The following is a 144,179-nucleotide window of genomic DNA, read 5'->3' on the forward strand; positions in this document are numbered from 1 at the left end:
AGGGGCTTGCACCTGAAGCTCTCCCTGACATGGCAGAGGGGAGGAGGCAATGTTGCTGAGAAGGCAGAATGACAGTCTGGTAGTGTCTGCAGCCATTGATCTGGGTGTATTTGCTTGAATTATGATATGGTCAGTTTGAGGAGCAGGACTTCATCTTTGTGCAAGCAGCAAAACTTAAGTCATGTTCGTTTCCACTGCGCTGCAGCTGTGACTTTTATATTGCTATTTTGTAACATGTATTTTCTTTAAAAAAAAAAAAAAAAAACTAAACCCCCCAAAAACCATCCAGGACAGTAATTGGATGGTAATTGGACGGTAGCCAGGATGGTAAAAAACAGCCAAGAAGGTAATTATTAATCAGATTTCTGTGACTATTGGCTTAAATCCATTAAATACACCAAGCCCTGCCTATAGTGAAGGAGCATGGGATAATTACTGATTTCAGAAATTCCTGTCTGTGCAGGACATCTGAAAGGTTACAAGGGGTGAACTCAAAAGAAAGAAGCCTTGCAGGGATGCAGTGGGACCTAAAATTGCAGGTTTTGCACATGGGTGATGGGGCTTTATCACAGACCAGAGAGAGAGAATGGGCAGATTGGCAGTGGTTTGGCATCTAGTTTCCATGAGATGCTTTAGGATATTAAAAATGAGGCACTGAAATATCACTATAGCTCTGGGCTGTGGTCCTGCTGCCGATGGTCTTGCTGGGATGGAGGCCTACTGTTGTGGCTTGCCTAGCAGCAAGCAAGCACCCTGTGGTTTTCTTGTAGGATGTATGAATAAATTGCTGTAGATGGGGGTGAATACAAGACAGAACGCAGAGTGATACTGTTTTTTTTTTTTTTTCATTTCCTGATATGTTTAGCAGGGATGCTTAGCTACGAGAGTGTGTATCGTTAGTTATTTCTCTATTCCTTCTACTTAATGACTAGCTTCCCCCCCCCCCCCCCCCCCAATTAAGGATTTATTGACAAGTTGAGAGATGGCACTTGTAGGAATAGAGCATAGTGCTAGAATAGCTGCTTTGGCTAAGCCCTGGATCCTACCTAGACTGCTGGCACCTGTTGGTGCTTCGTGCCCTGGGAGCAGGACCACTGCTTTGGAGGTGTCCCAAAGGTGTGTTGGGCTTACCTACAGCTCTGCAGTTCTCATGTGTTGACCCTTCGGGTGCACCCAGGTGTTATTGCTGAATAAACAAACACAGGTAATTTGTATTAGAGAGATAAAGATTTATCTTAAAATGGATTAAATCTGCAGGGAAAGGGAATGAGAATTACTTTAATCCAGGAAGGGCTATGGGGGGGAGGGTGTGCCCAACAAAACCCATCTTTGTTAGAATTTCGTTACTCTTTACCTGATACGTGAACCTCCCCTCTTTTTTATTGCTCCTATGGATTATGCTGTCTCACTGAAAGTAATATTTATCCAAAGAGCGATTTTATCTATACCAAGTAATTCACCTAATTGCATGCTATTGAGAGAAAAGGGTTCAGTCTGGTACCAAGCGAGAAGTTCCAAGGTTCACCACAAAACTGGGTGAAAAAGTATCTTATCAAGGATCTATACAGTCACTTGTAGTTTGCTCTTGCTCCCTTAAATACTGTCCAACAACTCTAGATCCCACATGAAATGAGTGCCTTCAGTTTTATGACCTCAGTCTATAACAGCTATGTGATGTTTTGCAAACCTCCTCCTGTGAGAAGATCAATGCCAATTGCTTTTGCTGCAGTCAGTGGCTGTAGCACAGCCTAGCTTCTGTCTTGGCTTTTCTGCTTCAGCCTCGCTGAGTTAAATGCCAGAGGTTTATTACACGCTTTCTATCTGGGTTAATTTTTTCAGCCTCTGAATCTATTAATTGCTGTTTGTAAATTTTCCTGGTAGTAAAGGTCACAAAGATAACTCGGCCCCTATAGCTTAACCTCTTGGTGCATCACAGGTTATGAAAGGCAGCGTTGAAGTCTGCTGATTAAATTAATTACTCTTCTGAGGTTTCATCATAAAGAAAGACTATTTTGCCTTTTTAGTTCACTTCCAATTTTTGCATGACATCTCAGACTTGGGTTAGGGACCTCTAATTTTACTGGGGTGCAATCAAATGGTAGAAACAGCTTTGCGATGTAAACCTGACCCTGAACTATGTGTTGCGTAGGTGCCTTCCCCTGCTTCATGAGACTGGAAACCATGCAGTTGCTTTTGTGTTTTCCCTCTACACTTTCTGCCTTTGCTAGGAGTATCTCCAGACTGATGAAATTGGAGCAAAGCCTGAGAATAAGATGACAGTGTGGTGGTGCCTAGAGCTGCACCAGCCAGCACTGAGCATTCACTCTACCCCTGCAGACAACTTGCTCATGAAAGTGGGTGTTTGTGAGGGTCAGGTTTGCTGATCCAAAGCCCCACCTATGCATAAACAGGGGATCCAGTGCCCCAAACCAACTTCTTCCTGTTTGAGGGAACCAGGAGCAACTGGCACCAGGGTGTCCTCACAGGAACCTGGGGTCACCCTGCTCCTTCCGTCTGGCACTCCTGGTTAGCCTTTGCTCCCTCGCACTGAAATGCATGGGGCCATCTCCGCTGCTCTTCCTGGAAGTCGCACAGGCAGAGTCCAGCAGGGCAGGTAGAGGTGAGTTAATCCCAAATCCTGCAGAATGGCCTTTTATATGAGCTGGGGGGAGCACGTGTGTGTGGAGGATGTGCAGAAGCAGCTGTTTGCCCCTGTCCTTTCTGCATGCTGTCCCCTTCAGCTCATCTTTACCGAGGTGGTCCAACTGTGTTTTGTCACTGGGGAAAGCATCACAAAGGTGGCATCGCAGCTTGTCTGGAGCTCTTGCAGGATAGCCAGTCATACTGGTGTGCTGGAGACTTACCTAAGTTTAGAAAGCTCTCAGGAGCAGATGTGGCAGAGAAGACCACTACCAGCAGAGGCAGTCAGCCAAGGGATGTCCACAAACCTCAGCTATCTCCTCTTGATGCTCCAGGGTCCCCATGGACTAGTATTGCAGCCTTGCCTTTCTTTCCTGCCAGGAGTACTGTCTTTCAGCAGGAGTATTTGAGGCACATGTAAAATGTAGCTTATGAGTTTAAACTAGGCAGTAAAGTACGCTTATGACTATACGAATCACAAGGCAAGATGCAATCCATTATGTTAAATGGGAGAGTCCTGAAATGCTTATGAGGGTTTGTTGAAAATAGATGATAACGTGTATGTAGTTTTTCCACCTTCAAAGCACTTTGTAGGTACTTACGTACTTGCTCTAATGAATTAGCTAGATGTTAATCCATATCCTGGTCTTACAGCTGTGTGATACAAATAGGAATTGTTCAAGGCTGTGTGGATGCATTACCGTACCCCAGCTCAGGCAGTGGCACTGGGGTCTCTGGTCGTGCTGGGTGTGCTCTGCAGGGTGCTGTGGCTGCAGCCCAGGGCCAGACCTCCCCAGGCCGCTCTCCTCTCTGGAAGCCCAGGCCTGTGGGGGTTATGCAGAGCATACGGAGGAGGAACGTACGCTGTAACATCTGTGTCCTGTTGTACTGGGAAAAGCTGATTTTAGCTGTCTCCCTGAAGTGTGTGTCTTAGCCCTTTTACTGGATTATATTTTAGCACAGAGTATGAATGCAATGATCAGATGTACCTTAAAGTACCTTTTCAGGCAGCATGTTGTGAAAGCTAGGGCAGCTTTAGAAAAAAAGGGTCCCCAAAGAAGATCTAAAGGCAACATTCAAGCTTATTCTTTAAAAAAAAAAAAAAGCAAGCATTTGCCCACCTTCCCTTTCCAGAACACATCTAAGGGAGCTCCTCCAGCCATCAGGTCTTCTCCTTTTTTACTCACTCAGTGTGTATCATTTTTCCAAAGCCCAACTTCACAGCTCCTCTGCTCCATCATTTCCCAACTTGGAAATAATTTGCAGCGTGTCCTAGGTGCTTGATCTCAGATAGATGAGATTCCCAACTGAAGCCAGCCTTGGTTTCACCTTGTGTGCAGGGCATACTGGATAAATAAGCAGTACTATGCCCAGTATGTCCATTATATCTGCACCATTTCTGCCAGCTGTCAGGCTATATTCCTAACTGGTACAGTGTTCAGGCATGATCTGAATAGCCTAAACACCTATGGCAACCCCTGGCACTGAAGACGCCGTCTACCTGCCAATACAAATTGCTTTCTGCAATATTGAGTATGTTGTAAGCTTTAATTGTTCCTGTGGGCAGAGTGTGGCTGCTATTTCTCCATATGCTAACCTTGAATTGCCTTGTGGAAAGTAGCTCTTTCATCCATAACTCCTTCCTTAAAATCAATGGCAATAAATACCAACATTTTCAAAAGTGATCAAGATGACATTTTCAAGGGCACATTGCTCTAAACTGAGTTTAGTGTCTCAAAAAAAAGTTTTTGCTTAAGCACCAGAATGAGGGCTAAATCTTCAGAATTGCAGAGCAGCCGCTGTTGGACGGGTCACCATGTCAGAGTGAAACACTGGTTGTCTACCACACTGTCTCCAGAAGTGAATGCTCCTTCCCATCTTCCCCGCAATGAGACATTGTTCTCCTTCTATGTTTCAGGCCCAGGAAAGTCATGTATAGTTTAAATGGAAGCAACTGTGTGACAGAAAGTAAGTAGAACGTACAAAGTACCTATGCAAAATAAAAAGGAAGGATGGCTGATTGAGCTGCCTCCCGTTTGCTTTGAGAGAGAGAGTACTTGGCAGAGATATCTGTTGACAGTTACTAAATAAACAGAAAATGTGTTCACCTGCAGAAATCCCCTGAGCTGGAAGTGTCTGGAGGCTGGAGGAGTGCTTGGGCACAGTAGATAAACTTGCCCTGTTCTTTTTCTTCCCTGGCTATCGACTTCTGCCATTGCTGGAGACTAAATCTTGGGCTAGATGGATTGCGCATCAGACCCAGCACAGCTGCCCATAAGTTCTGACTCTGCAGCTGCTAAAGAGACGGAAAGATCTTCCTGGGGAATTCATGAATTCTCTGTTAGGCTTTAAATGGTGTGGAAGCAAATCAATGTCATCACTCTGCTTCTTCTACACCATTCATCCTGAGCTACTTTGAAACACCATCTTCTCTCTTAGCATTCCTTGTAGTAGCAAGCAAGTTGGGTAAATTCAAGCTACTTTGCAGTTTGGGCTGAGCAAGCATAGAAACCAGAGAGTTTAAAGTAGGCACAGTTGTCTCTCTTCTGGCAAAAAACCACCACGCATACTATGTTGAGCCAGAACAGCCATCACATGAGGCTCCTTATAGTGGGAATGTCCAACCAAAATCAAAATTTCACACAAGCAGTCACTTTGGCAACAGACTGCTAGCAAGCTGTCATCCAGCAAGCTGCCAGGGTAAGTATTCCTACCGAGCGGGGAGGTGTTGGCAGCTCGAACTCGCAAGACCCAGCCTGCAGGAGCAGAAGTGAGGGGCCGGGGCTGCAGTATGGGGGCTGACGTTGCAGCTGCCCAACGCTGCGCTGCTCAACGCGTGTGTGTTTGTCCTGCTTGGGATGCAGCTCAAGAGGATGCCTCTCAACAGCTTTTTGGCAGAAATCTTACAATGATTTGCCCAGCTTTATCATTTGCTAGTTCCTCTATCAGTTCCTCTTTGACGCCGATCATTTTATGTCTATTTAAACATATCTGTTTCTAGGTTTCATCAGTTTGAGTCTTACATTTCTGAAAAAAATGTGTTTTCTTATGCTAGTCACTAGTTGTCCAAAACTTGCTTTCTTACTAGAAAATTGTAATCTGCTTTATTTACCCTTCAATTAGACATATTAGCTCACGTGGACCTGGCTCTCATTTTTGATCAATAGATCCTATAACAGTCATCAAAAGCTTTTGTCCCATCTGATCAAAGTGGAAAATTAAAATGTAGATAATTAACTCCATTTTTCTTAGCAGTCCTTTCCTTTTTGAGAAGGAGAGCCCTGTTCCTTGTCTGTTCTCTCTTTTCCATCTTCCCAAGCCTCATCTACTATTAAATCTTATCATTTGGGTTGCCATTATCTTCTTGGTATAAGCAAAGCCCTAATTATACTGAATTTTTGTATTAAAAACACTGGGCATCAGTGCCTTAGCCAGCCCTGCCATTTCTGGAGTGAAATAGCTGGTTGCATAAAGCTGCCCTTTGTTTCCCTTGTTGACCTCTTGCAGGTTTTTCCATTCTACCTTCACTTTTTTCCTTCCCCCTTCTCGTTTCATTAAAAGAGTAGCTTTCATCTTTTGTTTCGGGAGGTGTGTGTTCCCACGCACGCTTATATGCTGGCCCCTTTGTACTGCTTTCACGTCAAACGCGACAGAGATGGAAAACTTGCAGGGAACAAGACCTGAGACCTCTAAGCTCAGTCCAACCCCCTGACATTGGCCCATCACACCAGGGTTGTAACATCAAACTCCAAGGAAAAACATTCTGGAAGTGCACATAGATACAATTTTGTTGGATAATGAGTACACACACACAGACACCATTCACTATGGGATTTAAACCTTTTGGGGCTTATGGATTGACCCAATTAATAAAAAGATGGGTAGCAATTAATTTAAAAAAAAAAAAAGAAAAAGAAAAAAGACTGTTCAGGTAAGACTGGAATCAACAATAGGAAAATACTGAGGGGCTCAAGGAAAGCTTGCCAAGCATAATTTATAATAATGCTTTTAAGTTTGTATGAACTATCAGAAGGCTATTCTGAAATACCTTTCTGGCAGGCATGTCCTCTTTTTTTTTCCCCCAGCATAATGTGTGGTGTCAGGATGTTTTAGTCTCTTCTTAAAGACTTGTCTTAAAATATCCAAAGTCATTGAGTTATCAGTATTTAAGATTATTATATGCAATCGCTCATCTTATACAGGCCATTTCAGGGTGATCCTAAGTTTTGTCAAAGTTGAATTTTAAAATGCTTCTTGGTAGGAATTTTCCGTGGTCATGGTAAGATGAGAAGAAAATACCTCTGCACAGGTGACGTCTGAGGTCCACCGGTCAAATCAGACCTGGATTTGACAGAAGCAGAGGAATGATGCCACAGAAAACTTGTGCACTTTTCAGTTTTCATTAATTTTTTTGTATGTTCCTTATTCAAAGGCGATGTAACCTCTGCAGATAACAACAGCCAGGTCAGCTCTCCCTGCAGCTTTCCCTGTTTGCAGATGTGAAAACCCATTTCTCAAGTGAACTAAAGTCAAACCTCTTAAAGGTGAGGGGGTGATCGTGGTATCTGTGGGAGCACTGCTATTGGCAGGATCCCCAGACGACGGCAAGAGAAAGCCAGGGGAGCAGCAGCAGGGGCAGCGCTGGAGCTTTCCCAGGAAGGGAAAGGGGCAGAGCAATTGTATTTGCTGCACTGATGTGAGAAAGAGCTATCGCTGCTTGGTCCTCCTCTCGCTGATGGCACTTGCCACCAGCTCCACAGCCCTTCCTAGCCTTGCGAAGATGTGTAACGCCATTACACAAGCAGCAGGAGAGAGCTGGGAGAGCAGGTGAGCAGAGGCTGGTGCAGCAGGCTGCGGGGGAAACACAGCTGGGCTGCTGGCAGGGAGCATGGGGCTGCGCTGGGCCCAGAAATTATCTTGGGAAAAAACCTACTCACAAGAATAAATGGGAGTAGGAGAGCTGCCAGTTAATAAAAATGGCTCGTAGCAGGAAATACTGGGGCTGAGCGTCAGCAGCCTCAGGGGAAGAATCACTGTGCAGTTGTAAGAAGCGGCATTGCTGAATTTCATATACAAGACGTTTTCTGTTCTGCAGGTGGGGCTTTCGCGTTGCTCAGTCGTGCTCACCTGCCCAGGGCACTGCTAGGTGTGTGTTTTTCATGCGCTCTTGCCACTGTGCCCTCGCCATCGCCCCACGAATGGAGGCAAGCTGAGACGGGAGCAGATGCTGGGCTGCTCCCGGGGAGCTCCCTTGGGCTGCATGGGCTCTCCCCTCTGCCTCCTCCCTGTGCCAGGGCAACGGGTCATGTGGGGACGTGGCAGACCGCATCAGGAAGCTGAGCCTGGTTAAACACAAGCCCTCGCTCCTCCCCTTCGGCCCGGGCTGGCCAGCGGCAGCTGGCAGAGCCAGTGCCAGGGCCGAGGATGGTCGCGGTGGCATGCACCTGCGGGTGCTTGGGGTGCGTGGCTCGCCTGCTCTTGCTCCGGGCTGGTCAAAGCTGAGCCAGCTTGGGTCTGGAAACCCGGATGTCACGCTCTCATAGCGCCCGAGATGAAAAACCGCGCTTAGCCTGTGCGGATGCACAGCTGGCATATCCCAGGGGATAGCAGTGGTACCTTTACAGAGGTACTTTCAACTTTAGCTGTTATCTTGCTTAGGCCAAGGTTTCCTTGGATCCTGAATTGAGCAGACTGTAGCAAAAAGCTGTTTAAATAGTCAGGCTAATGTTACCCTAAAGAAAATATGGGTATGTGTTAGCACGTGGGAGTGCAGCCACGCAGAAGAAAAACAAAAGCAAAAAGCCAGTTCTCAGAAACAGCAGGCATGCCACCCTCAGTGCTGGAGAAGACAACCTCTGGTGACTGGCGCTCTGGCAACTGCTATCGCACCCATCAGCCATTTGCAGGGTGGTTCGCTGTGCTAACAGGAAAATCGCAGTGTGTACCCTCGTGGGCAGGACGGACCATGCCGGGGGCAACTCATGGGCACGGTCTGCAGTTTCTTGCACCTCTTCTGTTTCCACTAACATTTTCCCAGCCTGTGTCCTCATCTCAGCTGACGACGCTGACTAACCATTGCTTCACCAAGGATGCTCCCCCACTCATAGCCTAGCCTGAAGTGTGTCAGAGGCGTGGGCTGGCGGGGGCTGCGTGCTGGTCCCCGGGGATGCTCCAGCAGGAGGGAGGCACCGAGTTCACCCCCGGCCTCTCCATGCCAGGGACGTGATTCAAGCTGCCCGTAAAATGGTGGGAGCACGTTCCAGGTCCAGGGTGGTGGCAGCCCTGTGCCACCAGTTGGGCTGAACCGTCTTTCCCTAACGTGGTACTCTGGAATGCCCGGCTCACTGGGCACCCAGCTTTCATTTCAAAAGTTGAAGGTCTTCTGGAGGGGAAGCAAAAGTTGTAAAGCTTGCTGCTTTCCAGAGTGATATGGCGTTAAATAACTTCCTAACAACTTACATGTTGGTAACTGCTGCTGCTTTAACTCCAAGAACAGTTGGCTTTCAGAAAGTTGTTATTTATACTCTGGTTGCAAAAGCAAGTGGTGGGCAATCCTCACCTGCTATGAGCTGACATGTCCCTAAATGCCACAGCCAGGGTGAAATAGTGAAGCCCACCAAGTTTTCAAGCTAGGGAAGGGTATTTGGTCATGAACAGCTGCCCTGTCGCAGCCTTCCCTACTTTAAACCACTCTGTTTTTTAATTTTTCCTCCTGTGGGCAAATCATTTACTGTAATTTAATGATCACAACCACATAAAATTCACTTCCTTGTGGTAAAAAAAAAAAAAAGGATTAAATGTCTCAGTTTATCTTTCCATGTAGGTCACATGGCCAGAGCTGGTTGTAAAATGTTGAAAAACGAGTTTGAGGTGAGCCCAGCGCCAAGTGCTGTACGTTTCCGTATTCTCCCTCCCCTCCTATCGCTCGCAAAGACGCCACAGAAAGTTAAGGAAGTTTGCTTTCTCAGGGAGTGGATTTTTTTTTTTTTTTTTTATTTAAAGCAGCATTTATTATTTTTAAATCTAATCCTTTAAGACCTCGGCACTGTCCTAGTCCCAACCCCAAAAGGAACAGCCTGAGAAAGCCAAAATGTGGAACAAAATCACTTATAACAAAACAATCACAGAGTGTCTCAAAAAACCACGCATGCTGCAGGGACGAGGTCCGGGTCTCAGTCACCCCAGTGAAATTAAGAAATGCTAGGTGAGCTCGGAAGGAGACCCTTGTGCAGCACGTAACCCCTCGTGCAAATAGCAACGCAGGTGCCTGTGGTTTTGGGGTCTCTCCTCACCCTTTGCAGCCAGGCTGGGGGCTCGGGCAAAGGCGAGGTCGCTGAGCCTGGCAAAAAACCACCTGCCAGGGACGGTGAGGCCGTCGGCAGGCTGGGATTGGCGTTTGGGAATTTGCCTCCTGGGTAAGGGGTGGTGGGCACGAAGGAGTTCGGGACTCTGAGGCAGCATGGTACCGAACAGGACTTGATTTTTCTTCCCAACTACAAATTATAGCAGGTTTACATGATTTCTTTTTTCCATGAGCGAGTGGCAGGCTTGAGTTGGTTGTGCTCGAAGCAGCTCCTGGGGTTTCACCACTTTGGAGCTCTGGCTGGAGCTAACCCTGGCAGCTGGTGAGTCCTCGTCCACTGCTTCTGGGTGGTGGCAATGCTTGCTGAAGGCATGCTGACACCTTGCTCAGCCAAAGTCTTTGCTACTGGTAAAGCTTAAGCTGAAGCACTTATTTGTGGGTGAAACTCAACCCCATTGTAGGACCCAGCCTGAGGTCTGTGCCCTGTGGAAATACTCTCCTGCTTTGTGTGAGAAAAGAGTGAAATCAATGGGAAAAACACATTGCTAATAAGAGTGTAACTACTTTATTTAAAGTACAATTAACAACACCTTTGTCAGACAGTATGGATGCTGTCTGATTTTAGAGAAAGCAAGTGCTAGGTTCTGAATGAGCCTCCGATAGTGCTTATGAGGATGAGGGAAGCTTTTTATCAGGCTCAGATGCACTTAATACTGCACCTTTGATGCCTACCGTAATGATGACTGTGATCTCACTGGTGTTGATGATAGTGGTCACCTTGCTGATACAGGACTGCTCAGCATGAGAGCCATTTAAAAAGCATCCCTCTTACTTCAATATCAAATACATAAACATAATTTTAATTTCAGTTACTTTCATACGTGTATTTGGCTATTCCCGTCTCTTGGAGAGAATCAGCTTTTCTTTGCTGTATGTCATATTCAGTATATTCCCTGGCAAAAGAGAAATAAGCTGTCAGACCCAAACAGACTGACAGAATTATTTCTTCCATTTATTTATGTTTTGCAGGACCCTGAGAAAAAAAAATCCTTTTTTTCTCTCCCAGTCACTCCATGATTGGGATGGAGTGGGAGGTCTCACCCAGGTCAGCTCTGCTTACCGTCCTCACCATCTGTGTGAGAGCAGGCACAGGGCTGGGGGATCACCCGGTCTCTGTTGTGGTTGTTTCCATTTCCAGCCCGCTCTCTTCCCCCATGTGCGCTCTGGGGAGAGCTGGCTTGAAGGTGAATGCAGTACCTGTCAGCAGAAGCAAGACCAGCCTCTCTGTGCATCTCCCTTCAGAGGTGCTAGGAGGAAAGAGGGGTGCATAGCCAACGTGCTCATATCACTGCCCTTCCTGGTGCGCAAGAGAGAAAAGCAGACAAGACAGATACAGGTATTTTTCTGCCTTTTGTGGGTGTTGCGTAACTTACCTAGCCAACATCCTGAGTTTGACGAGCCCACAGTGGGGAAAAACCCTGAACACAGCCAGGTGCATCACTGGGGAAGACCTGCTCTGCACACCTCCATGGGGCCTCCAGTGGGGCGAGAAGTACGTCCAAGTTAAGGACACAAAACGATTTCTTCCCTGCCACAGGCTGACACCCATCCTCATCTGACCAGCTTTCCCACAGGCCAGGGCCTCAGGATGCCACCCACCATCACAGTTTCCCAGTCTCTCTGGATGATGCCTGCAGTGCTTTCTCCATGTATGTCTCCACCAGTACATCCTCAAACACCTCATGACTCAGGCTGCAAGTCCAAGTCAGACATAATGCTCTTCCCCATCTTTCATTTTTGACATGTATGCCAAGCCTGATGTACTTCACCTCCTACTTCTTGGGGCTCATCTGCAACATGAGAGCTTTTGGGTGGGCTCCAGGGCCTGCCGCAGCACCGTGGGGCCAGGGGATGGCCAGCGGTGTTGCCAGGATGTCGCAGGAGGAGGTACGTCTGCAGGGAGCGTGGGGTGTGCCGCAGCCCTCTTGGGCTGTAGCACTTCACTGTGTGGATACAGGGGTGGACGGCCTGTCTTTTAGAAGAGTTTACTGCAACGCTTTGGGTGGTAGCAAGAAACTACCTAGCTGGTGGTAGTGGAGGGTTAGTGGAGAGTAAGCCTGGACCACTTAGGTGATGCTAAAGGCCAAGGCTATTGGGCATTTTCTTGCTTGGATATGACCTGATCGTTGATGAGGTGCTGGTGCTCCACAACATTTTGTCTGCCAGAGCCCTCCTGAGTGCTCTGCCAAACTCTTGGCAGCTGCACCGTTGCTGCACGGAGGATTGCAGGATGACAAGTGCCTCCATGGCACTGCTGGGATGCCAGCGTTGGCAGCTGCTGACTAGGATCCTCTGCATCCTGCACAAAGGCTGACGAGCCAAGGGATCTGTCTGCCTGGAGCGAAGCCAAGCCTTGAGGGAATCCTTAGCTTATCCACGTGGCCAGAAAGCCCTCCTTGCAAGGGACAGCAGCTGAAAAGTCAAAGACTAGAGAAACTAAGGATGCCCTGTGCACAACCAGTGCATGCATAGCAAGTTTAATAAGTAATCCTTTGTCATTGCGTACCCTGTTGAGTGACTGCAAGACGCCCTGGTCCATATCCTACAGGTTTGTTACAGGAGTGAGAATTGGTCATTGTAGTTATTGCTTCAAAGCTTTGGAACAAAGGAACTGCTCTAAGCTTAGGCTTCTGACTGATTTAAATGCATCTCTCTGCTGGTTAGCTTGAGGTCACTCCTGTGGCTTGTGTAGGCTGTTTGCAGGGGTTTTTTTCTTGCTTCAGTAAGATCTTCTGGCTTACCTGTGGCTTCCCGCTTCCCACCAGCACACGGATCGCAGGCAGTGGCTAAGCTAACGCAGATCTTCAGTGACATTGCAAAAACACACAAGGACAGGCTCAAAGTGCAGCCTGCCTGGCAAAAACTACATGTGTGTGTTTGGAAAGAGGTAAAAAAAAATGAACAAAATCATATCGTGTCTCACAGTAAAACTACAACCACGGGCAACCAGACCATGAAATGCAGCACAGCTTCAGCATGGCAACCACCCTACAAGCCAGCTGCATACAGAAGTGCAGGAACAGTCAGGGTGGGCACAAACCCACAGCCCAAGCAAAGTTTGTGATCTTGCCACTACGAATGCCCAGGGGAAAGGTGGCTGTGGGGAGCCCCGGGCGCATGGAGGTGAAGCCCCAGGGCCCGTCGTGGGGCAGAGCATTGCCTGGCACAGCCTGTTCAGATGGAGACATCTGTCACCGTGTTGGGAAGACGTGGCCATTTGGTGCACGTGGGACAAACCTGAGCACATCTGAGCGTTCTTCTCAGAATGTTTTCTAGTGAAGACTTAGTCCTTGACTGCTCACCTCCCACATGCAGGATCTGCAGTTTTGCTTGAGCGAGGATTGCGAGGCAGAGCTTGTCTTCTTTGATAAGGAAACCGGTGAACTCCGGTCCTGGCCTTCTGGCTGGAGAAAAAAAATACTTGATCTAACTCATCAGCTTGACAGGAAATACTTCGTATGGAAGTACTTCTACAGTACCAAATTTCTAAACATTTCCATAGTCTCTTTGCTCTTTGGCATCCTGAATGATCGTAATTGCATGGCACAGCCTGCCTTTGTGCCAGGAGGGAAGGACTTGGTGCCACAAAGCTCCCTGTTTTTTAATTCCCTAACTTGCAGCTTCTCCCTGCAACACCCCTCCAACTGTTTTGTTGCCAGGCAGGACTTGGCCCTGAAACTCAGTCGAGCGTGATTCAGCATTTAGTTGACACACTAGAGCATAAAACCCAACTTTGCTGGCTTTTAGATGCACAGCAGAGGTAGTTTCTCCTGTTACGAGGTAGGTCTGGGGTTTATTTGTTTTACAGGTCAGCGTGATGGGCCAGTTTTGTGGCTGATAGGCATACGGGGAGCAGAGAGCTCAGTAGGTGCTCAGGACCCAGCCAGACCAGAGACATAAGGGTCTAACACCAGCCACAGAGAAGGAGGTGGGGCACCACATACACCTTTTCAGATGTATCAAAAATGTATTGTGCATATACTTGGAGCTCTAGTACTTATATACATGAGACGTTGCAATATCAGAGTGGTGTTAATCCACTTGAATTTCTTGTTAATCTGTTTATATAGTAGCTGCATCACAGTTGTGTTAATGGGTGGTGTTTCCTGAAGAAAGTCAAAGCTGGTTTTTAGCGATTTAGGTTGATACCAGCCAGGGAAGTGTACGTCTGCTCTTCAAGATCATCAAGAAAGATGTTCAGAAAGGGAATGGGATCGACTTGGCAGTGTGTGGAATTGTCACAGTGCCCAAGGCCTCAGCAGAGCTCCTGACATTCCCAAGGCAGCAAGGTCATCTTGAAAGCACAATTGCATTTCTCCGGCGTTGTTTATGTTAATATCCTGAGAATGACTTGCATATTTGAACCTTATGATGGGTTAATCATTAATTAAGATCTTACAAAATTGAAGTCAGAAACCAGCAGTCTAGGAAAATAAAAAAATTATCTTGTAAAGTGTCTGTTTAGAAAGAGCCACGTAGATTAATTTTAATCTTGGGTAGCTTGGATAAAGGGAAAGAGGAAAGAGCCAGAAACACATTTCAGTGTGGCACAGTTCTCCAGCTCATGTGGAAAATGTTGCTTTTTGTGAAGGGCATGCCTCACCTCTGAACAACTGTAAAGGGCCGAGGTCTGCTGGTGCTTTCTTTCTCGTCCAAGTGAATGTAGGGGACCTCTAGTGAAGGGAAAGGTCAGCAAAGAATTGCGGGGAAGACATTAGTCTTCTTGTGTGGCTTGATGATTTGTCTGACAGGTGAAGTCCTAATGTGGCTATATCTCCTTGAAAGCTGCTTTTAGCATCATGTTGATTGCCCGTTCCCTGAGCAAGATAAATTGACCTGATAGTGGAAATGATTGCTGGGACACACAGACTCCTAAACCAAACCTGCAATGTTTATACAGGGAAAACAGGCAAAATTAGGTGACTCTCTCCCCACCCCCAAATCCTACAACAACAATAATAAAAATATTTTCTTTCCATTTCCTTGACCAAAAAACGACTAGGGAAACCTCCCATGATTAGTATCCTTCGGGAAACCCAAGGCATATTGGCATAAAGGGCCTTGTCCTAACTGCATTATGAGAAATGATGCTAGAGATAGCAAGTTGCAGACACTTTTGCTTTCCTGCGAGGGACATAGAAGCTTGTGCAGAATTTATTCTGGTCTCTTTCTCTTGGGGATTACTCACTAGTGCTAGTCCCTGCCTTCACGGCCACCACCTCTCCCTTCTCTCTGCCCTGCCTCTGTTTGCCTCTGCTCCCTCACACTGCTCTTCTCCCCAGACTTGGTATTTGCCGCACATTTTCTTCGGGTGGAAGGAAACAGCCAGGGACTCTGGAGGACTGCAAATACTGCCAAGAGGTGCAGCATAGCTTTCTGTGCGTTTGAAGGGTGGAGCACGCTGAGATGAAAACCACGTGCCAGTCCACAGTGCTTCTGCCCTGCAGCAAGGACATGCAACAGGGTTACAGAGGTTTTGTGCGCTGAGCGGATGGGAAGCACGGAGAGATGCCAGCTTCAGTTCTTCCATCCACATCCAGGCACTGACTCTAAACTGGACATGAAAAGAGATTTAAGCTGATCAGAGGCTGCTGGAAGAATGGGGAGGTGCCCAGTATGCCTGCTGGGGAGATCACTGGCCTCTGCAGGTGGTGGGATGGGGAGCCAGTGGGACAGTGCATCTCCCCTCCCCGCAGGAGCCCACGGGGATGCCGGCTGCGGCACCCCGCTCCCCTCCTGCCCCGAACACCCTCTCCCCAGCTCAGAGGGGAGCACAGCCTTGGTGGAGTGGCTAAACCTGGCAGTGGGATGTTGCAATGAAATAACAGTCTCCGTTTTTAAAGAATGCTTTATTCACTACATCCTAGAAATGTACCGTAAATGAAGCAAGAACTAAATAAACTCAGAGGCTTCTGACAGTACAGAGAACAGAGATACAATAAAACACCTAAAATATCAGCTCTTTTGAGAATAAGGCACGCTAGTTTTGGTTTTTTTTAATATATATTTTTTTTCTTTGAATAGTTTGTTCTTAACCTAAAGATGTTCACATTTCAAGTTATCAGACTTACCTCAGTAGTAGTGTACATGAAATGGTTTAGAAGCAAGTGTAAAAGGCACGGGCGGGAGGGTCAGCGTGACTTGGCTGCCTGCGTCCCCGCGTCCTGCCTGCGTCCCCGCGTCCTGCCTGCGTCCCCGTGTCCTGCCTGCGTCCCCGTGTCCTGCCTGTGTCCCCGCGTCCTGCCTGCGTCCCTGGGTCCCGCCTGCTCCTGCGTGCCCCGGCGCAGGCAGCACCCACCAGTGGCCTGGGGCTCCTCAGGGTTTGCCCTTGTTGGCTCCTTTCTCTCCCTGCCACCTCTGTGAGCGGCAGGACCCTCATCCTGCTGGCGGGGAGAGGGTGAGTGGGAAGGGAGCCATCACCCTTCATCCCTCCTCTCTGGGGCTGGAAAGGGGCCGGCAGAGACCCAAACCACTAGACTGCCTTTTCCCCACCCCAGGGGTGTTTGTGCAGAGCCCACGGACCCACGGTGGCATTTAGGGTTGAGCCGTCCAAGGTCGTAGCCGGAGGGCTGGAGGAAGCTGCGCTGGCCTCCCCATTGGGGGCTTCCCCCTCGGGGCTCTACCCAAATCCCCTCCTCTTGCCCTACAAACGGGCAGGGCTGTGGGCTAAGGTCTGGGTGCACTTTCAGAAGTGCAGGGACAAACAATAAAAGTCTCCCAGGAAGGGGCGTGGAGGGGCAGAGTCCGACCTAATGGTTAACCTCCTCACCGTGCTTTCGCTAATGGGTCAACAGGTTTAAGGAGAGCTCAGCTTGGCTGAGCAAGAGCACCTGGAAACGACTGCTCAATCTTGAGGCAAGGAAAAAAGTGTATTAAAATGTCACTTGACTGAGCTGGACGTGGTCTGGAAGTGGTTCAGTTGTCAAAATATACTCAATATGAAACCGCTTCGGTTGGTACTTACACCACAAAAAGTAAAGGAACGTTGTTTACTCACTCCCTGCTTCGTACCTCGTGTCACTGGAGCTGTGTTTGCAGGGCTGATGCACTTCATACAATGGGCAAGATATTTCTTTACCGTTTTACTATATTTTACATTCACTGCACTACTAAATAAAAGCCTTTAAACAGGCCACAAAACACTGCAATAATATATTTACTTCTTAATAAAACAAACTTTTTTATAACATCGCAATAAAAGGTTTTTGTTTTGTGGCAAACCACATACCATGTAAATTTGCAACATAAAATGACTTTAAAAATGTATATTAAAAGATATTTACAAGCTCTATGTCTTAAAATCATCGGGTCTAATCTCTCCCACCCCTGATGTGCATGTACAACTCCAGTTGTGGAGAAGGGGAATTAAGTGTGGAAGGGAGGCCGGGAGGGAGGCTAGCCCCGTTCACTAATTCCAGTATCACTACCACCCCTAGTACCTCAGAAATTTCTCACGGAACATGATGGAGCGATGGGTAAGTAACGCTGCGCATCCTCTCGGCGAGAGCGCGCCTGCTCTCGCTGACAGCAGCATGCATCCTCAGTCACTACAGCATATACTTCAAAGAATAAAATAAAGAGCATTGAAAAAAAGCCTAGGTTTTATACTGGATGAAGATCTAAGTCAAGACACCTCGCAGGACATATCAGCTACTCGTTTCTGCATGTGCTCCAACTACAAGTAGCTTCAATAAATAGAAAATCCAGTTGCTGAGGAAAACTCAGAGCCTTTCCTTTACTTAACACAAGCCTGTAAATCACACTGTGAAGAGATTTGTGTGAGGAGGCTTTTTTTTTTTCCTCTTTCTCCCGAACGGGCAATATTAGTTACTTCTGATTTCAGATAAGAATGAGCAGATTGTATTAATGCCAGCACAAAAATGCAGAGGTCTTGCACGTTTTTCAAATTGCACTTTCCAGTATAATTTTTTAAATAAGATACTTGTTGGTTTTTTTCTTTAAAAAAAAATCTAAAGTATGTATTCTTTAAATATTGAATATATTCTTCAAAATATATTGTTAAAACTTTCCCTAGCTGCTCAGGTGTGCTTTTTAATATATAGCTGATATATTATTAAAGGAACTACAAAATAGACATCTCTGGAGTGCAGAAGTTACTAAAAAATAACCTTCATACCACAAATATATTGAAAATATAACTGCTAAAAAAAAAAAAGACCCTATGCAACCCCACTAGGATGCGTATAAATGCATGTCAGCAGTGGGCTGGATGCTTCGAGGTCCTTTAGAAATGTATGAATACAGATGTGTTAAATTTTAAAAATAGCCTAAAAAAGTTAGTGAAAACTTCAAGCATAGAAAATATTTCGAACACGTTTTTCTATGACATTCTTCACTTTCTGCATCAGTTTACCAAGCCCTAATGTTTACTCTTTCGCAGCCGGTTCTTTCTTCATAAATAGTAAAGTGTTCCTTCAGTGTGTGTTTCTCCGCTGCCCTCCTCTGCCGACAGTCTCAGTACGTCTGGTAGACGTCGTGGATGGGCACCTGAATGGTCGCAGCTGGGAATGCCGGGGGGATGTAGCTGGCGTACCCCCCGTAGGCAGCAGCAGCAGCGGCGGCAGCAGCGTTCTTCTGTAGCGTGGCTATCGTCGCCGTTGCTGTAGCGGGCGCCGCGAACGGCACATAACTTGTCCCATAAATCCCAGCGGTGGGGATCCGCTGCACGTTGGGAGCCATGGTGTACACCGGCGTGATAGGGCGGCCCTGGTAGGAAAGCATGGGTTCAGACCTCAAAAAAAGTGCTTAAATTGCTGTAATATCCTGTCTCCACCCCCTGAATTGCAAATCCCCTAGAAGGGGAGGTGATAACCGGAGGGTAGGCAGCGCATGCCCTGTTGAACGAGAGTTATGCCGTCATGGGGAGCTGTGCCCTCCCTCCCAGATTTGGGTCCCCCGCAGGGGGAGAGCAGCTGTCCAAAGTGCAGATGTCTAAGATAGTTCAGATGAGCTGCAGGGCTGTTAGGCACCGTAGCATCCTCGACAGCACCTCCTGAATGGGAGCAGGGCAAGAGACCAGGCTTTCCCCCCAACCTGGGTATGCCGAGCAGGATGTATGGGAAGCAGGATGTATGGGAAGTAGGACTTATGGGCTGAACTCACCTGGAAGGGGGGAGGCGTTGAGACAGCCGGTATTACAGCTGCGGCTGCGGCTGCCGCGGCAGCTGCTGCGCTGGCCGGGTCCTGCTGGACGGCTATAGGGTTGATGATGTGCTCGACAGTGTGGATTTTGCCATCTTCCATCATCTTGGCCGGCGGCGCGGCCTGAAACATGGAGTACTGGGCACCGATGGCAGGGATGGCCACTAGGAGAGACCAGACACATCGAGTGTTGGGAGAGGGTCTCCAGGACCTCATCTCAAAGAGCAAGCAGCCCTCCTTCCTGGCTGCGATGGGTCTCCCACAGTGGTTCTGTGCTGCTCTCATCAGGGCGGGTGGCCCCATGTGCCACCTGGGGAGCCTGGGCAGTCACAGGCATCCCAGGGCGAGAGCCCTGCTGGGGACTGGGAGCTGCGTCCTGGATTTACGCAACCCCCTCCAACCACCACTGTTCTCCCCTCCCCGGCCAAGACCGCAGCCCAAGCACAGGGATGGGTGGGAGCGCATACTGTCCCAGTGGGGTCCCTGCTCCAGCTGTGGAGATCAAGGGATGTGCAGCTGCCATAGGCAGAGCTGCTCCGGGAAAGAAAAGTGTGGTTTGTACTGCAGAAGTTGCAGGCAGCAACTGGTCCAGTCTATATGCCATCCTTTGGCCAACCCTGTGAAATACTAGCTCATTTACTATTATGCATTTCCCAGGACTAACTTGGCTAAATATGTTTTATCCCATCTTTCTGCTACAGGATCAATCTGTTTACTGACACTAAAAAATAAATTACTCTTTAGAGAATTCTCCCTTGTGCCAAAATTGGACAACGCAAAATAATTAGAGCTACAGTCTTCCAAATGAAGGGAAAAATGCTCTGGTCAGAATGATGGTGTTCAGAGGCGGTGAGTTTGTACATGGTCCAAAATGGAGCTTCATGGCACTGCTTAGGGAAGAAATGTGCTTTGCTGAACATTCCCAATAATCACAGTAATTGGACATGAGCCGGCAATGTGCATCTGAAGCCCAGAAAGCCAGTCATACCCTGGGCTGCATCAAAAGAAGCGTGGCCAGCAGGTCCAGGGAGGTGACTCTCCCCTTCTACTCCACTCTTGTGAGACCCCAACTGGAGTACTGCATCCAGCTCTGGGGTCGCCAGTACACGCAAGGCATGGACCTGTTAGAGTGGGTCCAGAGGAGGGCCATGAAAATGATCAGAGGGCTGGAACACCCCTCCTACGAGGACAGGCTGAGAGAGTTGGGGCTGTTCAGCCTGGAGAAGAGAAGGTTCGGGGGAGACCTTACTGAGGCCTTTCAATACTTAAAGGAGGCTTCTAAGAAAGAAAGGGACAGACTTTTTATCAAGGCCTGTAGTGACAGGACAAGAGGTAACAGTTTTAAACTGAAAGACGGGAGATTTAGATTGGATATAAGGAAGAAATTCTTTACTGTGAGGGTGGTGAGACACTGGAACAGGTTGCCCAGAGAAGTTGTGGATGCCCCATCATTGGATGTGTTCAAGGTCAGGTTGGACGGGGCTTTGAGCAACCTGACCTAGTGAAAAATGTCCCTGCCTATGGCAAGAGGGTTGGACTAGTTGATTTTTAAAGATCCCTTCCAACCCAAACCATTCTATGATTCCGTGATGCTATGATTTCCATCGTTGCCTTATAGTGCACATTTCAGCGTTCAGCTTTTGAGCCTTTCAGCAGTGAGGTTATTCACAAAGAAAACAGAGTAATCAATAAATGATGGTCATGTTGGCATCTATGGGCGGTGCAGCCAGTAAATCAGAAATGAAGCCAAATATGCACATGGATTTCTTTCACTGGGATGAAACTTTGCAATGTGGAAGTGTGCAGTTCTGCCTGTGGAGAGGACAGGCGCCAGCAAGCAGTATTCTTGTTTTGATCCTGGAGACTGCAACAAGGGGTCTGATCGGATATCTTTCAGGCAGAGATGTTTCCACTGCCAGTGGTCTACCACTGCTTCTTCAATCAGAGACCTCCACCCATGAGCTTTTCCAGTTCTCCTTCTACACCAAGTCCACCAGGTCAGCTCAAACCAGTTTTACCACTGGTTTAAATAACCTGGATAATTTCTCAGTGATGCAAAGGCAGAGAGCTCACGTGTTCCATTCTGTGGTAACTTCTGTCAGAAAAGCAGTAACAGGCAGCTGGGGTATTGGGTTGACCTCCCAGAAGTTCTCTAACCATTTGCAAAAAAAAGAGTTTTAAGTTTGTTCTAAATGGTAGGATACTTTGCAGAGTCGGTACATCTCTACTGCTCCGTTCTGGTAATGTGCTTTCAGAGTCATACTCTTTTAATAACAGAGGTAAGTCTTGCATGTGGTACCTCTTACTAGATCATCTGAGCTGGCTGGGGAAAACGGACCAGGTGCTCCTGTGCTCAGAGGCTGTGCTGGAACTATACAAGAGGGGAAGACCTGATAAAGAAATCTGAATCTCAACGTGCTTCAAGCACAGAAACATTTAGACTTGAGCTTCAGGCTTTTGTTTGGCAGTCAAATGAATTACAGACACCACTAACAGGCGTGCATTTCAAAGCCCACTTTTCAAGCATCCTTTAGTAATACCTGGAATTCCTGAAGTATCTTTACAAACATGCATAGTGGTAATATTTTCTGATTGTAAGTGGGTAGTTTTCTCAGGAAGTCTGATCTTCCTTTGGAAACGGCTCTAATCTTAACAGCCTTCCTTTGTCTCTACATCTCTTGTTATATTGTCTCATCCAGCTGTTATGAAGAACTCTTCACAGCCTTCATTAGATGCAAGATGTAGTTTCCACTGACAGTATGGAGCATGTTTTGGGAAACCACTGCAGCTCTATTATTAAACACCACTTAGGTCCTGCAGTTACAATTTACTTGGAGAGAGGAATGGAGAGACCTGAGGACTTCTGCAAGAGGGCTTGGCCCCGTCACCTGCAAGGACCTTCTTCCGTGGGCTGCTTTTCCAAATAAAAATCTCTCCAAACAGGATCGTGAGGAATTGCAGGGATTCAGCCTTTGTCCTGTTCACCTGGGAAGGGCAAGGGCTGGATACTCAGCTGAGGATGTGGCAGAAAGGGGTGATTCCTGCCCTTGCCCTGGGGCTGGCTCCCTGCAGCCCAGCACCGCTGAGAGCTCTCCGGCAGGCTGCTGCGTGGCTGCGAGCCGGACCCCGAGGGCTCCCTGCATCACTCCTTTCCCATGCTGCTGATGGTGATGGAGAAGCTCGCCTCAGCCAGGGACTTCCCTGCAATGGGAAAGCCCCAGGTTGTTTTCCCAGCCTCATAGCACCGGAGAAATATGAACTGAGCAGGGGAGAGCTCTGACCTGGCTGGAAATCTGGGGTGGGAATCACCCAGGGTGAAAGTAGCAGTGAAGAAATTAAAAGAGAGGACGGTTGCTCTTAGTCACCATGCTGTAGCGTACATGACTAGATGGAGAAGAAAGTCTGCTTCCTCCTGAGGAGGTGCAAAAGGGGACAGGGGTGGGCACAGCTTCAGCCCCTTTTCCTTTGATCTGAAGAGCTCCCAGACATTTGTGTCCCCTGCCCTGCGGTGTGCCTGTTGTTTGCAGGAAGCCTGGCCAGGGCCAGGAGGCATCTGGCACAGGGGAGCCCTGAGCCCTGGCCCTGGGGCTGTCTCCGCTTCCGCAGCCATGGGCTGGAGGGGTGCCCGCGCGCCTGGCACGGGGCTCGGAGCGGGGCTCGCTCTCCACCTCTGCTTTCCTCCCTTCATTGCACATACTAACCTGCACCAGGCTTAATGGCCACTGGATTGACCGCAGGTAACTCCAAGTTGGGTACCAGCTCGTATCCTTTCTCCTGCTGTTTTCCTTTGCCTTCATGGTACCTGCTGTAGATGCCACGGCCTGCGGAGTATCCCCCCAGGTAGGAGCCCCTGGGGCCCGGGGCTCTGTTGCCAGCTGCACCTCGCCCTCTGCCTCGTATGCTGCCTGCTTATGATAACAACATAGAAGAGGATGGTGAATAACGGAGAGCGACAGCCCCGTGGGGAGCACGAACGGCCCCAGGCTGAGACCGGGAGGCACGTGGTTAGAAACGAGGCTGCTGAAGATAGTTTGATCTGAGCCTTAGTGACTTCGCTTATGAAAACACAAGAGTTTGGCCTTCGAAGCGCCCATTAAGACTACAGAAGTTTTGCTCTTGATGTTTCTGACCATACATTAACTGCTTATTTATACAGATGCAGCTCTCGTGGCCAGTGTTATGGCTATAATGCACACAGCAGAGAGAGAGGGGCTCCTCCAGGGGTGATTTCTATACAGTAGGAACAGCTTCTGCTCCCAGCTGTCCTCCAGAGGAGACCCAGCCTCTCAGCTGCCACGATGGGACCTGCAGAGACGGCCCGAAGTTCTACCTGGCCTTTAACCAACTTTGTCCCACCATTGCATATATTTTTACTTGTGTTGTTTGTTTTCTCTGCTATTTTATTAGTAATGTGAATATACCCCATCTCCAAAAATACGGCCTTTATTTGTCTTAGTGACTCCACGCACATTACGACAGTACTTTGGACACTGTGGTACTAATACACTCTATGATGGCCTAATTGAATATTTAGGCTGTCAGTTAACTCCTTTGTAGTTCATTGCGAGTACAAGTCTGGAAACTGAGAAGAAGCGGAAATTCTTGATCAGCTAGGGTTAAAAAGATTTCTTGGCTTATGTGGGTGCTTTAAGGATATATTCATGCTAAACTGCCTGTTATATGGAAACACACATTAAATTTCAGAAAACTATAATTCCTGTAAGTACAGGATAATTTTAATTATAACACCAGTTATAGCTGCTAGGTTTTTTATGAATAACTGATTTTAGCTACTTTTTAATGACTGTAACTGATAACTAATTAAAGTATACATAACAAAATAATTATTTTGCACTCACATGATTCCTTCTGCTCATAGTTCTCAGACATCTTTATAAAGGACACAGCACTATTGTCATTTTAATGCAAAGGGCAAAGGACACCTGGAGAGCTCCCAGCTGAGGCTCTCCCTGACATCCTTCCCTTTGGGTGACCAGGTCACTGTACCAACACCTCCAGGAGAAGGCAAAGGGAGCACCCTGTCATGATCCCTAATACTTAGGATCCAGCTCTTTGGAAGGAGGCATCAGAAGCTGGAGTCCTTGGACTTGCTCAGACTTCGTACAGCACTCATAAAAAACAGATCCCTCTCTTCCCCATGCTGTGCTCGGTCCATTAGCTCATTCTTAACCGTAGTTTTGAAGCCTCCCTCATACCAGCCTGTACATTAGCCATTATTCATAGATAAATACACTCTGCATAGTCATAAATTAAAATGAGACCAAACAGAAATATGGCAAAAACACCTGTAAAAGAGTGTTTAAGAAAGAAGTGTGAAGCCCCAGCTGTCCTTTGGCTCAGTCAGACCTTGGGTTGCACCAGTCTGAGACCAAAGCTGCCCATGACATCCCCTAATTGTGCGTACTAACCTTTCACAAAGTAATCTCTGTTGGGCCCGATCAAGGCATTGTACGGATATCCATAATACGCTAGTGTGTACGGATCACAAGAGTAAACATAATTAGGTTGCTGAGTTACTTCGGGCGTTGCTGCAGCCCCTCCTTTTGCTGCTTTCTGGTAGCGAGTGTATTGCTCCTTGTCTACTGGCTTGGCCAAGGTGACCTCCAGGCATGAGCCTTCCAGTTCAACACCATTAAGGTTGTTCATGGCGTGAATGGCATCTTCCCTGGTTGTAAAGTGCACAAAGGCATAATCACGTATTTTTTTCACCCGCTCTACACAGCCAGGGTTAAACTGCCCAAAGAGCTTTTTAATGGTGTCCTCTGTGGTCTCAATCATTAAATTCCTCACATAGAGGATTTTAACAGTCTCCATGACGTCTTCATCCACATCTATCTCTGGTTCTGCCCAATCAACAGCAATTTGGTGTCCCCACAGCTGGATCCTTCCCGGCATGAGTTTCCTCCTGGCCATTGCCGCTGCTCGATGGCTCTCATACTCCACAAAGGCAAAACCTCTGTTCTTCATCTTGTCTGCGGCGCTGGCATACACGATGACATCCAGCACACCTTCCGTCACCTTGGCGATCTCTTCCAGGATCTCCTCTCTCTTCTTCATCTTGGGAATGCCTCCGATGAAGAGCCGGCAGTTATCCACGCTGCAGCACACACCCAGCAGCCTGCCAGGGCGGATTTCGTAGTTGTTCAGCTCCCTGACAGCACGCTTCGCCTCGTGCTTCTGCGTGTACATCACGAAGGCATAGCCGCGGTTCTTCCCATCAAAGTCCATCATCAGGCGCATTTCATAGATGCGGCCGATGGACTCGAACACAGGGACGAGCTCATCTTCGTAGACGTCGCGGGGGATTTTTCCCACAAAGACCTCGCAGCCGCGAGGAGGATGCAGGCCCTCCCAGCCGGGAGGAGGGCCGCCGTACTTGCGTTGCCCGTTCTCCTGGATCATGCTATATCCAGTGCGCTCCATGAGGGCCAGCAGAGCCGCCTCATTGGGCGCACCGGCAACGCCTTCAGGGACTTTCGTGGTAGCCACGTTGGAGGAATCGTTGCTCATCCTTGCAGTGGAGTCCTCAGCGGTCATGGTGTTAAACTCATTCACAGCCTGATAAAACCTGCGCAAAGGAAGAAGGAGGACACTTGTTAGAAGCTGTTAGCTACCACCAGAATCCCACCCCTCTCTTTTGTCTTCTTGCAATTGCTCTGGAAGTTCATTTTTCAAACTGGGACTAAGGCTGCAGAAGAGCAGATGAATGAGCCACACCAGCCTGAATATTGATACTGCAGGGGAGGCGCATCCTGGATATAGGCACAGCCCCTCTTTGAGGGGCGTGTGAGGATCGCCTGCTCGTACCACCCCAGCACCAAGAGCTGCTGCCACAGGAGGCTGAAGTTGCATGAAGGGATGCCACCAAGCACCTCAAAACCTCGAGACCCTAGGGAGGCTCATGTCCTCTCTGAATGGGTAGGAAGGAGCTGGCATGGGATTGAGAAAGGGAAGATACTGCTATGGAGCCCGTGGTTCCCACCTCCAGAGCCCTCTCCTCCCTCGCAGTCATGACTTAGTTAATCCATCTACTCCTGGACAGCACAAGTGCCGGGTGCCACACTTGACAGTGAAAGACGGCGAATGCATGAGAAGCACCAGGCATGATTCCCATTTGATAACAACCCCTCACTCCTCTAGGCCTTCACAATAACATTTGAGTAGGAAATAATAAATACACTTTAGCGTTGGGGGACCAATTCTTGTTCTCCCATGCAACGGGTAATCTGGCAAGCTTCTGAGTTGCCTGCTGCTTGTAGTACAATGTCTGACGTGTTTGCCTTTTCCATTATTACAACGGGACTTCAAAAAAGCTGAGGAGAATCACTCCCTTATGACAGGCAACTTGCTTTACAGCAATTGGCCAGCACAGCCCTGCAAGCCAACAAGGGGAAGGCAAATCTCTGAAACCTCATTCTGCATTTGAACACAGGCAGAGGGTGGGAAATGCAGACATATGGGAGGAGATGGCCATGCTAATGACTACAACTGCAAGAGAGTGGGCTTCCTCTCTGAGCACAATTAAATAAGACACTGAGACTCTAAGAGTAGTTAATTCATTGACTTTTAAGACTGGAAAGGACCATCAGACCATTTAATGTGAGTGATTGCATATGACAGGGACTATTACATTTTATTGTTATTGGTACATTGACTCCTGTAACATTTATCTGAGTAAATCATATCTTCTAGAAGCACCTTGATTTTAAGGTATCAAAGATGTGTAGACCCTACCACTTCCCTTTATGTCTTGTTTGCTAATCATTCCCTCAGACAAGCAAGCGTGCTGTATTTCCCATGAGAATTTGTCTGGCTTTTGCTTCCAGCTAGGATTACTTGTTAAACCGTTCTCTGATAGATTAAAGAGTCTTTCAAGACCTCTGCTTTTGCCTTATGATGATATTTAAGTTCTGTAATCAAGCCACAACTCTGTCATTTTAATAAAACTTACAGGCTGAACTCCTGAATTCCTTCACAATCAGTCATTTTTTCACCTAAAATTGTTTTTGTGGCTCTTTTGACAGTTCTCTGGAGTTTCAGCCTTTTTCACCCTTGCTATTTACAGGGATGAAGATCTTCTCCCCACGTCTCTGTATTGCCAAGGCCTATTTCTCCACACCTTCTCACTAACAAACCACGTGGAGCTTTTTTGTCAATTCTAATCCCAAATCCTTTCCAGAAGCACCACTTGCTGAGGTTATGTCCCATGCAACAGGCACGGCTTGTGTTTGTTACTCCTAAATGCCACAGCCTTGTGTTCAGCCGTATCCCAACTGCCTTTTGAGTAAATCCCACCTAGTAAGTGCTACACCATTGGCTCCTCCTCATTGTTTTTTACAACTCCATGCGGATTTATTTGCCATGATTTGCATTCCTGACCAGTTTGTTGATGGAACTGTCAAAAAACACTGGTCCCCATAGGAAACTCTGCGAACCACCATAAGAAAAGCTCCCAATCTGGGTTTGACAGGCTTATTTTCCAAAAAAAGGACAAAGCTTCAGCCAGATTTATTTATTCTATGTAGTAATTTTATTCAGTGGGACACAGGTTTCTCTCTGTCCCACAAGGACTCTGATATATACCCTTCGTTAGAATGATTTGGCCATTTTCAGTGCCTTGGTTACCATGCAGGCAGATCTTTCACTAGTACAGTAGGCCCAAGTCCATAGAAATATGGGCGCAAAATTTAGGCACCTAAGGCTGATTTGTATGGTCCACAAAACCCGTTTAAATCCTAGTAACCTTAGCACCTCAGATTTTTTTCAGTAAAGCTCCTGAGCTGCGCAGAATTGTGCTGGTCTGTATCAAGAGATGCCTCTGCACCAGCCAGGGCAAACACCACTGTGCCTGGTTCAGCTCCCAAATGCGTTTGGGCTTGGGAAACCAGACCTCTGAGCCTCGGTCTGTGGTAGGGCCTGATCCTGCAGGTGTGTTTGAGCCATGGGTGTTACACGGTGATGCTTCTGAGCCATTTTCCTTTAAAAATATGGAGAGCAGAGGGGAAGGTAGAGAAGATGGTGGGCAGTAATAGCGATGCTGATGCCCAGGCAATGCTTTAGAATACATAATTTCTTTGAAGCCAGGTCTTTCATGGAAGTGCATCAGTTTTGACAGCTTCTTGCTTTAAAATGTTGTTGATAAACATGTTTCGGATTCAGATGTTCCGCCTTTCTAATGTGTCACAGTCAGACATTTTCATTTTACTCCTGGGAATTATTTGACATAATTTAAAAAATTAAGGCAGAGAAAAACATTTTTATTTTCACTTGACAATTTGTTCCTAAAAACGTGACTTCACCTTTCCCTGAATGAAAGCAAAGCTTGTTAAACAAACACTTTGCTGGGGAATAATCATTACCTTTACATGGGCCACCTGTTGGCAAGCGAATTACTTATCGCCCCAGGCTTGGGTAAGTTTAGAAATGAGTTATTACCATCAGTTTACAAAATAAAAGTCTCTGTATTCTGTTATCTGCAGGGCTCAGTCACTGGGGCTATAGTCTAGAAAGCCACAGATGGGCACCAGGACTGTGGAGAGAGGAGAGATGGAGCAAAGCCTCCCCTGGCCACCAGAAACCAGCTGGTAATTCGGTGGCTGTCCAGGAACTGGCATGTTCTCCAGCACTTTGCACTGCACCAGCAGGACGACTTCTAGTACTGGAAGTTGTACTTGAAGCTGCTGCTAAGGGCTGATGGCCACCTTTGCTGCAAACACTACCATACAGGGTTTGTGATAGTGAATAATTAAAAATTCTTTGTGAACCTAAGATGCATTTTATCCCTATGTGATTTATTGGGAATCAAGATTCATGATCAAATGTCTATAATTTTTTTCTGTGCAGCTCCATAGAGTTGGGTTTCCTAAGTATATACTACCTAAGACAGTTATAGAGCCCATGTAGTCCTACTTGAGGCAGCTAAGTACACACTTAACAGCATTCACTGCCACATGACACAATCAACACCTTCACCAAGTTCAGATATCATCTACCTTGATGAGAAAAGAAACGCAGGCGTGTCTGGTCTGAGAGCTCTCTCCTCCTGTTATTACTGCCTTACAAAATGGGCTGCCAGCACAACCTAACCTATTCATGTCAAAAAGCAATCACTATCAAGAAAATTGTTTTCAAAATTATCTGTTTCCAAAGTGTTCAGTCCTACTGGTGCATTTTTTTAGCCCACAGTAAACTGGTGGTGAAAACTTGCTGCCATGTGTTGTAGGTGTACACAGGGCATGAGCTAATACTGTGGGTTTAGTGGGCTTAATAAAGCCAGACTGATTTCAGTACACCCACCAAGTGTGATTAATGCTAGAAGAGGCAAAAGTTTAAGCTGCATTAAAATGTAGCGTCTTGTGAAATATAAGTGCTTGATTTCTCATCTCTGAGGAGGAAGGTACACCTGATCTCGATGACAAAGATTCATAAAAGAGAGACAGAGAAAAATATTAATTCCTAATGAGAAAGGTTGTGCTTTGGAGAGAACTAAGTTTTAAATGACTAATTATCAGGACTGAAACAAGACTGGCTTCTTTTCTTCTCAGAAAAAGGTAAAGCCTGCCTGATTTCTCAGTGCCACGTTAGATGGATGCTAACTGCTGCCAGCCCACCAGGAGCCCGGCTTGCGAGCCCTTCCGTTCAGTGGCTCTGCTCCAAGGACTCTCCCTCGCGCAGGTGAACTCTCAGACATACATGTTTCACTGAAAGCATTCAAATTTCACTTCCCCTTGCTTGCAAAACTCCTTCCCTGCTGCCAGTTGGGCAGGTGTAAATAGTTCTTGCCCTAAACATTAATTACCTTCTTTTTAAGCCATCTTTTTTGCATCGTAGCTCAGAGTATTAAACGGGAAACTTACTGTGTTGGCAGTGACTGACCTAAAGCGTACTGTGAGCAGGCTGATTAACTGAGGCAGATCTTTTATTAAACAGAAATACCACGCCTTGATTAACAACAATGCAGGGCCGAATGCTGATGTCCTTTGTGCCAGGGCAAAGGCAGCTCGGGGCCCGGCGAGAAAGCGATGCCCGCAGTCCATATAGCATCTTATCCCTGGGCTTGTCCAGCACTGGGCAGTGCCCTGTGAAGTTATGCAGCCACCTGCTCCTCTATTGATCCCCATGTAGGAAAACAGGCTTTTACAAACACAGGGACACAGCCGGTGTCCTTGTGGTAGCAACCGCGTGTCCACTCCACTCACGTGCTCCTATTAAATGGGTTTGTTTATGTTTGCACTTAATTCATCCCTGCAGTTTTGTGTTACATAGACTCAGTGGCATCGTGCGTCCTTGTGTGGGTGACACGGCTGCCGGCAGTCACATAGCACGGGGACGGGTGCCGGCACCATGGCAGGCAGCAGGAGAGCCCAGGGAGACCCGCTGGCTCCGTGATAACTGGAGGGAGGAGGGGACGGGGACACCTGCGTCCCAGCTGCAGACCCTGGACATGCCAAATCCTGCTGAGCTGACACGGCGTGCCCTCACGGACACCACACATGCCCTCAAGAAACCGCCACAGTTTTGTATTTTAAGCCACAGCTGCTCCAGAGGGAAGATCGGTCGCTGAAATTTTAACTAAATATACCCTGTTGACAGAGGGAAATAACAGCTACTGGTTTAAATGTGACCTTCCTAGTTTTTTAGTTGAAATAATAAGGGCAAATGGTAATCCTGCTGCTGATGTTGAGCAGCAGGTCTGGAAGCATGGTTGCCGTTAAAGCTCTTTATTTTTAAAAGCGGATTCTTTTCTCATGACAACTTTAGATACATAAAATGTATATAACGACAACAACAGCTTATTAATAACAACTGTATAACTTTATCACAAGCATCAGATATCCACAGAAATGCTCTTGCCAAAAACCCAGTTTGCCTGTTTACAGATTTATCGGCTGAACAGAAAAACGCAGGGGCCACGTCAATTCGAAACAAGGTAGTGGCTCGAGCATTGCTTCCAGTGTAATGTGCAAGTTACCTCCCCTTTTAAAGATAACTATGGTATCATTATATATCAGTTTTCTTTTTCTTGGCAAGACTGTCACTCCTTTCTTACGATTTATTTGCATAAAGGAGCTGAACAAAGCCGGTGTCTTTGGGGCTGTTTACCGAAGCTGAGCCATGGCATGCCCGACTGCAGGGCCCAGCCTAGCAGTCCTGCAGCTGCAGCCACGGCAGGGAGCTGGCGTGCAAGATGCTCCTTCCCAAACTAATGGCGAAACAGAAAGTCCCACCTCTTTTACGAATGTGCCTAACGTAGCCACCAGCCCTGCAAGCACTCACTGCCGTCCCATGTGCTTCCTGACAGAAGGCTTCACCCTCTGTTTGCAATCAGCTTAGGGGACATCCTGCTGGAAGCGGCATCCTTGGCTCCTCTCCATGCACAGTGCAGACAGTGGCCAGGCAGGCAGCAGCTGCGGTGAAAAAAGGGTCCAATCCTTGGTGAAAATTCCATGCAAAGACTTTGCCCAACTCCAAATCAATTTCTATTTCAAGTGTCAAAGGCTAGTCTTAGGTCTGGTTTTCAACAGGAGTTGGACCACAGCTTGGTTCCCTACCTGCTGTTGCTAAGGAAATGCAAATGTCTAAAGTTGAAGCTTGTGGTGGGTCAGTGCAAGAGAGAGTGTAGCATTTCAGCACAGCTTTTTGGCTAGGGACCTTTTCTGAAAGTCTTTCATACAGGGGGATGGATAATGTCTTCAGACTTCAAACAAAAAAGGCAATACTTGAGGCCAACAGGCCATGCGAATGTCTGCAGTGTGTCAGACACATTGCTTTACCTTGCAGCTGAACTGCATGAAGAAGTTGCCACAGGCTAGGTTAAATGCTTTGAAGAGGTGCATTTTCTCAATCTAGATCATTTTGGCAAAACTCTGTGGAGAAAGTGGTGAACTGTGTCAGCAGACCGAGGGGGCAGGAACATCGGCTAGCAAGAGACTTGATGAGTAGCTTGTGATGAGCAGCTTGGGAGAGTAATCTCATAGATCAGATCAGCACTAGTTATTGACAACGACATGTCTGCCTGCTGTGCAAGTTATCCTGCTGCCAGAACCGCTCAAGCACTGCATATTCTCATCATCATGCACATGCTTGAATTAAGACAATCAAACTTGTCCATCTCCAGCTAGGATCACCTGGGAGAAACCTTTTGGCTCAGGTGCTGCATGGGACCCAAGGAGATGCACATGCAGCAGCGTTTGCTGCACCACATCATTTCCCATGTATGTTCAGGCATGAACATGTACAGCTGTGGCTCTCTGCCCATTAGAAGTACTATACTTAAATGTAGAGAGAAACAGTGTAAAGTACCTAAGGGGTAGGATAAGACTACTAAATCCTGAGGCTAGGTGCTGAAATTCCCACTTCTGCTAACAGTCACACTCAGCATCCTAACCTAGGGACTATCATCAGGGGTCTGGCCACTGATTTCAGTGGAAGAGTTCATATTTCAAGCTTAAACTTCAATTTTATTCTGGTCAGTTAGTCATATTCCCCTTGTATGGGGCGAGTTCATGTTCTGGGCCTGAAAAGCAGTTTTCAGGGTGGAGCTACTGCAGAGAGGGTCCGTGCATGACTCTCAGTTGCTTAAATTCATCCTAAATAGCCTAAGCACATTAAAAATGGTCGATTCCATTTAAAACACACCAAAAACTGTTGGCTTCACCTTTTGATTGCGTTCTCTTCAAGGAAGGAACATAAAGAAACAGAAAATTAAGGGTGATATTTCCAACAGTACTCAGCATCTAGCGCTACTCCCCCTGACATCAGTTATAAGAGTCTAATGGCTTCTATAGGGATATATTTAAGACAGTGATGAGCACTACTGAAAATCCTGCCTTAAAAGTCTTGCAGCGGCTGGTTATGTCCTCCAGGCACCAACCAAAAGCAATGTATTATTTGGCTTAAAAAACTGTAACAAAATCACTATAGATCTGTTCTTTTACTTCTTGCTCCTTTTTAGGAGGAAAACACCTGAAATTATTCTGTAAATTAACATCCTGGAATTTCCCACGTTAAAACTTGAATGTTAATCAGATAATTGAACACCAAATTTGTACAGTCAACAACTGGCTACAAATTCAGACTAGGATTTGAAAGTTAAACTTCTTATTTTCATCACTATCATTAAGAACAATAACAATCACAGATCTAATTCTCTTAGCCACATTATACCAGTTCCCTTAGCCATATTAATCTTACCTCACAGCAATTTTATATACAATTTTAAAAATGGAGCTGAAACTATGATTCCCCTACGAAATAAAGTCACCTTGTATTGTGCAAACTTCCTGCCTATTCTGTTATCCACCCACTCTGCATCCTTCTAAGGCATATTTAATTTGGAGCGTGATCCTGCAAAGGCTGTCAGTGAGACAGCAAAGGCTGTCAAAGGTTCCGCTTGCGTGATCCATAAGTACTATCAGTGCGCAGCAGTGAACAATCCCAGGATGGAGGTCCCTCAATGACCTGACCTCCTGGCCTAGAAACTGCAAAAATAATATTCAGTGAGATATCAATGATGATATCTCAAATAATAAAGGGAGAAAACTTTACTGAGCCTGGCACTTTACTTCTTGCCACTGCTTTTTGATGATCACAAGTGAAAATTCTGTTCATGCATGTATGGTTTTCCTATGGCGAGAATGAAGTGATGCTGATGAAAAAGTTATTGATGTGCCAAAGCACCACCGACACCTAGAGCATCCTACCAACATGGTTGTTATTTTCCCTGCTTCTGCAATGTGAATTCTGTCAATGCAGTGTGTGTTTCTTGAGTGTTTTTACTCTACCGCAGTGCCAAACCAGCCATCTCAGCTTAAACCACTTCTGAAGGAAGTTTGGGTAAGTGAAACCCAGTCTCCTCCCTTATTTTATAATGCACTTTGCTGCAAGTCATTCAGAACTTTGTCCCAACAAGTTGTGTAACCCGTGCGTTGTACCGTTTGCCCCAGCTTTGTCTTTTGCCCAGTCCCACTCAAAATAATTCTATAACTTTCAGCTGTTTCGATAGAACCACTGGCTGAGGCTGAAGCTGTTATCCTGCAAGATATTGAAGCCATATGTTGAGGAAAGCTGAGAAGATGAGAGATGGGTTGTGTAATCATTCTTATCAGCTTTCCAAATCAGGAAACAACACAACCCTTCCCTTCTCCCCAGATTCCCATATTTCAATCTAGCCAACAAAGTCTATTATTACCATGGTCAGACAGGAAAATGTGTGACATATAAATAAAGTGCAATGTAGTCACTCGGTATGTAACAAGTCTTTCCTATTCTGGATGAGCTGTACTTGATGGGAAACTTTTTGCGGCATTTGTTTACCACAAAGGCAATTAAACAGTGTTCTCTGCAGAGAAGCAGCTACAGATAAGTGTGTCCTCCTCATTAACTGTCTGCTTTAAAAAGCGTTCTTTCTAGGAAAGGAACAAGTATTTCACTCAGTGTGGACTCACAAACTTTTGCCATAAGAAAGACAGGAAAAATGATCTCCTGCAACTGAAAAACAAAACCACAACTAGGCTCATCTGTTAATTATTACACAGGAAAGATAAGACATTCACCTATTTCACTTCTCGCCTCTTCAAAGAAAAATCTTATATATGAACACGGTGATTTAATTTGATCATTGAAAATGTCTGTGAAAGGATTTGCTGAACTCTGCAGAGCAGGGATATGTGTGCACGTGCTTGTGATTTTTCTTTGTTATTATGATGCAGAACACTCTGTCTGTCTGTCTACATAAACATTACAGTAACATGTTCCACTCTACAGTGCAACCAAGAGTATCTAAAAAAGTTCATAAACTACAGTTCCCTTTCCAGCCTTTCTGATCTAACTTTTTCAGCTAACTCTTCTGGAGATCCCAGAGCGAAACATAACACATCCTGCCTGTTCATACAAAGTCTACTCGCTTAGTCAATTTTCTAACAATAAAAATCGCTTCAGAGTTTTCAGTTCACCCTAATCTTATGCACTATTTTCATTGCAACATTCTCAGTTTTGTGTTCACCACGTGAACACCACAAGCGGGGGCCCAACCTGCAACCTTGCTTTCAGCAGGAGGCAGAGATTTCAGGGAAAGCTAAAGTGGCCCAACGTGTTCCCTCCTGTTCCCTCCCCCTCAGGTCACAGAAATGAAAATCAGCATAAAGCAAACCGCAGTTGGGATGTGAATGTTCGCTGCTGAAAGTACATTAAACTCAAAGTATTTGGCGTAGTCTGTGGCTGGGTGTTTTTTTTTTTTTTTCCTTTGTGCACTGACATTTGACCCCTTTTATAATATGCACCTTGCACCACTGAAACCCAGTTAGTTATTTATTAAACTCAGGTACCAATGGCTGACTTGTACATATCACGTTTTTAACTGCCTGGCGTTGCCTGTGCGCAGAGAAGAGGGGGATGAAAGGCAGTCGCCTTTGCTGTGAAATTCTGTCATATCGGCAGAAAGGGGCTGCAAAGTGCAGCAATTTGTACCCGACCTCTGATCCAAGAAGTTTGTACAGACCTCTGAACCTTGGATTGAAATTGAGAAACAAGGTTTACAAGTACAAGGAAGAGATTTCCAGCACTCATTACCTGTGCCCAGGTTTAATATTATAAATAAAAAAAAAATGTTTAACCAAGGCAGGGAGTCTCTCAGGAGGCACCATGCCTGTGCTGGGCTAATTCAAGACAATTTAAAACTACTGAAATTACAGCTCGGTTGGAAATGCCTAGGGTTTGGAAATGAAATTTTTGTGTGCTTCAAAAAAGGAGTGGGATTTGAGACATATGTCATTTGAAATTCACCTTTTGCTGACCTTAACTGGGATTTTTTTTTTAAATTAAAAGCTGAAGAAAGAAGACAAGCAACATTTGATTCAGTATCATTTCTTCAGCAAAGAATGGAGCTGAAATGCAGAATTGAATAGAAATTATTAAAAAGAGTAGCAAAATGGCTCCTCCTTTGTTAACTTTATTTATTTTTATTCAACACATTATCTAATCTCGGTTATACAGTGCAGAGCTATATGAGAAACCCATGGAAAAATAATCAAACCAACAACATTACAACAAGCTCTTGACAGACAGTCATATGGCCTTGTCTTGACAAGCAAGAAGGACACGTTTTGCAGTTCTGTTAGATTAACCGTGTTAATTGAACTAAAAAGCTCTCTCAACTCTTTCAGACACTGGCAAGGTCTTTGGTGCAACACCATCAGCTAACACCAACATGTGCTACCATGGACTGTGTTGGGTGTGAAGGCCTTCAGAGATCAGCTGCGATAACATGGCTGAAGAAGAAGCCCTTTCTGCAACCCAGCCTGTCAGGCCATGGAGCATGGCAAGGGATGGCAGTAACGTTTTGCCGTGACATCCCGCACACACTCCAAACACTGGCTGTCATCCATGGCAAGCCTGGGTGTGCAAAGGGTGAAGGAGCACTTTACACACACGTTTTGAAGCACGGCTTCAATCCCACCTAGCTCAGGACAGGACACCATTATACACAACTGCTGCATCTGGTCCACATGTGAATGGACAGCTTTGTCATTGGTTTTAATCGAACCTTACTTACAAATACATTTCCTTTTCTTTTTTTTTTTTAAAGGTTTTAGATTAAACTGATTTTTTCCAGATTTAACTTCAAACTTCACTATTGTTATCAGCACTGACCCCAATAAAGCAATATATGAATAAACAAATAAATAAGGGTGAACAGATTAACATCACATGTCCTATGTTATATACAAGCCTTAAACGTTTCACATGCTGCTTAAGTAGAATATGAATAGAATAATATCAGAACTTGATTTTCTTAAAATGCTATCAAATTTTCGGTATGCAGAATGAGTTATATAGATTCATTTGTATTAATAATACTTGCATATATACCCTGCTTGCTCAACCTTCCTAGCCACCTTAAATCTGCGAGCCCTAAATTCTGTACCTAAAGCTGATAAACCACTTTTAAAGCTTAATTTTTATGTCAATCTCTTCAAAAAGCAGAACAAAATACCAGGCAGCACAAACACACAACGGCAGAGACAGACCAATTGAAAACACAACATCAGGCAGTTGTAAATGGCTACCTTTCACTTCATTAACTTAAGATAGTAGAAAAAATATCTCTGAGACACGATTTTATTTGTTTTCCTCTGCCTAAAATATCTGTGGTTTAGTTTTCACTGTTCGGACATTCACTTTGCTATCTGCTACGCAAATGGATTTAGATATTCACATGTCGAGCTCATAGTTCAAGCTTAGAAGTAGTTGCTTCCTTCTCAAACAACTCTTTAGGACCCTCTAAAAGAAGGCAAAACCCAAACCCGATACCTTGACAATGACATACTTTCGGTCTCAACTCCCTGATAAATGAAAACCAGATAAAAAGCCCTGCAGAGCAAACAAGATTTCCCTTACCTCTCCGGTCCTGTGATCGAAGTGCAACAGGTTAAGAGGACTCGTGCCTTTGCCCGAGCAACCTTTCTTCCTAATGGCAAGAGCCGTGTAACCTGGTTATAGAGTTTATGCATCTCTTTATTGGCCAGCGAGCGTTAGCCATTTAAATTCCTTGGGAGTCATTTGTTAAGGGCTCTTAGGCTGAGGCTAAGTGGGTGGGACGGGAGGGAGAGGGGATGTTAGCACTGCCAGACGCAGAGAGCTCTCCAAAGCAGTTTGAAGATTAATAGAAAACCATCTGCAACGAAGGGATCTTTGGAAGGAGGGCTGGATGCAACCTTCAGGGAAGCACAGGAAAGAGAAACCATGACATTTTTGCAGGGAGGAGGAATTTGAAGAGAAAGATTTCATTCAAAATTCAAAACTTGGAAAAAAGGGAGTGAAACATGTACAAACAACTCCTTCCTAGCACAAGGCGTTGTGCAAATAGCTTGAGTTACTCACAACAGATAAGATAAGAAGAAGGCATATTTTGCTTGACGGCATGAGATTTTTTCAGTGAAATCTTTTATTTTTTCTTTATATGTGTCTGGCAAGACTATTTCAGGCTGCGCCGAATCAATTTACCTTTCATTGTAAGAAAAAAAAATGGTCTGCAGCTAGATAGGTTTACTGATCTCGGCAGCGGCGGGACAGTAGGAATAACTCAGCCTGTGCTGCGTACCCGGCGTACACCGTTTCAGCAGCAAACACGGAAACTCAAATGTGTTTGCTTGAAAGAAAAAAAAGAGCCTGGTGCAGAAGTAAAAGCACAGGGGTGGTAAAACATGATTCATGACAGCAGAAATGGTCTGTACATAACAACGGAGCATTAGGCCCCGGGAGCACTTAGGCAAAGCAAACACCACACCTTCTCGAGCAGCCAAGAGGAGGAACCGCACCGAAACACTCTTTGGATGATGGATTTGCCCGGTCGGGAAGCAGTGTGCACAGCCAGCCGCCGGGATAAGAGGGAGCAGGGCATGCCTTGGGAGACGACTAATTTCTGGGAAAGGACACTGCCCGGAGAAGGTGAAAAGCAAACAGCATATCACAGAAGAAAAACAACTACAGCTTTCAGTCCTTTCCCAGGTTTTTTTACTGGCATAGCCATTCCTTTCTTCTTTCTCTTTTTTTTCCATAAAGTAAAGCTTGGTCCAAAGCTCCAGCCAAGCAGCACACAGGCAGCAACCTCAGGGCATCCTAGTGTGGAAGGAGAAGTGTCTTAACCTCTCAATGACAAATTGTGCACAGGGGTGGATTCTGCAGAGGAAGCACTGTCAGTTTGTATCAGATGGTCCTACATAATAATTTGTTCTTGCCCTCTGAGTGGTTTAATCTGGGCATGTAAAACTTTGAGACATCCTTGTACTGCAGAGTCAGAGGCTGGTCAATAGAGAAGAGGGGTAGGGGAGTCAACAGGTGTAGAGATAAGAGCGCTAAAATTAGAAGGCTCCAAGTTAGAGAGAGAAATGTGGAGGATGGCAAAGACTGGCAAAAGAAGCATCTCCGTGGTGGTTTCTGAGAGTGAACAGGAAGGATAGCTGTTCTACTTATACCACAAACCCAAAGGGCGATTGCAATCACTCTGTTCTGGCTTTTTATTCTTGTTTATCCACAGTACTGTGGCCGTGGTGTGTTAGGCAGTGTACAAACACACCTGCAGCCCGGATCCAGGTCCCAAAATGCCTGCAGCCCAAGTCTACTGTACAAGTCTTTCACCTTCAGAATTCCTCTCTGCAAATGTTAACTCATTAGCTACAAGAGCTGCAGAGAAGCGGGTACTGCTCTGCTGGCAGGGAAGCTGCAGCATGGAAATTAAGTGGTTTGCCCAAGCCTATGGAAAGAATCAGTCTCAAATCCGGGGATAAAATCTAGGAGATTCTGCCAAAATCAGATCCATGCCTCAATCCCTCTGATGTATATAGGGAAGTGAGTCTAAAATATTTAGCTGGTATAAACTCGCAAAACACCCCTCCACCAGTTTAATTAATTTTTTAAAGTCAGTATCCTTCTCTTTAGTTTGTGTTTTTCTGTTGGAAAACAAACTAAACTTTTAACCATAAGCATTGTAAAGTGAATCCTATCAGCTACAATTGTGCATGTACTTGAAAGCCCAGGGAAGACTGTTCTGGTGTAAGTGGAACGAAAAAGCACTGAAACTAGTGAGCCCATGGGCTCATTTTTAGAAGGCTCTTCAATATACCATGTCAATTAGGCTTATGTAGGGAGGCCGCTCAAACCCCTGACTTTCATTTTATACTTTCACTTTTAGCTCCAGCATGTTGTTAGTTTCCAGGTTATGCCCCCATTATTGTTTAAAGCAATGAACATCAGCAGATCAAGCTGCTGGAGGGTACTCTGAGGTGTTAGCATCCCCCGCGGCAGAATCTGAAAACATATTAATTTGTCCCTGTGCTTGTACAGGGAACCTAAGAAAGTTGGGCAGAATACTGCAAGTGCGTCCCCCAGCTTTCCAGCTTTCCCTGGCATTAGGCACCTCCTTCCCTTCAGCTTCAAGCACGCTGCGTTCATAGCGATTACATGACTTTTTATATGCCTCTTTATGATGGCTCTGGCAGAGGCAGAGTGGAAAAGTGTTAATGGCAGCGCCATCCGAGCAGCAGGGGAGATGGGCTCTGCACACACACACGCTCCTCTCCTCATACAGCATTCACTGCCCTGGTGGAAGGCTATAAACACATCTTCTCTCCTAATGTACAGCTTGACTGCAATGATGAAGTGTCACCCTCCGTTACAGTAGTACCATAAATATTTAGTAGTTTCCTCTTTTTGATGATTGACAGCTAAGCAGGGGCCAAATCCTAAGAGATGTGAAAGGGAATGGTGCAGAGAAGAGTCCATCCAGACCAGTCCATGCCTGTGTTTCCATAGACCTTCCATTTCCTTTTATTCTTTCCTGTAGTGGGATTACACATGAACAGTTTTTCCTAAATAATTGTTCTCCTGAATGCAGTGATGGAAAAGGCTGGGAATTTGAAGAAAAAAGAGAGATTCAATGGAATATGCTAATGCCTCTCAGATGGGGACCTTCTCCTTGACGCAGAAAAGGCTTCCAAGGAGATGGTGTGCTTCCCCTCAACTGTCTCTCTTCTACAAGCAGACACACAATCTTGCCTCTGCTCATCGGGTGCACTGGGCTCCTCGATGCAATGACAAGCACTAATAAAGCATTGGATCTGCTTTCTGAGATTTTTAGAAAGATTGAATGCAAATGCTTTGGGAGATCCAGAGGCTGATCACAGGCTTATCATTTTATTGGGCTGGTGTCATGATCTGGATGAGAGTATTTTTGACTATCATGGTAGGAAATAGGCTTTCAGGCGGTATTTCAGGGTGGCAGCTTAGCATCGTGTGACAGTGCAGACACATAAGCAAGTGAAAGGAGAAGGGAGACTAAGGAGTGAGCGGTGTGTTGGCTTTTATGGTTATATTTGGTCTTCAAAAACTGCTGAGAGACTGTAGTGGAATGAGAAGGGAATGTGCCAAGTAAAATATTTCACCGAAAGGACACATGAATTTAAGAGTCACCTGCAAGGGTTCCAATCTCAATCTCAGAAAGTCTTTACAGTTTATCAGTATATTCACACATAAGCCTGTCCTCAGCCACAATACAGCCACGAAAATTAGGACCTCATAATGTAACAGACAGTCTTTTTTTCCCTTTTCTTTCTTTTCCTTCTCTTTTTAACAAAACCACTTTGTGTTTGGTAGAACAGGTTTCCACATGTTTTTAGAACCATTTTTATTGCCTATTTGAATGTTTAAAGGGACAACACCACTTTATTTAAATGAATAACATGTTATTTTACACCTGTTCTTACACAATGTGAGTTAATACAGCACAATTTGTAATTTTCTGACTTTCATAAGTTATTGCAGACCAAAACCTGGAGAGATCCTTCAGAGAACACATAGTCTGTAACAGGAACCACAACACTTCTGTTTTTTTTCAGGTGGATAGTATAAAACAAACACATATATAATTATATGTCTCAAAACAGTTTTACTATATAGTCTCAAGAGATTTTCAGAGGTATTCAGGCACCCACATAGACACTTGGAGACAGCAGCTTTCCAAGTTCTCTCACACCAAAGCCCTTTCCATGCACAACCTACATCAATGCTTTGACCTATCTATCTTGCCACCCCACGGAGGATTCCCAGTAAACACCCTTGCAAAGGTGCACTATTCTGCTCTGCCAGCCCCAGCCACATCCCCCATCCCAGCATGGAGAGGACAAAGTCACAGCCCTGAAGGTGGAGTCCCACCAGGGGGAAATTTGGCCAAGGACACCTTGGGCTTTCCCCTTTTGTTTTTTAATCTTAGGCTTCTCTGGTTCATGGGCAGCAAGAGTTGCCCTGATAACCTTAATGGTCACTAGACAAAGTTTTTGTTTTATTTTTAGCAAACACTTTAACTGTCATTCTGCAATGAAGTCAGCACGAAGCATTTCCTCGGAGAGCAGGCTCAGTTTCCCCATGTGCAATTTTGTGCTTTCATTTAAACCTGAAAACAAGTTTTAGGTTCCAAAATGTAAGAAGACAGATACTGAATAAAACCATTGAGTGCAATAGATTTTAATTAGCACATAAAAAGAGAAGGAAACCAGCAAAACCCAAAGGTTTTTATATAGCCACAACCATTACATTTCTGCGGCATGTTTGCTTTCCATTAAAATAAATACAGGGTGGGTTTTGGATAGACATATCTACAAGGGAGGTTAATACGATGATTGCTTTTCAGTCCCTGGATAAATAAAACAGTCTGTGGGAAAAAGGTTTAGCCCTCACTAGCCTGATGTGGCTGCTGAAGACCAGTGTTTTGCACCGCAGGCTCACAAACACGCTCAGCTGGAGCTGCCAGCGTAAGGTCCCACTCCATCCTTCCCACCCCGCACAGCCTCCGCTTGTGCTGTCCCAAGCGTTGGTGCGGCTGCACCCTGCACACACGCTACCTGAGCACCTGTGCTGGCAGAGGGGAAGAAGAAGGTGGGACTGGTCCTTCTGCCAGCATTGCTGGCTTAAAGCATTTGTCAAATCACCAGCACTGAGCAAATTCATGGGAAAACAGGGAGGGGAAAGATTTCTTTTGAAGCTTGCTGAATCAAGTTTCACAGCACAGCTTCCACTCTGGAGGAGCCGATGAGATTTCACAGGGGGGTAGATGAGAGCCTTTCCGTAACACCAAGGAGGTCACTGAACCATCCAGAGGGATCAGAAGGTAGAATAGCAAACTGTTACTCTTTAAAAATGTGGACGCAGCTAGTGAATTTCAGTGCTGCAGGTATCAAGAGGCTAAAGATACTGGAGAAATCAAGGATGGAGGTGCAGCATGGCGGTGTGAGCTCCATGGGTCACTGAAAGGCACCCAGTGGCCACCTCCTGTGGCTAGCAGGGATATCCAGCCAGCACAAGCCAACCATGTGCCAACCAATTTTGATAATTAAAAGGTTCCCAGCAAATAACATTCTCTGACTTTGCTTCCCTCTGAGGCCTTTTTTGCACAGGAGAGCATCACAGGGCTTTGTGATACATGTTCACAAGAGGGAGGATAAAGACATCCAAACTTCTATTTACAGGAGAGTGAAGCTAGGCTTCCAGCACCGGGGTATGAAAATGAGTGTGGCTAGCACACATAACCCTTGTTTCCTCTCTTCCAGCAATTGCTCTGCCTTTTCACAGGTTGCAGTAGAATATAAGAATATTAAGCGAAAGAGCTTTTCCTCCAGCCAACAAGCATCATCTCTGGTTGGGACAAAGCTTTTCCATTTTAGTTCTTAATGTCTGATTGAAAATAAGGCAATAAGTATCACTCGGAAATTGTTTGTTAAAAGAGGTTATTGGATAAGGGAACTGACACAGTTTCCTTTAGGAAGACAAATTTATTTGTCTGCCTCCCAGTAACATGAAGGAAAAATTTAGACTAGAGGAGGCTGAATGAGCTGCAGGGGTGTTTACCATATCCGCTAATTCCCATGTCTCTTACATTATGTTTTGCTACACGTTCACAACTTCCATGTCTCAGAACACTGATTTATTGTCAGAATTAGAAAATGCAGCTTTTTATGGTGGCAGCAGAGTCTGAACTGCCATGCACAGAAAAGGCATCATTACCAAAGAAGAGTGTGTTAAGCAGACTAAGCTTTATACCAGTCCTATGCTGCCAGAATACCTGGGATGGGACTTTACATGGTAAAAAGCTGCCGTGACTGAGTCACCCATTGGCGGTGCGTGCTGCCGTGAGTCAGGAGTGGGGTCACACCTCTTGGCCCATCGCCCGGCCTCAGCACGGCGCACTTTGTCCCTGTGGTGGCCCAGCGCGGATTTGCCCGTGCCGTCACATGCTCTCGCCTTACCTAACCTCACCCCAGCGCCCCGGCTCCTCCTCCGCCGGTGTTTGCATCCTGTCTGCTCCTCTCCAATGCTGACCTCTGCCACGGGCAGGTAGGATTTGGGCTGCGAACCTGCCTTCAGCTGAGCTTTCTTCCCAGCAGCCAGCGTTATACCAGAAACCAGCTGCAGGCACGCCGAGCCACTGCGGCTTGCTCTGGTTTCGTGCTGATTTAAGCTACGCAACAAAAAGGACTCTGCTGCCAGTCTAAAATGTGCTTCCACAGCAGGGGAAACGGGATGAGTTTGCCTGTTGTTCCACCAAACACGTTCTCTACAGCACAGGCAAGCCCTAGAGCTACGTCTATACCAAGCCACTTGCACGGTGCAGAAACAAAAGTGTAACGTAAGTGGCTCTTGGTATGAACTTTGCAACCCTGTGGTAAAACCACCCACCGTAAACAAACATGCGTAAAAAGTAAAAGGGCACTTTCACCTCCGCGGCCGCACCTAGGTTGGGGCCCACCGCCAGTGCGGGGCTCTCGGGCATCACCCCCCTGACTGCCAGAGCTGCCCCAGGTCACTCTGGGGGGTAGAGCCGGCCTAATTAAACTTAAAAGTGCTCAGGGGCTGTGTTAATGGGCAACTCTCAGTAATGACAGGAAGGTGATTTTTTTACGGGACTACACTTCTGCTATAAAACACCTCTCTCTCAAAGAAAGACCTCAGAGCGCTGTTGACATAACTTACCTCTATAGATACTTGACAAGATAAACCAGGCAAAGCGTCTGTGATTTCAAGGACCATAATAGCTAAAATGTTTAGGAATGAGAAGAATGGTCTGAATGGCTGTAATTATTAAATCCATTAGTTAAATTGCTCTTTCCCTTCCTCGGGAAATAAAATGTTCCTACAATGACCTAGGATCTGCTGCTCTTGAGCCACTCACAAAGCCCAAGTGGGAGGTATATCTCACTCAGGACACACCTAAGCCCCCCACTTCCTATCTCCAGGGAAAGGTTTGTATTTTCAAGGTGGCATTTCCAAATCGGCAATAACCAAACCCTGGAGTTTAGCCTCAGAAGCTGTATGAAAAGGTCCCAAGACAGAAAGATCCCTTCCCTTTGGCTAAAGGACAGGTTGGAGACACAAAAAAAGCTCTTCTGAGCAGTATCTGCACTCTCAGCTCTGTCCTATTTATCTCTCATCAGGGTGGGTGTGTGTAGACCCTGTGACTGCCCATGGTAGGCACTGTGGGCAAGTCCACCTTTTTTTGGGGAAGAGAGGACTTCAGCTAAAAGGCTGTGTGCTGTGTTGCCTTTGGGTCCAGGGAAGAGACCCTGGCATGTTTTATTTGTTAGCAGAGATGTAACCGATGGGAACTACTGTCCTCAACTGTTGGGCATAAATAATGCTTGCCATGCACCTGAGACATCAGCTGCTTCCAAGGAGGCATCTGCAATTAAACAGGAAATTGCAGCTTGTCAGGAGGTTATCCAGGTGACAAATGACCGTAATCTGGCAGAGATACTCCCTTTTTTTGAAAAAAAAAAAAACAAAACCAAAAAAAAACAGTTAACATTTTCTCAGGAACTTTAAAAGGTCAGTGACTTCACCCTTCTCAAAAACATGCAAGGTAAACTCCTAAAGGAAGCACATGTAATTGGTGGGAATACACAGAGGCTGCATTTTAAAGGTAAGCATGTTACCAAATACCCAGAGAAAGAGCTGCTACAGTCTCCGTGCAGCTAAAATAGTTGAAATCTGACCTTTCTAGGGTTGTGTGCTGTCTTCAGAGAACCACTGGAGGTAAGCAGAGACCTATGCTTGAGGATGTTGCCGTTCCTGATACATTATGGGAGATTATCCCAAAAGAAAAAGGAAGACATTTTTGTACAGTCTGTCCTCGTCTTACCCTGTTTGATTCACCAGTACATGATTTAGCAGAGAATCTCTGAATATGAAAATGTAATATATTGCTGTCTAGTACACAGATTAATGTGGCAACAATCAGGTTGTCAGTTGTCCTTCACCTGTCCAAATACTTAGACTTCCACATGACCCTTGAGGTCTGAATTTTCTCTCTGTAGAAGTATTTATTTGCTCTGTTTATATTTAAGGCTGTATGTGAAGAGATAGTTGAAATTTTGTTGCTGTGTAAGTTTATCTGAATGAACTTCATTCACTCTTGGTGCCACATCATCATGTTTGACATGAACAATTTTATATCAGGGATTTAATTTGACTTCTCATATGTTTCATGGTATGAAACTGGCGGTATGTACAAGACAGCACATCCCAGAAAATACAAATAAAGCCATCGGGTGGTGAGGTTTCCCTTGTTTTGATCTTTGGCCTTTGTAAATGAAGCAAAATCTTTTTCTGAAGATGTGCCACAAGACCAATGAAGAGTAGTAAGGTTATAGTGAGGCTTTAGACTGCTTTTCTTTGGAAACTCTCAATTCTTTTGAGAACAATTACTGTTAAAAACGAAACCTAAGTGGATTCCAATTGCCTTGCACTTAATTTCCTAAGTATATTGATGATGCCAACAAAGGAAACATCATTTCCTTATGCAGTCACTAAGCCACGTCATTTTAGAGAGGAAAAAATGTAATACTTTGAACTTGTGCATGTACTCCTGAAAAGACCATTTTATACATGTGAAAAAGTTACTTATGGTCTGTTATTGCTCGCCTTAGAAGATTAAACATCATGTGGAAAGAGCAATTGTGGAGTACAGCGTGACGGTTGCTGTGCATGCCATGTACACCTTGGCGGCACAGGAGGACGCTTGCGACCTGGAAGAACAGGAGCCTCCACAATGACTGCCCATTTCTAACAGAGGTACTCAGTTGTACTCAGAGCATAGTCAGCATCCCGAAAGAAATAACCTTCACAGCTAAGGCATAAGACGGTCTCTTGCATTTAGTGATGAGGAAGACAGGTTCCTCTGAAACAAGGATTTTCCATCACCACCTCCTCTATGAATGCTTACACTGTGTTTTAGGTCATCTACCACCACCCAGGAGGCTGAAACAGGTGCCTCACCGACCAGGTTCCCTCCGACACAGCCTGTGTCCCTGCTAAATACCATAGGAAACATAACCATGGCCATAATACTGACGCAGGGTACCGTTACTAACCTACAGGTTGCTCCTCAGCCGGCCAGCAGCAGTAGGCTTGTGCTCTGCTAAGCTGTCGCGTGCCTGGTGCCACCGTCGCTGTCGTGTCCCCAGCACCCAGCTGCCCACGGCTTCGAGACCTCGGCCGGGGACTTTGCAGGTCACAGAGAAACAGCAGGACAGACCTCGTGCTTTCAGATGCTCTTTTACTGAAACTATCAAGGGAACCTAAATCATTACAACTCCTAACGACGACCAGAGCTGATTAAAGGGTACTTTACAAAAGGTTCCTCCCTGGGTACACTGTGATCAAATTTCGCCAAGAGCAACCAGCTTCTCTCCTACCTCTGCTGGCCAAAGGTCAGCACATTGAAGCGAACAAAGTCCAGCAGTAGCTCATGGTTAAACGGCTAAAGCCACGCTGGCTTACCACAGGTGCTCCAGAAGTAAAGCTGCTGTGACACTCAAAGCTCACAGGTATAAACTACTGTAATATTTGGAAGGGGAGGGAGTGCGTTTCGGCACAGAAGACAAACGGCATTTGTTGCTGTAACTGAGCAAGCAGGCAATAAATAGACTCATTGTCTTTGCCTGGGAGCTAATGTCCCTGTTTGCACATCCTAGCACTTGCGTGCTCTTCCTGCTTTAGCTGAACGCGTGGTGTTCCCCGCCTGGTTTCCTAAAAACGGCCCCGTGCCCCACCCCAGGCGTAGGACCTCGCGCCATGTCTGCTGGCCCCCGTTCTCCCCGTTCACCGCTCCCGGGCCCGCTGGCCGGCTGCAGCCAAGCCACACGTGGACGGAGAGAGGTCTCGGAGCTCAGGCAGCTTTAGGAAAGCCAGGGCTAACTCAGAGATGAAATTTGTGTCTGGCTGAGGGCGAGGCAGCTATAGCCGAGCTTTTCCCCCACCCTGAGAAGCAGTGGCCAGCAGGGCTGTACAACCTGCGAGTGAGTGGCCCCCAGCAGCCACCCAGCCTGCGGGAAGGGGGTGCAGAGACCAGCAAGGAAGGAATGCAAAGGATGGGAGGAGCTGGGGACACGGAATGGAGCTGGAATTGCTCTGCATTCCTATGGCGATACTATAGAAAACCAGACTTAATAAGTTCTGCTATTCATAGAGCAGCTGGTCATAATGATGTTAAATCCTCCAGTCCTTGTCTGTCAAATTCACACTGAGATAAGTAGGAACTAAGTATGCTCGAGAGCCTTTGAAGATTGTATAAGTGCCTAGATACTGGCCTGGGGAGGTCTGACTTTAAATACCCCTGTCTTAAAATGACAACATATATAAAAAAAAAAAGTTCTGTCTTTCAGACACAAAATTTAATCATTATATTTCCCAACTCCTAGAAACCTTATCAACAAAATTACGCAAAAAGTACACAGCTACATTCTAATTCTGAGTAGAAATCAAATTTCTGAGACTATGCTACACTTTCATTTCATTAAACTTATAACATTTTTTAATTAAGCTAGACCCTAAAACAGTCCTTCTGTCTTCAAAAACACTAAATTTAGGCTTAAGTACACTACAGATACAAATGTAAAGTTACTGGTATGTCACAGAAGAAGTAATGAAAACATTTTAAAGTGTGGCCTACAGCAGAGAGAGAGAGGAAAAAAAATGGATTTTTGCACTTGTGGAATGGGGAGACGTGTGTGGAAAATCCTGGCTGCTGGTTTTGCTATTTCCAGTTCATTAGTAGAGGCATTGTCTCCAGAGAGAGCTGCTTTCCTTCCTTCCCTCCTTCTCTAGAAAGAGGACAATGCACAGAAGGAACACGTGGGTTTGAAGGAGAAATTGTTTTTCTCTTATCTTTTTCCATCTTTCAGTTGCTCTTTATAACAGTGCTTAATTTTAGGGCAATAGTAACAAAGGAGACATATTCAGAAAGAGTCGACCTTCTAATAAAACAAGCAAGAAACACCTAGGACAGGTAGAAATCGGAAGAGTTGACGATACCCTTTAATAAGGATGTGTAAGGAAACAATCCCACTAGTTGTCTGCCTCTGGTGGCTTGGAAACCCCTGACAGCTAATGTGCTGCATACTATTGTGCATTTATTTCAGGGAAGGGAAAACCTAGTTTATTTATTATCCCATTATAGGGCTTTGTTTCTGATGTCCTTACTCGCAAAAGCACCAAAACAATGTATTGTTTAATATCAAACAATGCTCTTATTTCTCATCAGAACAGGGAAATCAAATCTTGCTCAACTGCACAGCTAGAAGGAATATAACTATACATTTAGACTGGGCTTATCAAAGAAAATAAGGAACAGCATGAAAGCAGGGAAAATTTATAATAGGAGCAAAGGGAGCCCATCACTACCTGTCAGGAGTTTCTCCAAGTGCCTGTCAAGCTGGGAGCACAGTGTTTTACAAACCCTGGTGCCAGTTCTTAGCTCAGAAAGAGGAGCTGACAGCTAGAGATGTGCTTTGGGGAAAATGACTATGTTGCAGTTAGGTGGCAGAGTGGCATGCAAGAGCCCCAGCCGATGCAGCCAGGGCACAGGTTACCGCGGGGGGTCTCATATCTCAGGTGGGTTCTCTGCCCTCCTGGCTGCTTTGGAGCGGTTATTTATCTTGGTTTGGCCCAGAAATCACATCCTGGGCTTGAAAGTTTAACTGAAACTGTAAGATCTTCTGAACTCTTTTGGTTCTAATCATGTATGCTTTCCACCAAAACGATGTTTTGTTTTAAAAAATCTCAAAAAGCCATACCATAAGCACATAAACCCCTACTTAGTGCTTGTCTCTTGTGGAGGAGCTGCAGATACTCCCTTCTGAAGGAGGGTCACATTTATTCCTACGAGGGGAAGGCAGAGGAGATTCCCGGTGGAAGAAGGGCTGGACCACTGTCTGGGCTGCACCTCCGTTTGGCCTGTGAGAGAGCAGAGGAGGGTACATGTGTCCTTCCCGTTGTCCCAGCTGGTGAAACCCTCTGCCCGCTTTGATCCCTGGAGCAGCTCAGGGCAGTCCGATGTGCTCTGCGCATCTGCACCATGCGATACCTCAGTTCTCCAGGTCATCCTCCCTCTGTCCTGGTCTGCTGAGCATCCACACTGCATCAATGCTTGCTTTCGGGCCCTCTTTTGGACAGAACCAACCAGCTATTCCTGCACAAAGCCCAGATGTGGCTCCAGGGACAGACAAAATGGACTAGCCTGTGCCAGGTGTGGTTGCAGCACCAGCTGTGGGGCTGATGCAGCACAGTCTTCCAAGATCCCTGCACCCACAGGTGCCCCTGTGTGACTCCGTGCTGCGGCCAAACGCACACCCTCAGTTTCATGACACCCCTCTGCTACGCTTCAGCAGCTCACAGCTAACAAAAAGCGTCTGAGAAACGATAATTGTGCCTTAGGGCTAGGAGGGCCATCACAGGCGCTAGAGAAGCCCCAGGACACATGTTGTGTGGATGAGCCAGCTGCTCTGGAGGGGTTAGCAGAGCACCACAGCTTCTGATATAAATAATAAATTTATATTCATTTAAATTAATAAATTGTCTGCTACCTGCTTTTTGTTTTCCCCTAAGCAACACAGCATAGTTAGTAAATGTAAGCGAAAACTGCTGGTTACAAAAGTTACTCTAAACGAAAATAATGTCCAGCAGGCTGAATAAATCTGGAAATCTGAGGCGCAAGCTGCAAATGTTTGGTGTCATGCCTCCAAAAGACTTTGTGTAATTCTATTGAAACCTGCCAGGAAAAACCTACCCTGGGCTCAGGTGAGGCAAAACTTGTTTTCCATGGTTGCTTGGAAGTGGAGCAGTTCTCTGAAACGTAGGCCTACAGCTAAAAGGTTATTTCATTTATAAATGTGAAGAAACTCGCCTCTAGCATTGGAGCATTTTGAGGGAGGTGTAAACATTAATATACACATCCCCACGCCTGCCCCCCTCACACAGGCATTTGCAGTGCAAGTGGTTAAAAAAAACCCTAAACAAATGAAAATGGAGCCTTCCCCCAGGCAAGCAGAGGAGACGGAGACACTTCACGGCACAGCCCACCGCCAAGAGCATCAAATCACCGAGCAACACGAATGAAATACTGTGCTATTATAACCAGCTCGCACTGAAAGCATCCCGCTGGTAGCAGGTGAATGGGAAAGTCGTATTTCACCATCAGATTTCAACAAGGGGGTCATGCTTTGGAGATGAGAGGCTGTGCAAAAGAAACGGGCTATTTTTAAAAGTCACGCCAAATGCTTGAAGAAAACCTTCTAAAAAGTAGCCGTCAGCCCAGCTGTGTTTATGGGTCTATTCAAGCAGCGAGTAGCTGGCTCATGGATTTTGAGTGCAAGTAATGATTTAACATCGTGACCCAAGCAAGAAACTGGAACAGCCCAAGAAACAATTTTGGCAAGGGTATATTTAATGAGTCAGAGTGTCCTGTTATCTGATGGCGCGTTTTTACACGGTGGGAGCTATTTTAATTGCCGTATAATAATCTGAGAAGCTGCAAAGGGTTGAATGCTTCCCCCTTCAGTACCAGCCCAGTCAGCACCGGCCATGTTTTTGTGTTATGTCCCCCTCAGCAAGGCAAAATTGCCGTCTCTCCACCGGACCTACCTGGCGATGGACCTGGGTATGGAGCCACCGTGCACATGCCCTCCGGCCAGCTGGGGCTGTCAGCTGGCCTGCAGCTCTCCTGCCCTTTGCTGTGCATTTGCCTTGCTTTTAGGCCCGGGAAGGGCTCACATCCTCCTGGTATTTGTGTCTGTTCTTTTTCACATGAGCAGCCAGAGGAATAAATGAGAAATAGAGCATGCTCGTGAATCAGAAATAAATCCTGTTTGAAAGCTGACTTGAACAGATGATCCAGACGGGTACATTTGTTCTGGTGATGGTTTTCTTAAGAAAAAACACCTCCCAGCCTCTTTACTCAACCCCACATTAATTTTCTAAAAAAACCCCAAAATATTTGACCCTATCCATCTCTTACTGACAGAGCTGACAGGAGACTTATACACACTATGAATTAGCTATATGACTAAAAACTGCTACTCCCAAGTATTTTTATAAGCCAACAGGAAAATCTGTTGCACACAAAAATACCACCAATGTAATATGCTCATCTGAGGTCTCAAAAAGCTGCCCTCACAGCTAAAAATATTTAACATTTATAAAGTTGCTTAATTAAAAGACTAGTGGGTTTTGAGGTTTTTTTTTAATCAGATGAAAGTTAGACCTGGAATGGCCAAATGCCAGTTGCTGAGCTATGTGCAATGGCTCCTCTGTTGGGAACTGCCATCATCTCTAACATCAAAACTCCAGTATTGGAATATTGAGCATTAACTGTCTTCCAGCTCAAGGTGGTCACCCGCATTAAAGAGGAGAAGCAGAGGGAGGTTGCACTCATTGACTTGCTTGCAACTCTGTCAGATCCTTGCAGATGCCCCCCCTACACAAACTCGCAGATCTCGCATGCTAACAGTCTGAAGGACACAAAACAGAGATATTTTCATTTTTTCCTTTCCCTTAAGAAAGATGTGCCTGCTGTCTTAACACAGAAACTAGTCTATAAGCTAGAGTGACCCTTTTTTAAATTACTTGGACTTCACTCACAAAAACATAACATTAACTAGAAGTAATTTACATAATTACAACTCTGGAAAACCTGAGTTTAAACAAAACAGCAAACTCCCTAGAACTGGATTGGACAAGCAGAAAAACAAAAGAGAAGACACAGATCCTATCTCCCATAGCCTGGCATGTTAGCACAACTCTATTCCCAAAACACTGTCAAAATTTGACTTCTTCAAAACAATCTTCCCCCCCCCTTTTTTAACATACATCTCCAGTATATTCAAGAACAAAACCATCAGGTCTCAAAGTTCAGCATCATGATAAACTTAAGTGCCGGTTAATAACTTGCCATGCAGAGCAATCATGGACTCTGGACACAAAGTCTAGTGAGGCTGCTGGAGAGCCCTGCGTACCCAGGGCTGATGGAGATCTGCACCCTGAAGTGCTGCTATGGGGTGCCAACGCAGAGCCCCTTCCCTTCATCAGGTGGGAGTTTAAGAAGGCTGCTCGCCTCCATAAGGGAAGAAAGGGAAGAACTCACGAAAGCATGAGTTTGCCAGTTTTGCTAGTGTCCATCACAAATTCTAAGATTTGACTAAGAATGATTATTATGCATGTTTTTGAGATAATTCCTTCTTGACTTCTTTTTAACCTAGTTCTTCAGTTTTCCATACACCAAGCCTCTAATTAGACTCCCAAAGCAGCAAAGTATCTAAGCAAGTGAAAACGGTTTAAATCTTATCTACACTGACACAATTACAATGTGTTTAAAATGACACATGTGCTGGCTGCGGTGGACCCTACCTTGCCTCTCCCAAAATGTAGCCAGAGGTCTCAGTAACCTCCCTGCCACTGCAGTTAATGCACAGAAGAGCTTTCACTGTGTTTTCACGCTGCCTTGAAGACACTCCCAAGTAATTCAACAATTTCTTTATTGAAACTTCCTTGTTTAAAATGCAAATGAAGAGCAGAGCTGAGCCTACAGTGTTGAATGAACATAAATTGAAATGCCTTAACCGGAATTCATTTCCATGCCTTCCCTCTTTTCTTCCGTAGGGGAGATGCGTCATCATTAAATTTAAAAGAAAAGTTCTCTACGTATCCTGCTTCTGTTTACAAAAGGCTGCTCACCTTTCTATTTGCCATTTTAAAAACTAACTGAAAAGAAACACGTTCTTCATCAAAAAAGTCCTTTACGTCTGTACAGAAAGCATCACTTTGAAAAACACTCAGGTGCAGACAGGTACATTACTCCAGTTAGAGAAAGTCATAGTATTTGTACCCAACATCAGGGTGAAACCCCACTATGGCTTTGTGGAAGAGGACTGTAGCCTGTCGAGCCTGTCAAAATATGTTTCTGTTCGATTTACTGACCATTCCCCTTATCTCCAGATTGTGAAAAGGAGGGAGCGTATTGCCTGTAAACCTCTGGAAATCCTTCCCCCGCAGGTGTGGTACGTCTGGTATTTTGGTGTACAGAGGATATCACAGGACGCTGAAGCATAAGGTCTTTCGGAAGGAGAAAGATGAAGAAAAGGGAGAAGTCAAGAAGACAGGGTTGTTTAGGCCCTTTTTATTGCTCCTCAGCACTGTCATCTTGGATTTCCCCCCGGATGACCCCGCCCTGGTACGGGGTGGGATAAGCCTCCGAGATGGACGGCTGGACATTGGCCATTCTTGCTGCTCCCCCACCACTCTCCCCATTTGTTTCTGTGATATTGCTCCTCTCCATGGGATTTTTTTCACAGGGTTGTCTTGAGATACCAGGTGCCCAGAGCTCCTGTCCTGCCTTCCAGCCCTCCCCTCGGCAGAGAGTAGCAGGGCTCCCCCATGCCCACCCCCATTTCATGCCCTCTCCACAGAGAGCTCTGGGACCGGGGGTGCTCCTCATTCGCATAGATGTGCTCGATCATCTCGTGCTCCTGCCTACGATACTGGTTTTGCAGCCGCTGTGATTATGCCTGTACTTACAGCATTGCACAGTTTCAAACAATGTCCTCCTTGCTAAGCGTTTCGCACCTGGCTGCCGACGCAGAGCTAAGCTTTGTGCTTCAAGACTGATTGACAAGAAGTTTTAAGCAAAAATGAAGTAGTGGTAATACCTCCAGTAATTTCCACTGTACCTAATCCCTGCCATCCGTGCTGATGGTACCCACCACTAAGCCAAACAAGCTTTCCATGCAGTAATCCCAGGCACTCTTCCTACATTTTCATGCAGATGTGGTGCTTGAAGAGACTTGTAGAGTTCCATAGGCACATGTTATAAATTTTTAGTACTGCAGCATGAGTTTTACCCTGGAACTCCATTCAGAGCCATCCTTGCTGTTATGTCTATTTAACGGCCCAGGCAGGCATAGCCCTATCAGATATAGCATTTACCCATAAGCACAGCCTGATGAAGCCCCTTTGGTATGCAGTACATACTGGCAATGCAGTTCCCAAGGATAACGTTAGCAGGAATAAACATGATGACAGGTAGAGAAGGGTTTGCAGAATCAAGATTTTAGCTATCAATCCCACCGACTGACACCAACAGACTGAGTAATTCCATTAAACTCAACCTGTAGCTGCCTATCCATGAATTTTCAATTGTCAAGTCCTTAGTTTCAGCTTTACTTATAAAGTTGGCTGCCCACACAGAGCTAACTACAGGTGTGGTTTGAGCATCTCCGGGAGCCGTTCAAGTGGAAGAGCTACATGTTAGAGTGGCTGCCCTGAGTATTGCTTGGAGAAGCATTAACAAAAGTGCCATAAACCAGGTTAGAAAAAGCTGTTTCTGTGCATTGCAGAATGTTTACATAGCCATTTTCCCTTTAAAGCATCCCCAGTTTTTCAGGTGAAAGCATTCAGTTCAGTAAAGCCTAGCATGATCCCAGCTGACAGTCTGTCTAAGGGCTGCTGCTGGGGCTGCTCTCAGTTGCAATTACAAAAACTGCCTGGAGGAAAGAAGATCCAAGCAAGATGTGCATTTTTTCTGGAGACCATTAAAAATATACATCATTGCTATAGCGCCACAGCATTTGTCTGATAATATCTTTGCAGGAGGTAGGAAGGACTGGAATAGTGACTGTTCTCTTCAGGAAGGAGGAAAAGTCAGTAGAGGCTTCACATCTGCAAAACATGACTTCCTTCACTCAACAACCGAAAGGTTTTGGTTTGAATAATGTGTTTTCATTTTTAAGCCAAATACTCATTAGATACAAGAGAGGCAATCTGACGACCTCTCAAACTTGATTCCTTCCAAATATGAAGGTTAAATGGCACTGCAGCTTCTGCTCAGTGTCTTTTGGTTTTCACTCTCATAGCCTGGGAGATGCAGGGAAGAAGACCAGTAAATCTACATGAGTCAGGATACTGTAGTATGAGAAGTAAGTCTTTGTCTAGTCAGCCATTAAAAAAATGATTTCTGCTAAAATTATTGGTTATTATTTCTGCTTTTGCCTTCCAGCATGTAAGCAAATACTGTTTGATATTGACAGCTGTTGTTAAATATTGGAAGTAAAGGGAAACATTGTGACCCAGCACCGGGGAGGGGAGGGCAGGGCTGCCATTTATTTGGATAGATATGTTTAATCATCAACTATATACTGCACTCTGATCTGTGCAACATCTGACTTCTGATGAGAACAAAAGTTCTGAAAGTTATTACTGAAAGCAACAAATTGCATAAAGAAATATTCTCATTGAAAGTACGCATTGCAAAGAAGAAAAAACAAAATCAAGATCTAAGCATTCGTTTCTCATTGACATCATTGGGAACTGCATATACATGCATCCAGCACAAAATAATTTTGGTAATTAAAATAATTAAACTTACTTCATTTCGCAGAAATTATATTTCATCTTCAGCTGCAATTTATGGGTTAACACCTTGCGTTATTTTAGCAAAATTGAAAAGCTGGGGTTTTAATGCATCGCTAGTACTTATGCTCAGCTGGAAATGTGCAAGGGTAAGTTTGCTTATTTCCAATCACTGTCCTTTAAGGCTTGCATTTTACCTGATCATTTCATTCACTACAACAGAAAGAGGAAGAAGAGCTTATTGTCACAAAAATATGCATCTGCAACTGGCTTTGAAAAGGTAAATCGTTTCCTTCAGAAAACTCTTACTCCTATAAAAGGCAAAAATCCCCCAGTAAAATCACACTTCTGCCTTAAGATAATAAAATAATTAAATGCTAATGTTTTTGATTGCTCCCAAAGTAACATGAAGGAGACGTTCTGGTGACGTGGGTGTTGTACAAGTGGATAGCTAAAGAAAAGATCTTCCAATATTCAGAGAGAGAAAAGCAGGGAGACAGATCTTCATAGAAAGAACGAGACTCCTGCCAGAGACTGCAGACCACTTGCTCTTCTGCCTCGAGCCCAAAGCATCTGCAATGGCCTTACCCTGCTGCCATGTGGCTGCTGTGTCACGGGAAAAAAATAATGACTATGAAGGTCTCCACTTGGGGCATGTTCTTAAACAAAGAGGTCCAGCGCTGCAAACCCCAAGTAACCTGTCTGATACAGGTGATTTGTTGTCAACGTCTTTGTAATGGGGAAGCAAGGAAAGCCATTCCAACACCTCGCCCGTGGTGTGATGGCTGCTACACAAGCAAGTACAATAAACAAATGAAAGCTGCTGGAGCGAGCGCTCGAGTGCAGGAGGCACAGCCTGGATGCTCCTCGTGGCACCCTCCCGGTGACAGCCCCGTCACCGCCCGCGGAGAGCAGGGACCAAGGCCACTCCTGCCTCTGCAAGGGCAGTGCTCGGCACACGGGGCCCTGGCGCCTGCGAGCAAGCCGTAACCCTGGCACTTTCTGGGGAGGAGACGGCAGAGTTTTGCCATGTCTCTGCTAATCTTCTGTAATTCTGGTTGTATCGGGTTTTTTGTTTGGCAGTGTTTCCTTTTTTTGCCATCTGAATAATCAGCATCTCTACTGACCATGTGTCACTCCTTTCCAAAGTATCTGTAGAGATGATTCCCATTTTAATATACCCCTTTACTATGGGCATTTCTGGTTCAAATATAAATCTTTCTTCTTTCCCGTGAAGGGAAATTTGGAAAAGTGTCACTGTGAGATCTCTGTGGGATCCATTATATTTTATTTTCCATAGGTCTAGCAGTAACACCTCTGTCACAGGAACTGCCTTTAAGGGTGACAACAGACTTCTTTTTAACTAGTGCCTCTGTAACCAGCCCAGGCTAAGCATTATTCTTGATCTTTTCCACCTCGTATATCCCGAAAAAGATTTTGCAGACCAGGCTGTCCTTGTGATCCCTGTGCAGCCCTGCTCCTTTCGGCGTGTGTACACAGGTTTAAGCAACTGAAACTTGGTAAACAGCTGTGCTGAGAATGCAGCACACGAAATGAGATATCCTCACTTCATTTTAGTGCATAATAATATGTTGTTATTTACTGAAACAACTTAAGTTGCTCATAATTTACAGATAGTTATGACCCCCTTGTCCTGAAACCTGTCTATCTGATAACATTTTTCCTCGATTCCTTGATTCAGAGATGGAAAGGGGTTGGAGTTGCTCTGAAAGAAGTCTTCCGTAGTGCAAATAGGACTCGAAGACTGAACAGATTTTGTCAACAGTCCTATTCCTTCCATTTAAGCCACATAATCTCCCATATAGTCACCAGCTAGAACCCTAGCTTTGTATGAAAATAGACAAGATAACATTGTCATCACTGTCTTTTGTTTTAGATATTTATTTTTTAAAATTCAGTCTCTGTGAGCTCTGAGATAAGATTTGAACTCTTTCTTTAGTTACTGCAAAGGAAACTTCTACATCAACCCAATTTAGTGTCAGATACTGGAACCACCGTTCCTGGGAGGAGAGGGCAAGAATCCCACATCAGCTATGACACACAAGAAAATCACATGCTTTAATCACAGTCATGCTTTACGTCTACAAATTCACCAACAGACTGAAACTACAGTGCAGCCTTCACCAACATTTTTCTTGAATCATATTTCAATCCTTTAAAGCAGCGATTTGTGGGAATCCAGTTGCTTTGTTCTCCAGCAGTTTTTTTCCTGCACTTTGCTCTAGGAGTTTTAGTACTGCTAAGAACTGAAGCCACACTTAGACTACTTTAAATAAAGTAAATGTGTTACCACACTTCAGTACCGCCTAACACCGCTGAGCATTTACTAAACATAAATAGCATGTCATGTGCAAGCCCAGTTAGCAAACACACCAAGAAAATCTGTCACATCAGGGAGGATTGAAGCAAGCAGCAAGCGCAGCTAGGGCCCGACACTGATAAACTGGAAGCAACAAATTTTAAAAAAATTCTCTTTCTTGCATTTTGCTTTGCACACAAATCATACTGTAAATAAACTGTGAATACTGACTACACATCAGTCACTTCACACCGAGCCCTCTTGAAAACTCCCCTTTCAGGATTACTTGACAGTCACCTGGGATGTAAAAGGTGATTTCTGGGGAGTCACCATATGTACTTATACAAAGACACATCCAGACCAGCAAAACACACACGGAGGATGGTTCCTGCATGAACAAGTCAGCTTCCATGGTGTGGTAGAAACTTTCAGTGACTGAGCAAACTGAAAACAATTACTTGAATCTATTCAGCTTCACCTCTCTCAGTGGCATATGCATACTAGGAACTTAAATCCTGGTATTTTTTCTGTGTCTACTGCCTTGGAACATGGAAAAAATCTTGAAAAAGGTTAGTCACTTTGCCTATTTTTGCAAAGCTCGTTCAAAAACCAGCAAGTATTTTTCAGCATGAGTCACCACCCACATCCCTGTTGCAATAATTATATTGCACATTTTCATTAGAAACTCTGATGCCTGTTCCTACTCTTCAGTTAGAAGATGAGCAGAAGCCAGCTGTTTTGAGTTTTATTAGAAAACCAGGAAGCTTTCAAATGCAACCGTGCATTCAATTTTTGTTTGTTTTTTTTTAAATGAAGATACACCAAAATCAAAACAACTAGCTAATCAAGCATGGGTTAATCAGCCCGTCCTTTAGATGACACCATGCAGTCAACTACAGTTGACGCAAGCAAACTGCAAAATAACAACGCTAACTCCTCTTCCAACTTCCAGGGAGCAAACCTTTGGCAAACCTTATAACCAAGCGCCGTTGCCCTTCTGCCGCTCAAAGCTAGGAAAATGGAAGTGGAAAACGGTACCTGGGGAGAGGCTGGCGTGCTCCCGTGGGTGCTGGCTGCTGCCGGGCTCCTGCTGCCTGCCTCCCTGGGTAGCCCGGTGCCTCCGCGGCCACGGCTGCCTGCACGGGTCAATGTTTTACCAGGCTGTGAGCAGCTCGCTGTCCCACCCTCCCTGCAAACACCCCGTGGGGAAGGCAGCGCCGGGGCCACGGGGGCAGAGCCAGTGCCAAAAAGGTCGCCCCTTTTTATCCGCCCTGTCCTCCCCAGGGGAAAAAAAAGCACCAAAAAAAAAAAAGAGGGGAAACCTGCTAAGAGGGGGACGTAGGGAAAGCATGCCATGAAGGGAAAAAAAAAAGCTACATAAATGGTGCTATTAATAGATAATTTGTGGCAGGTAAGTCATGATAACCTTTCTCCGTATTGTTCTAAGGCTGCGTGCAAGCCTAGGCGTGCCTGGTTGAAAGCTGAGAGGGAATGCTTAATTTATAGGAGTACATAAATTTCCAAATAAATCTTCAGCATAAGAGAGCAGTCATTCAAATGACAGCTACAACTTCAAAAACCAAATGACAACAAAAAGACCTGAAACGGCATGATAAAATAAGGCAAAGGGAGCCTAAACACGAAGACGGGGGAAAGAAATGGCCGAGGCGACCTGCGGCGGTTTACCTTGCAGGCAGAGGCTCTGCTCTTGCGTCTTGGCTTCTTGGGAGTGCCTGAGTTAAAGCTCTACCTGCGCTAGCCAGAGCTTTCCCATTCCCAGCAAGTTAACAATTACAAGCAGAGGGCAGCCAAAATGGGCTGGCAACCGAGCGTGGCGCTGACAAGTGCCACTGCCGCTGCCCCAGGAGAAGACAGCTGCCGAGCTTGGGAAGGGCTTGGAGGCTGGGGCTCCGTGGCTGCTCCCAACCTGGGAGACCCTTTCCGGACCTGGTACACAGATGTGTGCTCACGGAGGAGCAACAAGAAAATCTAGGCTACGTTGTTGTGTCCCGGTTTTGTGATACTGCCTCATCTGTCATGGCCTTTCAGTCCCAGTTTGGGGAAGAGAGATTCATTTTGTCTAATCTAGGATCCCTGACTTGAGCAGTACATATTTTAATGCACGTGTTTAAGGAGAAAATCTACATCACTAGCTGCTCTAGCTAGTCAGATTAGCTACTAAAACCTGCCATGTAGTGCAACAAGGAGCATGTCCATGTGCTAGGTTTGCTGATCATCTGGATCTTGTAAGGCCTTGCACAGGGATGGGGTTGTCCGCGCTCAGTGATGCTGGGCTGAGGGACACCAGCTGAGTCTGGTCAGGTTGGAGAGGCTTTCTCTGCCCGCTGGGCACACTGCAGCGTACTCACGGGTGGCCAGGGACACAGCTGCATCCAGCTCACCAGCCAGCACGCGCGTGTGACACCATTTATCAGTGCAGCAACGGGCTGTGGCTGGACTTGAGCAGATGTGTCACCGAAAGCAGGAGTGCCTTCCCTGGGCCAGGACTCCTGAGGGGCAGTCCTCGGAGCCCAGGGACCAGGGCAAGGCTGCAGAAGCCGATGCGTGGCCGGCCGCTGTGGCAATGCGAGCCCTGTGGCTGCAGCCCATGCCGCATGCCCAGTGCACCCAACGCACACGAGCCTGCTCAGCTCTCCAAGGTGCCACCATTTGCTGTGGGTGCTTTCAGGTGTGGTGTTCCTTCCTGCAGGTCTGCGCTCCCCTCCCCTTTTGCCTGGAAAAGGAGAGGCAGAAGGGGAATCTCTCACACATTTGGTATTTAAGGCCACCATGGCGGCAGCCTGTGACTCCCTGGTAGGACAGGTCGTTGGCACGAGCAGAGAAGGCATATGGACTTCCCTACAGCTGCTAGACACAAACGGGCTGCTGTAGGACAACGTGCAAGACCTGGCAACGTGTTTTGCATAAGTCTTATTAATTCCCAACCGTCAACTTGTATTCCCTCCAGATAAAAATCCCTCACAGCTGCTTTACAGCATCTGCTCCTAACCTGTGAGAAAGAGTGCTGTGACGAATGCACAGGGGAGGGAGAGACCCATTTTCTTCTGCCAGCTTCTCAGCCTTGCAGCAGGACACTTGCCACATCACGTTAGCTTCTCGGTGCCTCGCTGATCCCCCAGCTGTAAGTGGAAATAATAACAACCTGCTATTCCACAGAGCTGCTTGGAGTCTCAGCTGTGGCTATCGCCTCTGCGATCCCCAGGCAGAAAGAGGGGTCTTATCTGAAAGACCTTATCTACACCTAAGACCCTGCCTAACCAGCTCCGGAGAGCAGGAACTTCTCGTAGCAGTCTTGCTCCAGGTATCAAAAGCTGCTCCCAGAGAGGTGGACTAGGTGGGTGAGAGGGGAGGTCCAGCCACGCTGTTTCTTTCTCCTGCTTGGATAAGGACTCCACTCAAGATCTCTCAGACCTTCCCAACAAAACCTGGGGGGAAGAGATCATGTTTCTGTGAAAAGATCTGCTTTTGGCAACTTGGCATTTCCTGGTTGCAGAAGTGTTTCAGCAGAAGACTCTGGAGGAGCGCTGCCCACCCATCTAGATCAGATCTAGATTTTATCACCGTCGCGTTTCATGTCATGACACTGCTGGTCCGGTCTCCAGCAAGGTTGGAAACTGAGGCTCAAGCGGTGAGAATTGGAAGTGGAAGAGTGGCACGCTGGTCCTCAAGTTACGGAGCCAGCTCAAATTTAGTTTGCCTGGCAGTGTAGACAAGGTCACTGCCTGTTATGGGAAGGTCGTACAAATACTCACTTTTCCATGGTGCTAACACTTCTGTGATGCATGTTAGCATGGTACGGGCCTAAGAGAGTCAAATCATGTGTAGTATTGACCCACTGAGGCCAAAGGACTTCAGAGAAACTCAGTTATCACTCATAGCTGCCAGGTGTAGCTACCACAGAGAAATGATGGCTCTACTATGGTACAGCTGAAACTGTATCATGTCACCCTGGACAAATAGAACAGTGGACAATTTGATGGGTCCTCCCACTAAATCTGTCCTTGTAGGTAAGCTGATGTAATGCAACAGAAACCAAACATTTTTTTCATTGTTGCACAAGCAATAACAAAAAAAATTATCTTCCCTACATACGTCTGTATAGCTACCACCTTGTGAAAATTCACACGAGCTTGTGCAACGTTTTCTCTGGTTTTCAGAGATTAACCTCTAAATGAAAATCATCCAAAACCAATCAGTTTCACCTTTCTTTGTAAGAAAGTGATAGCAGTAGTAATTTTTACAGGGAGTTACATCTGAAAGCAAGTTGCGAACATGAATGACTGGATTAAGTACCGTTGTGAGGCATTTCCCTGAAGTGTTGATGCCTTTGGCTCTTTAACAGGCTGGGGTAGGCCGAGATAAAGTAATTTCCCAAAGGTCACGCAGCAAGACAGGACCACGCCTGCAGTCAGCTCTGCAGGTATCATTGCCCGTGTTCCTGAAACGAGTGCGGTCGGCTTCTGGCCAACCCGAGTTTAACATGCTTCTCCTTATTTTCCGCTCTCAGAGATGAGGTTTTCACAACCAAGAGCCAGAGAGAGGTAGATGCTTCTCAGGAGGCCAAGTCTGCGTCACCTGGTCCAAAGTTCCCCGCACCACGCTTTTGCAGATAACCAGGGGTGGGTTTCTGATTAATGCACCACTGACGGGAGAGCCTGTGACCCACGGAAACTTGGCGTTTCAGTCTCTCCTCAGCGCACAACCTTTGTCACAGAGCACAGGTTTCAAGGGCAACGTAACACTTGCGTATTTACTTACTGCAAATGGAGGAGGTGCTGGGTTGTACAGCACACAGACTGTAAAGTCAAACATTAATTTAGTACAGACACCGTATAACTTCAGGCTGGCTTGGGAGCAAGTAAAATAAAATATATGAATATTAAAAGTGAAAAAGCACCTGGAATCCACAGGCTTTTGGGCAAAGCACTTTCAATGAAACACCAATTTACTTACAAAGTGTTAGCAGCCCTAACAATAAATAGATCTAACAGCAAAGCTAAAACATGGGGCTCAGGTAACAGAAGGGGAAATTTCTGTGACTCTTAAGTGGGGTTTAATTTTGTTCCAGTTCTCTTTCAACAAATGCATTTGTATTTCATCCTGCATGGCAACACTCGCTTTGGAAAACAGCACAGGCAGATCCAGAGGGGCTACTGCGGAGGCTTTGAAAACTTCATATTGCCAGTAAAGAACCTCCTGTATCTGAGCGCACAGTGCTGTCAGGAATATGTTCAGACCCATCCCTAAGGAGCGTGTCGAAACCACCTCCCCAGGAAATACTGGAACAGCACCGATCGCCTCCGACGGGAGCTACGTCCCCTCCTCTGGAGGAGAAGGACTAGCAACTACCTGCTGCAAAAGAAACAGGTGGGAGGGGAAAAATAATCGCTGTGAGCCATGGAAGATCTTTATCGTACAGGAAAATAGCAGAGATGTGAAGCGTGAATTGAGAGGGCTCTTCAGCAGAGGCCTGAAGGTGGCACACATGAGGACACCTCTCCAGCTGTGGCTTTGGCTGCGTGTCTGGGCTCTTGGAAATTGTACCTGGCTATGCCAGCAATGCTGCAGCCCTGCCATACCTACTCATGCCTTTGGTCCATAATTCAGTATCTTGTGCTGAGATTTCAGAGCAAAATGCCCTGTAGATCTTCATCTACTGCAGAATGAGTCCTCAGCACTGGACAGACAAGGTACTCCTCCAGATGATAAGAGGAAAGAGATAGCAAGGGAACTATTTACAAAATGCTTCTGCTACCTGATCCCAGAGCTGTTTTGCCAGTGGTTTCACTGGGCAGAGTTTCAGTCATCACTATTCCCTTGGAGGGAAGAAACCTTGCAAAATACATGAGATATGCAAGAAAACTTCCTCATGATTCACAAAGAAACTGAATGTTGATAGGAAAGAATATTTGCAAGCAGTTTCTGTAGAGCTGATTTGTTAAACACCCGGCTAGCAAAGAATGGGCAACACTGGTACAATATCATATAGTACCAGGCTAGAAAACTCCCTAAAAAAAGAGGCTTTATTCAAAAAACAAACCACCCTGTCCCACCTTTCTTGTTCACTCCCTTATTTGCAGCTTTTTTTGCAAAAATAGTATTTCAAAACCTTATCATCCAAAGCTTTCAGGGAGAACTGCCTATTTTTACTTTATCAGTACGACCACATTATGCTAGTGATTTAGCAACTTGACACTGCAGACAAATATTTCAAAATATTCCCTTCTTTGTAGCTGTTCAACCGCTTTTACGTGTATTGCTGCATTGCGTGATGCCACCCACAGCTGCGCTTAGGAAAGGATCGTGTTGGAAATGCGACGGTTTAAAATCACAGATTTGCATTCCCCATGGGTTTGATTTTAGTGCAAAAGTCCCTCAGGTAAGCTGCTTCTGGGATTTCCCTGATGTGACAATTACTGAACAGGGAGAATCTCAGGCTCAGGCTTCAATGGTGCTGGTTTAGTCAGGATCCTCACCGGGCAGTCGGGAGGTCTGTGTGGTTTGGGTGCTTGAGCAATGTCCCCGTTGCATCCCTGGTCCCTTGTGTCCGCCTGTACAGACTGGGAGCGGAGGAGCAAATGGGCAGGTTGGCAGTGGTCTGGGGGGAGATGTTCCCAGGAGCACCCGCGGCACCAGGAGTGCCTGGCAGGCACATCTGCTCTGGCCATCGGGATGGTGCTGGGTGCACGTAACAGTGTCCATAGCACATTGGGGAGCGCCACAGAAAGGTACCCCAGCAAAGCTGGAGAGCTTTTCAGCTGCAGCGGAAAATTCTTACTATTTCAGGGGGGAAAACAGAGCGCTTTGAGCCATATTTGTAGAAGAACCCACCTCTCAGGCATCAAACTAAGCCTGAGCCGAAAACGGAGCCCCGTAGATTACCTGGGCACAGGTGTCACAAGAGGAGTTGCAAAGAGCGGAGTGATTGTATAAATCGGACCCTTTCCCAGGGAGGCTGGCGGGGCAGCTGCTACCTCGCAGACCGTGCTCAAGCACTGCAAACCCCAAACCAGGGCACCGGCCCTCCCAAGTGCCAAGCGACCTGCAGTAGCCGGGCAGGGTCTGCAAGGAGTCCCTCGCAGCGGGTGCCATTTGCCACACCAATGTGCTGCCAGATGCGAAGGACAAGTAGAAAAAAGTGTTTCAGGGCTAAAGTATTTATAGGTTTCTCTGAGTATTGCTTACAAAACGTAAAAGTTTGAAAAATTAAACAGCCCTAATATCAGTATAGCGTTTTTACTCATTTTCTCCTTTAAAGAGGTCCTGCTAGGAAGAGAGATTTCTTCCACTTACATTTCAGTTAAGACATTTTTAATTACTTGGTTAAATACATGTATTATGCATATGAATTAAATAATTATAAGCCACAGCTCGGTACATGACTTTTTTTTCCCCTGTAGTTCCTTTAAGATAAAAATGTTTATTTTATATAGGAGAGTACGTGTATCGAAATGTATGGGCTGTCTGCCTAGCTCTATATATCTATTTATCTATTATCTCTCTTTCTGTCAAGACACATCAGGTTTCAAAATACTTTGGGAGATCCGACTGGGTATGTGGATCTGTAAAAAGTAAGCATTTCTAATAAAAGAGAATAAATGTGTTGCTAACAATGCCTTAATTCTACTTTCTTGGGCTTTAACATTGGAACTGAAACTGGCCTGTAGCCGTTTTAACAATGAGCAGTCTTCTTAGCACTGTCCTTAGCGCCTCATGTTACATTTGGGCAAATATTTGCCATCAAATTCAGTGCCTAACATTCGATGACATGAAACATCTTCATCAGACTCCGCAAGTGTATCTAGTTGCTTTGAATGAACCCCAGGAGATAAGTAATGTTGCCATTTAAAAATAATGCTTAAGAAGATAGTACATATGGAGATTTTATAGCTGAACGGAAAAGCTGGGGCTGAATCAGCCTTTCCAGCAGATACTGCCAAGTAGATGAATGAAATATTTTTTGTTCTTATTTGCTTTGCTGAGAATCTCAGAGGAGATACTGATACAGATCTCTGTGAGGCCAGTTCCTGAGGACTGTACTTAAATATGTGGAAGCTGTTATTTACTGCTTAACTATCTGCATGCAACCAAAACCATCCCTCAGCTTCAGTACAAGGGTGCCTTTACAGCACGTCCACCGCATCACCAAATTGAAGGCACAAGAAGCAACATTTGTAGATGAGTGGGATGAAGGTCTGAAGGGCTGATCCACACAGTGGACCTCTTGCTTTGTGGTTTTCCTATTGTCTGCCCATGAGAGGTGTCTGGCTGCCTCTTGCTCCTCTCTTTTGGGGAAACCCCAAGGTGGAGGGATGCTTCCCGAAACAGAAACAGCTTGAAGGCAGGAGGGTGCCTAGAGGTGGCTGCGTGGCTAAGGCATGGCTGGAACTAGACAGGCAACCACAAAAATGCGAGGAAGATTGAGGGTGCTTAGGATGGAGTCAGGGACTTGATAGTTGTCTGGAAGGAAGTTAATAGAGAATCCCAGAGATTAACAGGCATGGTTCAGGAGGCACAGGAGTTGTGAACTGCTCACAGGGCAGGTGATAGCTGGAAGGGGAGGTGGGGCAGAGCTGGAAAGCATCCTGCATGTAGAAGAGATGAGAGGAAATCCGTAATTTCTGAAGGGAAAGAAAAAGCAGGATGGGGCAACCCAGCTGCTGCGGTGAGGTAAGGTGTTTTGGGGGACAACAAATGAGACGTAGTAATGCTTGTGAGAAAGAAGAAAACGTATGATCTACAAGGAGAAAATGAGGGTTGAGTTGGAAAGAGGAAGCAGTAAATACAGAATTTACAAATGCTGGCTCTAAAGAAATGTGAGCGAGTCAGGTAAAATAATAGAGCCCTGAAAGGACATATCCAAAAGGCCAGCCAGTCCCTGGGTGAAGAAAGAATTGGTGGGTCATCTGCTTTCAACCCAGGCATTTGGCACCACCGTACTGGCTGCTGGAAGTCACACTGGCACGAAGGTGAAAGATGGAGTCCACCTAGAGAGAAGGGGAAAAGAGCCGGAGGGGACAGCGCAACAGAGCCCGACCGCAGAACAACAGGGAGGTTAGGGGCAAAATTACTTGTGTGGTGGAGCTGGTCCTGGGGCAGAGGTGAAAGCAGGAGTGGGAACTGGAGGGGTAACAGTTCAGAAAGAAAAATGAAACAACTAACGTTTTTCCTGTTTATGATAAAAATAGCCCCAAGCTTTTTCTTACTTATTAAAAATCTCCACATAAAAGGAGCCTAGGAGAACCAGCAATACCCTCTCTACAGTAGCTACATCACATGTGCAAATAAAATATGTTGCTAAACTTGTTTTTTCCTATGTAAGGACTAAAACCAGATATCATTTACTCCTATGCACACACAACCAGTAATACTTTATGCTTGGAGTGTTCCTGACTATTGTATGAAAGCTGAAGACCTGAATAACACAATGTTCTGTACCAGAAAACTGAAGCATTTAGCCAGCGTATCAGTTTCCCAAAGTAGTTTTATGGTATTTCTATTTTCTTAGATCTTCCGTTAACACTCAAAGTAGATCTGTTTTTCCATGCAAAGGAATGATTTAAGAGGAAATCCTAGGAGGAATGCCTACTCTGGCAAGCACATTGATGCATCTTCTGAGATCAGTGGTAAATTGCAACTTGTGCACCAAATGATCTGCAATCCGGCTGTCCTGAAGCTTGCAGCATGGCTAGTGGTAAAATCCCGATTCAAGTTATAAAGGCCATCTTGCTCCTACGTGTGTTTTTAGAATTCAAAAACCTTTCATCAGATTCTGCCAAATTCACATTGTAACCTTTCAGCTTACACAGACACTATTTGGATAGCTGACATACAAAACCCTGCTCTGTTCATTACTATGAAACTGGGAGCTGTTGGATACATGTATTGCACCAAAGAAAAGTGCTGTCTGCTTTTAAGCACAGGTGCAGCTATTTGTGCTTAGCTGGGTCTCAGTCCGGCTTACCTGCAGGCTAGACTCCAGATTTGAGACTTGGATTTGATTTATGCTAAAACTGGAAATACAGAGTTTGCTCTCACTAACCTTTGCACAAGATGGAGGGAATCTCGGCACCAGCTTGTTCTTGCAAGACATCTCCTTTGTTAGAACAAAGCCCCTCTGAGGACAGCAGTTTGCATTTGAGTTGAGCTGCATCTGTACTAGAGCCAGATCTTTGGCTCTGTGGATTCAGAAAGGTCCCCTAGACAGTAAGGATTTCCACACCTGAGATGAAAGGATGCATTTGATTTAACACAGCTCTGTTTATTCCATGTGGATATGGGGTTATATTTTTCAGAGCATTGAAGCTTTGCCTGTGTTGTGCACTCCTAGTTGGGTCATTTTTATGGTAATGCACATCAGTCATGGACAGTGAGATTTTTTTTTTGTTCCTTATACACGGAGGAATAAATGCATGGAAACCATTGTTCTGATAACATACATTCAGAGAACTAAATGGATGTTACAGACCATTGTGAAGAGAGATAACAAATCATATTTTAATGATTACCAGCACTCCAAGCATCACCGGATTATGACAAAGGTCTTAAAAGATGTCTTAGGAAAGAGTACTGGGTGGCTGTCTAACAGTCACCCCACACTAGTAAAATATCAAATTCCAAGACCAAACAAACCTGGCAATATCGAGAAGTGTGAGAGTGGTATTGCAAACCTGAAAACAGGGTTTTTTCATTATTGATTGTACTTTCCTTTTTCTTTTGCAGCTTATCGCCTGAATCTAAACCCAAACTTGATTGGTATTTTGAAATAATTCTGAAGTATTGTGCAGCGATAGTCAGTATTTCATATCACAGTTACATACTTGTGGGCTTTTAAATGCTATTAATGGCTTACACTTGCACAGCCTTTCCCAGAAAGGAAGGAAAGGCTGGGATCCCTTGAAGAGATCCCAGCTCACTTGCTGAAGTATTGTCACATAGTGTTTTCACCTTCTTTGATACACAGTCAGCTCTGAAGGAGCACACAGTGTGAAAGGATTAAAGTTAGAAATTAAAAAAAAAAATTTGGTTTCACTAAGGTTACTGGTAGCATTCTGAGAGATGATAAAACGCATTTATCTGATCTCACGCATTAGCTGGCCACTCGTTAAAAATGTTGGGAAGGCTACACTTGGGAAACTGAGCGCCTTGGGCACTTTTAAAGATTTTCTTCTTACTGAAGTACCCGCAGCAAGCACCATTCATCCTAGGAAAAGTCAGAAAGCTCTCATCTATTTCATTATTAAAATAAAAAACAAGGTTCTAGATCATGAATAGTGTTTCCATACCCCCAGCCATTGCTCAGGTTGGACGTAGGGACACATGACTGCTTGAAAGTGGAAGACTGTGGAGGATGAGAACAGGTCCAACACATCTCTCCTGTGTTTGGTTTGGGGCCAGCCAAGGCTGTGTCTGCAAATTTCCTATTTGCCACTTATATTTGCTTCACTAAAACTAACAATTTATCTCCTGCTAGACACCGGGTCTGTCTGAGCCGCGGCGAGAAGTGCTATCGCAGTGTCTTTTGCAGGGCTACGGCATGCAGCCGGTGAGAGCCTGCCCTACCAGCTGGCACCACCTCCCACCAGCCTCATTCCTGTCTGCAGGCTCATTTCTGGGTTGGGGCACCGGTTCGAGAGCTGCACTTGAGAGCCTGCCGCCAGGGTGGATTTCCTGCAGTCCACCCCCGGCCCCGGTGCTCGCTTCCAGCGTGGCCGGGAGGATGCTGGGAGAGCAGCAGGCAGCTGGGGAGCACCCCGCCGCCCCGGCCGGGCTGAGCCGTAACCCCAGCATGTTTAGGGGGAAGCTAAGGTGTTTCTTCACGCCAGGCTTCTCTCAGGAATGAAGGCAATGGCGTGTTGGAACAATGTCACTCCTAGGTACAAACAAGTGAGGGCAACTCAGCCAGTACAAATAAACAAATAGAAGCACAGAAGGAAGAAAAATTGCACCTTTTGGATTTGCTGCTATTCGTCATGTGCACATTTGACACGTAGATGCTATTACGGTGGATGCTACAGTTCACTTATTGATCAAATCCCAGTTCCTGAGCCCATTTCTAGTTCTTGGCTGATGCCACTTTATTGATAGGTTGAATACAATTTCATTTGCTTGCGGTTAAGTAAATCATCGGTGTCAATCAACATTTTCTTACGGTGCTAAGCCCACAAAAAACATGCACGAGGCAGAGCGGTGATGAATATAAGCCTCTGGGATCACACCGTGTGTGAGCCTGAAATTCCAGGCTATGAATCAGTCTGTGGACTGTGTGGCAGAGCCTGCAGTGATCCTGTGCAAAACATGGCACATGGATTAACACTTGCTGAAACTTCATTTTCATCAGCGTGTTAGTCAATGTCTTGGGTGTTAACATCTTGCTGATTGCATTCTTTGTTAAGGAACAGAAAAGCAAGTGGTAGCTCACAGCTCCTTTGGCGTGCAGATCTCCCACCCATGACACTGTATCTCTGAGGGGGAGAAATGAAGGAGAGGCGGATTTAAAATCCCAGAGCTGTACCAAGGAATTGCCGCTGTTTAAACAAAGCTCCCTCCATCCCTGCGCTACTCGTGATGCTGCTGGCTATCAGGAGCTCTGCAAGCTGCCGGGATTCTGCAGGCAGCGGGGCTGCTGGTGGGTGTTCTGAGGGAATTTATTTCCAGTGAGCAAATAGTCTAACGAGTCCCATGCCCTAGGTTACCATCCCTCGGGTGCCGTAAAGGACAAACCAACACATGTCTCTTTAGTCCTGGAAGCTCTGTTCCTTCCATACTGTAACTGGAAATAGAGGCAAGGCATGAAAGTATTGCCTTAATTCTGCTAAAATCTCTCCCTTGCCGTCTGTAGACCCATATGAAGTACTACATGCAAGGAAGCAAAGAAGATAAATGGTGTTCCAGAGAAAGTGAAAGGAATTCTTCACCGCCTTGTTAAAAATGCATATCCCTGGGAAATGGACTTCTAGAAATTAAATTTTCTACTGATTTCATTCCAGTTGAGTGAAGATGGAAATGGCGGGACTACGGCAGTTGCTCGAAAAGAGGTTTCACCCCTTTCATATTATTGGTGACATTCTTTTAGAAACCTGGGTCTCCAAGGTCTTTTTGCCTTGTGACTAAGATGCAGAAGCAACATCCAAGTTAAATGCCGGATTTCTAACCTAAAGAAAAACGATACAGTGCTCAGTCGTGCAAATTAATCTATCAGTCAGAATCCACCGAGTTGTCTGGGATATCAGATTATGATTTGAGACAACTTCTTTTAACCTAATGAGTCTGCATTCTTCATTAAAGCAAATTAGCATAATTCCACTACAGTCAAGGTAGCTGTACTATTTCAGATATGTTCTTAGGCCGTGCTTATCATCTGAGGGCTTTACAGCAGAGCTTTAAGCAATGTGACTAGTACTAGGAATAAGTTGCTTTATCCCCTCTGAGACAAAAACCTAAAAATGCTATAGCAGTTAATACAACTTAAAAAATGCAGATACCATTTATAAAACTTTTTATAAAAGCCTGTATCCCAGGCAGTACAGATATGTACAGATCTCAAAAAAAAAGTCCGTATGAAAACATGCCCTCACTCCCTGCAGCCACAGAAAGGAAACTCACAGCTTACGACGACGTGCATTTGCACACACATTTGACAAAATTGTCATGCTTTTGTGCATGTACGTGTGCACAAAATCTGCAGTATCACTTTAGTTGCTTTTAAAAAATTATTTTAAAATAATTTTATTTTAAATAAATTATTTAAATTTTTTTTAAAAAACCCTAAGCAATAGGAATATCAGAGTGATTTTTTTCCTGATTTCATAACATATATTGCTTGTACTGTGCCACATTGGCACTCAGATTATAAACCTACAAAAACACAGTGGGCCAGAATCAGCCGGTCAGAGTCTCCCCTGCTCACAGCTTCAGGCTTTAAGGCAATGGAATTGTATTGACATAATATGCTTTAACAAAGTGCTCATCATTGCTGCAGTATAAAAGAGGGGGGTAAATAATGCTTTTTTTCTGGCGGTCTGAAGATAAGCAAGTTAATTTAAACTACTGAGTATAATGTTTCGTGCTGTATGTTCTCAAGCACAAGGGCAATACAAGTTTTGCTGTATTGCTGTGAAGGGTGTTTTACTTATTTAGAGGATAAAGGAAGAACTTGGGGTCATTTGTTAATCCAGAAACTTTGCAAAAATTATTTTAGTTTCATAAAAGAAAGCACAGAGCTCAATTCCGAGTCTTCGTATGCACAGAAAGAGGGACAAAAGGGGGTAGGGGACCCAGAGAAGAAGGTGCTCTCGGCTAAGTCAATCTTGTCAGGCTAGTTTAACAGGGTTAAAAAACCTTCCTAGCGTAAATAACTGGGAACACTACAGCACTTGTGGGTAGCATGGCTTCGAAGAGCTTAGCTTGCATCTTACTGGACCCCCAGCCAACAGACACCATCATGCAATGCTCCTGCCACTGAGCCCTACTGTCTTCCTCTGCGTCTGGTACCTATAGCCATGGTATAGCTGAGGGAGCGACCTGCTTCCCCGCAGGTACTGTGCTACCACTGCTCCCTGCAGTGCTCTCCCATCCAGCTCAGGCACAGATGGGAACACAGAGCACCTTGAATCCATCTACATTTCAGAAAATCAGCACAAAATTTGTTCACCATCCAAATAAAAACATTAAGAACAGTGTTGTTATTTCAGATTTTTGGGGCCCATGTAGCACAGTAATCTGTCTCCAGCAGAGACCACAAACTGAGCCCTACAGAAGAGCAAGAGCAGGACAAGCATATGTGATCTTTCCTCCAAGTCCTCTTCCAGCCTCCAACCACTTTCAGCTCAGGGGACTCCTTGAGCCTGATGTAGTTTGCCCAGTGGTGGACCTCTCTTCCAAGTACTTGCCCGGTCTTCCCTTGAATGCCTGCAAAAACTTCTGCAATTATCACACCCTTTGGCAGGGAGTTTCACAGATCTAGTATTTGCTGCATGAAGAAGTATCTCCTTTTGTTCTGGAAATGGCTTCTACAGCTTTGTTCAACAGTTTCTACCTCTTGCATTGGAAGAGACAGTGAGCGGCCCACTGCCCACCCACCCTCTCCACACCCCCCAGGATTTTATAGACCTGAATCAGAGACCCCCGCAGTATTCTCTTTGCCTGAGCCTGAGCCTAGTGAGACAGAAGCTGCGTATCACACGTATGTTTTGGCTGCTCATTTCCAAGGGATTGGGGAATTTACTAAAATGTTCTTGTTGCCCAGGCTCCCTGCACATCCTCACTGAAAACTTCACCCCACACTCACTGGCTGGACATTGAACGTGCTGAATGTAACATTTGCGCAAAGCTTGGTGTGGGCCAGTGCTCCCAAATATTTGATCGCCAGTGTGTCCATGCTCTAGCAAGCCATGTAGAAATCCACCCTCTTGCTTTGGTAACTTGTGTCCCAGCCACCTACAACACAGCATGTCCAACACAGTTGCCTGAACATGAAGCCCAACATCTGCCCTCCGCGGGCACATCTGCAGGCAGACCTGCCCTGCTGGAGTGCTCATTCAGGGAACTCAGATTGCTAAAATAAAGCATATATGTTCCTAAAATTCAGTGGACATTTGGAAAAAATAGGGTTCTGTCTTGATCCAGTCTCCACTTTACCCTACTCCTCATGAATATTGTGTATTTTTTTCTCCTTGGATATTGGTTTTATGGACCCTCTGCAGCTTTGTTGCACAGCTCTCAGGTGCCCCACCTCGTTGATAATTTTTCCAAAGATACCAGTTTCACTGGCTCTTGGTACTCCGTGAGGTAGAAGAAGATTTTGCTTTATTTGGTGTACGACGCTTGGGCTATTAAAGCTAAGATCCCCTCATTATTTAGATGCACTTGCTAGCTTTTAGTTACCAACATCATGTCTCCCTTCCATCACATAATTCTGCCAGATTTTCATTTGGCTCATGTTTTAATTTCAGTTAGCTGTAAGAGTCAGCCAGAAAGTGGACTTCTTAATGATATGAACAACACCAACACTGTGAGCACTCATATACTTACTGTTATCTGCAAATGTCTGCATGTGATGCAACTGAGCTAAATAACCCAACCGACTGGACTCTGTGAGCTCCTCAGTTGCCCTCTGAAAGCTAAAAGTTCAGGATGAGCTCAGCGGATTTTTTTAAAAGCTGGCTTCCTAAGGAACAACCTCTAATACTTCGTGTTTTTGCTATTTTAACTTCTCTCAGTAAGTGGTCTGTAATGGAAATTCTGCCTGATCATGCAGGTCTTGCTCAGGCAACATACTTCAATTGATTTTACATCCATTCATCAGAATTGCTTTAACACTGATTTTATGTCTAGCTAGAACATGGTCAAATATGATTTAAACCAAGCGCCCTGCACTTAGCACGTGAACCATATGGCTACCTGGTTTTTCTCCTGTACTGGGACAGTAGGGCATTTTTAATTCTTTACAGCAGGGGCAGCTCATCATAACCACATCTGTAAAAAACAGCTTGGCCAGCTGAATTCCTCGCCAGTCCGCGTGTGCTAAGGCATCCCAAGACCGCGTTGTGCCCTGCTAACTAGGCAGACCTTCCAGGCATCTGCTCCCCTGCTGAGGCAGGGCCACCCGGCTCTGAGAGCGAGCACTGGCATCCTAAAGCGGAGCAGCTGGGGCCAGGAAAGAATACGTGGAGAATGTGGGGACAGATGTATCAAATACCTTAGGTTAATTGGCAATCAGTTAAAGCGGATGTCTAGGCAACGCTGAGTATGTTGCAAAGTCAGGGCTGAAAAGGGTAGATGCTGAGGGCTCACCTCTCTGCAACTTTGAAGTTAAAGAGAAGATGCTAATATTATTTCTCAATTATTTACTTATTTATTGCTACTATGTTTTGAGATGTTGCAAAGCAAGTTTAAGATTTGTTTAAGAACAAATTTAAGAACGGGTTTAAGAATAGAGGCCAAAAATAACTCCACGGCAGCACCCTCGATGGGGTTGACTTGGTCAGCGTCACCCTCGATGGGGGTGACTTGGTCAGTGTCACTCCTACTGGCACAGGTGTTTTGAAAACTCTACAGTGACAGACACAGCAGAAGAAGATTTTACAGCTGGAAAAGTGCAACAAAGCGATACACCTGCTAGCCACCACTCATAGTCTTCCCTTCCAGTCTCAGCTGATCACAGTACTGTTCTTGTTTCCCCAGAGACCTGCCTGAGGGGCAGTGCTAAATGCTCCACGTAGCCCCACAGGATCCCTGCCGAGAGAGACTGCTGGAGAAACAGCCTGGAGCAGAGAATCACTATTGTATGCTTACAGGTGGGCTTTGCACGGCCATGGCCATGGTCCTGCAGCAGAGCTAGTCTCAAGTTAATAATTACATGTTCAGCATATTACACAAGCATTCACTCCTGCTTTTTCACTGGTGTCCATTCTTCCGCTTTGTGATAGCCACTCCTTTTCTCATTTGATTTCACATGCCGCAGGAGCATGGGTCCCACGGGCACCAGCGCTCCCTCCCCAGCTGCGCCCGCCCTGCGCCCGTGCTTCCTGGGTTAGGACCCGTATGCTGCTCGAGCAGCCTTTCTTCTGGATTCAAATTACTAAAATCAAAACTTCAGCAGGTTCAATCTTTGCTCGGTCTGCTAATGTATTTATTTGTCCCGGTGACCTGCCAGGTCTTCAGCCGTCCTACCAAACCCATGAGGAGTTCCTTGGCTTTCTTCAGAGCTGGACTGACTTGTGCAAGCACAAACCGAGGGGCTGCTTTTGGAGGGAGAGCAGAGGCTGGGGGCTAGCGAAGGATCACGAAACAATGTTTGGAGCTGGCAAGTTACCATTAGAGAATACTGCCCACTTATGTAGAAAAACTAGGTGCCAGCCGCTCACCCACCCTGTTATTCAAGTTCTACAGCCTGCAGGAAAGGGCTCCTAGAATTAGCTCTCCCAGTCTGGTGGTGAGACACCTCTGACATCTGAAATGGGTTTGCCTTGGGGTTGTTAAATACCTGCTCCATGTGATTGGGCTAATTAAACCTTTTCAGCCAAATAAATCCCTGTTTGTGAAGGTATAAAAACTAAGAGGATTAAATGTTAGTTAAACTAGACATAACTGAGAAAGTTTCTGCTGTTAATTCTTAAAAATGCTACCCTAGTGCATGCGGGTGAAAGGAGTGGATAACAAAATTAATCTGTGAAACAAAAGTCTCAGGTGACAGTTAAATCAGGTATATTCCGAGGAAAAAAGTGTCTCCCTTGAATTCAGCATTGCCACATAACAGGAGAAGACTTTGTTCTGCATACAGAAGGCAAAACCAGCTTCAATTAAAATTGTTTGATCTCCAGTATTCTTCTTGTAATGGAAATGTAGATATTTTCTATTATTCTATAGGCTTACTACCTTAGTCCACTGGGTATACAGGTATATACAATAGCACCAAAAGCTGGCTAAGGACTACGTGACTCCAAACTTTCATCAGAAGGATTATCTGCTACTAAACTGAGAAAGTGTCCGAGCTCATTCCTGTTGTACTGACTAGCTGGGAAGTCAGCAGCTCTCAATGACTTTCCCCCTGTCCTCCCAGGGAGTCTCGGTTATAAAGAACTGGCTTCTTTTGTGTTTCCACGGGAATCAGAAGTCAACCGTTTTCTTCCACCGATAAGGAACTGCTTGCAATAGCATCCCCAGTAACGACAGATTAGGGAAAATGGAATTTAGATCCACAGCGTATTTGTGCTAAACAAACACTCCCTCCCTACCAAAAAACCCCAACAAAAATAGGCCATTAGAGCCTCCAGACTCCTCCTCCCCCTCTGAAAACACACTTGTATGCCTGCTCAGAAATTCTTGACTTCATTCCCAGCGAGACTGCTTGGTTCGACAGCAGCCAGCAGCCCTCACCACCAGCATCTGCTGCTACCTGTCATTTTGCCTTGTTTCACTGCTTCTTCCTGGGCAGACATCCCACAGATGGCAGGGTTTTATCTTGATGGCTCCATTCTCCCCTACCAGCCTCATCCCATAACACTTGCTAATGCTGGTAGCACTAATTATACTTTTATTTGAATGTAAATACTTTGCTTGGGGACATAATAAGTATACACCTGATTTTGGAGCCTCTGAAAGAAGGCTGTTGTGCTGATCGGTGCCAATAAGGAAGGGGGAGATGTAAGAACTACCTCTACAGAAGTAAATTAAGTTAGATCACATCAGCGAGCGTTCCTGGGCGCTGGAAACTGATTGCACCCTTTAAGGGTCAGAACTGCCCCTGACACACTTTGGGCCCATATGCCATTTAAATAGCACTTGCCCAAACCAGAGGGCAATTACTGCTCTCCCAGGCACAGGCCAGGGGGGGAGGATGAGCTCTGGATCCTTCCTAACACACGGTTTGGGTGCAGCCACTTGGTTTTGGCAGGCATCCTCCTCTAGAGGCAATCAGCCTCTGTGCTGGAGAGCGATTCTGGACACGTTTAATTTACTAGCTGATGTAGCTAATAGGGAAGAGAGATAGAAAACCAAACTCCTACTTTCACAACCAAAATACAGAAATCTTTTACATCTGGAAATATTGAGGCAGATGATCAAATAATTAGCACTGCAACAAGTCTGTACTGCCTGCAGCTAGAAGAACTGCCCTCTGTGGAAGCAGGAACGTGGTTGAGCCTGCAGAAACGCGATAAGGGATCTATACCTAATATTTTTGGGTGGTCTGCATATGTCAAAGGTACCTTTCCATGGAGTTGAAAGAGCATTCAGGATTAAACACCCATGTAAAAATTTCCTACCCAAACCAGCTGAGGATGGCTTGGCCAGCAAGTGCCAGTGCCACATCTTTACCCTTCTGGGAAGGTGAAAGTATCAAAAGTAGAAGTGTGTAAACAACCTTTTTTCTTTCTATCACAAACTGACCCTGGAAACAACACAAAGATTCTTTTTTCTTGCCTTTCTCAACAAAATAAAAAAATAAATTTCAGTTTGATTTTTTTTCTATAGTGCTTCTTTAAAATTGCCTACAATTTCCACATAAGGTGGTCCAAATTGAAAAGCGGAAATGTTTTCCTTGGAATTTTTATTTTTACACAGATCAGATCATTTTGCAAACTCAACCCAAACTTACAAGTAGTTTTAATTTTACAAGATCTTAATTTTTTTGTAACTGTGCCATTTACACAATTTTTTTCCCCATCTGGAATCCTGATGACCTTGCACATTGTAAGGAAAAAAGTACAGGTACGGATTTCTATACTGATGTTTCATCACATGTGTGGGGTGACGCTGGCTATAGGTATGAAATACAAATTTAGTATGTACAGATATTGCTGATCTAGTAGAATGATTAAATAACACATCTCCTGGCCCTTTTACAGAAGGATGATTCAAGCAGTCCGTAGGTTCCTAGGCTGCTGCACAAGATCACAGCCCGATCACACATGTATGATGGCATAAATAGATGAATAACAGCAACTGCATTTTCAGTCCCACCCACATTTCATCTTATTTTTTTAAATCGCATAACACCTACACACAATGCTTGGCTAAGACTGACAAACACAGAGTACGAGAAAATCAATATATTGTTTTCTGTGTTTGTGTATCTCAGGAGGAAATAATAGCTGGGGTTTCTTTTTCCCTTTTTTTTTTTCCTTCTTTTAAGGAAATAAATCAAGAAAACAGCAGGCAAGTGGTGAAAGCCATTAGTTGCCATGGGATTTCAAAAGGTAAGTCCTTGCACAAGTGCATGTGGGATTGGACTGGAGAGGGACACAGCTCACCTACTCTAAAATGCTGCTGCCTGGCTTCCCAATTGGGCTGCGGTTGGCTCCAGCACATGCCATGACCTTGCCTCTTTTGAGAACTGGAGGAGTATTGCCCTTGACTTGAATGGAGGCAGGATCAAGCCCTACCCAGAAAGTTTAATACGCTACGTGTCGTATGTGCGTGCCAGCATTATGCAACGGGGTGAAAAATGAAAACCTGTCAGGCACAGAACTGGTGCACTCAAGGACATACTGTTATTTGTTTTGCAGCTTTGCCACTCTAACAGGGATTAACAATGTGCCATTGATAGCTGCCATGATAAAGTCAACCAAAACGCCTCATTTTTTAACTTTCAGAACATGATCTAAACTTTTGAGGGAAATGGCTTGCTTGGCCTCGCGGTTTTATTTAAAAAAAAAAATTAAACTGAGAAAGCATTTACTTTTTTCAGCCTTCTCTCCACTTTTCTCCTCCTTTGTCCCCCAGCTAACACAGTAGCAGATTGAATTCAGTCTCCCAATTCCTTTATTATTTATTTTTTCAACCAAGTCGTTAGGTATTGTAAGTCGCCAACCTTTGCTTTCTGGAAATTCTTTGGTGTATTACTGCATAGCAGAGTGGTGTGACAAGGATAAAGAGATTAGAAGTAATTTCATATAAGTCCTTCTTCTGTCAAAATCTGCAGAGGGCTTTTGCTGGTAACTCCAACTGTTGCTGAAATTCTTCATTAAAAACTTTCAATATACAGGCAGGAAATCTCTAAGCACTAAGACACAGAGTAACCAAAACAGAGGGAGAGAAGGAATATTAAATCAAAGTCTGAACAGAAAGAGAGAATACAAAGGAAAAAAACCTGCTCAAGTACAACAGTAATAATGTATGTTATCTCCAAGGGGGTAGACACCAATTCAGCTTCGAAAGCCAGAAAACCACGTGCTGATTTTCACCAGTTTCAAGTAATTAGGCATAACCAGTGCAGACACAGGCTCTCCTTGCCACCATCAGACAGCCAAGGGGGCTGTGAGCTGCTGCTGGATGGTCACTGCTGCAGGCTGCAGTGGCTCACATAAAATGCAGGCTGTGCTTTCCCTGTACATTGTACCATTGTACAACCTATATAGGCACAATCTGGCCAGCAGAGCTTGTTCAGGACCTCCACCCCCAAGTGAAATAAATTCTCTCCATGGCAGGGCATTTTCCAGTACAACTGCAGATCCATGAGGAGGTTTTCCTGGTAAGGTACGACCCCTAGTTTTGTTTGTTTGGGGGGCAGAACAGGGAGAAGGAGTAAATACGATCTGGCCAACGCAGCTGGGCCAGCCAACACTTGCACTGTAGACCTGACCAAAGCTTTGAAGATGAAAAGAAGGCGGCTTGCGTTCTCTATGATTGTCCCATTAAATGAACAGAAGAATGGGCAGACATGAAATGATAACGTCAGTCCTGCACTTTTTGAAAAGTTACTATCATGTGTTATAAAGCTATCGTCATGCATTGCAGGTCCTCCTCAAAGCTGGTGACCTTGCAAAAGAACAGAGAAAGAGCCAATGAGCATGGGCGCAAGTGCGTGAAAGGCAATGTACTGCTACCACTCTGGGTTAGGAGAAGAGTTTAAACAGTGTCCCCTATTAGAGGGGTGAAAACTCTTCTTCTGCCTTTTTTTTGGTCCTTTTCTCTGTTTGTGAATCATCCACTCACTAGTTTTCATAAGCGTGTTCACAAGTGGGCTTGCTCAATGAAGGCTGCAGCGTGATCCGCCGCGTTTCAGCCTACTTGGGACAGTAGGTTTCATCCTTATCTTCAGCCATTTGCTACGCGTGAGGGAGGTTGCTCTGCGTGCTTTGTTTCTGACTCTGGATTTCAAGCTGGTTGACCAGGGGCTGCCTTTCCCTCCAGTGTCTGCGGTACCCAGTGCAATGGGCATCTTTCATTCACCTGCTTCTCCTTCAGAACAATGCATTAAAAGAACCGAGTCTTTGCCAGTTCATGCTGGCTGGGACATTTAACGCCTTCAGGCTCTGATCCTGCCCCTTTCAAGTCATCGAGGCTTTTGGGATGGCTCTAGGGGAGGGGAAGCAGCCCCCTTGCATTGCTGTGCCTCAGCCCTAGCCTGTCTGAAGGCAAAGTGCAAAGCAGAGAGACAGCACTGTGTGGTGGGCTCCTCCAAGTCCACAGCCCTATCATCTTGGCCTCCTACCAATGTCCTCTTCCTCACCTGAAAACAGCTTAACTTCAAGTAACTATCCCTTGCAATTATCATTCACCAGGAAAAGGAGAGCCAAACACCCTAGCAGTACAGGGTGGATTGCTACATTGGACTCCTGCTTTTACAAACCTTTTACTTTTATTAAGCAGATCTCTAGAAGAGGTGTAATGTGGTGGTCAGAGCCATGCTGGACGTATTCCCTAAGCAAGGAAACGTCTAGCGCTAGGAGACCTAGCAAGAGCAATATCCTAGTCCTCAGCACTCTCCTCACTATTTGTCTTCCCTAACCTCTTCTTTATCCTCCTATCTTTTCTTATCATGCTAAGGACACCAGCCTCATTTATCTTTTCCACAGGCTGTTTTTCCAGCTGTAACAATGTCAGTGAAAGAGGCTACCCCTGCAAGACGCTGGTCACCTGCCCTGCTGGGCCGGGCTCACCAGCTCTTCAGCCTGCCAGCGGGGATGTGTGTGGAACCATTACATCCTGAATGAACCTGAAACCAGCCCCTAAAACAGTGCGATTCAGAGCGTGGGTGACTCCTGCCCATGAAAAGCCGGCGTTCGCTCCTACCTCTTTTACCCAACAGACGTGCAGGAATGTGGCTAGAACACAGAAACGGGCCATGGCGCAGACACGACATCCCGAGATTCCCCCTTCCCAGCCCAAAACCTCATCAGCCGTTGGCGGAGAGGATGTCTCTTCCTGTGGTTTCTCCTCCCAGCCCCGCAGCTCCCCAGCCATGCAGCAGCAGGGGGCTGGTGCCACCCCACCCCAGCCACTTGCCCCTGGGCACACACCCCGACACGGGCTCTCTGGTCCAGAAGGGACTGAAGCATTGTGGTGCTCTCCCTGGCTACCCTCCATCCTGACAAGAAGTACCACTGCCCTCAGCCCTGTGTTTCTCTAGGTGAAGGTGCCAGCCTGGGTCTGGAAGAATGCTGCAGACCCGTGCATGGGACAGCGAGCGCTGCAATGTGCTGCTCCCCGCTGAGAAGGGTCAGAGGTCCCCTGGAGCACCCAATATTTGGAAGCTAGGTGCTGCAAGCTTGATCCCGCACTGCCCCAGGCCCTCACGGGAGATGGTGGCCTCCTTCACTCACCGTGCGGTGCAGAGGGTGGCCCTGCTCCAGCAGAGAAGCTGGGTTTGGGCACTGACGGTGGCTGCTGTCCCCACCACTCTCCTGGAGACGACGGAAGGGACGTGGCGCCTGATGCACTGTGAGAAAGGGGAACTCATAGCTAAGGCAGATAAACAAGCACTTGATAACTGCTTTCTGTCCTTGCTCTGCACATGGATCCTGTGTATCACTGGCCAAGTCATTTAAGCCACGCTTTGTACAGATGGTCACCAACTGCATGTTCCTTATTTTGGGGTGGGAACGTTTTCTGATCTGCAATTTGCTTGCAGAAGCAGAGAGTGCTTAGAGCTGCAAGTGATCTTGCTGGGAACTGCACTTTGAAAATGTGGATCTTAACCAAAACTAAGTTTTCTGGAAAAGAGAGTCATAAGGCAAACAGCGCGACTGACTCATACTGCTAACTGAAGTGCAAAAAAAGAGAAAAAAGGAGGCATTCTACTTTGCCCCAAAGCAAACATTTAATTTCTGGATTCTCTACCCCATTTTTATTGTTAAATTTGATCAAATTTTTAAATGAAATGTCATTCTAAAGCAAAAAAATGTTGTTACATTAGTCAGAAAATGTGGAAATAACACTTCAACTTATTTGAATATGTTTATTTCTGTTCACCCAAAATAACCTGCTAAGCTTGACATAAATCTATAGCTAGAGCTTGTTAATCCTAAAGCAGATTTTTCAGTGAAGACGACCTTTAACTAAAAAAGTTCGCCTGTGCTTGGCCCTGACATCCTAAATTGTATACTCAAAATATTGGTAAACTTCTTAATTTACATTCTGCGTACCTATTTTTCTAGTAAATAAATATCAAATGCTTGTTGTGCAGATTATCTCATTACTGCTTGTGAAGTATTTAAGTACTATAGACAAACACCATTAAAAAGCCAAGGAGTAGTAAATCTCTCTTCAGAGCAAAAAAATGCAAGAGCATGAACCATTTATATCTTGAAAAGCAGGAGAAAAAAAATAAATACCTAAAGTAAATAGCTCACTGACCACCCTCCCTTTCATACATGGTATAAGGGAAGGATCCTCCAAAAACAAGAGTACTGAATGTGTCAAAAAACCAGGATCATACTATAATAATACATACCAGAAGGCAAATTAGGATTGTGCAGACTATAAATCTGGCACTATCTGAATTACACACTTCATAATTTTCCTGAGTAGGATATCTGAATTACACAGTTCATATTTTTTCTGAGTCTGTGCACTGTTTCCTAAGCTTTTATGGCTTTTTTTTCATGCAAACTGAAACCCAAGCCCAAATTCCATCATGTGGCATCCTACTGATGTGTGTGTCACCCAGAGGGGTAGCACATGAGATTTACCACACAGACTTCTGCTCCACGAAGTAACTGAGTAAATCACAGAGGCAGGGCAGCAGCCCAGCCCGGCCTTTGCTGGCAGCAGCGGCAGGGGAGGCAAGAGGCAGGAGCAGGGGGCTCCTTCCAGCCTCCCGACGGAAAGGTGGTGCCAGGAGAAGTCCCGGATTCACAACCCCAAGCGCTCCAGCTCGGCTCTGTCCAGGCTTTTTGGATGACATGCCCCCAGCTCCCTCCCCACCCTCGTCGGACACCAGTGCCTGTTTCTTTGCTCCCTTTACCTTTAGGTGCCCCGTGTGCTGCTCTCAAGCTCAGGCACAGAGAGCCTAGCAGCCTCGTACCACACCTGCAACTAAAGTCTTGCTCAGACTGGAGCATATGCAGTGTGAACAGTGGTTTCTGGGACTTGGATGTTAAAAGCTGAAGTCTCCACTAAACGCATGGAAACTGTGATTTTCAAAGGTTTATATCCTGCTTAAATCTGGGTACCTCTGCACAAGACCCACTTCCCTGCTAAAGGTCAAGTCACTGCCCTAGGAAGAGGTTGCAAAAATTCGAAAAGACCAAATTCTCAAGCTTTGATTTTCAGAAATAGTCTAATCATTTTAGGTTAAGTGACTCTCAGGCCTCTATCCAGGCAATTCAGAACAATTCACATGCCTCAGGCAGACATTTTGGCATGCAATGTTTCAATCCAGGGACGTAAAGCTTTGCAAAATTAGGAGCAAATGAAAATAGTCCCCTACTAGAAAATGCAGGGCATCCTTATTAACCAGATCTGCTGTCTTCTTCCTTTCACATCTGCTCGTACATGGGAACTTTGGGATGCAAAGTCTGATGCACTTGGAGTAGTTACAGTCCCAGATCGCTGTAGGTTATATTGTGTGCACAGTTTTTTCTGGAGTGGGCTACAACAGTTACATCTATTTATTAATACTAAAGCTACAGGCCCTTTAGCAGCGCATTTCAAACTGCTTTTCCAAAAGCTGTGATCTGAAGCCGAAACCCGGGACTTGTCACAACCAGCACCCTGGGGACTCCCGCATCTCCCCCGGCCCCAGGGTTTCACAGCAAGTGCCACTCACCCGCTCTGGCAGCGGGGCTTTGCTCTCGCTTCACGGGGGCACAGCTGGAGCACCAAACGCAGCCGGCTGGGCAGTTCCCCACCCTCCCTCCACGGCTTGCGCCATCGGTGATTACAAAGACCTGCGTAGCACCAGCAGCATTTCTCAAAGGCCCCCTTGCCCCAGGGCCGTGGGATTGCTGAGGACAGCGTAGGAAGGGGAGCTGAGGCAGGGAGCCCCAGGGCTGCTAGAGGTTTGGGTTAGGTGTCCAGCCGATTGACACCTTCCCTCATCCCTCCCCAGGGGCTCTCCCAGCACAACTGCCCATGCACAACTGCCCAACCCTACCAAAATGAAGGCGCAAACCAAACACACAGAAAAAAACCCAGAGATTTGCCATAGCTCCCCAAAGATCAGCCATAGCAGATCCTGCTGCAAGACTTCACAACCCGATGGGATGTTCAGCTATACCGGTAGAGACCAGTAACCACAGAACAGATATCCACGGCAACCAGAAACAACCCACTTGACTGTCATTAACTCGTCCATGCCATTTTCTGTGGCAAGGCAGGGACGTGAACCCAGGTTTCCTAAGCTTTATACTTGTGCCTTTCCTGCAAAACCAGTCATTCATATACTTTTTGCTTCTTGCCTGGCTTGTTCTACACCCTATTGCGCATATACATACAATAGTATGTGTGAACTCAGAAGAAACCTTTTAAATCGTGATTGACATTTGCAAGAGCTTTGAGAATGCAATGATTTTGGCATTGGTTACTTTCCAGGTAAGGATTAACAAACCGATGAGTTAACAACCAACTGATGTTCTTTGTTTAAAACAGGCTGCATTTCAAAATGGAGGCAGATTTTTTGCAGAAAGATTGTGCTTTGATTTGGAAATAGGGAAGCACAGCAAGGATTGCAACACAAAACAGATAAGATTAGACGAAGAGGAAATGTGATAGAAATGGTTTGGATCTATAGAAGGAGCAATAAAATGCTGTTCATCTCACATCATTCATGTTACAATGCTTGTTTTAGGAGACACAGAGGCAGTGCCCCCTTGTCAGAGGTAAGACAAAAGCTAAGCCCTTTCTGCATTTTGGCATCGTGGCTGGAACCCAGATTTGAACAATGTAGAAGCACACTGAAAATGAAAGCCTGGTTCCTTCACCTTGCCTGTCATTCAGAGCTCCCGATGTTGGTGGGGAGGGCGTTCAACCCTTCTGCTTTTCCATGGTACCATCATCTCTGCATCCAGCTATGTAGCACTCTGAACCGGCTTGCGTATGCCCTGGCGCTCCACAGACCCCTTGCTCAGCAACCCCTCGCTTTACATCCTTGCAAACATGCATCCTGCTCCAGGATCCCTGGCCATGGACCCAAACTCACTGATGGACACAGGCAGAGCAAGCAGAGAGTGTGGAGGCCCCAGAAACAGGCACCCATGCCAGAAGGCAAAGGCGGACATCGTAGGATGGGGAAGCAGTGAGTCAGCGGTAGGCGCTGCATGCTGACTGCCGTATTGCACCGAATAGATGGAGGCCGGCCACCGAGGAGTTTCGGTCCTGTGCTTTTGGCCGAGTTTTGCTTTGAACTCAGAACTCAGGAAGAAACTTGCACAACAACAACTAGCAAGCTTATCTAATCCTCTTTGCACCGGCCTTAGCTCTGGAAAGGGTTTGTCCAACGCGCTTGTGGGTATTCCTAGGGCACGACTACATGTATGGGGACAGATAGCCTCATATCCGCCCTGTGGTAGCACGATTACAGCTCCCAAACTACAGCAGGATCCCTTCTGATTACTTTGGAGTACAAGAAAAAAGAACATACAGTTGCCTATGCATTGAAAACACGAAGGTGTGTCCAAAGATACTATAAACTTACACCCCTGTGTAAGTCTGTGAGTCAACTCCCCTGTGCAGTCTGTGCCTTGGGCACCCGCAGCATTCACGGAGAGCTGTGGTCTTTAACTGATTTTCACTATTACCAGTATGAAGCTTTTATTGCAAATCTAACCTTCTAGGCTTATGGATACATGGCATTTTTCATAAAACTAAGTTTATTACACTGCCCATAGGTAAGTAGATTGCACCATCAGCAGTTTTGCTTTCATTTTCTTTGGAGACCATGTATTTTTTACACAACTTATTTATTTGGAAAACACTGTTGTGTCTATTGGAAAATATAAAGAGAGAGAGATGCTTCATGCTAGAAGCAGGTGCATCCCTATCACTTCTTGTATATACACAGTATGTTCTTTAACAGCCTGTCTCCTATGGCACTCCTCAAGAGTGCATTTCTAGTGTTTCACAAGAGGAGAGGAAAAACACATGTATTTCCTATCTATCGGTGGGGAAACTATGGTACAGTGAGGGAAAACGATCCTGTCAAGATCATCCTCCTAAACCAGAGACAAAGATGGTAACTAAACACTGACAGCTGACTGACAGTGCTTTGGGAATTAAAAATCTAGCACTGAGACTGATTTTTGTTGAAACCTGCTGTGCATATACAGAGAAGCCTACATCTGTTTAGAAGAAGCAAGGTGTTCCCCAAACAGCTGCAAAGTTAAACTTACCAAAGCCTTGTTCTCTGCGCCTATAGAGGTACAGAGCACTTTTACTGACTTCACTGAAGTCAGTGATCACTGATACCAGTGTAGAAGAAAGGCTACTATTTGCACAAGGAGTGCAATAACATATAAATATATAAAATAAAAAATATAGATGTTTATATGTTTATATAAATATGCAAATATAAATAACATACTTTTCTTTTCTTTTCCTTTCTCTTTTTTTTTTTTCTTTAAAGCTCAGAGATCTACAGATGGAAATGCCAGGGTCTGGCTCAGATTTCAGCCTCCTTGGTAAAGCCACAAGCTGAGGCCGGTCAAACAGGCTGAGCCCTCTGCTGTGTTGCTTTACCGATGAGATGGACACCACAACAGTGCCATCAGCCTGCTCCCAGCAGCCCCACAGCCCAGGGGCTAGGAGGATCGCGGGCAACACACCTCTCTCAAATCCCTTCTGTGTTTTAATGGTGCCTCTCCTCCCGCTAGCGCACCACCACAAACCCATCTCTGGGAGATGACAGGAATCGAAACCCCACAGTTAAAGCTCCAGACAATGCTGTAGCTAGAGGGAAAAAAAGCCCTGGAACCGCTCTGTGAGCCAAACAGCTGCTTGCCCTGGGCTTTTCTCATTCTGATGAGAAAGCCAACAGCCAAGGCCACCAGTGCCTCCAGTTTAGCAATACTTAACCACCCTTACTCAGGGCTTCCAGCAGTTCATTCCACATCCCTCAGAGCTGTAGGTTTTATACACTGCCCCATATATCAACCAGACAGTGAGCTGATAAACTTTCCTGAGGCAGGTGGCCATGGGAATGGCCAGGAATTTGCACAGGAATTTCAACAGGAATTTTCTTACTTAGACTCATAAGGTCAGCAGATAGTAAAAACTAAAATTGTTTGTCAGTCTGTCTTGCTGCTTACCAGGAATGTAAGCTTGCAGATGAATACCTGCAGAAAACCAGAATTTTCAAGAGAAATAAAAATGGAATGTGGGAAGACATGGTCTCTGATCTTCTCAGCACCTCAAATAAGGACCTGCAAGTACTCATGGTAAAACATGGGTCAAAGAAAAGACCATGCAATACCAGGAAGGGCTCAAAGGGGCTGCAAGCTGGCACGTGACAAGGCAGCGAGGAGCAGAGTGTGTTCAGCAGCCGCTGCCTGTCTTGGACCGTGTTCCCACTGGTCACCCACAACCGGAGGCAGAGCACCCTCCTGGCATACCAGACACCCCTCGCCACCCCTGTGGCGCTTGGGAAGATTTATTGTGCACACATACAGTCTGACCTGTGTGACTCACACAGGTAAGACGAGACTTGGGACTTCAGTATGTGGAAGAAGCACGTAGAAGCCTTTTTGTTTATTATTGCTCAATACAATTAGCTTCTATGAAAATCACTTTTTTTCCCCTTCTTTGCAGGACAACTGTGGCCTGTTTGGACTGTGCCCAAGTCAAAGCTTGCTCCTGGGCCCTGGGGCTGTGCAGCCCCGCTGGGTACGTCTGCAGCCTCCCCAGGCCTGGGTGCTTGTGGTGAGCAGACCACCTTGTCAGCAGCATCTCCTCACCCTGTTTACTTCATAAACACTAAGTAAGACGCCACAGACGGCAGCAACAATAGGCATGTTCAGATCACCTCGATCCAACCTGAGGCGCCTCCAGCTTCCCATCCATCCAACGCGCATTCAGCAAGTAAGATAAGTGGGTCTTTTCTCGCCTACTTCATGAGGCCAAGAAGCAAAGGACATAGTCAATCTTCAAGATCCACAGACTGTACTGCAATCCCAAAAGTTTGAATACACCCACTCATGAAATCTATTTCTGCTTGCAGCTTTACCTGTGACTATGCTTCTGTGAGCTTCAGGCACCTTATTACTGCTGTCTTTAATGGCAGCACTAATAATGACATACTAATAATGGCATACTAATGACAGTAAAATGCTCCCTGTGAGGACTGGCACTCACATTAGGATGTGGGTACCGGGGTATGAACTCTGGTGAAACTGCAGCATCCACAGCCAACAGAGATTTTACTGCCAAAACCATGCACATGACAGGGACGTGGCCTAAAGTCATGTTAATAAGGTGAACATTTTACTAAGGTGAGCTGAACGTGCTCTTTTGTTGTAAAAACATCTTGAGGACATGTCCCTGCATGCATGTTCGTGTGTGACTCTATCTTCCCTCCTTGCCTTTGGTGCCTTTTTTCCCAGCTCTGGCTCTTCCTCCCTCCCCAGCCCTGAAAGCTCCCGCAGTCGCACCCTGCGTGCTGCCTGCCCAGTCCTCACGCCCTGTATTTCTCACTCCAGCACACAGTCCAGCTTTAAAGACCTCAGTTAGCCACAGTCTCTTCATACTTCCTTCCCTCCATGTTCTGAAACCTCCTTGTTTCTTCAGCAGCAAGGCTTTCAAACCCCAATGAAGCATCTCTGTCTCAGATTTTCCCTAACTCGGATCAGACTATGCTCAGTAGGTTGATCTTTTCCCCCCTTCCTCCCTCCTTCTCCTCCTTACAAGGATCCCTAACTTCTCATTTCTCATCCACTCCCTTCCCAGCCCTGCAGATACCTCCCATTCACCCAAGTCCTCCACCTTCCTCCTCCTGTTTTGATTCTCTGTTTTCCTCCTCTCACTGTTGCTGATTTATGCTGATGACCTATATCACCCCCTCATCATGCTGTGTCCATCTCACCCATCCCTTCCTCTGCTGCCCTGGTCTTTTTCTTTTACTCATTAAAAAGGCCGTTTATTCGGCACGCACTGCTCAGACTCCAGGCTCTCTACTGCTGAATTTCCCCTGCACTAACCTTCAAGTGGTCCCATTCAGCACCATCCATTAGCCTCCCCCATTATGTCCCACCATTTAGCCTTTCTGTGATTTCCACTCCATCAATCCTGATGACTTCTCTTTTGCTTTTAACCTTCGTCTTTCTACCAAGTTCAATTGCAAATCCTCCCTAGACTTCAATTTCCTTCAATTTGCTTTCCCATCAATATCCAGCCCAGCTGATGCCCCTCACCCACTTTTTCTGCTATCTTCTGAAAGGCTGTCTGCTGAAAGCCTAGCCATCCCTTCCAGCTCAACATGGATAAAACAGAGTCCCTAATACCCCCGCTCTCAAGGGATATCTGAAATCTCTTTTCTCTCCTTTCCTCAGTGACAATTACAGCTCTGTTTGCAGACAGGGCACAGCTTTTATTTGGGCAGCCTTGCTTTCAAGATACAGCTAAGATCTGTTGATGCTTTCCACTTACATGTCCAGGACATTGCCTATTCTATCTGCCCTCATAGCTAAACCACTTCTCCGGGGTCTCAGCCTCTCGTTATCTCAGTAACAGTGACATCCTTTTCTCTGCTTTCATAATTGCAATCTTGATCTGCTGTTTCATCTTCCAAATGCTATTACAAGGGTCATTTTCATAGCCTGATGCTTCAAGTGTGCCACTTATTTTTGTGCTTCTGTTGACCAGCTCTCCATTCCCTAACAAATAAAATATAAGGTGTCCTTACATGCAGCGCTTGCACAGGCAGGCAGAGCTGAGTGACAAATGGGTCCCTTTTGCAGCTTTTAAACCCAATTTATACTTCTCATCAAGTACCTTTTCTGTTTTCCCTCGTAATTCCTCCCTGGGAGTACCTCCCTGGTCACAACTGCAGAGAAACTTTGCTCATGTCTCCTGAATTCCTTCTAAAATCTCTCCCTTGCTGCTGAAATAGTGCAACAGCAGCCAGGCTGCTGGCGTGCTGCGCCTGCTCTGTACCCAGCTGACCCCTCTCACCATTTCCTTGTGCTCCACCCCGCCTCTAACCCATCTCTTGCTTCTTGACAGCTATTTAATGCATAAACCCTGCACAGTGGTGACAGTCCTTCCACGCTGCCTGCGGAGCAGGTATACACGCAGCAGCAACACCCTGGTCAGGAATCCCGGGTCTATGACAGTGCAATACTTAATGACATCTTTAATGCTACCGAGAACTCAACTTGCTGAGTCTGAACCTACACCCTGACTTGCGGTAGAGCTTACTAAGTTTCCCCAATAAAAGACAGAAATGCAGAGGCAGTATTTCAGTTTATTTCCAAGGTAGAACTCAAGTACGTCCATTGGGCACTCAAAAGGCCAAAACACGAATGCAAATCCTGAGCTACATCACTTGGGGTGGTGCTTCTCCAGAGTAAATCTCCTGATGGCCCTGACGTCAGCAAATAGGACAGAGAGCATTTTGGTTGTTAGTGGTTGGTTAAGACATGTCCACTTTGGAAACAGCTGAAAGTTACTTTTGTATCATGACTCTTGTTAGACGATTCTCGTGCATTTGTAGTTTCTTCCAATCTTGTGCCAAATAAGCCCATCTGTGCTGATTTAGTCTCAGTTTTATGACCAAGCTAGGTAAAAGATAACATCCAAACTCTACATATATTTTGTAAAACATACATGTAAAAAAATATAAATAACCCCTCTCCTTTTCAAATGAAAGCTTGCTTGTGATCATGGCAAATGAAAGACTGGAAAGGACAAAAATGCCCTCAAATACAGGTAGTCAGCTTTGCAGTTACTAAGAAGTTGCTTTGCTCTGTTGAGTTTACTGTGTCACCAAAACCCTAACAGCCATAGCCATACAAAGCCTGCATTGTCTCAGCAAGGCTACTGAGAAGATGTTCCTGATCTTGGCAAGAGCTAGGTGTACCCAGAAGCATTATATTGAAAAAAAATTACAACAGCAGAAAGAAATATTATTTTAGACCTCTCACTGGAAAGATAAAGGTCAGAGTCCTTCCTTCTGCTAAAGCAGCATGCAGAAATATCCTGTTCACAGAAGCCATTTTACAACCTTGAAAATTGCACCTAAAAATCCCCATATGAAACCAATATAACAAAAGATTTGTCAGTTTAGGTCATCAGTAATTTGGAGATCTCAACTTTGTGAAGGAGGAGGCAACTACATACACTCATACCTGGGCATGGAGGTAGTTCCTTCATAGTTAGTCTGTCAGATCTGCTTTCTTGCTACAAAGCAAACCTGATCTTTATATTCATCCAAGTAATTGATTTCTTATTTTCAAGAGGAACAGGATCTGGCAACCTTTCTTCAGAAAGAGCACATATTTTCCCCTATTAACTTTCTCAATAAATCAGAGCAATGTTGATTTGAGAAACCATGCACAGATGACCAGGGCCAGCGGTTTGAATGAAAAAGTCAAGATTATGTTATTGCTTCATCAATCAGTGTAGTAGAATATCTGCTGGAGTTTGTCACTCTAAGAGTGCTGTGGCCTCCTATGGTAAACCAACAGGCGCTTGTATGCCCGCTCCAGAGTAACCCCCGGATCTTCTTCTCTAGCTGCTCTTTAAAAAACCAGGATATTAATACATTTTGAATATGTCATTGCCAACCCAGTGAACAGGACTTCAGTATACACTTAAAACCATAAAAATCAATTTCACTGGTTGTCAGTGTCAATAATAAATCTATGGTGGTAGAAGTACAAATCACCATCTATGTTGCTGGGAGTAAATATTTTTATTCAGCTACCAAAAAAGCATCATTTCCAGCTTTTTACTCAAGTGGTCTTAATTTTCACAGGGGGAAACAGCTGACAGTAGGGAAAAAAAATCCCAACAAGCAAAAGCAAACCCCTCTGCCTTCCCTCGGATGCTCTCACAGCTTTTGCAGAAGAGGGTGTAGCATTTCACAGAGTGGCAGCAAAGGAGCGAGCGGGCTCTGCCACGTGGAGGAAGCCAAGGCCCCAAAACGTGGGCAGCCCCAAAAGCAGACCCCGGTGCCGGGGAGAGCCCTGCCGAAGCCAGCCAGGTGCAGGCCATGCAGGGTCAAGGCTTCAGACCAAACTGCCATTGAAACAGTATTCCCCGAAGGCTCTGTCATCTCTGCTGCTTATATTAAATACTTTTATTCCAAGGTTTGCAACGTTTTTTTAATCTGGTGTATTGAAGGCAGCACATTGCTTTACTTCCTAAAACCAAACAAAGACTTCGCAGCCCAGGCTGCCACGGGGACACACAGAAACGATTAGCAATTGTATTTACATGCCAGCCAACTCTAAATATTCCCCTAACAACACCTAGGGCCCGGAGCCTGTGACTCAGGAGATGTCGGTACCCGAAAGCAGGGGAGGGAGCCGGGGTCTCCCCGGGCAGGGAGGCGAGGCGGGAGCACCTGCCCCCAGCTCCAGCGGGATGCACGGCTTTAAAACAAGCCAGGAGAAAAACCTCTCCAGGGACAGGAGTATGCAGGGGAGTGCGGAGGGAGGGAGAGCGAACGAAGGCACAAGAAAAGTGTTTGTCTCTTCATTTATCTCCCAGACAGCGTTTGTGAGCCTTTAGCACTCGTGCTACGAGCCTGCTGGACACCACACAGCGGCGTGTTCTGGCGTTATCTCCGTTTCCTCTGCGAGAGCGCGCATTGCCTTCCAGTTTTCCAGCTGTATACCAGGCTCTGCTTGACACGGCGGCTGACCTCTCACCCTGCGGCCTGGCACCTGCGGCACGCCGGGCCGGGCGCGCAGCCGCCGGCAATCCCGCTGGCAGCCAGCCCGCGCCCGGCCACTCGCTGCCTCCCCGGTTGCGAAAGGCACCCAGTTCCCCCTCTCGCATCATGTGAACTCGGCTCAACTGGTGAAGAATAATTGCGGGCTTGTCCAAATTATCATTTGCAAAGTCTAGGAGGCACATAAAGGCACCAATATCCAATTTAGGTTAGCCTCAGGCGGCTCATTTCAGCCCGGTCCCACGCTCCTGCCCTCTGCCAGGTCAGGCCAGTTGAGCTGATAAAATTTAGGAGGGATTTTGTGATCTGTTAGGTCCCAGCCCGTCTTTAACTATTATAATACGTTGGCTTTAGCTCAAAGTTTTATTTTAAATTCCTAAGAAGAAGTCAGCTGTGTAGCTTTCCCTCTAAAAAAAAAAAAAAAAAATCAGCTATTTCTTTTAACATGAATAGGAGTCCCTGGTATTTCTCATCTAATCACACATACCTCAGAGTGCAGGAGATGCTTGACCTCCCGATGGATCGGTACATGTATTTTAAACGGTCATCAGAAACTTTTCCCAGATAAGTTCCCATTCTTAGGCTAATGTCTATAACAGACGGGCAGACAGCAGCCTATCTCAGAGCCCACTTGTCACCTCCCTGTCACTCGTGCCACCGCTCCGCGTTCTCTACAAACTACAGTGTTTTAAAGTTGAAAAGGAAGAAACAGCCATAAGAACAAAATACTCCTTCCAAAATTTCCTCCAAAGACACCAGGCACATCATGGTGTAGTTTTTCTTTGACACGGAGAAACACACATCTTTTAATTTAAACCAAATCTGCAGATCACTTCTCGTTCTGTCCTTATTTAATACCTGCTTTAGCCTCTCATCCGTCATCTTTTCTCTTTCAGAATCACCAGAAATCTGTCACTTGGAAAGAGTCACTGAAACTTCACCGACAATCTCTGCAGTCCTCTCCGCTTGCCTTTTCCCCCTAAAAATGGTTTTTAATGTGCTTTCTGAGTGAACTTCTGTCCTCTTACAGTGTCAACCCAATCGCAGAAGAGTAAACCCTCAGGTAAGGACGGAGCAAGAGCAGAGCAAACCGAAAGGCGACGGTACCTACCTGGAGCCCGCCTCAGCGCCCAGCACCATTCGCGGCAACGGCAACGTCCCGGGACAGCAGCAGCCTACTGCATTTTCCTTCCTACCGCGCTGCTGAGAGTTGAGCAACTCCTCACACTGCTGCTTGGAGCAACAGCTCTCCCAGCCTTAACCCCCTCTCTTGGCTCTTTGCTCTTTTTTTTTTCCAGACTTTTCGAGCACTAAAACTCGCAATTAGCACCAGCTAAGCTAAAGCCCCTGCTCGCCCCTGCCCTAAGCCGCGCATTCCAGGGCGCTGAGCGGGACGCTGAGCCCCTCGCCGGCACCGCGCAGCTCGTCCGCTCCCAGAGCTGACTTTCTGCCTACAAACTCGATAAGGCTGCAGGAGCTCAGGAACACGCACTGAAACTCGGACAGGGGAAAAATTGGTCTCTCATCCCCAGCCTGGGTGGTTTTTTTTATCCTCCCCACCCCCCTTCCTCCTCCCTTTCTCTCTGCCCGCACAGTAGCAAGGTTGTCTCTTGACTACTCCCTGCCTTAAACTCACCAAACCAGATTTTTACTCCCAACACCTTCCCGTAAATCTGAACTGAAATTTTACCCTGCTCGCTGAGCCTTGGCTGGCTGAGGGCCAGTAGAGCATTCCTGTTGTTTTAAGAGGGCAGATTAAAAAAAAAAAAAAAAAAAAAAAGAAGAAAGAAAGAAAGGAAGAAAAGAGAGATGGAAACCTGGAGAGACGCAAAGGCTGGAAGGAAGCAAACTTTTAGAGCAGCTTTACTAAAAATGCTGTGAGAGGGAATGATTCCCTTTTATCTTTAAAGGGCTAAACCACTGACTTTTTTTTGGCAGTGTCAGTCATGAGAAAATACCCTCCTCAGCCATCTGTATCCTTCAGGTGGATGGAGATTTGAAAAGAAAATAAACCGCTGGTACTCACCTGAAGGACAGCATCACCGGCGTCAGCATAGCAGGGAGAGGAGCCTACATCTTTGCCTGATCCGGTTACCCCAAGGCAGCGGTAACGCTGGTTAAAGAAGTGCCACATTTTACCCTTTTCTGACCTAAAGTTACATGTGGTTTCTAGAAATGGAACAAAAGAGAAACCAGTTTATAAAAAAAAAAAAAAAAAAAACAACAGCCAAGCCTTCTTTTAACCTCCGGGTGATCCCTCTGACCGTTTTCTGAAGGCTTAAAGAAACAATGAACCAAGACTGTAAACTTTTTCACCCCCTTTACATTACCTGTCTGTGCCTGGCTATGGGCTTTGATGTATTGAAACAAAGCACAAGACCTGTTTATAGTAAATGAAACCAACCAACAGAGAAATCTAATTCAGACTTGTGACTAAACAAACTGGAACAGGAAGCACACACCAGCAGATTTTTTTTTAAGTAGTAATTCCTGCTTGCATTGTCATGCAACAGAAAAAAAAAAATTAAAAAAAGGAAAAAAAAAAGTTTTCAGCTTCTCCCTTCAGTCACTTTTGTTCAAATGCAGTTCTTTTGTTGGAAAACTTAATGCAGGCAATGTTTCATCACGTATATGCAAATGCATAACAGAACAACATTCACCACCAGTAGTGATCTAAATATCTTCTTCATCTGTTTGTTTCCCTGTGCAGGACGTTTCTGCAACTGATTAGTTCCGCGCCCCGCTCCCCCCAATTAACGTCTGTAATTGATGACCAGACCGAGGATCTTCATCTAGGATAGCTGGACAAAGCAAGCCCCCAACAAAACAGTAGATAGCAGTCCTGCAAGTTAAATCTTTAAAGAATAAATAATATTGGAGGTGAAAGCTAGTGACAGAAATTCATTCTTCATAATTCTTCCTAATTTTTAAAATAAATCTTTTTATTCTTAATTAATTCTTAGGAATTCTTAATTAAGAATTCTTCTAAATTCTTCTTAATTTTTAAAAGAAATATTCAGAGTTGAGTACACACTATGCTGCCTTGTTACTGTTATATTACCTATGCTTTTTGAAAGCAGTTTGTCCTTGTAAACATGTATTTCTCTAATTGTATTCATTTTCCAGTAGAGAAAAATCCCACGGGTTTTACTTAAGCAAATCCACCTTGACTCCCTAAGAGAGTTTTGCTTCAGGCAGAAACCGATGAATCAAACTACTATTGGGATAACACGTAAAGCCACACAGCCAAATATTGCATAGTTCAAGTTAGCAGTGTGTTCTCTCCAAACTATTGTAATTCAGAAGTTGATAAAGAGATGTGATTCCAGTTTTAGCAAATGCATCAAGTTTCAGAACTTACCAGTATTAATGAGCAAATAATCGTGGGGGAAATTGTCATCAAATACTTGAATTAAAATGAGAATTCAGCATTAGCTGCAAACATTTTATGCAGTTAAATTCATTAAAGAAAAATAGTCTAGAAAAGCAAATAATGAGGGTCTTAGTGGTACAAAAATCTCTCAAGTATTCTAGCATCGTCTTCCTTAAAAACGTGGCCCATTTGTCCTAAAGCAAAGCTTTTCCATAGAGTCTTCATCCAATAAGTTTGCCAATAAAGTCCCCAGGAAATCCATCTCATGTAGAGAGAACTTATGCTCTATTTGCTCCGTTCAGAGGAGCAAAATAGGCATTACTGGCAGAAGTACTTCTTTGCCAACATGTACCAATTACTTCTTCTACATGAGAGTCTCTGTAATACGATGAATAGTACAGAAAATGGAAAGACATATGAATATACTGTCCTGCGTATCCAGGACGCAGCTATACTACCAAGAGCTGTGATAGCACCAGTGTGGTAAAGCCAGCTTTTGTAAGGTATGCTGCTAAAAGTGTAGCTCTGCCTGTTTTACTGACCCTTCACGTGCTCTTGTGGGTCTCACCTCTGACTGACATCTCTCTGAAAACCAAAAAATGCCTCTTATTGTTAACAGCCATACCAGTTATCCTACCATGAGACATCCTTGTCAGTGCTGGTCAGACTGGATTCGCCATCCTCTCTGAAAGCCAGTTCATGCCTTCTTTTCTGGTGGAGGATTCAAATAGGTTTGCTTTGAAGATACCAAAGATAGGAAAGAGTCTGACATTTTTCCTAGGGCAGTTCAGCTGCAGGTGAGGAGCGTACAGCATGTGGGGATTTTAGTTAGAGCTAACTCCAGGCCATAGCTCATCCAACAATTAAAATACCCGTTACTGCTCGCTCTGTCTCTGTGTGACAGACACTTTCCATGGGGCCAGGTGAGACTGCAAGGTACCACACCTGTCTGCACAGCCCTGCAGGTACAGGGATGACCATGACACATCTGCTCACAGCTTTTTAATGGATTTTCAAACTTTGGCGAGGACAGCGATTTCTACACTGCACAGCTGCCAGCAAAACAGTAGTGCAAAACCTCCACTATTTATTGCTTGTGGCAATAAATAAAGTATTTCATACTGTACTCTAATTCACAGATTCCAGTTCAAATAACAGGTAAATGTTGCCAGGTTGTTCCTGAAGTGGACCTTCCTTTCTCAGTGTACAGCAGCCATTCAGATGACAGCAGGAATTCAGGAAAGTCTCTTCTTAACCACCAAATGCTGGCTCTATCGCAAGCTGAGATAGGATGAAAGCATCCTCGAAAATTAATGATCAGTATTGGGGATTGTTGCCATTGAAGGTTCAGGTCATCTAAAATTAAACATTAGATCTAATTGATCTAATGGCAGTCTGAGCCATTTTTGACATCAGAATAATTTTTCTCCCTCTGTAAGTCCCAATTGTTCAGCTGACAAAGTGTTTTAAGGGGTTGTAGCTCTTTACATAGGAAGAGTGACCCAGCCGTAATTTGCTGCAGCACCCTCCAGTCTACGGGTTAAAATGAAAGAGCAGTCACAACCCTGTAGCACGGAGCAGAGATTTCCTGTTCCTCTGCCAAGCCATGGTAGGGTTTCTGACCAAAAGAAAAGAATTTAATGAGTCCATAGCAAAGCAAATTAAGCTAAGTGCAGCATGATTACGCTGTGAACACTAATCTTTAAAGGGAACAGTATTTGATTAAGGAAGGCGTCCTCCAAAACTGATCTTAAAATTGCAATAAAAAATGTCTGGCTATGAACTTTCACTGTTGGGGAGCTGGGTTTTTTTTTTTTTTGGGGGGGGGGTGTCTCCCAGTTTGTAATGTTTCCTTCTGAATATGGCTTATTGTGGTGTCAATTGTGTAATACCTATTGTAGAGTTTATCACTACTGCCAAGAGCTGACTTTACTGCAGCAAGAAACTGCATGTTGAAAATTTCCAACTGCATTTCATTCAGGAGATTATGAAAACCCTTTTTTTTTTCCCCCTAATCGAAACGATGAAAAACACAAGTGAGAAAACGTGTTACTCAAGAATGAAATGTTTCTAAATACCAGAAAACTAACTGGAGAATTAGAATATTTGTTACTTCTGTAAAAAGAAAAAGTTAAAAAGCCTCTATTTCAACTCTAAATTTTTGTTTAAGCTTTCTAACACAGAATGTTTCCTAGTCCTGGTTAAATATTTGGATATGATTCAGTAAGCAAAGACAGTCTGCAATTAAGTCAGTCATCCTACAGTGTTTGATTTTTCCCTAGTTAAAGTTGAAGCTTGGAGAGTGAACATTTCTTATAGTGGTCTGTGAAATACTGTCATTTCCTACATAAAAGATCTCAGTATGCTTAGTCTGTGACACAGCACCTTCTCCTCCAGAGAGGTCTTGTGGGGAGCAGATCTGGGACCCCATTTTTCGGGAAGAGGCGATGAGACGGACAGGGGCAGCTAATGAGGAGGGTAGCAGAAGGAAAGAGAGCGCCCAACAAAACCTTTGCAGATCTTTGGTCTCCCAGGACCACCTTGCCTTCTGTCCCATCCACTCTCCTGGGAGCTGGCTGAGGCCAGCGTAGCATCCGGGCAGAAAAATCATCCCTTTGTCAGCACAGCTGAAAGTATCAGAGCTGGCTCTGTCTATAGGTTTAAATGCCTCTTACCAACAAAGCTCCCCATATTGTAAACACTCAGCTTCTCCTCAGAATGTATTTACTGATATTTTGCTACTGGTGCCAGTCCAGAATTATTAAACTAGCTCCTGTCACTTGGGATGCACACAGAGATCCTGTGCCTTGGATACAATGCCTTTTAATAACAAAACTGGCTTAGTTCGAGAACAGTTTCCACCAAGACCAAAAGAGTGTAATATAAGAGAATGAATTTCCTTTCAAAGATCAAATCCAGACACATAACTTCATGAAAGGCATCACAGACTTGTACAGAAGAATTTGCTCAGAAATATTTTATGAGTAGGGGAAAAATCTTGTCTCTTTTCCTCATGTGGTCGTGAAAACACCACATCACATTTGAATGCAGAAGTTTAATGGAATAGCTCAAATTATTCTTGACAATCTGAATTATAAGGATTATAATTTGAACTAGTAAGAAATTGTAGCAGCTGACATTATTTCCCCCATCCTCTTGTCCTCTCATATTTTCTCACCTGCTCTGTTTTCTCTCTGCCAGGGCCTGCGATCTGCCAGGGGCTCTGCCCCCCAGCAAGCCCAAGTGCAGGGATGTCACAGCAAAGCCCGTCTTTAATAGCAGTGACTCCATTTTATCGTTGAGGTAAGCCCTTTACTCAGGGCAGCGGGCACGCTTGGTATGCCGTGTGCTCCTGCTGCATTCGGCCAGCAAATATTCCTTGGGGGCTCCTGGAGCCGGAGAGGTACATTGGGGTGCTTTAGTTGAGGGATGTCTGCACGATGCACCTTGGCTGCATGTAGACATGCCCTTAGATAAACCTCACTGCACCTCCAAGCAAACCCACAACTCACAGGGTGCTGCAACAAGCCGCTGCTCTTCTTCCCTCTCGGTTTTATTAAAGCTCTGGAGGGAAGAGAGCTCTGCACTTTCACATAGCCATGGGCAGCACCTCCTCCAGCACAGAAATAATAATAGTAATGTTGTTTCTGTTATTATTACGCTGAGCTCTCTCACATATGCAAAGTGGTTTTCCAGCCCCTGTAATAAAATGAGGACCTGAAAATGCTAGGGTAAACCCCTCTGAATATAGTATTGCTCTCCTCTCTTAATTTCTCGTCTCAGAAGAGTGGATAGTTTGCACAGGGGATCTCGGAGATGTATTCTGCCTTGTGGATGGTTGAGAATTCGCAGGTGAAAACTTGGGCATTCTCTTCATAGCAAACATACACTTCTCTAGCTCAAAACTGGAAGCTGTTGCTGGTGAAATCAGAAGCTGGGCAAAATCACAAGGCTATGTGGTCAGATTTAACCCTGGCTAGGAGACACACTGAGTGCTGGTCTGGTATTTACTCTGAAGTCACTTCTCTTGGAAGGGAAGTGAAACAGGCAAAGTGCAGCAGAAGCAGTTCAGCAGGAAATTATCGTTATGTACTGAAGCAAGCTCTGAGAACAGAACAAAAATCAAGCCAAGTAGAATTCAGCTATTTACTAATCTTTGTAAAAGGGGAAAAGCAAACAAAAGAAGTTGCCTAAACTCACAATTTCTGTCTCTCAGCATACAGATGAAGCAAGGTCTGAGAGGCCCCCAAGACAACATCAGATATCACTGCAGCGCATGTAGACACTTGCGTGCTTGGCTGGGTGTGAGCTTGTCTAGAGGTCAGGGGAACAACTAGGAAGGTTTGTGCCTGTGGGAGGGAGGGGGTGTTCACACACATCCCATAATAGTCATGGGTGGTTTGCAGAAAAAAATGTACTCAAATGACTCAGTGCCTCTAAAATAATGGTGAGAGCTGAACTCCCTCCACTCTCCAATGGACAGAAGTACTCCAGCAGGACACGGGACACAGGCTGTGGGACTATAATGCAGAAACAGGAAGGTCACCCAGGTATACGAGATCTCTGTCCCACATAAGCCTTATGTTAATAAACACTGATGTTCTTTCTGACCTAAATAGCTAGGCAAAATTAAAAGTCTTTTTTTTTAATTAGCAATTTCCAACAAAACCAGGAACATTTATTGCAATTCAGACTACTTGCAAAAATATTTAAGTGCGTGATTTCTTGGACACAGGAGAAATCAAATAGTCATGAAATAGTCTGTTTGCAGCAACTAAACCAGAAGGCCCCTCTGTGGGCTTTTGGTAGGACTGTAGGACTGCACTGTCCAGCTGCTTCTCTGTTCTGTGCATTAGCTGGCACCTTCGGAGCCCTCAGTTGTCTCCAGTCCATCCACACACCCAAGAGTAACGTTCTTGACCTCCTAACCCTAGAAGGATGTATGCCCAAAGACAAATTTCAGCAGGAAGCTATGGTTATCTTTGCATTTGCCTTGGCTTTCAGCAAAGCTCTGTGTCGATACTCAAATTTGGAAACTGTTCTTGTTTCTAATACCCACTCTGGTACAGGAGCTTGAAAGCCTCTGATAACTACCTTCAATAACGGGTGGCAGATGTCACAAACCAACTTCCATGAGATCTAACTCATTTTTTAAGTAATTCCTCAAAATATTCCCATGGGACCATGATATGGCAAAAAGAAAAGTAAGATGGGGCCCTTGACCACCTTTGATCAAACATGACTCATGTTTCCTCATCCCAGGCTTTGGGCAGCTGCTGCCTGCCCACACTGCTGAGGAAATCCCAAACGCCAAGGCTGGGCAAGCACCAGCATCTGGCTGTGTGTCTCTCACCCTCCAAAGAGGACACAGAAATCAATAACTGGTGATGCACAAGGGAAGAAGAAGGTACAGACTACTAGGAGAGCCAAGCATCAGCAATGGGGATGGAAGGAGTAATTAAACATTACAAAAGATCCACACACCTTTTTGGTAAATAGGGACAGAAGGCTATGTGACAGAGAAATTTTCAAGCTCACAATATTTTCTCTGTTCTCTTTTTTTTTAAAAAAAGCCAAGAACCCCAACAGGCATACACATCACACTGAAGAGCAGATTGCACCGCAAGCCATTATGAGAGTTGGATTTGCACAGAGTAAGTGTGCAGTCTCAAATCAGGTATAGGAAAGTTGAAAACACTCTGCTTGCCTGTCAAGCCAGCTTGAGACCTAGAGAGAGTGACCAGCTTTGGCAGGAATATTCTGAGGAGCACCAAAGTCCAGTTTTGATCATTTCTATGATAATTATTTTACAACTGAGCATGTGAGGCAATGCTGGTGATAAAAACGGCACACGAGCTGTGCCTGTTCCAGTATTTGAACAGGAACCCTACCCTTACCAGCCCCTGTATATTCATGACAGCAAGATGAACAGTGCAACACAGATTTGTGATTTTATACAAAAAACATATTTATCAGTTCAATTCACTTACTTGTAGTGTCCTGTAGTTAGCTAATGAGGAACTTCTGTATGTTTCTGGTTTTTCCTCTTTTTCAGTATTTACCAGCATCTTTTCAGCTTAATCTGAGGGTTCAAACAAGACAATTCTAAAGAGGAATTAAATCCTTCCTACCTGAAAATTTATTAAAAATGCATATTGCAAAAGTGAAATTCACCCAGCCAATGTGAAAACTGCAAACTGTGTACATGAATAAGAGACACAGGCCATTAATATTAATGCATTATTTTAGACTTAGTTGCAATATTCTAAGAAATGCACTGTTCTTTAAGAAATTAACTTAGAAGCAATGTTTAGGATTACATATATCATTCATACAGAATAAAAACAAGATCAAAATAAAACTATGACTTTTTATATACATGGTAACTGGAAGAATTTGTGACACAGTCACAAACAGGGTCATGGACACAATTGGTCTGACTTTTGTATAAGTATAAATAATAATAAAAAAGATAATTCTTATTATATAATATTTCCAGTCCAGGTGTACTCTATCCTGAGGAAGATCTGTTGACAGAGTAAAAGGCATTGTCTATTCAGATGATAAGTTTGGTGGGGAAAAACGTGGGATGTGATCCGCATTTGGCAGCACTTAGCATAACAAGGTCCTGAGCCATGACCAAGTCCCTCCAGCCCTATAGTTAGAGAAGCTATATTAGTGATCATAATAACCGTTAGCTCCTCCGTAGGTTTTCCCATCAGGAAACCTGATGAAATATTTGGCAGGATGATTAATGGAATTCACTAGAAGAAAAACTAATGGCTTAGTCTGGTCTTAGGGAGAGAAGGCCAAATAAATCTGCATGCCTTAAACCAGTCTCTTACCAACACATGCAGTGCCGCTTTGACAGAAGTGGTGTTTCATACATCACTCTCCAGGTCCTGGCCATACTACAGGGGCATCGTGGGCAGTGGTGGTCGGAAGCCATGGGGGGTGATACTAGCAGTGTCTCAGTGCTGCCTCCACTTGAGGCTAGGTCTCTACTGAAGAAAAAGCTTTAAACAGGAAGGTAAAAAAGAAAGAAGCGAGGAACACTTAGTGCAAATGGATGGCAAAGATGTGTCCTGCCCAGCTGAGAAGGCAAAGGGATAGTTAACCTGGAGTGGAGTGGAGTAAAGGGAGGTGGCAGGAAGCAGATGTGGAGAAGGTGATGAGGCCAAGGGGTTTACATTTATCCTAGAAGTTCAAAGAGAAGCCAGTATTAACTCATCTGTTCATTCACTAGATTAGCGTTTCTCTTGGTTAATTAAATTAACCAGAAAGAAACCTACACCAGAAGGAATTGCTTCAGCTTAGTTAATGCAGACCAGTACTAATCAAAGTAATCAATAACTGAACATCTCCTTCACCTAGGAAATCAAATACAAATTCAAAACTACCTTTTATTATCTTGCAATAACCAGTTTTCCAGATCCCCTCCCACCCCTGCTGAGAAGTACGAGTTGCCACAGACCCAGTGACTTACACTGCCCATAAGCCAGCCAGGACTTACCTTCAGCATCGTGTAATGGACTCCACCATCCCTGCCAGACTGCTCCTACAAAAGCAGAGAATTTATATGAATTTTATAGGCCTTAATTGTGGTGTTTTTTTAAAATACTATTAGCTTAGTAATTAGTGGTTTGTTAATAATAACTTTGACAAAGCCAAAATATCTACTGGCAGTATAGACAGAATTGTTTTAAGCAGGAGAGACGGAGAGGAACGCGGTGCACTGAGTCAGAAACACTTCCCCTCTAGCCAATGCCGACACGACTGTGTTGTTAGCAGCACTTGCTACTGCGATGGCCAAGGTGCCTTTTGTTTGTTTGTTTGTTTGTTTTCTCCTTAGTAATCTAATTTCTTCTAATTCTTTTTTCTTCTACTTCCATAATCTTTACTACATTTCAATTCTTTCTTTTTTCTCTTTTTTTCCCAGACATAGCCATCCAGCCCCAGTTTATGTCAAAATTCACCAGATTAACTTGCAGGTAGCAAAAATCATAGACCCGTTCTGGTGAGATGAATAACAGGCAGTGTGCAGGAGCAACTGGAGAAAACAAGAACTAGGCTTTGAGCACCTGTGGAAAGGTTGCAGGCAGACACCTTGCAAAAACCTAGAGGGCTCTGCAAAGTACCTATTCCCTCCCATCTGCTACCACTCCTTTAGTACAAGCTGAAGTTGAGCGGACAGAGAAAAATCATGTAAGTACTCCCAAACGTAGTTCAGGTCAAGTCATCTAACTCAGCATAAACATCCCTTGAGCTACCAGTGAGGTGCTACTGGGGGCAGCAGGGAAGGTAATGCCTTGCTATCGGGGAACAGCCACCACCTGGGAACAAACCTGATCATGCACATGAGCTACTGCAGTGGCACCAGCTTCATGCCATCGCACTTCTCTTCACACCGTCATCAAGCAAAGTTTCACCAGGTGAAATGTTTTTCCCCTTTAGAAATTAGGATCTTTCTTAAAAAATTAATTTTTCATTAAAGTGTGCTCTTGTTCGTAGTTTTCTTGTGGAAGACAGAAAGAAGAGCAATGCTGACAATGGCTTTACAAAAAGCTAAATCTCTGAGATATGCTGTTTTCATTCTTCTCTAACATAAATCTGTTTCCACTGAAGCAGATAAGAAAATAGTAGTTTTACTACGCATCATTGGGTTGAATTCTAAGAACGATCATTGGGTTGAATTCTCTAAACTAACAAGGCAGCGGGACGCCTACTGCAATCCAGGCTCCAGTTCCAGGCTCACACACTACAGATACCACAAAAAGCATCATTTTGAACAGGGAGCCTGCCATTAGCAGGCAGCCTCACAGTACAAGTAAAGTGTGGTAATACTTGGAAGAAAATCGGCATTTATTCCTGAAAATTTTACATGGCAGGAGAATTTTGCACACCTATCAATGAGCTCTGTTACAGACAGAAGGATGCTTTTTTTCCTAGCTGATAGCTGCAGCCCTGCAAACAGCTGACTACTTGAAAATCAAGCTGGGGTCCTTTTCTCCTCGTGTTATTACAGAGTCACGGTGCTGGAAGAGACTTTGTGAGGTCAGCCAGTGCGTCCCTCTGCCTAAAGCGATGATCAGTTTTTCCCACGCCATTTCTGACAGATATTTGTCCATTAATCATCACTGTTACTAAAGATCCTGGACACCATGTTGTGCCCACAGTGCTTGCAGTGGGGGCTGTACAGGTGAATGCGATTAGGATTTATTAAGCTCCTGCTGATGTACGGTATCGTAGGAAAAGGACCCAACTCCCTGTTCCTTACCTGTGTTGGCTTAGAGGAACAAAGAAATCCAAAGGAGAGGGGAAGGAAATAATAATTTATGCTAGCAAAGAGCCAGGATTCTGAACACAATTGTACTTTTTGTCTTTTTGTTTTTTAATTAGGATCATACTTTGTAATAGTGATCATGGGAGCAATGCATGACACTTCCTAGCAGAAATCACTCAAATTCCTGCAAGAATTTTTGCAGTATGCAGCTCTTTCAAGCATAATGGACTTAGATCCACAAATTTACTGCTTGTAAACTATCAAGACTATAGTGGAGAGATTCAGAATCCCAGAAAGAACATCCTCTTGCTACCATTTCAGCTTCAGTTTCTGTGGCACTGCAAAAACCTGTAACTACCACGTGTGTGTGATGGATCCAAGCAGAAGGCTTTGCCGTGCCCATCGGTGCAAGGTAAGAGCCAAACCAAGAGGTGTCCACCATTTTGAATAGTCTCAGGAGCTGACCATGCAAGAGAATAAATCACGAATAAATATGCTAGACGGGATGTCAAATGGCTGAAGAACTGTCCTTTGCAGAGGCAGAAGGCCTAGGAGGGAGGAGAAGAAAGGAAGGAAGGTGAAGTGCCTTATTCAGCTTCTTCTGCCGTTTTGGATAAGAAAAATATTTTCTTCACGCCAAGTCAGCAAAAGCATTTCCTGACATCTTGATCTCTCCACTGCTTTTTTTTTCCCAGCAAAAGCAGCTTTCTAAAAGGCGTTGAAAAATGTGGGTGCTGGTCAAGGGAATGTATTTAATTGTCTCCAGGCTTCACGCTGACTCTGTTACCAGAGCACCCAGGCACTTTCCATCAGGGATGCTCCTGTGCCAGGAGTGAGCTCCATTGATGCAGAGCACCATTGCGTGCAGCGGACGCAGGGGACGAAGCAGCACGAACCAGCAGCCAAGCAGAGCCCGGAAGGGCAGGCAGCAGGAGCGCCGATGTGCAGAAAGCCAGTCATGGGTGCCTGATTTAAATCAAGCCCTTAGACAGCTTTCCTTCAGCATTCACATCTGCAAGGTGCTTTTGGGTTTCCCTGCTCTCCTCCAGGCCAGTCTGTGGCCGAGTACAGCTCAGGGTTGTGCTCCCGCCACCGCTCAGCTGCTGTGAACTGGCTGGGTTTTAAACTCATTAGTGCTGTGTGAAACAGCAGTGAAAATATTTCTCTGAGTAATTCAAGCAGCAAGGGGGACCTGGGGCAGGATTTGCCTCTGCTGTTTCTGAAATGTAAGAGGTAAACGGGGACTTCACTCTGCATAGAAAATCTTACCCAGGTAGAGCTGATTTTACTTTTATGGGACTAGTTGTTAATAATTTCAAATCTTTCCTATTTATGCCTTTTATTATGTTTTTAGTGGGAACAGGTGAAGTTTTGCAGTGCAGTTGCCTAAACTGCAAAAATCTGTTTGCATGATTTGTAGAACTCTAGGAAAACAAGTTTAAGAAAAAACTGTAAATATTTTTAAATAATGTAAACAACTCCACTCCCTAGTAAGATTCAGACCCACATTTCACCCTTGCTCCCAAGCCTGAAGCGAGCAACGAGGACAGCATGGGGAGGGGAAGGAGCAGTGGGTGCCCGGGGAGCAGGGGGGCCCTGCTGCCAGAGGAGGGGACACGGGGTGGCCTTGCCGGAGGCAGTTGCTGCATGGCCACCCTGTGCCCCCCTCCTCACCACGCTGTTTGGAAACGGCTCATGTCGGCGAGAAGGCAGGCTGCACCTTTCCGAACCTGTGGTGAAGCCGCTGTCCCTGCACACCCTGAAACAGAGCGGTATTTCTTGTCCGGATTGCTAAGTGATGAACGTCCTCTTCACCTCCCCCACACAGCGATTTATGCAATTATGTCCTATCAGACCACTCCAAACAGACAAATTATTACGAGCACACACAGTGCCCTGGATGACCCGAGTGAAATCATTGCAGCAGACTTGTGTTTTGTTTTTCAGGGGTGCAGAGCAGTCCTTCCAAGATGGGACAGCAAATGGCAGCTGCAGTAGTTTTCACCCTGCCGCTGAAGTACGGTATTGTTAACGCATGTCTTGCCAGACAAACTAACTTTACCAGACCGATTCTGAACTTGAAGTGAACGTGGGTCAACTGCACCTTCAAACTCCATGTTATAAACAAATGCTAGGCAGCGGCACCCCATGACCTGGTGTTTTAGGGAGATGGCCGTCAATGAAAAACTCTAATGAAGAAAACAGCTTCCACCAAATCTCTCCATTATGTGCTGATTCTTTTTTATGTTCTCAAACTAGGTTTTTTTCTTCTTTTTTTTTTCCCCCTGTTGCTAATGAGCACTTGAGAATTTGATTTAGCTCCTTGGAATGACTGCCACTTACTGCTAGAATGTTAATCTGTCTAAACCCATTCAGCTCCTCTTACTTGGAAGTCAGTCACCTGGAGCCTGCATTTCAAAGAGATGTTGGCTAAGGCAGTCACAACAGCAGAGATGTTTTGGGACAACTCCCACAGTTGGGAGTAATCTCGGGAAACGCAAAGCTACCAGACAGCAAACAGATTTGTGTTGATTCCCCGAGATAAACAGAACTGGAGTCATCCCCGACAGAGACCAAGAGCGCAAATGGAGGGAGACAGGAGGCTGCTGAGCTGCGGATCACACAAGGGATGCTGCGCTGGCACGTTGCATCAGCTCCGCCCGGGGACAATCTTCAGTTAATGGTGACAATATACCCAGGGAGGACGTAGGCAAAGAAGCACAGAGGAGATATGCCAGGAGACAGCCGGAGCTAAAGCTTTAAAGTGTCAGAGGAGGAGTCTGGCTTTCCAGAAGTAATTAGAGAGCTGATTTATTTTGTCTCGTACTGGCCATTTTTTTAACCCCCTGTTTGGAGGGGGAGAAAATGCATAAAATCTCATACTAAATGGAAGAGACATGGGCGTCACCTCAGTTGATGATGTACGGGAGCTGTGTATCTGTGAATCGTCCCAATGTGCTCTTCTGGAAACGTTTCTCTTTTAGCTTCCTTAGGATGCTCAGAAAGCCCCGGCTGTCAGATCGTGCTACCCAGGCCAGAGGGGCAGCCACGGCTGGGGATGAGTGGGAGAGCCAGGATCTGGGGGTTGCACTGCGCCCTGCCTTGCAGTGGAGGGGAGCACACAATCCCTAACTACCAGAATTGCTCCTGGGCATTGCTTTGCATTCATTACATGGGAAGAAGGGTGTTTCACCCACAGTACACCCCATCTCTGCCACTGTCCTTTCACTCCCTGTGCAGTTCTCGGGTGGCAAACTTCGTACAAACTACACCCTTGCAGAGAGAAGATGCAACATTTTAACAGGAAAATGGTTGCTTTGCTGCCAGTGTAGAGGAGCAGACTGGTCCGGTGATCCCATGTGAAAAAGCACATTTTGGGAATAAGCGCATATTCAGAGTGGTTATTTGCTCTTTGAATAAAACTTTTAGTTCTTTTGAAATAAGAAATGTATCTTTAGAGTGCATCTCTAGAAACCTTATAAATGAGGAATGCACAAGGAAGGTCACAGCATCTATTTTGTCAGCATATACAATCCTTTGTGAACAAAGACAGCCCAAGATGGAGCTGGGCTTCGTTCAGGTACTTGTACATTTGTCTGCTGTCGTAGTTCTAGAATGGGACAACATAGAAAATGAAAAGTAAAAACCACCATTATTATTATTGATTTATATGCAAAATGGAAGATTATGTCCACAAGGCTTAGGAGCAGCACCTACGCTGAGACCTAATGTTAGAATTTCTTAAGAAGGAACTTGGCAAAGAAACATGACCAGCCTTATACACTCACTACAGAGTATGATCAAAAGTATATTTTAGCTGTAGCATACAGACCTGGAGTATGCAGGCACTGTAATAACCTAGTACCTAAGTTTTGAAGTAAACTTTCTTAAAATTACCTATTAGTTAGCAAAAGCAGTCTGAAGGATTAAATACAGCAATAACAACATGGTTTCAAATTCTACTCTAAAAGTTTTTTTGTTGTTCGCTGTGGAAGAGCTACATTTGTGAACTTATTAATTTTCCATAGACTTCAAGAGGAAAACCTGGGAGAAGAGCAGTATATTTCCCTTCTGAAAATTTCAGAAGAAAATGATGGATTCAAACCTCGGCAGTTACCAACAACGCACCCGCTGCCAAGTCCCTTGGGGGAAGGCCTGATACACAGTAGCACTAGCAACCTGCTAAGCCTAAGACCGTCAGAGAAAAGCAGCCAAAAATGGCCATTTTTGTGTCTTTGACTGCCAGGATTATTCCAAGAACAAGATGTTTCCAGGAATGAACCTTTGCTGGAAAACAGAAAGAGCATAAAGCGCAGCCAGGACGCTGAGCTAATGTGGATGGCTGGCTTTGTTTTGTGAAGCCAGAAAAATCTGCCCCTGCTCATGTTGCAACCATACAGCAAAGAAAGCAGTCTTCGTGTGTGAAGAAATGAATGCCTTCTCCATTTATTTACATCAATGCTTGGTGAAGAGATGGGGAGATTGTAGGTACCTGTATAAACACACAAGCTTTCTAAAGTCCTGTCAACTGGAGAAGCCATTTTTTTAAATGAATAAGTCCCCAGCTTATCTTCAGCTCACAGGTTTTAAGCTTTTTTTTTAAAGTGGTAAAAACTTCTGTTTTATTTTAATTATCTCAGGTCTAAAGCAAAGCTGTTTTTTGACACACAAGAGTATTCAGAGCTTTTGGCAGTGATGGGAAGACGATAAAGCAAACCTTTTTAATGTCTGGATAAAATAACCAGACCTGCCAAAAGATTCCTTTGGGAGGTGGAGGATGGTGGAGGAAGAGCGATCTTCAGGCTTTTCTCTGTCTGTCATTGCAACTGAGTGACAGACGAGTGCATTGCACCAGTGAACCGATGCCTGTGCCATGGCCACCTCCCATCCCTCTGCATGGGGACAGCCACCCCAGGCTCTGAAGCGTAGAGGGGACACAGGTCTCCCTGGCCCGGCAGCATCTCCTGCCAAGCCATAGTCCCGCTGCTAGTGCAGCCCTCTTGTCGCAGAAGGAGTAGAAAGACCTTTTCCCTTTGGATTACCCAAAACACGGCCATCCTACAGCCTGCTTCAGCCAAGCCACTCACTTTAATGAGAAAATGAGGCCCATGTACATACATTTTGCATGCAAATGCTTGGAACAAAGACTGACTTTGAGGGAAGGCACGCTCGTGAAAGGCACTGGGAGTGCTATTAGATATTTTGAATCCTACGTACATTGCTTTGTTTTGCTTTTTTTTCAGATTCTCAGAATTTTCTGACGCTTCTACTTTATCTTTTAAATAAGCACAGGCACAGATGGTGCTTAAAGCTCTTGCCAGCTTAGCTATGTTGTAAGAAGTGCAACATTAATGACTTAGCCTGTGCGAGAAGAAGCCAGTGGCTTGGCAGTTAGACTGGCAAAATAATTCTTTGCTCTCTGTTAGACCATATACTATCAACAGATTATTTTCCCTAGGTACTACTGTTATAAACTATGCTGGTAAAGAAATACTTCAACTGCTACAAACTACCTCTGTGAGAAGGTCTGCCACTCAACAGATGGCACCTTCCTAATGCAAGCAAGGAGCTGTTTAAACCATCACTCCGCAAGGATATTTGAGGTACCTAATTTTTAAGATCTTTAAAAAGTATGTCAGCCACAAGCTTGATCTTTCAATATTTTGCATGAGTCCCATTCCCTGAAAAGTAGAGGTTTGTTGTTAAAGATGGTTGTCAATGACTGGGGTTAAGCTGTAAGCTGATCTGGAATTTTTTTAATAAAGTGCCTATTATTTGCAGAAGACTGCTGAGTAAAGCTGTTCATTTATATAATGCCACCCTATATTTAAAAACATCATGCTAATGTAGAGTTAGGCATACATTTAACTCTGAGATCTTGCAAAAGACATGCACCAGTCGAAGTTCAGCATGCAGTACTGGTACCAGTTATACTCCACTTGTATGCATGGCTGTTAGAAGAACTGAAACCCCAGTGCAGTCAAATGCGACTGCCTGCAATTTGCAGGTGTATTCTCCAACCCCAAGTAGTTTCAGATGTCCTGAAGAACAGCAAGATCCAGCAGTACTGTCTGAGGTTAAGAGTCTCAAAGGCTTCGTACTGGGAAATTGTCTTCCCGAGTTTCAGCTGACTGAAAATGTCCGCATACAAACTCCTTCCAGCTGAACTTGACGTCTCCGGCACAAACTCCTCAGCTGGGCCGGTTGTCTTCTGCTTATACAAACCTCGTGTCTGGAAGCTGACCTCATTTGTATGACCTAAAGAGAAAGGCAGTCTGCAAAAAAACTGCTGCTATGATTTTCTTCCATGTGTTCCAGCCTGGAGTTTTGAAACTGTGGGCCAAATCTCAGTCACTACCGTCATCAGGAAAACCCAGAAAACCACTGTCTATGTGAAAATTCCTATATTCTTTCCCACACTGCTCACCAAAACAGCTACTAGCGGACACTAATCACACTTGTATTGGGATGTAAAACTTCTGACAGACGGAACTATTGAATTTCAAAAAAGCAATACAAACAGAAACTGGTAACATCAAGAGGAAGGGAGAAGCATGGCTTTAGCAGGAAAGTAAAAGCCTAGGGATCCTCTTATTCTAAATGGCCCCTTGCTGGTGGCACACCAGGTGAGGTCTGGGCTCCAGCCTACCCTGGTGAAGGGGGAGCGCCAGGCACAGCCCAGACATTTTCTTCCCTATCCCCCGGAGCAAGCAGAGCTCCCACCCCTCCAGCCTGATGGGACAGTTGAGCTTTTTACCATACCGGGGCTCCTGCCACCTCCGGGAGCCCAGCACCTTGCCTCGGGGCAGGTCAGACCCCCTGGGTCACAGCCAAGCTCCCGAGTTCTCCCAGTGACCACTGGCCACACTCAGGACAGCAACTCACCCTACATTCTCCCAGCTCTAACGAAACCTTCCAGCCTTCCCAGAAGGGAAAAGCCTTAAAAAAAAAAAGAAAAAAAAAACTTGAGAAGAAAAACAACTGATTCCAGGGGACAACAAATGGAAAAAAAAGGGAAAGGGTGCAAAAGTTACAAGCTCGAAAACGGATCTGCAGAGGACCGGAGGGAGACACCAAGCAGAGTCCCCCTCAGAGCACCCGCCACTCCCTGAAGCTGTCCGGAGGGGCAGTGGCCACCACCCAGGGGTGCTCTGCACAGGGGCGTGAGAGGACAAGGTGTGGACACAGGCCCACAGCCACCAAGGTGCCTGACGCAGCTTCCTCCTCCTGCTGGCACGTGTGACCAGCCCGGCCAGGGCCAGGGCCAGGGCTGATGAGGAGCTCCTGCGACGCTGCTGCTGCCAGATGCTGGCTCCTTCTGTCCCTTACACCAGGACGAGGTAGCTTTTTTGTTATTAAGGGCCTAAATATCCCTTCAAACCCTTTGGCAGGCCGCACAGCGGCCCTTCTGCCCGGTGTTATCCCAGGTGAACCCCTGTGGTGTCATCCCATAAACTCCATGTTGTGGCTGTATGAAATGGTAGGACAGGCCTCCTGTTTTCCTGCTCTGAGTTGGAAAAAGCTGTCTGGGAAGAACTGGAAGAGGCAGATGCAAAGTTAAAAGCTTTCTTTCCTACCCCTTACCCCATCTGATATTGGGAGTGAATATCAGCACTGTTTTATTACCTGGATGGCAGTGCAGTGCTGCTCAGAGCAGTGCTGCTCAGAGCAGCAGCTGCCTTTGAGTATGAACTCTTCAGCAGAATACAAACTCTGACAATGTAATGCCGAGGCCGGAGAACACCCTTCGAATTCAAACCCTCTGTATTTAATAGAAAACTGTTAAAAAACCCTATTTGCATGGCTATTTAAGGCAAGCCTATTAAGCTGGACTCAATAGTGCTGTGCAGAAACAATATAACTCACGGGCTTCAGGTTACAGGGAAATAACCTTGCCTTCCTCATGAGTCATATCATATAATAGTGATATAACTCATTTGGGTGACACAGCAATCGAAACCAGGAGTGCTGCGCCCCTTTGCCATTGCAGGTGTTGTGCTGTATATGCAAATTGTGCTTACAGGGTTCGGCTTTTCTGCAAGAGCTCTGTGGTTAGTTACTGCTGGTAAATGCTAATCCTTGGGAGCAAGGGTGGAACTCCAGCCTTTGTGCCTTCCCTGAACACCTCAGGAACAGCACAGGACACACTGAGCCTCAAGCCCCAGATGCAAAGGATTGCTATCACCTAGGACTAGATCTCAGGGGAGGGCGGGGGGGAAACAAAAGCTTAGTGTTTCCTTTACAACAGCCTTTAAAATGATAATTTTTGGGTTTTTTCTGCAGGCATTCCGTATACCCAGCTACATATATTCAGTACAACCAGTTAGCCATTCCCATAAAGTACATGAACAACAGAATTTAGAAATATGGCTTTCATGAAAGGCTTCAGACAAACCAAACAGGTGAACAAAAGCTCAGTAAGACCTCTTTGGACTGATAGCTCTCTTCATAGGTAGTCAGGCTTTTGTTTAGGTTCTTGGCATTTTGCAAAGGAATAAAAGGGATCTGATATATAGGAAATCTAGAAGATGGAGTTTTATTTCTTTTTTCTGAACATTTTTTAAAGCATTCCAAGGCATTGACTGGGTATAGATCACCTCACCCACATCAAAGAATGGAAACACAGCTATGCAAAAAAATCCCTCCATTGTAGAAAGACATTACTTTCCAGTGTTGCAAACACATCATTGTATTAAACAATAGTGTCAAATTCGCCAGCTAGAGCAAGCATTTGTAAAGTATTTGGGGAAACTTCAGTGAAAGAAAAACATAAGATGTACAAGACCTAGGGCACCTCTCTTAAATTACTTCTGAGATCTTTTTTTTTTTTTTTGAAGATGGGGTTTTGCAGACTGTATCCACTCTCCTCAGAACTCTCAGCTGGCTTTAAGCTAATGATGTGCTTATTTTTGATGAACAATAGGGGAAACTTCTAACCAGCAGCATTACTTGGCTTCTTTTCTTTTGTGCTGGTTGTTGAAAGATAGATTGTGAATGTGGACAAGCAAGCTATTCAAAGTCAGCTCTAGTACGGATTCCACAGATCCAGCGGAGTAGCAAAGGCCTTATAACAAATCCTGCAACATCCTATACAAAAGTTGAGAAGATAAATAAAGCTAGCATTGTAGTCTAATGGAAAAAGAGCACATGCTGAGTCTACCACTGTCAGGTAAAACAGGTCCAGAAATTCTGTGCCTTTCCTTCACATATATAGTAAATTAGGTAATCTATAAAATGGAAGGCGTTGAAAGTTGTGAATGGCAGAAAACCATGTTGGTAGCCCAAAAAATGGCATATGCCTCAGTGTGAGGGTCTCACACATAATTCTTCATGAACTTTGGAATCTGATTGCTCAGAACAGGATGCTTTTCCTGGTAATTGTTGTTTTGGTTCCAGTTTGGGCAGCAGCTGTCATTCAGCTTTGGTGGTTCAGCCACGGCTGCCTACCAGGAGAGATGTCCTGGCAGAGGAGGGGACACCCTGCAGAAGACAAATGAAGCAGAGTGCTGGGGGAGCCTCCACAGTAACCCAGAACTTCAGCATTGCCCTTGTTGTACCTTACAGCCCATGGCAAAGGCCGTGTGGATTCTCCTGCTAAGCCACATCTTGCAGGTGAGACCATTTTACAAAACAGAATGTGTAAACCCATCAAATGTACATAGAGAGGTGAGAATCCTTACCTGCCTCAAGGTATCACTCCTGGTCACACGCAGCCAGTTGGAACTTTGCTAAATGAGTGCTTCCACACATCCTCGAGTGAGTCAGGTAAGCTACCAGTTCTAGTTTCCTCATCTGGCCCAACAGTACATTAATTAGTAGTATAACAGTCTTTCCTTGCTTACAGGGCTGCCATGTGATCCAATGTGGTGAGATTCTGTCATAGTATAACGCTGACTGAATATTCCTGAATTTTGACTTAAAGTGGCTTAATTCTTTTCAAGAACTGGCCAGATTTTGATGAGCTGTAAAGTACCAAGCACTTGAGCATTTCTGGGCGTTATGTGAAAGACTTGGTTTGGGCTTCAAATTTGCGTCTTTGTGTTCCTGAGATGGTATAAAGTAATCAAAAAATTATCTGGAAGAGGCAGCCAAATATTCACCTTGTTACAGATAAACCCTCCCACAAACCGAAGCTGGTTGCAGTACCCTTACCGTCTGTGTACCTTCCACAGAGCAAGGAGTTTCAGCTAAAACATACGCCAGGGTCTCACAGGCTCTTCCAGATCTGCAGCTACCCAGGTACCATTGTAAGCCTGCAGTTCCACGGGTCTTTTTTTCAGTAGCGGTGCAAACCTAAGCACTTCATCCCACTTTTTCCATTTCTGGTGCTAGTTTCCAGCCCCCCTAGAAAATTTCAGGTTTGCAGGCATAACTGATGGGTCTGTATGGTTGTGGGAATGAGCACCTGAGAGATGGGGAGAGCTGCCTGCACCAGCACAAGTCACCAGGAGAAATGTCCTTGGAACCACAGCCTAAGGGATGACAAGATCTTTCTTCCATCCCTTTTTTGGCTATGATGAGCAGCACGGAAGCACTGACAACCCTTGCTTCCCTCTCTGCCTGGCCACTTCTCTTCTTTCCCTTTCCTTCCCTCCTGGCTGAATCCAGAAAGAGTACATTTAAATGCAATGAGAATTTAAAATCCGTAAGAACACAGGTAGCCACAAGCACAATTATTTTAGCAGATGCCACATCTGTGAGGAAAGAAAAGGTGAAATTAAAAATAGATCCAATTCCAAATTTCTGTTCCACTGGAGCTGCACAGGGTTGAGTCAGTATGTAAGAAAATGTGTAATTTAACTTTCTCTGTTTAGATTAATTCTGCCTTGCAACTGAATTTCAGAACTTTACTAGAAATAACATTCTTACCGAGGCATATACTAGACTGGTGAAATAATACTAATCCCCATCTCATTCTCTGACATTGTTGAACGATGGCTCTTTTTGCTGATATTAGGATATTTAAGGAAGCTCATATAAGAGAAACCTGTCAAAAACTGTGATGAGAGCTACATAACGCAGGTCTTCAACTTGACTAGCACCAGATCGCAGATAATTTAAAAGTACAGCTAAACCAGGCCTGTGGATTTCTGAGAACAAAGTGAGGTGCCTACATTTGGTCTCCGGCTTGTATAAGCTTACGGATAAACCTCTGGATAGGTTTGCCTTGGTTCTTCAAATGAAAAGCTTTTCCTGCTTCCTAAGGACACATCTGAATGATGCATTTGAATGGGAACCTGTTTCAGCCCATCTCGTCTACCTTGTGAAGTCCAGCATTTACTAGTGCTATTTGGCATCATTATAAACTCCTTTATGTATCACAAAGCCTCTGGAAATCAGTGCAGGACTAGTTCTAGTCCAAGACTTCAAAGCAAGGCCACAGTGACATGTAGGGAAAACATACACAAAGATAAACAGCCATGGGTAAACACAGGAATACAGTTTCATTTTCTAATATTCCACTGGATGCACAGGAGCAGGCAGATATATTTATTAACTAATTGGGATGAACTAGCATGGATGTTCCTGGGTCTACTTTAGTGGTACTTTCAAATCCACCATGCATAGAGGCAGAAAAAGGTTGCCAGGTACAACTTTCATTTATTCGTCATGGAATAAATGTCTGGAGAACAGAACAGCAAGATGTAGATTGCCTGAACATTACAAGCAGTGAAGGGCTGGATTCACTGTAGCTGGCTGAAGAAAGCACAAACATTACATCTTCTACCAGCAAAGCCTCTGCTGGCCCATGAGACTTTCAGCTCTGAAACTGTTGAGCTTGCTCCTGCCATCTTGGTTGTATATGGCCCCCATAGGGGGTATATAGCTGCTTGGTCAGTTCTGGAGGAGATAAATATGGATCATTCTTTGTTTGCTTTTTTCTTCTTGCAAACCTTTTCCCCCTGAGTGGCTCTGGCCACTGCCACAGGTTTCCTGAGTCCTCTGCTCTTCAGCAGATGGGGGTCACAGCTGGTGTACAGTTTTGCAACTTCCGAGTAATTTCTAAGCACCTCCTCTTGAACTGCAAAGGAAGAGATTAGGAAGGTGGGCTCTCTCTGTCTCTGCGGAATTTGGGGGAGGATTTACATCTACAGAAATCTCCCGCTGTAATGCCACCATCACTGGGGACCTCCAAAGTTAAAAGCCCAAACTACTACAATTTGGGCTAAAGTGGCGATGCTAAGGGGACCAGCCGCACACCAGTATATTTTTGCCATGACAGCTACAGAGAGGAATGGATGTTTTACTCATTGACTGAGTAAAACATCCATTTTGCTTTGGAAAACAGCTCTGAACCCTGCCTTTTCTGCCACATCCAGGTTGCGCTCTCCTATATTAAAAGCCACCACAAAGAACCCTCCAAAGCAGTGGTGTCCAATATTGTGCTTCTTACACAATCTAGATGGCGTGAATATGAAAAGTGAGGAACTGCTGGCACACTGCCATACTATCAGAGGAGAAAGGGGAGTTAAAGGATTTTCTGAAAGGCAACGAGTTGCGTGGCAGCACGCAGCACACCTTACCTGTAAGCAAAAGCAATGAGTGGCAGGGGCAGGCACCAGGCCCTGTGGCATGGGGAGAAAAGTGGAGAACAGGGACAATAGCAGGAAGCCAGAACACTCCGTGCAGCGCAGAAGTAGGGGAAAAACCGACATACATCAAGTATCTCTGTGGATTTGCTTTGTGAGAACGTGAAACAAAGGGAAACGCTTTGATGTTCGGCTTTCTGGATCACTAAAAGCATCCTGGGAGTCATTGTAATTGTTATGCCCAAGTTCCACCCAAACAATTAATGCTCTGCCTTCACTTCACGTTGCAAGTTTTGCGGCAAAAAAATGAGAAGGCATGTCAATACAACAAATGATGCACAAAAAGTGCAGCTGAAAGTTCAGTAGAGGTTATTGTTGTTAGGTGCATTTTAAGGTTTTACTTAATAACTAGTGGCATTTCAATGACTCCTACTAAACTAGCAAAGTCTTTACCCTCATGAATGCATGCATGTGTGCATGCATGTGTGTCTGTCATGATTTGAGGAATGCATAAGCGATTTTAATAGTTTTCAAGGACATGACTATATTTTTGACAAAGCCAGCATTGTACCGCTCATGACATCAGAGCAGAAGCGCAAGTGCAAAAGGTTATGAGGCCACATCATGAAACTACCTTTCTTGGTTAGCTACTTGGGTACCCACCCAAACACAATTAAAAAAGAAAAAATGCTAGCAGGGATTTTAATTGTGGTTGTTACTTTGAAAACATTAATGCATGACTCGGCTTGAGAATTCTGAAGAATAATAACTTTGCTCTTAAGAAAAACTTGAAAAATGAGGTCAGGTACAGTCCAGATTGGTTATGATTCCCCAAGAGTAATGTTACAAACAAAAATAACCCCAAGCCCAAATATATTATTAATTACCTATCAGGGAGCTAAAGGGCACATAGTAAATGAAGATAATGAAAAACCGTAGTAAATACACAGCAGTAATTTATCATTTTCAGGGGGAAAAAAATGATTAGGGACTCTCTGTCATTGAGTAGACCATCGTATAGAGATTAAAATTAAAATATACTAATCTTTCTTATTTTAGCAAAAAATGCCAGAATAAGACTCCACTCCAGATGGAGATACCCATTCACTACAAGAATCTGTGTCAAAACAGAATACTTTTGCTATTATTTCGCTCAGTATTAAAACCAAGCAGTTCTGGTTTGTTAGATCTACCCAGTTTGTTACCATCTTGGGGAACACAACAACAGATACACATTTGAGGCAACATTTCGTCAGAAATGTGATGCAGTTGACTGTAAATTCTCCCACTCCAACTCTAGCATAAAAAGATACAGGGATTATTTTCTTAATAATGTTATCCGTCAACAATGATAATTTAAAATGTTAGTCCATGAACATATATTTTATTGCCTTTAATTTGTGAAATTGAGCTAGAATCAAGCCAAATGCTGGCTGACATTTGATGATACATTTCTTATCTTTTAAAATCAAACACCATATTATACTTATTTGTATCTACTTACATTTTTATTAGCCATGAAAAAAAATGCTTTCTGTTTACATCCTCTTCTATTTCATATAATTAGAACACCAGTGATGAAAATATTTGTCCAAGCCCTAGACATATTTAGAGAGCAAATTTGGGATCCTTATTCTTGATTAGAATCTAATAATTATGTTACAGAGATGGACGATTACTGATTGCAGACCTTTCAAACCTACATATATTAAAGCTAAATCCATGGAGCAGGATCACTGCTCTTAATAGATGCTAAAGCAACGTCTGTAAGGTTTTAAGTGGAAGCCTGGAGCTATACTCAAATGAAGACACAACTTATCCCACCTTTCAGGCTGGAGATAAGGTGATAGTTGAAAAAATACAAGTGATTAAAGGGGAAGGAAAATCACTTTCTTTGTAGTCTGAACAGGGTGGCAGATAAGTTTTCTTTCAGGAGAGAGTAAACAAAGGAAAGGCTCCCAGAAAAATGAGTGTGAGGAAGATAACGGTGCACATTCATCCCTGGGTCTCAACTGGACTTTGAAGTAGGACTGAGTCCCTGCATTTCCTGATGGCACATTAGCTCAGGCAGAGAACCTGGAAAAAGTCAAGGTGCCCTGACTTTAAAAAGTGCAGATATAAGGTAATCTTCAGAAGCAGTGCAATTCCTTCCCAATAGTATCAAATGTCGATCCACATATTTTTTTCTTGTTATTTTCAAATGCCTGCATTTCAATGCCCAGCCTGTGTGTGTGCATGCAGTTATCAGGTGCAACTGCACCAGATTTACACCTCAAGCTCCACCTTTCTGTTTCCAGCCTAAGATTCTTGCTTGAAAGTTATCAGAAAAGTTATGAAAAAAGATGCCAAACCCACTGGATCTTCAGTTTCCTACTTAAACACAAATATCCACAACAGTTTCACAATATTTTGCACTCATCAGGATCTTGGACAGGCAGATGTGGGGGAGTTCCTAGAAACCCTCCAGCATGGCATATGTGCAGTCACAGTCTCCTTGCATCATCTCCTCGTACAAAAGCGTGGTGATCCTGCATGGTGAGGGCAGAGATGGCCCAGCCTCCTATTTTCTTCCTTTTCAGTTCAAGACTTGCACAGCTCCATAGGGACTGCTCCTAACCTGGCTCCTCTGTGATTATCCCATGTGACTGTGTCCCATTTCCACCTGATCAAGTAGCTCTAAACAAATAAACATGTTCACAGTGACACATGCTAAAAGTTCACCCTTCTGATTAAAGGAAGGAGAGGATCTGACATTATTGCCTAGTCTGGCACAGAAAGCTTCTGGAATAAGCTCTGGCCTTGCCTCACCCATTCTTTGAAAAGGAGATTTCCCTCTCTCAATCTGACTGAAACAATTCCTGACTGTAACAACTCTGTGTGTGGCAAGACCCACATAAATTTATCCCCGGTGAAGTGGTTGCTAATGCATCTTTTGACCATGTGATGAAGTAGGCAGATAAGACACGCTTCATCTCAGTAAAATTCTGCTACTTTTTAACCTGGATTTAGGAGCATGTCAGGCTGATATAACCAGTAGACAGAAGAGCAGAAGGTGAGTATGGCTGAAAATTAATATATTCTGCAAACTGTCATGTTGACTGTCATGACCATGGCCCTGGAGCTTTGAGGAAGCGTTGAGCAATCCACCTGAAAAAGCCTATTTCAGAGGCACTGCTAGCTGTGAACTTCTGGATCCATATCTAAACCCAAACTTTGCTAAAGTATAGATTCAGGTATTTTCTACCTGGCCTGGAGGCTGCTTCTGCTCTACAGTTTAGATGCACACCTAATGAAGGAGGTTGTAGTAAAACAGCCTATCCCAGAATGGGAAGCTCTACCAGAGCTGCACGTTGCATGTTTCTAAAAGGTATTAAGGCAAAAAGCACAGTATAAGGATCCAGTTATTGGGGTCCCAAATAACTTTCTATTAATTCCTTGTGCATGAATGTCAAATGCTTTTAGGACCTGGCCAGTTATTTTCCTGTTTATTACGGTGCCCAGCTTGGTGAATGAAAGATAATATGTCGTGGTCTAACAAATGCCTAATGAGGGAGGGAAAAAAGATCACCGTGACACTGCACAGTTTGAGAAAGAGACATGAGGACCAAAGATAATGACCAAACCAGCCAGCAAAACCTAACCAGAGGGAAGTTATTGGATAAACCTGATAAGAATAAGGCCCACATCCTACAGAGAGCTTTGCACTTGCTTAACTTAGAGCATGTAAGTTGTCTATTTGCTGCCGTTGTTCCCTGGGACTACTTGCATTCCTACTACCCCAAAAGTACAAAAGTGTTTGTGGGCACAGAGGTAGGAATTAAATCAAACCCACACAGACAACTTGTCACAGGATCTGATCCTGATGGAGTACTATGGTAAGATAAACGAACAATAAGAAACAAACTTCCATGAAAAAGAGCAAGGGTATAGATCAAGATATGACAGTAGGATGAATACATTTTAGTAATGAAACAGACCAATAGACAGGTAAGGTACAGGATACAATTATATGCTGAATAGATGGCTAAACTTCCTTTTATCCATAGTTAAATATCTATTATCATGCACAGTCAATGAATTTAGGCTGCCATTTTAATTTCCTTTGCTTATATTGCACTGTTCTGTTTGTTTAAAAATACTGCACTAAATAATAAAAAGCTAAACAAACCTATACCTTCCCTTTCAACCATATTCATGTCTCTTCTACCTGGATTGCACAGCTGTCATGTACTCAGTTGCTAATGACTAACAGCCGAAACTCAAAAAATTTAGTATTGATAAGTACCCAACATCAGGGCCTGGAACACACTGCCTAATTATATGATAGACCTTTTACTCCTCCACAAAACTAAGAATAAATCAGTAGATAGTAAATGAGTCTTTCATACATGTCTTATATTTGACCTGTTGTACAGTAGCGTAGACAAAGGGGAACTTGCCTTACTAATGACCACAGGTATTTTTTTTTAGGATTAAGTTTGAAATTGGCTGCATTGTTCCTACAACTCCCCTTGCTGGACGAGCAGTAGAGATGCAGGGAGAAAAGGTAGAAGAGAGGCGTTCCTTGCTCTCCGTGCTGTAAGCAATTGCCAAGACCACTTATTTTCCCGAGCTGAATGAAACCTTTCATCATTTAATAAAGGGAAGTGTCTGAAAATATCTGCAGCCATAATGCAGAACTAAAATAGCGTGGTTATATGCCACTAGTCCTTATGGAAGAAAAAATGTTGCCTTCTGGCTTGCATGCTTGTTAAATACTCCGAGATGATCCTATAGCGAGAAAAAAATACCAAAATGCACTGATACACACATTAGTCAGTACCAGCCCAGACATGTAGTTTCACAGCACTCAGACTAGTTGAAAAAACAACTCAAAAGTCAGCATCCATATTACAGCTATTGCCTTGCAATAATGTTACCATGATCAGTGGGCCCCCGAATGTTGACCCTTTTACCCAGTCAGCCCTTTGAGTCTACTTAAATTTCAGTTCATGACCCGCATCTAGGAAGAAACAATGTCTGAGAAGTTTGCCTCTCAATTAGCATTGTGATTTCTGCTCTATTTCAGAAATTGCAGACCCATGGGCGCTTTTTTTAACATTTAAAGTGTTCTTAATGGAAAGGTGGTGAAAAGTGCTGAGCTGCCAGTCCTGAAGATTGGCATGTACTATTTACCCAGAGGAAAAAAGCATCCAATAACTAGCCTTAGCTTTGCCATTCTACCTTACAAAACCTTCAGCAAATTAGTTTTTCCTTTGGAAAACTGCATATAAAGCTACTGATGCAGGAATTCTAAAACGCTGCTGATAGTTCAGGTCTCCCTCTATCTTGGTATGTTTTCCCGAGGTGTTCAAATATGTAGAGACCCTCGTGTCTGCTAGTTTGAAGTCCTCACATAAGCACTCTGTGATAGAGCTTGCAACGCTTTCTTCCTCCAGTGTGGTCAGGCTAGAGAACATTATGTTCTTTACCAGGATGCCGCTGGTGTGTGATGAGTTTCTCTGCAGTCAGTGGTATCTTTTGGCCTATATTTGCCACCACCTTCTTCACAGGTCTACAAAATCTAATTTAAAAATCTAATTAAAATGGCTTCTCTGCTGCTGTAAAGCTGGGCATATTCATCCCACCAGAGACACAGAAGAAAGGCTATATAATGCTAACTATATAATTTTTCTACTGGTTTTGTGGTATTTATTAACTACTCAGCACTTTAATGTTTTGATGTATTTCTGAGATTTAAATAGAAAGTGCATCTGTAAAACTATAAGGGGGAAAGTGCATTTTCTAAATTTAATGTTAAAATGTTTCATACCCAGCAAGTTCAGGAATACTTAAACGAAAAGATGAGTCTTTTACTCTACTTTAAATAAGCCCAAGCTCTATGTACAGTTTTGTTAAAAGCCCTCAGTGAAAGACATGGTAGAAATCAAACACAAAATATTCACAGAAAAAAATACGAGAGATGCACAGTGCTATGGGTCCCAGCTGCATGCTACCCTCTCTGAATGCGTGCCCCTCTCAGTTCTGCTGATGGAAGAGAATACATGGGCATTTCCTACGGTCCATGCAAAACCCTGCAGCTTAGCTTGAACCACCTTGCACAACAGCTTAAGTCAAGCCATCAGACTTTGCTGACGTGGCCGAGGAGTGTTCGCATGTGCCATTCCACCAGCGATATCTGGCAGAGAGGTGATAACAAATCCTAGGGTGAGAGGTGTGGTTAGGAGGGCATTACCTCTAATTCGTTTGTTAAATGAGCGTATGTCTAAGCCTAGCTTTACTTTTGTGATGGACACACGTGATGTGTCCCTACCAAATGTTGTATATAGGACAGTGAGATAAATGGAGAAGCAAGGGCAGGAAAAATGAGGCTGTAGTCCACTTCCCATTTGTCCTGGGTACTAGGAAAGAAATACTGAACTTTGCCCAGAAGTGAGCCAGCAACACATAGAGCTAAGGAGGTGGATGGGTGAGGAAGTCTCTCATGCAACGACGGGTCCTCAGCCTAGCTTCGGATTTGAAAACGCAGTGAGGCCCTGCAGTGTCATACTTCCAAACCACGCACGTCACATACACGGAAACATCTTCATATCCTCACACACGGGCTTACGTACAATGCAAGCAGTGACCCGCAGTGCCTCTGCGCCCCATCTTTCGTTGCTCACCAGTCTGCCCTACGGGGCCAGAGTAAGGCCCAAACCGCACAGCAACACTGCGGGCGGACTTGAATGCCTGTTACGCTGACCACACTTGGGCCGTTCTGGAGACGAAGAGGCACTGGCCGGCCCAGCGCAAGCGCAGGCCTCTCGCCAAGGCAGGCCTCCCCGCCCGGCGTGCCGGGACTCGGCCGGGAGGTGGCAATGCAGACCTGGAGAGCAGGGTCTCCGGCCCAGGCAAGCTCCGGAGGACAGGACAGAGCTTTTCTTACCCGGATTACGGCGCTCAGTCTGCATCCGAGCTGATTACAGCTCCAGCATGCCCAAATTTGTATAGACCGATTTATTCTTTGCATTTCGTGATGCGTTATGCTGTAGATGGTAACTTTTTTCCCCAACAGTTTGAACCAGTTAACACCGAGCACTTAGCTACACAGCGGTCTCTTTAATGCCTGAGGAGTTTTCCGAACCAGCTAATGATGCTGTTCCATTTGATTACAGGTGATATTTTTTCATAGCAATTGAAGTGATGGCAATGGATCAGAAACCCAGAAAAAAAAGCAGATTGGCATGCGGGGCTTGGAGAGGCTCTGATTAAATTAAGCTTAGTTAGAGAGAAGCTTAATGATTTTTATAATATTTAAACATTATGTTCCAAACATGAAAAAGTTGGAACTGCAGTTTTCAGCGTGGGGCTGAATCTGAACGCTAACACTAGGAATCACATTAATTCACTTGCAGATGAAGTTTGAGCTCTGGACTTCATGAGTTGCCCCTAACTCTGCTTTAACCATGTGCTGCGTCTCCAGTCACGGGTTCTTAACAGTGAGCGAGGTCCTACCAAAGTGTGTGCTTTTCTGTTCTCAGAGATCAGAGCTGTCACTCATTCCTTTGATCCAAGACTTTCAAAGAGATGAGGAAATTTTCTTCTTTGACTCCAGGGCTTGGATTCCAACAGGGAGAGATATAAAGACAGAACAAGGAGAATTTGGATATGTAGCATTAATACAATCAGATAACTGAGCTGTCAGATAAAACGCTGCCAAATTGACCATGTCATCTATTGAATTTATATACATCTTTTGTGTGGTAAATTTAGTGTAATGTTACAGAATTTTATTGTAATGTTTAATAAAAAAAATCTGTATTATTCTGGCAAAATTCAGTTTGGGAATATTGTTTTTCCTCTGGAATTTCTTTTTATGCTAAGGAATAGCAGGCAGTGTATTTCCATTTACAAATGCTTCAATTCAGGTATGAGGATGCAACTGTGACCTGAGTTCTGCAAGGTAAGCTTAAAGAGTCTGAACACTGCCAGGAAGTACTGAAAACATGGGAAATTCAGCACCAGAATCAGATCAGGTTTTAACTACTGTTAACTGTTCTCTTGGTTGTAGTGAAATTATAACACAACTAGAAACCTTTTAGATCAGGAGAGTAGCCCCCTGTCCCGCAGCTGTCCTCTCCACCCATCCTGGGAGCTATCACGTCATCAGGGGTTATTGACAAGCAGAAGCAGCCAAGTATCAGAGCTGAAATCTGTAAAAGAAATATGAGATTTTTGCCATAAGTTCTGAATGTGTCATTGGACTTCATGCTGTGAACTTGAAATACAAACTTAGAGACTAAATCTGGAAGGTTTCTTAGGAGTAATCTGATGCCTGTTCAGAAGACAAGGTTCACGTTCATCATTGGAATATCACTGAAATTAACATCATTGTAATTATTTCTCACTTTCACTGGTATACCTCAAGTCAAAAGTTTTGCTAATTAAGTGGCATGCTGGGTGAATATCCCCAGGCAAAAGTAAAATGCTTTTCATTTGCTCTAGCAACCTTTATTAGTTTTCCTAACTGCCAGTCACCTGAACAAGTCAATTAAGAAAAGACACAATTCCATGTAACAAGGACATGTTTAACTCAAGCTGGGTGAGCTAAGGTAGTATTTTGCCTGTCCAGGGCTTGCTATGATACACTGCTGAAACCAAGAGGAGTTGATCTGAATGAACAAGACAGGGATTTAATAGATTAGAAAAGAAAGATTAAATAATTGAGGACTCTTTCTGTAACTTAAATATAAACCTATTTGAGATCTTGTTTCAGAAGAAAAAGGTCCTTAGTCTTGCATCCCTTTATTTTCCTTTCATTGATACTTCTACAGATCAAGGGAAATGCAGAGGCATATATAAAACTGCTGTCAGGAAGAAAAAAACCTCCAAATTGCCAATAAATACGTTGATGTCAAACAACCAGTGTTTCATTCATCTATGTAACAAGATGAAAACTCAGGGCCCTGCAGTCCTTCTATTATGATTAATACTATCACTGAAGTTTTTAACAACTGAAAGAATAGAGCAGCAACAACCTTCTATGTCATTTTACAAGTTAATGTTATGATATCCTTTGCTAGCGTAACAGAATGAGTGCTTCACAAAGAATTTAGTAGATGTAAAGCTTTGGAAAAAGGAGATGGACGGTAAATGCGAAAATACGCTCAATCTTTTTTCTCATTCTTTTCTTAGTATTTTCCTGCCAGTTTCCTTGCAGTATTTTGAACAGAACTGTTTTTTCTCCTACGAAAAGCATCGCATCTAATTCCAACAGTCTCGATGGGAACCCATAATGTTTGAGATTGACTACTAGTTGTGAAATGCTAATGTACACAGTGTTCTTTGGCTTGAACCAGACCAGCATACAGATGCAGAATCAGTGAAATTTTAAATGGAAGCCTGATGGCTGTTTTGATTTAGGACAGATAAGCACACTGCTATTTCTGTTCAGGAAAGTTTTGCTCAGAGAGCCAATACGATCACAATAGTGCACAATGGCATTCAACAGATCTAGCTATTAATGTTAACGAATTTAACCACTCAGAGAATGCAACCTTATCACTAACATCCACTGAGTAATGCTAAAAAGCAAATAAGCCATGAAATCAAGGGCAAGATACACTCAGGCCAGGTAATAGTGAGAACTGCATAAATCCTTTTATGCTAAAACCACAGGGAAGAAAATTGTCTTCTTCACTCCACGTTGGCCATCTCAATATTGAATTGATGTCTTTGGACTGCATGGAAATAATCAAAACCTATCAGCAGCTTGTAAAAGTGGTTTTCTGAGCTTGTAGCTTGTATGTCTCTGTCTACTTTGACAGTATGATCACTTACATGAGGCACACACACTGTTCTGTTCCTAAGAGGCTGTTATTAGATGCATGAAATCAGTTGGAAGGCTGTGTTTTCTAAAGCCTACCCCATTTTACAGAGTACTTAAACACTGCAGACATAGGCTAGGGAGGTGCCAGACTTGGTATCAGGTCACTGCTGTTCTTCACTCCCTGAAAGAAAGTGGGCTTACAGTGAGGAATACAAACAGAGGAAAGGATAGGCACTGTGAGGACAGGCTCCAAGCCTTAGCAGTATCTGTCCTATTGCACAACAAAAAGCCAAGTTTGAAAGTCATTGGGGTATGCAGTAAACGTTTTGTTTTACAGAAAATAGGTCTCAATAATCTTAAAGGTCTTTTCCAACCTGAACGATTCTATGAAAAAAAGCCACTGATCTGAGATGTGTCAGAAGGCACCCAAAGACAAGCTGCTTCTAATTTCAGGTTATGTCCTGAGCAACATTTAACTCTAGCAAAAGACCGGAGCCCAAACTGTGATCCAAAAACACTGTGCCTCCTTTTTATCCTCCTGGCTTTGATGAATACTCTTACGTTGCCTCTGCTTGTTGAGTGAATTAAATTCTTTTAATCTCTGGTTGGGAGAACTGTTTAATTTCTGTTTGTTCAAGAATATGAAAATGCAACTGTGACTTGTCAGGACAAAGAATGTGCCTTTTCATTATCTCCGTTTGCTAGGTGTTGGTGAGAACGCAATGGTCACACTAAAAAACTTGTCAATTCATGTTATTAACAGACTATTTTGTCATTATTGCTGGAAAATTGTGACAAAGTATTCAGAAGGGAAAAATGGACAACTTCATGCAAGGGCACTTATCAAGTGAGTTGCAAATGGTAAAAAGCAATAAATAGGAGCACAGTGTGTTTCTTATTCCTATGACTGCATAATAGATCAAGCAACCTCATCCCCAGCCGACGATTTGATGATGCATACGCACTGCCACAATAGCTGCATTGAAATTACATTGCTTAAGAAACGCTTTTCACAAATCTGTTTCACGAAAAATATATTTGAGAGGGAACTGATTGATCTTGTGAATAGGGCTGAGTTAAGTTAATTTTGAGACTTAAAATGCTTGGCAGCATTCCAAGGAGAGTTAGACTCATGGCTTTCTCTACAATATTCTTATCTGCAGAGCAGTGCCAGAGATTTCTGAAACAGGACTCAGCTTCATCAGCAGGAAAAATATGTACAGGCACCGTGATGAATGCTCTTAATCAGAAAGATATCCTGTAACAAACAGGTGTATCCTAAATTGCAAAGTCAGCATGTTGACATTCAATTGAGACTTAGCTCTTAGATGAATAATTTCCAGTAGGCAAATAAAGCAGGAAAATCATTACAAAGATGCTAATTTTCTGCCTTAGTTTATCGTTAACAGCCTGATCCTGTAAAATCTACTGGATTGTGATAGGATTTCTTACAATGTGTGCCTACGTTGTTGAGGGTTTGAGCCCTGGAAGTATGAATCTCCATCTATTTGAGCTTTACAGGGTTTTTTTATAACTCTGCCTAACACATATTACAAACTTTAGAGAGACACATAAAAATAGCCTTGGCTGAAAAGTAATTTGTCAGATAATAGTCACAGGGAAGACTACTGGAATGCAAGGCTCGTCTGCTAAATCACCCTGACACCAGGCGTGGGTACCCTGTATAAACAGGCAGAGCTGTAAGAGCCGTTTGATCTGGCAGACAGATACTCTTAGCTTTATAAGTAAGGGGCTGGAGGCTCAGCTGGAGATAGGAGGAATTTGAAAACCGGAATTCCCCTCCAGAAAAAGGAGGCAAATTTAACCAAGCTCAGGAGGATTCCTGGGCATATCACTGACTGTGCTAACAATAAAACTAAACACAGTAAAGTGGGTGCTTGTGGACAGTAGCAGCATGTGTGTTCACTTGGTTTAGACACACAGATATTTTAATGTCTGGTTTAGAGTTTACCTTGGCCTTGACATGTGACTCTCATAGAAGAAGCAAGATCAGAGGAGAGACTCAGACAGCAGTGAATTTGGATTTAAGGTAGAACTAGCATGCACAGATTTGTGATCTGTAACAAACTTTGCCATCATAAGAAGAGAGAAATCAGCAACAGAGTGGAATGCCAGAGTGGGGAAGGGAACATGCACAGCCCCACACCACCAGTCCTCCTATGCAACTGGATACTTACAATTTCCTTGTGAAGGGAATGAAAATTATTTGGAACAATTGGCATAATGAACTAAGGATCTCAAAGCTGACACCACTGGTGGATATTACCTGGGCAGAAGCATGGGGCAACAAAGCCTGATCCTGTATCACTGAACCCAGCAGGAGTGTTTAACTTTAGTTTAGTGGATGCAGGTGGTGAGAGGGAAGGCTGCCGGGGCCCCAAGAGCCTACATCTGTCCTGATGTCTAGTGTTACCTGTGCAGGGGTGCTGGAGAAGAAGAGGGTCTCACTTCTTCGTATCTGCTCAAGTTGTCCTAGACATTCAGATTGTCTCCGAACCTGTTATAGGAGAAAGGAGGAAAACAGACAAAGTGTTGTGCACCACTTCAGACACATTCCACAAAAAATGTACTAACAAGGCAGGTTATAATTTTATTTGCAACTGTAGTGACATAAACAAATCTTCTGAGCTTCAGTTCATTATGCATTTATAGCTTCAGGGCTTTTCATTCTGTATAGATGTGCTTACCTTTGTACGAGATGAAAATTAAATGAGATGTTTATGTCACTAAAACCTGAACATGTTGTCCCTGACAGGTGAAAGAATGTTCTCTCTCAGACCTTGCCAAACCACACGACTTCTGCTTTTTGGTGTCAAATCATCTGACTGTGCTTTACTTCTCTGTACTGTATCTCCTTTATCTTCCTGGCAGACATCTTTGCAATTTTATTAGTATATACATAAATCAAAATTGTCTTGCACAAATGGTTTCTATGGAATGTATGCAGTACTTTTGTTTTTCTTGATAAACTATAAACATTGGCAACTGAGGTGACTTACATGTTAAATCCTTACATTTGAGCTGTAATTAGATTACACAGGGAAATATTTGTACTAGTAATTGTTCTCCTGGTCTTAACTTCAAGGAATAGTATTATAAATGTATCTACATTTATTTTAAGAACATCTGAAAGGTTTTTTTGTATGGATATGTCAAACTTTAGATTTGCTAAACAGTATTATTTTGATAATTGTCCTTTTATGACAAAAAGAATTTCTGCCTGTGATGGAAATGTCTATGAAAAGTATGCGTGAATAGAAAATCACTGTTGAATCCTAATGTTAGCAGCAATGATTACTGTATTAGCTAAAGGTCATAACCATCAGAAACAAGGAACTCAGCCTTGCATTTTTCTTGGTAAATAAACAATAGAAATGCGTTTACATAACCTATAAACCAATCAAACTGAAGAGGAATGTTTTATTAATACCCTGACTGCTGTGTTTTTACAAAAAATCTTAATCATACTATTTGAAGACTTGGAAAGCTAAGGTCACGAGTGCCAAAAAATGTTAATTACTGCTGCAATGATGGCCATTTTACCTTGCTTCTGTGTGACTGGAAGCTCCACTATTCTTCTTTGCTCCTCCTCTGAAAGCCTCTAGCCAGAAACTTTGGCTCTGTTTCCTCTGTCTCTCACTCCTATTATCCCTGAAGCAGCTCACTTTCCTCTAGTCCTTTTCCAAGCCTCTACCCATCTTATTAATAGCAACTATTCTGGTGTCTGATGTCCAGATTTCTTCCTCAGACCTCATAGTCAGCTTTCCCTTGTCCTCACACTTCAAATTGCTAAAATAATGCTTTATTTATCCTACTGTTTTCTACCAAGGTATTTATTAGTCTCAAGCCAATTCCTGTTAGTTGTTCTGTGCTATTCTGAGTTACAGTCGTGGTCCTCCAAGCTGTAAAATAAATGGTCAGAAGAGTGAATGGGGAAAAATTATAACATTCCAAATCAAACCAAACTTGTTTGTTTCCCTATTATAAAGCATAATCCAAGATTTCTTGTAATTGTTATAAGAGAAAATTAAATAAAAGCACAGTTGTTGAGTGAAGAACATATCTGGGCAACCTTTCCAGTGAACAGTTGATCATTCTGAAGCTCCTAGCAATTTTGGGACTCATTTGGCCATTAACTTCAGAAATAACATAAAAAGTCCAGAAAAACTAAAAGTCAAAAATTGTTTTTTGAATGAACCCCTTACATTTTTGGCTGGATTTGCAAGTAGACTTGAAAAGCAAAGGAGGAAGATTTGTTTTATCATCTTTATTTCCTCAGTCCTACGCTCTCGGCCTACATCAGAGTCCAGGAAGCAGTTTGTGTATGGTTAAATGGTATTTAGGGTTGAAGTAATTATACTGCATTCCGATGCAATAATTCTAACGAAAGACTCTCTGCTCTAGAACTTAAATCTTCCACTTCTGAGGTAGGAGAGCTGACCCTAACCAGGATAGCAACAAATATTTCAGAAATTTATGGTAAGTTTAACACTTCAACAAGTAGGAATGGCATAAAAGAAAAAAGGAATTTAAGGTAAGTTCTCATATTTCACCACTATAGCATCCTAAAGGCTTTAAATTCAAGACATGGTACTTGTTAAATGGTTTGAAAAGCGAAACAAAGACATCTTTGTCTCAAACAAAATATTACAGTGACTCTCAGTTTTCAACCATCAGACTTCCGAAAATTTCTGCAACAAAACTTATTTTCAGTTTGACTTAAACCACAGTTACTCACAGAGTGTTTAAAGGAGAGAAGACTGTTGAAGTCTTTGTTCTGTTACCAACTCCCAGTTGCTATATAATAGATCTGTTTACACAATAATTTTGCAACTTGTGTTGGGTTAAATAAAAATGGCATCCTTCCTCATATATTTAATCTAGTATGTCTGAAAGAGCTATCAAAACAGAGCAGCAACACAAAGGGTCAGGTTCCATAGCCACCAAGAACAACATGATGCTAAATACACATGCCTGTTACACATGGCATCCTGGTAGATAATATTAATGACTTCTTATTTACTTTAAGTAAATTATTTACTGATCTTTCATTATGAAGAACTTTGCAAGCTAGTAAACCCAAGTTCCTGTGGATGAAATTAGTAATGAAAACTTCTACAAGGTGAAAGACCGGATGAATTGAAACTCCTATGAACTGATCAACTAGGTTTTGATATACTTTGTCAGCACCTGCCACTTCATTTGAAAAATCAGATATTTGGTGTTTCCTGATTTCTTTGAGAAATTCAGCGCTTCAGAAATCAGCACTGACAATATCAGCAGGTAAGATGTTTGTGGGCATGACCAGTTTGGCAGATTTTGGTCTTTTTGCCTTTGCATAATTTATTATACCTGGATTGTAATTTCAAAATAAGAGGGATAAGAAAAAATGTCCTTGCATGGAAGGATAATTGGGGAAAAGACAGGAAGGGAAGGTGTGAAGGGAAGTCATTGGTGGGGTTCTGTAGTAATTCATATTGGGATTTTTTTTGTCCAGCAACAACCTGGAAAGGGAGGGAAGCAATGAGATGTGATAGTTTGCCAATATATGAAAGTATCCAGAGTAGTGAGAATGAGGGAAGGTGTTAGAAATGAGGCCAGAAAGACCAAGTGAGTGGTCAATAAAATGACAGATAAAAATCAGATAAATGACGTATATAGGAAAAAAAGAGTCCTGGCTTCAAATACAGGCAGGTGAACTCTGAGTTGGAAATTGCCACTCAGGAGCAAGATCTCGTTCCCACCATAGACAGTTCCATCAAAGTATCAACTCAATGCACCGTACCATCTTTGAGCCACCAAGTTCAGGTTTTACCCTATCCAGTCTTTCAGTAGTACTATATACAGTTTAAACCACTAGCTTACATAAAAAAGCCTAATGGCTTCCTAATACTCATCTTGAATGAAACAAATTCATGTACCAAATTTGACATGATTTAGCCTAACAAACACACTCAAGTATTACAACTTGTGCAGGAAGGAAATGAGATTTAACCTTTTATTCTGACTCTTAATGTTCTGCTCTAACTCTGTCAGCACTTCATTCATCCACCACTTCAGGGGCTGAGCCTGGAAACTGGTGAGCCTCCCTGGGAAACTCCTGGAGTTCCTCCTGGGAAACTCTACCTCCCACCAAATAAACCCTAACGGGATTACCCAGCTTCCAGGACATGCTAAGCTCTGTGAAGAAAGGGCCCAGAAGAAACAGAATAGCATTTCCTTTTTTTTTTCCCCTCCATGAATCAGTTCAAAGTATCCAGGCTAAAGAGTCTAACTTAAGTACGAAGGAGTTTTAAAGGGGATTTTGGTGAGAGGACAGTAGCTAAAAATGCCAGAGACAAAAAGGAGATGAGATGGCGGTGCTAATATATATTTATTTTTTTAAAAAGACAAATAGTTCCAGGTACTGAAAATTCTTAGCAGAACTCTTAGCAAAATAAACAGAGTTTCTGCATTTGCAAATGAATGAAATGAAGAAAACTTTCCAGGGTTCTTTTTTTTTTTTTTTTCCTGATAACTTTTTTCTTTTACTTTCAACAATTCAAGAGAAAAACTTTTATTAATGAGTATGAATTAATCCAGTGGACAAAATGATTGAAAAATTAACAGGAAAATAATACCCTCAGTTACACATGCAGCAACTATTTGCCAGATAACATAGACTCACACTTCCTCAAATAGCAGCAGACTCTGACCCTGGACTCGGTGCCCCCATGGTTCAGAACATCCTAAGACAGTCATAGCGGATGGGCTCCACTAAAGTAACACACTGGCTGATCAGTCACCTACTGTATGCACCTCTATTCTTACATAGAGCTGGGTAAAAAAAATGTTTTCCTACCCCTACAATCCAAATGTCTACTCTCAATGTGTGATGTGTGTCACATCCAAGCGCCCTTCCCAAAATCGTAATGCTACAGTAAATATCCCTGTAGTAGCCGGGCTTTGCCTGTTTCCCTGCTCCGCAGAGGGCGATGGCCAAAGGCTCTTTGCAGGGATGGTTTCGGTGGGCGGCTTCCCCTGGCAGGTCCCGCACTCCCCTGACCTGACAAACGCAAGGAGGCCAACAGAAGGCTGAGAATGTCACCATGTAGGACAGCTTGCCACACGGCATTCTGGCCAGTCCTATAAATCAATACTATTTGACTTTTCAAATTATTTTCAAATGTTAATCACAATTTAGAAAATACTTAAGTGGGTTTCTGGGGAATGTTATTTTCTGCAAAAGAGGGAAAACAGACTTCCTGGCCTTTCTGTTCCTCTTTGTCCATATTCACGTGGCTTCAATGCATGTGGCCTCTTACTAAGGCTTCTAGTTAGAAGTTTTGACTTCTAACACAATCAAACAAAAATAAGACAGACTAATCCGTACTACTATAAGGGAAATAAAATTCAGTAATATTGCATCCTAACAAATGTAAAATAAAATTGCTGATGCAAGACATTTCAAAATGGCAGCTTTTAATGAAGTAGTTTGCACAGGTTCAATTCTTGTCGTAAGACCTCTCACTTTCCACGCTTGTCTTGAAAACTGTTTACAGAAACAGTAGTGTGCATTCAGTTGATTCAACAGTGGCTTGGTACCAAAAAACAAAACTGCCTTTATATTCACGTTTTGATTTCTTTTAATACATATATGCCACATGGATGAAAAGATGTTGCTTGAATCTTTTATTGTGTATTTTTAAATTTACTAGTCCAGGTGATGAGCCATTAGAAGAAGGAAATCCACTCAAAGCATATTTCATTTTCTAAAGCAAGACGCTTCATTAATACTTGTGCTGTATGTATATAGAGGTACATGATACATATGAGTTTAGCAGTGTCAATAAACTATATCAAAAGAGGCTTTCTCTTAGTTCCAGAGAATCCTAAATCACATGCTTGGAGCAAAGAATAGTCAGACACACTCCTCAGTCGGTGCTCAATACTCAGAAATGGTGTACATTCAAATTCAGGATACAGACGACTTCGCATCCCACTCCTTTAAATCTGGCTCAAGAGCCTACCATCAGAAGCAGCGCTGCTCCAAAGAGTCCCTATGCACAGGTAACCAGGAGACTGAAGACTGCAACTTTAAAACATCTCCCTCTGCCTAAGCCAGCAGAGTAGTGCTTTACAATATGGAGTTTAGATCACCAGAAAAAGAGAATTTTTAAATCCTCATCAGCACCTCTCTGCTGGTTCTGCCATGCCCTGCTTTATTATGATTTCATTTGAAAATCTGTAATGACGTCATATAATCATTGGGCATTTGAATAGGAAAACTACTCATCTTCCCTATGTCTTTTTTCAAGTGCATGTGAAGAAATTATTGTAATATTTAAACCATTCAGGCACTTGTGAATGACCTGGTGTCTCAATTTAAACGTATGCTTTTGATGAATTTAGACATACTCCAGTTTGTACTGGAAGTGCTTAATCCTTTACTTCTCATACAAGAAGAACTGCTATTGCCTTTAAAAGCGCGACTTGATTTCCATCACCTTCCTCTTCAAGCCAGTCATGTTTGCAACTAATCTGCCGGCTCTGAATTCTCTCATTACTTTCTGGTTCTCAGTGCCAAGACCCAAATATAACTGCAGGAAGAACCTGAATTCATAAAGCCTGGTAAGAAAAATGGAAATTTTTTTCTGATCTTCAGTAGCAAAATAATACTCACCTGAATAATATTCACCTAAAGGTGAAATAATATTCACCTTCATTTTGAAGGTGAAAGAGTAGTACACAGAAACAACAATGACATCGGGCAGTAATTTCCAGTCGGGTCTTATTAAAAAGCGCTGCCGTATCTATTTGGACAAACCGAAATAAACACCACAAAAACCTCCTTTGCATCTATATTGTAGCTAGCATAGTGCCCTATTGATCCACACAACCTATTAACCACGTCTCTTTGTCTTCCTCCTCTTCATCAGGAAGGATTCAAGATTTGTTTGAACTACTATGCGCAAAGTTTACCCAGCCTACTTGTCTTGCTTTGTAATTAATTGCTGCTGTTGCAATTGCAGCAGCATTGCTGAGCACGTAGCAGATCCAAACCAGAAAGGTGTCTTTGTCCTATCAGCAAACTAAGGATTGTTTTTAACTCTCCAAATTTTCTAGTCCTGATGCACGCGATTGCATAGAGTCGCAGGTTGGTTGCACAGAGTTGCAGCTTGGTTTGATTAGATATCTGATAATACTGATGCCAGCAAGGGACCTGGCTAACGTCCAAGTTTCGGCAGGGATAACAAGTATTGGGTTGTGTGCTTCAATGGAGCTTGTTCCCAAAAAACTCTGGGACCTCCCACTTCGTAAAACCGCAGACGTGCTAAGATTTGTACTGAGCTTTATGAAACGTACAGTCATCCTAGACCAAAACCCTGGTTACTTCATTTTGGTGCAGTCCTGCTGCAGAAGTGAGTCTGAACTTCTAACTTCCCCAGGTAAGAGAACTCGTACCTGTGGTGGATGCTTGTGCGAGGTGCCAGGCAGGATCGTATAGGAGAAATGACACACCAAAGGTCATCACAGATTTTACCATTTTCCCTTATTAAGAAGAATTTAAAGATTGCCCATAACAGCACCGATGTAACAGGAACAAAGTTTATGGGGAAAAAGTAGATTTCTGATGAGGTTATTATGGCTGATTTATTGGTTGATTATTGGAGTAATTTCAAGAAATGCCTTTTTTTTTTTTAAATAAAAAGTCTGGAAACAACTTAAAAGCCTGATCCAATTATGTGCTTGAGACTCTGAATAAAAGCTGAGGTTGAGACGGCTAAAACATTACGAGAGCATGGTGTACGGGAAGAGCGCTTTGCTGATTTCAACTGCAAATGAAAACCCAGCGCCATATCTGGGGCTATCCCTTTATTTTCGGCATTTCCAGTCCTGTAACTGGTGGTGTTTCAATGCAGTTAGAAATGTGAGTGTAGGTAAGATTTATTTTTTAAGTGGTCACGGAGTTTACAAGAATTAATCCCGTTCGGGGAATTAAACAAGTTTTTTTAAAAAACGAAACCAAAAAAGCTAGGAAGGGAACACGCGAGCAGCTCTCGCTCCCCAGAGGCAGGGATTCTTGCGAAGGTCCAGTCACGGCAACCCTTGGGAAACGCGTCTCGTACACACACGTGCCGTTGCCAAGGTGGGTCTCGGCATTTTGTTGTGGCTTCTTAATTACTTATGCGACTCTTGGAGAGTTTCTAGAGGGAAGGGCTCGGCCCGGCCCCTGGAACGGAACCCCGGCCTTGCCAGGCCCGGCCCAGCCCTGCCCGGCGGGACCCCCCGCCGCTGAGGCCGCCGCTGAGGCCGCCACCGCCGCCGCGCCTCGCACCGCGCCCTCGCGCCCGCCACGGCCCGAACCAATGCCCCCGGCCCGCAGGGGGGGCAGCTAGCGGGCAGCGCGGGCGGGCCGGGCAGCTGGGCAGGCGGACCCCCCGCCAGAGGAGAGAGGGTGGCGGCGTCCCTTGCCGAACCCAACGGTGCCCAGCCCCAGCGCGGCCCGGCAGGTGGGGCCGCGGGCGGGCGGGGCCGTGGGCGGGTGGGGCTGCGCCCCGGGCCGCGGCTCGGCTGGGCAGGGGCAGCCGCCCGCTGGCGGGTAAGGGTTAGCGGGGGCGGGCGGGGTCCGCCGGCGCGGCGGTCCTGGGGGTCCTGCTCCCCTGCCCGGCATGGGCGGGGGGTGGGCGGGTAACTGCAGCCGCGGGAGCGGGGCTCCAGCGCCCGGGCTGGCCCGGGGGAGCCCCGCGGGCCCGGCGGCAGCGTGGGGCAGGCCGCTGGTGGGGGCCGCCTCTCCCCGCAGCGCCCGGCGCCGCTATCCCCAGAGGGAGATGCGAGCGGGAGAAACCCTGTCAGGAAAAAAGGACCCTGGGGTTACTGCTGAGGGGAAGGGGTTTGGAAGTCGCCCCGTCCGCACCTGTATGGTTTGGGGGGCCTGGTTTTTAAGGCCTTGCAGCCCAGCCTGTCAACAAACCCTTTGCGTGTTCACACAAAGAAGTATCTTTTTTCTGTGTGACTGTACCGTGAGTTGGCGTGGACTGTTTCTCATAAATAAAGCCGAGCTGGGGAATGGTCTCGTGGCTGACTTTTTTCCTGACTTGCACTAATCTTCCCTCCGGCTTAGTTAACTGAAGCAGGGGACAGGAGAAGCTTTGCGATCCATTGAAGCTCTGTTCAGACAGTCTCAGCTGATATTAGAAAGCAGATGTGGTCATGTATACCCATAAGATTAGTAAGAAAAGAACTACAGTATGTGGCTGTCAAACATTTACTGTTGGTGTATGAGGAACCATGTCCATGCTCACAGAGCCGCTTTTCATCAATTCTTCTTAATGTGAATTAGTACTGGGTGGCCAGGCTGCCTGCAGTACCCGATACAACACAGAAGGGGTTTGAACTCCAGGTCCCTGTTAGATGCTGTCCTCGTTTCTGTGAAATCATACATGTCTTCTGGTCAAATTACTGCAAAACATCCTGAAAGCATTTATGATTTTTTTTTCGTTTCTAAGCACAAGAGTTTCAGTTTGGTTTAGGTAATCTGGTACTTTATTCTAGTGAAGAATAGTGCTTTCTCTTGATAGTGCTGCTTGTTCTGTTTCAATATGGCTTCATAAAATAAATTTATGTTTGCTCCATGGATCCATCAGTGCTGCATCTAATCCTAGGGATGTTGGGGCTTAACTCCCACCAGAAGCAGCTGTTTGTCTGAGGCCCAGGACCTCTGTAAAGAGACAGTACAAGTTGCTTCTGCAGGGTTAGCAGCTCTCAGTTTTGGGGAGCACATCCTGGCAAAGGAGAATGAGATGTGGCCTCCTCCAGATGAGTTGCCAGAATTCAGGCAGCAACGCTAGTCGGTTGTCTGGAGCATGCTGGGCAGGGCGGGCACTGACTTGTGCGGGTCTTGGAGAGGGGAGGAATGGGCTGACTGTCACCTGTGTTGGGGAAAGAGAGTTTGAACCGGGGAATGCTGGCTCAGCATGCGGCATTTCATGGCTGCCTGCTGGAGGAGTAACAGCTTGTGTTCCTCCTTTCCCCTCCAACCCTCTCTGCTGCCGTCCTCCTTCTCCACTATGTTTTGTGTGATGGGGCAGGAAAGGGGAGAGGAAAAAAGGATGCTGAGCAAGTATGTCTGACCCGGGGAGAAGAGGTATGTAATTTATCCTGAGGCATGTGGGGAGCACAGGGAAAAAGCTTGAGAATGGTTGTACTAAACTAAATTATGTAGCAAAAGAGAAGATAATTTCTGTTTGGTCAGAGTATCACCTTCTCTTTTGGATTTTTAGACCGCCAAAAAGAACAAATTCTCCTAGTCTGTGCTGTTAATCCTAAAATATCCAGAACTATTTGTCAGCACCAGATCCATGCTTAGCTTTCTGTGCTAAAGCTGCTAAATTCCTCACAGTTCTCTTGTATTATTCTTTCCCAGACAGGAAGACTAGGATTTTTTTTTTTTTTTTAAATCTTCCCTCTGTGACTAAATTTGTCTTGGCTTAGCCCTCTTCTGAAAGTTTAACCTAACTTTTAAGCCCCCAAGCATTGTCATAAATGCATGTTATAGCAACCAGAGCAAGTAGGGTAAATCCAAGCACTGTGATGGATATACTTTAAGTAGGTTTTATGTGGAACTTAAGCATATTTTTGGATTCAACTAACACTGGGGCTTTTTATTTTTCTTTTTCTTGAAGCCCAATTCCACCTCTGGGGAAGGTGATTTTTATTTTATTGTTTATGTAAGATATGTAGAAAATTTAAGAAATGCCCATGGGCTTATGGAGAGTTGGATAATATCTTCAGACAATGTTAGAATGGATTTCCTGCATTTAAAATTGTGCTGTTTAGGTAATACATTAAATACATTAACATTTAGGTGATCTCTACTATCCATTTTTAGGAACAGATATGCAGTTTAGTGGACAAGCATGTGGAATTCACTGCAACTCTTTTCAAGATAGTTCTTCTTTGGAAGAGATGATAGCTGCTTTGAAATTTCTGTAGTGTCTTTTTATTAAAGGAGAATTCCTAGTAAGAGATACTATTCTGTCTGCAGTAACAATGCTTCTTATTAGACATAGAGAATCAAATCTCTGCATATAGTCAGTTTAGGATCATTTATTGTAAAGCACTGGCCTCTTTGAAACAAGTAACCAGTCTTTGTAGCAGCATTAGTGAAAATGAATAAGGTAAGAAAACTATTATAAATACTTCTCTACTATATGTAAGATGATAGGCGTATAGAAGTATAGATGATACATGTATATATGTATTTGCAGGATTAGAGCCTAAAAAAGAAAATAAATTCTATTGAAAACCTGAAAAATAAGGGAAGAGTGTATTCTAGTGAAAGAAAACTTCATAATTCAATACAAACTTTGTTTTTTGCAGAGGCAGCAGGATTGTGACTTGCACTTACACAATCAGCAACTGGAAAAATGCCAGGTTCTAAAAGTAACTTGGTGTCTTTACATGAGGATGTTATAAATGACACTTCGGACCTGAGTGAAATGAAAATTTCAGATGAAAAAGGATGTGTTGAAAAAAGAACAATGACTCTGATTGAGAAGAATGGCTATCACGACTCCGTATACAGCAACGCAGCTAAGATTTTTCAAGGCATTCATACTGAAAAGTGTAAGGATAGAATATTGGTGCGGTATGGTGATGACTCAGTATCTCCCGTGCTGACTTTTAAAGACGAGTATTCCCAGCGTGTATCTTACGAACTGGCTTTCAATGCTCTAAAATGTAAGTACAAAACTTTTCCAAGAATTGCCAACAGAAATGATGCAGCAGAGGAAATATGGAAAAACAAAGTGTTTAGTTTCTGTCTGACAGCAGAGATCTGGGGAATTTTCTGTTAAACTACAGGTTACTACTAGACTACTCATATCTCTCAAATACTTAAATATATCTAAGTGTTAGCATTTTGTGAAATCAAGCATTTAAACTCTGTACTTTTTCATGTAAAGGAATTATACTTATTTGGAATTGCTACTGTTTGTGATTGCATTTCCCTCAATTTTCGTGGTGGTTTAAAATTTCAGCTTTTTCTTTGAGTGATTTGTAAGTTTTTCTTCCATAGAATCTTGTAGATTTCATAGTGTAACTTGTCAATATTTTCTTTTTTTGCAGATCAAGACCTTCTTGAAGAAATATTGTTAGATAGTTGTGTTTACCCGTGCCAGTCAATAGTAAGTAAACATTTTTGTGAGGAAATAAATTTTGTATTTTATGAGTTGATGTAATTAGAATCTTTTTTGAGGATTCTGCAACATTCTTCAAAACATTTGTTGTTTTGAAATATATGGTAGCCTGAGACTGAAATATTGCCATCCTTTTTAGTTAGTTGTCTAAAGCATCAATCTCCAAGGTACTAGATATGTTGTTTGCGAGATTCTTGTTGCACCTTACTGCTGGGAATCAAAATCTTCAAAGAAAGAAGGCAGGAGAGTAAACCATAATGCTTACTGCAGTGTAATACTTGCTCAGTGATTTTGTCCATGAGCCAGTCCATGTCTATGTGCTTTCCTTCCCTACTGTGGCCCCTTGTGAGCAGGGAAAAAAGTCATGTTCCCTTCCTGTCCCTGGGAGTTGGAAACATGGAGTGAACCCCATCAGACAAAAGAATGCATTGAATCCATGTTTCATTTCCTGGGAAAACTGTATTATATACAAAGATTGTGCTTGTACTGGCAAAATTTGGTCCAGTTTACTCTCTCAACGTGCTTTCCTGCTTTGACATGAAAAGAAAATCTAGAGCTGGCAGAGTAACTGCTATTCCTTCCAGTTTAGTCTTTGATGCCTTTGAAAATTACAAGATTAATTTGAACTGATGTTATTCGTGGAGATTGATGTGAGCAGGCAAATGATCTAACACATTTGATT

The 144,179-nt window shown here is 44.5% G+C and overlaps 2 protein-coding genes across 5 annotated transcripts in view; one reads left to right on the forward strand and one right to left on the reverse strand.

Moving 5' to 3' along the window:
* Positions 1–15,873: 15,873 nt before the first annotated feature.
* RBM47 (RNA binding motif protein 47) lies at positions 15,874–103,694 on the reverse strand. Of its 4 annotated transcripts, none has more exons than XM_072861604.1 (6): positions 103,663–103,694; positions 96,326–96,468; positions 24,595–25,754; positions 22,867–23,073; positions 19,127–19,329; positions 15,874–18,730 (listed from the first exon to the last, which is right to left on the reverse strand). In XM_072861604.1, exons 2-6 carry the CDS (start codon positions 96,352–96,354, stop codon positions 18,479–18,481), a joined length of 1,851 nt encoding a protein of 616 aa, XP_072717705.1. In that variant the 5' UTR covers positions 96,355–96,468; positions 103,663–103,694; the 3' UTR covers positions 15,874–18,478. The 4 variants fall into 4 exon arrangements, with proteins under 4 accessions (XP_072717705.1, XP_072717704.1, XP_072717706.1 ...); XM_072861603.1 differs by lacking the exon at positions 103,663–103,694 and adding an exon at positions 96,630–96,725; XM_072861605.1 differs by lacking the exons at positions 96,326–96,468; positions 103,663–103,694 and adding an exon at positions 95,411–95,456.
* Positions 103,695–142,726: 39,032 nt separating this feature from the next.
* NSUN7 (NOP2/Sun RNA methyltransferase family member 7) overlaps positions 142,727–144,179 on the forward strand; it is a 14,755-nt gene continuing 13,302 nt past the window's right edge. Inside the window, exons 1-2 of the mRNA XM_072862381.1 lie at positions 142,727–143,039; positions 143,427–143,485. Coding sequence (XP_072718482.1) covers positions 142,727–143,039; positions 143,427–143,485 — 372 coding nt within the window. The remainder of the gene's footprint in view (positions 143,040–143,426; positions 143,486–144,179) is intronic.

The sequence above is a fragment of the Ciconia boyciana genome, chromosome 5 (genome assembly GCF_034638445.1).
Source record: "Ciconia boyciana chromosome 5, ASM3463844v1, whole genome shotgun sequence".
Taxonomy (NCBI): Eukaryota; Metazoa; Chordata; class Aves; order Ciconiiformes; family Ciconiidae; genus Ciconia; species Ciconia boyciana.

Bases quoted from the DNA above. Each gene is read 5' to 3' on its own strand.
- RBM47 (XM_072861604.1), bottom strand. From the start codon at position 96,354: ATGCTGACGCCGGTGATGCTGTCCTTCAG. The intron at 25,755-96,325 runs GTGAGTACCAGC...TCCTTTGCGCAG, and splicing joins CCGGTGATGCTGTCCTTCAG to GTTTTATCAGGCTGTGAATG. The intron at 19,330-22,866 runs GTTAGTATGTGC...GGTCTCTCCTAG, and splicing joins GGCCATTAAGCCTGGTGCAG to TGGCCATCCCTGCCATCGGT.